The sequence below is a fragment of the Balaenoptera borealis genome (genome assembly GCF_965194805.1).
Source record: "Balaenoptera borealis genome assembly, chromosome: 20".
Taxonomy (NCBI): Eukaryota; Metazoa; Chordata; class Mammalia; order Artiodactyla; family Balaenopteridae; genus Balaenoptera; species Balaenoptera borealis.
Genome location: NC_138879.1, coordinates 11,979,755 through 12,095,171, shown reverse-complemented (window position 1 = coordinate 12,095,171; position 115,417 = coordinate 11,979,755). Strand labels below are relative to the sequence as shown.

At 58.7% G+C, this 115,417-nt stretch overlaps 1 protein-coding gene and 1 long non-coding RNA gene across 6 annotated transcripts; one reads left to right on the top strand and one right to left on the bottom strand.

Annotated features, from left to right (window-relative positions):
• Window positions 1–33,523: 33,523 nt before the first annotated feature.
• BAHCC1 (BAH domain and coiled-coil containing 1) lies at window positions 33,524–92,180 on the bottom strand. 4 transcript variants are annotated; one of them, XM_082373570.1, is made up of 28 exons: window positions 90,434–92,179; window positions 89,830–90,227; window positions 70,506–70,685; window positions 59,721–59,843; window positions 54,701–56,446; window positions 54,319–54,427; window positions 53,777–53,985; window positions 53,466–53,624; window positions 53,019–53,221; window positions 52,510–52,840; window positions 50,600–51,430; window positions 46,418–46,617; window positions 46,142–46,278; window positions 45,395–45,505; window positions 43,102–43,222; window positions 41,960–42,255; window positions 41,006–41,184; window positions 40,842–40,906; window positions 40,270–40,377; window positions 40,033–40,183; window positions 39,834–39,948; window positions 39,657–39,732; window positions 39,423–39,531; window positions 38,550–38,669; window positions 38,208–38,384; window positions 36,914–38,100; window positions 36,512–36,748; window positions 33,524–35,895 (listed from the first exon to the last, which is right to left on the bottom strand). In XM_082373570.1, the coding sequence occupies exons 2-28, from the start codon at window positions 90,005–90,007 to the stop codon at window positions 35,686–35,688; spliced, it is 7,668 nt and encodes a 2,555-aa protein (XP_082229696.1). In that variant the 5' UTR covers window positions 90,008–90,227; window positions 90,434–92,179; the 3' UTR covers window positions 33,524–35,685. The 4 variants fall into 4 exon arrangements, with proteins under 4 accessions (XP_082229696.1, XP_082229693.1, XP_082229694.1 ...); XM_082373567.1 differs by having other exon boundaries at window positions 40,605–40,906; window positions 90,434–92,178; XM_082373568.1 differs by having other exon boundaries at window positions 33,524–35,892; window positions 40,605–40,906; window positions 90,434–92,176.
• A 309-nt stretch (window positions 92,181–92,489) lies between these two features.
• Window positions 92,490–102,665, top strand: LOC309618990. 2 transcript variants are annotated; one of them, XR_014238706.1, is made up of 4 exons: window positions 92,490–96,307; window positions 97,458–97,644; window positions 98,625–98,848; window positions 102,318–102,665. It is a non-coding gene; the product is annotated as an uncharacterized lncRNA (long non-coding RNA). The 2 variants fall into 2 exon arrangements; XR_014238705.1 differs by lacking the exon at window positions 98,625–98,848.
• Window positions 102,666–115,417: the final 12,752 nt, after the last annotated feature.

Here is a 115,417-nt window from a genome sequence, read left to right as displayed (position 1 = left end):
CACCTGTGCAGCTGTCCATGGTATCCCTGCACAGCCCAGCCTTGCTCCCTGGTGCACCTATCCCACCACTTCAATGCCTGTGTTATTTGTCTCCCTCCCTGGTCTGTAAATTTTTTTAGTTTTCTTTTTTTTTAATTGTAAATATATACATAACATAAAATTTATCCTTTTTACAATAGCATCAAAAAGAATAAAATACTTAGGAATGAATTTCACCAAGGAGATGAAAGACTTGTACAATGAAAACTACAAAACATTGCTAAAAGAAATAAGAAGCCACAAACACATCCCATGTTCATGGATTGGAACACAATATTGTTAAAATGTCAGTATTACCCGAAACAATCTACAGATTCAATGCAATTCCTATCAACATCCCAATGACATATTTTTTTTTTTGCAGAAATAGAAAAATCCATCCTAAATTTCATATACAATCTCAGGCACCCTGCATAGCCAAAACAATTTGGAAAAAGCACAATGCTGGAGGGCAAACACTTCCTGATTTCAAAACTTACTACAAAGCACAAGTAATCAAAACAGTGTGGTCCTGGGACTTCCGTGGTGGCGCAGTGGTTAAGAATCTGCCTGCCAATGCAGGGGACACAGGTTCAATCCCTGGTCCGGGAAGATCCCACATGCTGCAGAACAACTAAGCCCATGCGCCACAACTACCGAGCCCATGCACCGCAACTACTGAAGCCTGCACTCCTAGAGCCCGTGCTCTGCAACAAGAGAAGCCACCGCAGTGAGAAGCCCATGCACCGCAACAAAGAGTAGCCCCCGCTTGCCACAACTAGAGAAAGCCTGTGCACAGCAACGAAGACCCAATGCAGCCAAAAATGAAGTAATTAATTAATTAAAACAAAAACAAAAAAACAGTGTAGTCCTAGCATGAAGACAGACATAAACCAATGGGACAGAACAGAGAACCCAGGGGCTTCCCTGGTGGCACGGTGGTTAAGAATCCACCTGCCAATGCAGGGGACACGGGTTCGAGCCCTGGTCTGCGAAGATCCCACATGCCGGGGAGCAACGAAGCCCATGTGCCACAACTACTGAGCCTGTGCTCTAGAGCCCGTGAGCCACAACTACTGAGCCCAAGTGCCACAACTACGGAAGCCCGCGAGCCTAGAGCCCGTCCTCCACAACAAGAGAAGCCACCGCAATGAGAAGACCACACACTGCAACAAAGAGTAGCCCCCGCTCGCCACAACTAGAGAAAGTCCGTGCACAGCAACAAAGACCCAATGCAGCCAATAAATAAATAAATAAATAAATAAATTTCTATATTAAAAAAGAAAGAACAGAGAACCCAGAAATACACCCATATATGGTCAAATGATTTTCAACAAGGTTGCTAAGACCTTTTTTTTTTTTAACTTTTTTTGGCCATGCCACGTGGCTTGTGGGATCATAGTTCCACAAGCAGGGATTGAACCCAGGCCCTTGGCAGTGAGAACGTGGAGTCCCATCAACTGGACTGCCCGGGAATTCCCAACTAAAACCTTTCAATGGAGAAAGGATAGTCCTGCCAACAAATGGTGCTGGGAAAACTGGATCTCCACACGCAAAAGAATGAAGTTGGACCCTTACCTAACACCATATACAAAAATTAACTCAAAATGGATTAAGAGACTTCTCTGGTGGTGCAGTGGTTAAAAATCTGCCTGCCAATGCAGGGGACACAGGTTCGAGCCTGGTCCGGGAAGATCCCGCATGCCGCAGAGCAACTAAGCCCGTGCACCACAACTACTGAAGCCCGGGTGCCTAGAGCCCATGCTCCGCAACAAGAGAAGCCACCGCAGTGAGAATCCCACGCACCACAACAAAGAGTAGCCCCTGCTCGCCGCAACTAGAGAAAGCCCGCGTGCAGCAACAAAGACCCAGTGCAGCCAAAAATAAATAAATAAATAAATAAATAATAAATAAATGAATTTATTTAAAAAAATGGATTAAGGACCTAAATGTAAAACCTAAAACTATAAAACTCTTAGAAGAAAACAGGACAAAAGCTTCATGACATTGGATTTGGTGTGCACACATACATATATATTTCTATATACAACCATCTGTATCTATATTAAGCTAAACCTGTGTTCCTACTCATGTCCCCAACTCTAATCATTACCATTAGATCAGTCTACACTTTCCCCTTCGTTTATCTGTAAACTCTCACTCTGACAGTGAGAAACCTAGCTCCCAGCATCCACCATGCGTTCACTTAATCTTTCAGTTCCAGTGTATATGTACAGGCAGAACTGAGATGTTGCAGGTTTGGGTCCAGACCACCAGAATAAAGCAAATATTGAAGTAAAGCGAGTCACATGAATGTTTTGGTTTCTGGTGCATATAAAAGTTATGTTTACACTATACTGTAGTTATTAAGTGTGCAGCAGCATTGTCTAAAAGAAATGTATGTACCTTAATTAAAAAATACTTTATTGCTAAAAAAGGCTAACCATCATCTGAGCCTTTAGTGAGTCCTAGTGGTAACATCAAAGATCACAGGTCACTGTAACACATATGATAATAATGAAAAAGTTTGAAATATTGTGAGAATTACCAAAATGTGACACAGAGACACGAAGTGAGCAAATGCTGTTGGAAAAGTGGGGCCGACAGACTTGCTCAACGCAGAATTGTCAACAAACCTTTGATTTGTAAAAATCGCAATAAAGTGAAGCTCAATAAAATGAGGTCTGCCTGTACAGCGGTTTCAGAATTAACCAGCACCAGCGGGAAACAATTTTACCAACTACAGTATGGGTCTGTGTACTGTTCTTTTGCCTTTAGTCTTAGGGATCCACTCATTCCTGAAGTTACTTAGGTCAGCACCTTTCCCCCACCCCATTTAGTGAGGCGGTTTCATCCATTTGTACAGTCTGCATTCCTTCCTGGGATCCCTTGATCTTCTAAATGGTTTTGTTTTTATAGCTTGCATACATCGTGGCTCATTTTTTCTGCTGTAAAGTTCTACGGGTTTTGACATTACACAGTGTCAGGTATCTACTATCACAGGACCATTAGGAATAGCCTCCCCACCCCCAAAAATGCCCTGTGCCCTCATCTGTTATATCCTCTTCTCCACCCCAAACCCTGGCAACCATGGATTTTTTTCACTGTTTCCAAAGTTTTGCTTTTCCCAAAATGTCGTATAAATATATGGAGGCTTTTCACACTGGCTTCTTTCTCTTGGTAAACATGCACTAAGATTCTTCCATATTTTTGTCCTGGATCAATAGCGCCTGCCTTTTTATCACTGAATAGTAGTCAATCGTCTGGATATTCCACAGCTTGTTTATCCATTCCCCTATTGAAGGACATCTTGGTTGTTTCCAGATTTTGGTAATTATGAATAAAGGTGCTATAAACATTTTTGTGGAGATTTTTGTGTGAACGTAAAGGTTTCAGATCCATCGGGCAAAAATCCTAGGAGCATAACCACTGGATTGTATGGTAAGATTGTGTTTATCTTTGTAAGAAACGGCCAAATTGTTTTCCAAAGCGGCTGTACCGTTCTGCATTCCTGCCAGCAATGAAAGAGAATTCCTGTTGTTCCACATCCTCGCCAGAATTTGGTGTTGTCAGTGTTTTAAAATTTTAGTCATTTGTTAGATGTTAGTGGTCTCTCAATGTGGTCTTAATTTGCATTTTCCTGATGAATAATGATGTTGAGCATCTCTTTATGTGTTTATCGGCCTATTTTATATCTTCTTTTGTGAAGCATATATTCTAATCTTTTGCCCATTTTTATTGAGTTAGTCTTCTTTTTTTTTGGCAGTGCTGCATGGCATGCAGGATCTTAATTCCCCTAGCAGGGAATCTAACCTGCGCCCCCTGCAGTGGAAGCCCTGAGTCTTAACCACTTGACCGCCAGGGAATTCCCCCATTTTTCCGTTTATCATTAGTGTATTTTTTTTAAATTAATTAATTAATTTATTTTTGGCTGTGTTGGGTCTTCATTGCTGCGCATGGGCTTTCTCTAGTTGTGGCCAGTGGGGGCTACTCTTCATTGCGGTGCGCAGGCTTCTGATTGCAGTGGCTTCTCTTGTTGCGGAGCACCGGCTCTAGGCGTGTGGGCTTCGGTAGTTGTGGCACACGGGCTCAGCAGTTGTGGCGCACGGGCTTAGTTGCTCCGCGGCATGTGAGATCTTCCCGGACCCGTGTCCCCTGCATTGGCAGGCGGATTCTCAACCACCGTGCCACCAGGGATGTCCCTCATTAGTGTTTTTTGCGTCCTATTGTAAGGTCATCAAGATTTTCTCCTATGTTTTTTTCCAGAAGTTCTACGGTTCTAACTTTTACATTCAGATCTATGATTAATTTAAAGCTGATTTTTGTGAATGGTGTGAGGTAAGAGTTCATTTTTTCCCTCAGCTGTTTCAGCACCATTTGTTGAAAAAACTTTCTTAAGGTCCGCACCTGCTCGTCAGCACGATTTTTTTTTTTAATTAATTAATTAATTAATTTGTTTTTTGGCTGTGTTGGGTCTTCGTTTCTGTGCGAGGGCTTTCTCCAGTTGCGGTGAGCTGGGGCCACTCTTCATCGCGGTGCGCAGGCCTCTCACTATCGCGGCCTCTCTTGTTTCGGAGCACAGGCTCCAGATGCGCAGGCTCAGTAGTTGTGGCTCACGGGCCTAGTAGCTCCGCGGCATGTGGGACCTTCCCAGACCAGGGCTCGAACCCGTGCCGCCTGAATTGGCAGGCAGATTCTCAACCACTGCGCCACCAGGGAAGCCCAAAAAGACTTTCTTTATTGAATTGTCTTGAAACTTGTGTCAGAAATCAACTGACTATATGTGTGGGTCTATTTCTGACCTCTTTCTCCTGACCCACTGACCTATATATACGTCCTCGTGCTCTTACCACACTCTTGATTACTTCAGCTTTATATTAAGTCTTGAAATCAAGCGGTGTGTGTCCTCCACCTTGTTCTTTTATTCTTAAAATTGATTTGGCCAGTCTAAGTCCTTTTCATTCCATATCCATTTTAGAATCAGGTTGTCATTTTCTACAAACAAAAGCCTCCTGTGATTTTGATTAGGACTGCATTAAATCTACAGTTCAATTTGAGAAGAACTGACATCTTAACAACACTGTCTTCCAAATTATGAACATTTTCTATCCCTCCATCTATTTAGTTCTTTCACTTCTCTCAGTAAGATTTTAGAGTTTTCAGTTGAGGGGTGGTACATAGATTTTATTCTATTTATTCTTAGATATTTGATGTTTGGGGCTATCCTGGTAAATGGTCTTGTTCTTTTCACTTTCCAGTCGCTCATTGCTAGTTCGAGAAATAGTAACAACTGATTTTTGCATCTGCCCTGGCATCCTGCGGTCTTGCTAATTCACCTGTTAATTCCAGAAGCAGGTTTTCTACATGCATGACCAGATCCTGTGAATAAGGAATGTTTTACTTTTATTCTTTCAGATGTATTTGCCTTTAATTTAATTATTATTTTTGTCTTATTGTACTTGCTAGCATCTCCTGTGTGATAATTCAACAGACTGGACAGGAGTGATGAGAACAGTACATTATCTTAGGGGGAAAGCTCTCTGTCTTTCATCATTCAATGTGGTCAGCTGTGGGTTTTTCATAGATACTTTTTATCAGGTTCAGGAATTTCCTTTCTATTTTTATTTTGATATGAGGTTATTTTAAAAATCATAAATGGGTATTGACTTTTGTCAAATAATTTTTCTGCCTCATTGAGAAGACCTTGTGTTCTTCCCCTTTATTCTGTTATCATGGTGAATTACAGCGATTGATGAGTACTTTTTTTTAAATAAATTTATTTATTTATTTATGGCTGCGTTGGGTCTTCATTTATGCACGCGGGCTTTCTCTAGTTGTGGTGAGCAGGGGCTACTCTTTGTTGCGGTGTGCAGGCTTCTTTTGTTGCAGAGCACGGCCTTCAGTAGTTGTGGCACGTGGGCTCAGTAGTTGTGGCTCACAGGCTCAGTAGTTGTGGCACACGGGCTTAGTTGCTCCGCGGCAAGTGGGATCTTCCCGGGCCAGGGCTCGAACCCGTGTCCCCTGCATTGGCAGGCAGATTCTTAACCACTGTGCCACAAGGGAGGTCCTGATTGTTGAGTGTTAAACCAATCTTGTATTCCTGGGTTAAATCCCAGTTTGTCATGATTCTTTCATGTATTGCTGATTTGGTCTGCTAGTATGTTAAGTGTTTCTGAATCCGTGTTTTTGAGTGACATTCATTTGTATACAGTATTCTTTTCTTGTAGTATCTTTGCCAACTTTTGGTGTCAGGGTTTGTGATTTTTCTCTTTTTTTTTTTTTTGACCAGTTTTATTAGTTTGCTAGAGCTGCCATAGCAGATTACCACAGACCAGGGGGGCTTAACCAATAAACATTTATTTTCTCACAATTCTGGAGGCTAATAGTCTGAGATCAAGGTGCCGGCAGGGTTGTTTCTCCTGAGGCCTCTCTCCTAGGCCGTTTCCTCCCTGGGTCCTCACAAGGTTGTCCTTTGTGTGTGTGTCTGTGTCTTCATCTCTTCTCATAAGGACACCAGTCATGTGGGATTAGGGCCCATTCACATGACCTCATTTTAACTTAATTACCTCTTTAAAGACCCCCATTTCCAAATACAATCACATTCTGAGGTACTGGGGGTTAAGACTTCAACACACGAATTTTGGGGGGGACACAATTCAGCCCATAACACCCAGTGTAGCTAAAGTTTTCTCAAAGTTATTCAAGTTCTCAAAGAACTAGCTTTTGCTTTCATTGATTTTTCTCTCCTGCATATTCATTTTCTATATCATTTCCATTGGTTTTTCCTATTTTCTTTGTCCTTCCTTCTATTTTGGGTTTAATATTCTCTTTTCTAGGTCTTAACCACAGAAGCATAGATCATTGATTTGGGGCCTTCTTTTTTTAATATAAACATTTAAAACTATGTATACCTTCTAATCACTGTTTTAGCTGCATCCCCCAAATGTTGATATATTGTGTTTTTTCTTCTCTGTGATTTAGTCTGGATAGTTTCTATTGTTGTGTCCTCCAGCTCTTTGGTATTTTGTTTTGCTTGTCTATCTAACTGCTGTTAAGTCCATGTGGTTCATTCTTAATTTCAGGTATTGTATTTTTCAGCTTTAGAAGTTCCATTTGCCTTCTTTTAGATCATCTCTTTCTCTTTATTAGGTTTGTGTTTTGTTTTACATTTGTGAACAAATATGTAATATCTCTTTTAAAATCCTTGTCTGCTAATTCCACCATCTCTCTCATACCTGGGCCTGTTTCTATTGACTGATTTTTCTCTGGTACGGGTCACATCTGCCTGCCTCTACATGTCCAGTAGTTTTTCATCAAATGTTGGACATTGTAAGTGTTATATTGTTGAGTCTCTGAATTTTATTGTCCTTTTTGTAGAGTGTTGAAGTTTGTTCTCACAGGAAGTCAACTTACTTGCAGAGAAGTTTGATCTTTTTGAGGCAATTTTAAAGCTTTGTTAGACTGAGTCTAGATTAGCCTTTGATTCTGGTTTAGCACTGCTACTAGTATGACTCTTCCGGAATCTCCATGAAGTGCCCCGGGTGCTTAATGAGGTCTGTTGGGAACCCAAATGTCTCTGAGCTCTGGGAATTGTTCAGCTTCACACCTCTCCAGGAGTTGTTCTTTGCTGAGTCTCATGGGGTTTCCTGTACATGTGCACAGTTTAACATTCATAATTAAGGAGACCTCTATATAGATTTCCAGAGCCCACTGTCTGCACAGCTACCTCCTTAGGCACCCTGCTTTGCAAATCCCAACCGTTTCAGCAGCTCTAAACTCCAGTCTCTGTCTCAGCTCACAAGACCTCTGTGTTCTGTACCTCAGCCCAGAAACTACCTCCAGACAGAAAGCCAAGGTAATTGTAGGGCTCACATCTGATGTTTCCCTTCTCTTAGGAATCACAGTCCTGGGCTGCCTCTTGTCCAATGTCTAAAAACAGTTGCCTCATGTTTTTTCTTTCCAGTTTTCTAGTTGTTAATGTCAGGAGGGCTAATTCCATACCATTTATCCCATGATGGACAGAAGTAGAAGTCCCTGCTATACTTTGTAATGTATATATTGATATATTTTTATGCATAAAGTTATATTTTTCCATGACCTGATTTTTCTTTTCTTTTTTTTGGCTGTGCTGTGTGGCATGTGGGATGTTAGTTCCCAACCAGGGATCAAACCCATGCCCCCTGCAGTGGAAGCATGGAGTCTTAACCACTGGACCACCAGGGAATTCCCTGATTTTTCTTTTCCTGACATGTTAGTGACATCTTTCCATGTCAATACATTTAAATGTACCTTCCTCACAGCTACGTAGTATTCCGCTGTGGAAATTTACCATCAGTTAACTACCTCTCTACTGATGGTTACTGAGGTGGCTTTAAATTTCTTACTAATTCACATAACACAGTGACAGGCTTTCTTATTTATGCATCTTTGTGAACTTGTCTGGAAATGCTCACTTTTGCAAACCTCTCAGCCAACCAACCTTGAGCTTTCTTCAAGGGCATTTGCTTTTTAAGACTTTTCCTAATTTTCACGGGGAAATTTCTGTTTAAATGTGGAGACTCTTCCAAATCTTTCTGCCAACTAAGTTCAAATCAGGCAGGCCCGTGCAACTGGTTTCTTGCTTTCAGTAAATAATACTTTATCAGACTTTGCCAAGACAACCACAGGCCCATCCTGCTCTTTTTATTTGCCATTTTAAGCCAAGCATCTACCCAGATTATTAAATATTCTTTGTAGGGAGGGCTGGGCCGGGATTCACCTACTCTCCTCATTGGACAAGGTGGCTTTGCGGTTCTAATCCACCCTGCTGTGATGACACAAGTGTTAGCGCTTCCCCACCGTTCCTACCACCATCCTGGAGAGAGATTACCTAACGTGAAAGCACTGGGCCTAACCCTAACCCCAACGCATAGTGGCTAATGGGGGGGCCGTGGATGATGGGAGGCCACCCCAACAGGCAGGAAGCAGCGAAGGCAGGGGTTAGGGGCACGGCTTCAAAGCCAGCCTGAGGGTCTGAATCCTGGCTCTGCCACGTGACAGCTGTGTGATCTTAGATGAGTTCCTTGGCCTCTCTGAGCCTCAGTCTCAGTAGTAACATTGGAGCACCTACCTTGTGGGGGTTGCAGGGACTATCGCGTGACCTGAACCTGTGTAAGTGCTATTATCCTCCTCACCACATCCGCCTTCTGATGAAAAATAGACTGCAAGTTGATGCTGCCTGCCCCGAGTCAGCAACATTTATTAAGCACCCACTGTATGCCAGGTGCGGTTCAAGCAGATCCTTGAACTTGGGTAATGCCTGCTGTGAGCGGGGGTGGGGGGGCAGGGGGATGACTTCATGGCGGAGGGAATGCCTGTGCAGGCAGAACCTTCCTGGAAGGTGGGCAGGAGAGGGCCTTCCAGTGCACAGGAGGGCCGAGAACTTTCTGGGCAGAAGGAACTCTATGTGCAAGAATGCCAGGATGGGGAATTCCCTGGTGGTCCAGTGGTTAGGGCTCTGCGCTTCCACTGTAGGGGGCACGGGTTCGATCCCTGGTCAGGGAACTAAGATCCCACAAGCCTGGAGGCATGGCCAAAAAAGAATGCCAGGGTGGATAGCTGACCACAGAGTTGGCCAGCAGCCCCCAGGGAATGGGGACCTGCAGGGCCTGGGCCAGGACTCCACCCCAGGGCTCTGACCCCAAATCCAGGCTCCACCCGCTGTCCCTTGTCAGGAAAAGAAAACCATGTAGCCACGGGGTCCCTTCCCTTCTGTCCTCTTCCGTTTTCATAACCCGCTCATCGAGGATGCCGGGCTCTGTCTATGCTGTCTGCTGCTTTTGGTGGTGGGTGGGTCTTCTCTTTGTGTAACCAACTGCCCCAAAACTCAGAGTCTTAAAACAACCATATCCGAGGGTCAGGAAGCGGCCTCCCTGGGTGGTCCTGGCTCAGGGTCTCCCACAAGGTTGTGGTCAGGCTGTGGGCTGGGCCCATGGTATCTGAAAACTCAACGGGGACCGGCTCACGTGACTATTGGCAGGAGACCTGTGTTCCACGCCCAAAGGAGGAGGTGATGGAGAGAGCCGCGGTCTCACAACCTGCTCTCAGAAGTGCCATCGCTCCGCCCTCCTCTGCTGGCCACCAGACCTGCCCTGGTCCAGTGTGGGAGGGGATGGGGGCTTGAGGACCAGGAGGCAGGGCCACTAGGCCACCTTGGAGGCGGTCACCACAGTTGGCTGCTGTTGCGTGTCTGTGTGTCTGCCTATCTATGTATTTGGTTGTTTTTTTTTTCTTTTGGCTGCACCTCGTGGCTTGTGGGATCTTAGTTCCCTGACCAGGGATCGAACCCAGGCCCCCCTGGCAGTGGAAGCAGGGAGTCCTAACCACTGGACTGCCAGGGAATCCTCTATGTGTTTCTTTTAAAAGCTAATTAGCCAGTTTTATTCTTAAGACACCTAAAGTCCATCTGAAGCAGGTTGATGCTCTCCTGCTGGCATTATTCCAGAATCCTTTCTTGGGAGGTCCTATGGGCTCAGATGGCCTCAGCCTGTCCAGTGTAGACAAAGAATTACCTTGGATTCCTTCTCCAGTTTCTTTTTGCTGAAAACACTCATTTGCTGCAAATAAATCCCTTTTTGTGATGCTCACAGATCTTGCCTGTCTTGGTGATTTAGGCAAAGAAGTAATCCAAACTGTCCCTGCAGCTTTGTCAGGCCCAAGGAGGGGTCCACACCCCCATCCCTACCCCAGCCCCAAGATCGCCTATCTCCCTGGGAGGCATGGATGAGAGAGGCCCGGTCCAGGACTGCCGGCTGACAGGGGTCTCCTGGACTTTATGGGTGTCCACAGCTATGCGGAAATGAGCCAGTTGCCAAGCACAGCACCAGCTCTGATGTCACTGCACGGGGAGTGGCTCAGAGCCAAACTGCGAAGCGTCCAGGGGAAGGGGACGGGGCCTTCAGCACAGGGGACCCATTACATCAGCCATCCAGGGTCAGGAGATGATTTATCAGCTTTCTGCCCCACATGGCCCCTGTGGAAATCAAACAAGCAGTCTTGCCCATTTTTAAAGATAAATTAAATGCATCAATATAAAACACGTCAGGCAGCAACATGGAAGGGAGAGGGTAGGGAGGTGGATGGAGCTGCGTGATTTATCGGCCCTTTAATAAGCATTTCTGGGGCTGCTCTGGCAGCCTCCCACCAACCACACAGTGCCCGAGGGCCCCTTCACTGAAGTTGTGAACAGAGCCAACCCCTGGTCTTGGCACCCACTGGCCAGGCCAGAGAGGTGTGTGTTCTCTCAGCTGGTGTCTGGGAACATCGAATACAAACTGCATTGGGGAAGAGATGAGAAGGAGCAAGGGGTGGGCAGGCGGGGGGCCATACTGGCTGGGGAAGGTCTCACCAGCTACCTTGGGGCCAGGCCAGGCTCTCCTGTGTGGTTACACTTTGGGGGCCTTAGCACAGCTGAGCGCCTGTCGGAGCTGGAGCAGAGCGGGCCCCCGCTGGCTGTGCTCTCTGGGGTCCTCAGTGAACCTGCGAGGGCCCTTCGAGAGCTTCTGCCCTCCCTTCTCCTCTCTCCCACCATGGGCACCTTTTCCTCGCATCACACCAACACCAGCTACAACCACCCAGAAAATGTTCGCCAGTCTGGTAGGTGACAAATGACACCTCCTTGTGCATGACTGATTTTTGGAGGGCTACAGCATCTTTTCATTTGTTTGGGGCTGTCGTGGAATGTCTTATCATAACTGTTGCCTATTTTCTATTGAAGTACTGCTGTTGTTCCTCGATGGTTAATAAAGACCCTCTGCTGTGTGGAGAATGTTAATGTTACTCTGTGTATGTTATACACAGTGGCCTGGCCTATTGCCACAGCACTGGCTCTGGTGTGTAGCTGGGAGGAGGGTCGACCTTGATCTGAAAGGTGGTCTGCAGACTTTCTGGGTTTATATTCACTACTTTATTGTCAACAAATACTTAGAGAGGGCCTCCTGGGAGCCAGGCAGGATACAGCCGGAAACGCAACCGGCAGAAAAAACTCACATCCTAGTGGGGTGGGGGTGGGGGTGGGGGTGGGGGGGAAACAGACTTAAAACAAGGAAACTGCAGTGCATTGGAGGGGATGCTAGCTGCAGGGAAGCAAAGCTGGGGGACTGGGGAGGGGGTGAAAACTTTAAGTGGGGGTTAGAGGAGGCCCCTCTGAGAAGACAGCATTTGAACAAAGGAGGAGATGGGGGGGCAAAAGAGCAGTCTCCAGAGAGATGGACAGTGCAAATGCCCTGGGATAAGCGCAGGCCTGGGTGTATTCCAGGAACTACAGGGAGGTCAGTGCATCTGGAGGCCTAAGAGTCTGGGGTCATGAGATGCTGGTGGACAAAGCAGGGAGTTCAGATTAGGCAGGGCCTGTGGGTTCTCTCTGGTGGGTGGGCAGGCTGTCAATCCTCTAGCAGGGCACTACAGGCAGCAAAACAGGATTCCCAGTTTGGGTGAGGCCACTGAGGCTGGGAGCAGAGTGACTTACAGAGGTTTACAGAGACAGAGGAAAAGCCCCGCCCAGCCCTGAGTCCACAGGCCCCTCTGAGGACCTCCTGGTCTGCCCTGTCCTCCTCCTCTCTGGGAGTTGGGGTTTCTGATCCGTACCCAGGCAGCTCTTGGGGAGCAAAGGCCCAGGCCTGGTGACAGGAAGGGTAGGGAGATGAGGGTGATGGATTTCCCCACTCACATGTCCCTACAGCTGGGGGAGGGGGCATTGTGCACAGGGGCGAGGGGCTGCCGGCCCTGCCACCCATGTCCTTCTCCACAGGGCTCCCCAACCAAGCTGGGCTCCCCGGAAGGAGTGGGGGAGGGCACCTGCTCGCCAGCCCTCTCACTCAGCCCATTCTCCTTTCTGGAGGCGCCACTGGCCTGGAGGGCCCCCTGTGGGCTGCCCTGGGGCCTCACTCTCAATCATCTGGGGCCAGGTCACACGGGAGGGCCTGAGGCAGCCGGTCCCAGCGGCCTTTGTGCAGAGCCCCGCCCCGGCCACCTGGGCTGGCCTGAGGCGGAAGCAGTGGTGCCCTCCGCCCCAAGACCGAGCCAGCCGGACGGGTGGAGAGGGGGCGGGGGCCCGCGAGGGGCCAGGCTCCCAAGGGAAGGGAGAAGAGCCTATCCAGGAAGTGCCCTGTTTCCCGAGGGCCCTTCAGAACCCCTGATAAGTTATCTTCACAGAAGGGGCGGGGGGGGGGTCGCGGCCGCCCTTGATTCTACTAGTTATTCCCCGAATCAGAGCTGACTTAACGAAAATTCTCCTGAAGCTTTTTCTCTTAACCTTACCGCTCGGCTGCGGGGCTGGGGGAGGGAAGGGAGGCGAGCGGAGGGAGGGGAGGAAAAGAGGGAGGGGAGGAAAAGAGGGAGGGGAGAAGGGGGGAAAGGGCGGGAGAGGCGGAAAGGACCTGGAAGGAATGGGAGGGGGAGGGGGAGGGGGAGGGGAAGGGGGAGGAAGGAGGGGAAGCAAAACGCGGGGGTGGGGGCAAGCCCGCCCTGAAGTCGGGGTGGGGGAGGGGTGGGACGCGATCCACCACCAAGAGCCCCCGCCGCCCCCAGGTGCCGCCTCCCCGCTCCCGCCCGCAGGGCTGACAGGGGACCCCCGCCGCTGCGGCCTCGCGGGCCCGGGGGCTCCTTTGTCTCTGGATAAAGGGACACCTCTCGCAGCCAGATGTCGCCCACGGGCTCTGAGGGGGCCAGCTCATAAATTCTGCGTCTCCCTTTTGTACTGAAGCGTTTATTCTTTTACAATTACGACAGTTCTGCAGCAAAAGAGGCTTCCACCTCCTGGTCCTGGTTAGAGGGTCCGGGGGATGCGTGGGATGCGGGACCCCCGGAAGGGGAAGGGAGCACCGACTCTCGGTCAGGGCGGGGGCCTCCATACGGCCAGGGAGGGGCGGCGCATCTGCAAGACTCCCTGCCCGCGCCCCCCAGGTCTAAAGCCGGGAGGAAGAACTGGTTAACACGCGGCGCGAGGACCTTAACGGGGCGACCCCCGAGAGGCGGGGGCGAGGCCGCGCTCAGGGCCCAGTGCGCACGCGCCCGCTGCCGCCCGCCAGCCTCGCCCGCAGTGGGCGAGCCGGGCCGCCGTCCCCGTGATTGGCTCGGGTGGCCGCACTCTCCGCCAATAGGCGCGCGGCTCCCGGAAATCGGCCGCAGAAGAGATGGCGGCGGGTCCGGGCTGGCGGTTCAGTTAGGGGCCACCTGCCCGGGTTCTCGGGTCTCTCCTTAACCTTTCTCCGCCGCCCTTCAGTAAGGGAAATGAGGCTGCGAGCGAGCTCTCGATCCTAGTCGCCTCCCAAATAATGGACCTTTGCACAGAACTGCAGTCTGCCGGATGTGAAGCCCCATCCCACGCTGGCCGCGGGTTGCCCTCGGCCTTAGAAAATTAGCAAACGAGCCTACACTTGTAAAAACCGACAGTATCACCCAAAGTTAGCCGTGGTCTTCTCTAGGTGGTGGGGTTGGAGATGAATACAAAGTGTTTTTCTTCTCTGTATTTTATAAGTTATTTTCAACAAATAGATATTTTGTAATGAAAACATTACTTTAAAAATTCATTTGTTTAGGGGCTTCCCTGGTGGCGCAGTGGTTGAGAATCTGCCTGCCAATGCAGGGGACACGGGTTCGAGCCCTGGTCTGGGAAGATCCCACATGCCGCGGAGCAACTGGGCCCGTGAGCCACAACTACTGAGCCTGCGCGTCTGGAGCCTGTGCACCACAACGAGAGGCCGCGATAGTGAGAGGCCCGCGCACCGCGATGAAGAGTGGCCCCCGCTCGCCGCAACTGGAGAAAGCCCTCGCACAGAAACGAAGACCCAACACAGCCATAAATAAATAAATAAATTTATTAAAAAAAAAAATTCATTTGTTTAATGATGAAAGTAACAAGTGTTGGTGAGATTGTAGAGAAATTCGGACCCTCATACAATGCTGGTGCAGCCTTACGGAAAACAATTTGCTCACCCTCAAAGAACTAAAGATAGATTTCCTTTCACTCCTAAGTACACACTCCTGAGCAGGGGCTGGAACAGATACTTGTAGGCCAGTGTTCCTTGTAACATTATTCACAATGGGGAAAATGTCCATAACAGATGAATGGATAAACAAAATGTGGTCTATCCAGACTAAGGAATACTATTCAGCCATGACAAGGAATGAAGTTCCGACATACGCTGCAACATGGATGGACCTTGAAGACATTATGCTGAGTGACATAAGCCAGACATAAAAGCACAAATATTGTATCATTTCACTTATATGACATCTAAAATAGGCAAATTCATAGAGACAGACAAATTAGAGGTTATGAGGTACGGGGGGAGGGAGGAATGGGAAGTTATTGCTTAATTGGTACAGAGTTTCTCTTTGGGATGATGAGAAAGCTCTGGAAATGGATAGCGGTGGTGGTTGCTGAACACTGAATGTATTTAATGCCACTGACCTGTACACTTGATAATGGTTTTATTTTTTTAATTATTATTTTTAAAAATTAATTTATTATTTATTTTTGGCTGTGTTGGGTCTTTGTTGCTGCGCACGGGCTTTCTTTAGTGGCAGCGAGTGGGGGCTACTCTTCGTTGGGGTGCGCAGGCTTCTCATTGTGGTGGCTTCTCTTGCTGCTGAGCTCGGGCTCTAGCTGCGCGGGCTTCAGTAGTTGTGATGCGAGGAACTCTAGAGCGCAGGCTCAGTAGTTGTGGTGCAGGGGCTTAGTTGCTCCACGGCATGTGGGATCTTCCCCGACCAGGGCTCGAACCCGTGTCCCCTGCATTGGCAGGAGGATTCTTAACCTCTGCGCCACCAGGGGAAGTCCCGATAATGGTTTTTAAATGACATATTTTGTTATACACATTTACCACAATTTAAAAAATTAATGTAATATACCAAAACCATGGAACTGTACACTTTAAACGGGCGAATTGTATGGGGTGTGTGAGTTATATTGGAAACAGTGTTCACCGTCTCTTTGCTCCGAAAGTGCTCTGGGCCTGGGTGTGGCAGGATTTGAGTTCGGAGGTGTTGATTACTCCTGGCTGTGCTAGGACCCGCTGCTTTACTAGGTGTGCGTGCTACTCTTCTCCACTCCACCTGGTGAGCTGCGAAGGGCAGAGTGCCTCATGGGGCAGCTCCCTTTTTGGTTACCAAGTTACCTGCGATCCAGTCAAGAATACTGGGCGCCGAGAGGGGCGGGGGCGCTGGGGTGCGGAGGGGCTCCTCAGGCTGGATCCGCGAGGGCCGCCAGCTTCCCCCGCAACCGGCACCGCTCCCTGAGCCGCCCGCTCTTCGGGTCCTTAGGTCGGCCGCCGTCCCGGCCGCAGCCGCTGGAGGGCGCCCCCGCACCGCCCCTGCCGGCCGCCTGCTCCCCCGGGGAGAGCCCTTGGGGGCGCCGGAGACTGATCTCTTGGTTCACACGAGGATGGTAGACCGAGGGTGGGAGCGGGCGGGCTGCGACTTCCCGCCCCGAGGCTGCACCGCAGCTGGCGAGATCGGGGCCTAAAATGCAGAAAAGGCTCAGTGGAGTAAGCAACCGCAGTTCCTTCCTTCCAGGGCCCCGTGCCTCCCTGTTAACTGCTCCTCTGCAAGCAAACCTGCACTAATCCCACCCTCCTGAGGGGGTGCCTGCCAGGAGGGCTGAACACTCACTTCCCTTAAGACAAGGCACTAGATGGCCAAGATCTGATATCCCTCTCGGGTCCCTGTGGCCCATCCTCAACACCTCCATGCCTCAGAACTCTACCCACGGGGGAGGTGACGGGGGTCTGAGTTTGGGGGTCCTCAGCAGGTGACATGCAAGCAAAAACCAGGAAATCGATGCCACCTTCTCCCCACCTCTCCTCCCCTGGCAGGACCCTTGGCTATAGCATTTGGGCCCAGGATTCAGGCTGTGTCCCTGTGGCCTCACCGCAAAAGGGCAGCATCCACACTGACAGCCCTGGCTAGGGGCTGTGGCAGCTGCAAGGGTCTCCTCTTCATCTCCCAGTGAATTAACCCTGGTCCCAGGCTAATTTATGGAAGTGGGACTCTCAGCCAGTGCCCGGCCCAGACACTGGTCAGTGCCCTTTCTCAGCCTCTGCCCCGTGAAGGTCTCCCAATGACCAACCACTCTGTCCTCCGTGGAAGTTTGCTGATGAGACACCGTCTGCCTCAGGTGGCCCAGTAATGGTCATTTGACATCAAGGGACAGATGTGGTCTGGCTGTCCAGAGTGACAGTGAGATCATCACCACCGTGGCATCTGAAGAGCAGGGCAAACGTACTTTGGAGAGTGCCTGTGCCAGGGTGGCAGCTGGGGGTGGGTGGGTCCTGTCCCAACTCACAGAAACCCTGCCCCTGCAACAGCAGCCAGAGGAGACAGCACCCGCCCCAGGACTCTGGGGAAGGGCATCTGAGGAGATGGCTCTGCTGCCCTTGCTAGAGTCAGCGAACGGTGCAGCACTGGCAGGGGGACGCTCCAGCAGCTGCTTGGCCTCCCAAGCAGTGGCCAGCCCTGGGTCAGCTGGGTCACAGAGCAGCCGGCTCCTAAATCATTCTGGGCCTGCCCGAGGGGAGGCTTCCGCTCCAGGTGGGTGACCAGCCGCCCTTGCTATCACCTCCAAAGTCTGTTTCCTCTTCCCTCTGCTGGCTCCTCCAACCTCCCTGGGCAGCCTCCTCTCTCTTGGGTAGAGCCTCCAGCTTCCGGAGGCCTCCATGTGAGAGCAACAAAATGCCATTGAAAGGAGCCTATGGTGTTGGGGAGCTCTGGTGCCCCAAGGATCTGTAGGGCAGATGGCTGAGAAGCCCAGAGGGCCTGCATCCTGGATGGAGAAATGGGCCAGTCCCTGCTGAGTTTCCTCCCTGTCACCCCCCCGTAACTTGCCCCAGCACCCCTGGCTGGCTTTTGCTTTTGCCCCATGACCCTCCCTCCCTGTGGTCTGCATAGAGGGTCCCTGCCCCCAAACAGCCAGAAAGGGGGTGTGTTCCACTTGCCTCTTCACCCTGAACCCTCACTGGCGAGATGCCCCTGAGACAGGCCGTGTTGCCCCCTTGCCTCTGCTCCTCCCTCCTTCCCATTCACTGGGCTCCCGGCCACCCCGATGGGGCCTGTTTAATTGATTCAATTTGTCCAACAGTAAAAAACAGTCCGCAGATGTCAGGCTCCCAGCACCCCACCCCCAGGGAGCCAGCAGACACCTGCCAAGGCCCTGAGGCTGGGAGTCCTTCCAGGGGCCACTATAGCCAGGCTGCAGGGGAGGCCTCTGACCCCCACGCTGCTTGCTAGGAGCTGGAGTGGGTGGCCCAGCACACCAGAGAAGAGGAGTCACAGTGGCTGAGGGACTGCTCCATTGATGGCATGAAGAGGCATTCTGACCCTGATCAGATTCGAATCTGTCTTCCTCAGGGAATTACATTTTTACAGACTCTTAGGTCCGGGGTGATCTTGGAGGTGACTCTCATTTTGGTCAAGCTGCTATCCCTGAGCCACCATCAGGGCTCCATCTTCTCCATCAACACTGGTTTGGGGGCTTTTCCAGGTCAATGGGGGTTGGGAAGGGTGCTGAGGAATCCCCGGGGCCTGACCTCCTCCCTTGCAGGGGCCCTGTTCCTCCTGTCGTCTCAGTGGTCTCCTTGGTTACCACCTCATGGAAGGAAAGGGGCTGAGACTCCGGGCTCCCAGGGGTGGGTGGGGGACTCGGAGCAGGAGGGGCCCTCAGGCCCCAGTCTAGAGATCGGGGCCCTGTGTCCACAGCCTGGGCAGCATTGCAGCCTGGCTGCCTCCAGAGATTTGAATGTGGCCACCATCTCACTGGGAATTGCCTCCAGGCACTTTCTGGGGGAAGGTGGTGGGCTGGGTGAAAGGGACCAGACCTGAACCCCTGACCCCCTAGCCAAGCCAGGGCCCTCTCTCCCTGCAAGGGCTCCTGGCTCCTGGGGCCACCACTTTCCACCCCAGAGGGAGGCCACTGTGAAGTGATGGAAGAGGGAGGTTGATTTAGGGAGAGTTTGCACAGCTGGCCAGGCTGAGGCAGGGGCTTCTGCCCCATCCCCCACCCAGCCCCTCTGATTAGGAAAGGACTGTCACTCTGAATACGGTCTCAAGTTAGCAACATCCGGACACTTAGTCTCCTCTCTTCGACCATCTTCCCCTCAGAAAAAATCGGAGACTTTCTATCACTCGCTGGGTACATTTTAGCGAGAGCCTGAGATCATTTTTTATGGGCTCTCCTTGTCCACAAGTCCTAGGAGACAGGCAGAAAGCAAGGGTAAGGGAACCGAGGGACAGAACTGAAAGGGCTTGTCCAAGGTCAGCCCCTGGGCAGGCCGCGCGTTTCAGGCGGCTGGTTCTTTCTCCTGTGTATGAGCAAGTTGGGGGTGGGGTGGGGGCTGAAGCGGGGCCGGCCCCCGGAGCGGTCAGCTAGGAGGGGCCTCGGCTGCGGCCTGCAGCCCCGCAGCGGCTCCCGGCGGCCCCAACCCCGGCTCTGGGGTGGGGGCACCCGCGGCGTGCAGCCCAGGCGGCAGGGGACCCCGAGGCGGGGCCCGTGGTGCCGCGGAGGAAAGAACAAAAGGAAGCCCCACCCCTCCCTGGCCGGCTCCCCTCAGCCAATTGGCGAGGCAGCTGCTGACAACGCCCTCTGATTGGCTGCGCCTCGGCCAATCGGGCGCCGGGGCCACGAGCCCGTACGGCCCCACGTGGGGCGCCGCGCCCGGCGGTTCTCTGACCGAGATGGGAGGGGCGCGTACACTTTGGTGCGCCGGGGAGATAGGAGAGTGACTCGCCCCCCCCGCGCCGCGCCGCGCTGGGGACCCCCGCCCCGAGGACCCCCGGCCATCCCCGAGGGTCCCCGAGGGTCCCCGAGTGCCCTTTGTGCGCAAAGAGCTGTGCCATCTTCTGGGTCATCTGCTGTGCGGGGCCGGGGTCGTGGCTGCTCCCTTGGCACACGTGAAGTGACAGCCTCAAAGCCACCCAGCTTGTTAGGGTGAAGGCCCCTGGAGACCCGGTTCCCGATTCCGCTGCTCGGCCGCGGGCCCTCGTCTTCCCTGGGGGCTTGGGCACAGGGCTTCTCCACACTCACCCACCGCTGTATCCTGCCCCCTGCCCTCAGGAGATGAGGAAGGAAGGGGCGTTCCATCTGGGCTTGGCCGTGGAGGCTGAAGCAGGTCGGGTGGAAGGAAGGAAGAGGCAATCTGCTGTTGGTGGTGGAGGGGCCAGGTGGAATCAATTCATTCATTCATTGAGTCAGTTATTGACACCTCCTACTGTTATCCTGGGGATACAAACAGCGGTGGCCCCAGGGGAGGCTTGGAGGCTAACCTCCCCCTAGTTTCCATTAGTCTCCCCTCCAAGCTACTCCAAGTGGAACATACGGAAGTGTTCTTTATGGGCAATTGACGTGGTCTTACATTTTTATGGCACCCTCAGACAGGGTATTTGAGGAGAGTTGAATAAATGGAAAATGAATGAATTAAAGGAGAGATGGTGCAGCCCAGGGCCAGCAACAAAGGGGAGCTATTACCACTTTGACCTGAAGGGCAGCTGTAGCCATAGGAGGGGCCCATCCAGCATGAGTTCTGACCTTGGAAGGAGGGACACAGCAACCTGGTTGGGAGGAGCCTGGTGATATATATACCGACCTCACTTTCCTCCTGCCTGCTCCTCTCACCTGCAGGCTCCTTTTTGGCTGAATTCCTATTAACACTGTGCCCACAGGTCAGCCTCAAGCCACAAGGTAGGGCAGCTGGGGCAGAGAAATGAGGAGGTGTCCAGCACCTGTTCTGAAGTGTGAATAAAAGCATCTTAGAAACATTGCTGTTTTGTAGGCAGTGACATAGGATGTAAGTGAAACCTCTGTGCAATCCTGTGCAGAGGTAGTTGAGAAATGATGGGGGCAGGGTTGGGCTGAGCCCCTCCCTCCCTGGTGCAGAACCATTCCAAGCCTCTCCAGGAGTGGGAAGACAACGTGCAAGTGGTGAGTTGAACACAGAGGCAGAGCAGTGGATGTGGAGCATGCCTGTCAGCGCACGTGGGCCATGCAGTTCAAGCGCCTCCTCCTCCTCCAGGAGCTCTCCCTGATGCTTCGTTTTCATAAGCAGCTGTCACAGGGCCCTGTTGGGACCATAAGTCCCAGGGGCAGGGACTGGTCTTGCTCACTGTTGTCTCCTCCTGGTGCCTGCACCCATCCACAGGTGCTCAGCACACACTGGAGATGGATGGACCATGCGTTTTGCCTTGGAGAGGTCTGACAGGCTTCCCTCTGAGGCAGGGAGCGTTTATTCACTCAACACATCTTTTCAGGGGGACTTTCTCTGCCAGGCCATGTCTCAGCCCCAGGAGGCTCCAAGGAGGAAAGGATGTGTTCCAGGTGTGAAGTTCATGGTCCAACAAGTACAGCCAGAACAAGTTCAGGATGAGGCACCCTGAGCCAAGGACCCCTGGGAGGTTCGGGAGGGAGGGGACTCCTTGCAGAATGGAGATGAGGGAAGGAGGTGGCACTTGAGGTGGCTTTGAAGGGCAGGTAGGAGTTGAAGCACTGGAGAAGGTGAAGAAAGGCACAGGGCACAGAGGTGAAACCTCGAGGTCCAAGGATGTGGCTCTGGGGAGTCTGGCTGTGTGCACACCCCACTATGTGGGAGTCAGGGGACCTGGACCAGGTACCCCACCTTGGTTTCCCACCTGTCATGTGGTGATAATAACAGGATTATCAGGCAGGTTGAAAGAGAATCTACGTGATGTGCTTAGCAGTCTTGTACTTGGTAATTATGGGCTCAATAAATACACGTGAGCTGTCATTATAAGCATTCGTTGTAGTCAGGGAGGTGGTGGGTTTGGTGGGATTCGAGGAGCCTGTATGGGGGCAGTGGGAGTTTTAGAGTGAAGATGGCCCTCAGGGACAGCAAGGTTGCCTTGCATTCCTCCATCACATATGGCAGATGTCACTAATCCATCAGCCACTCTTTTCTGAGGAGCCCAGAGGTGGCCTCAGAATCCTTCTCAGCACATTCTCCAGGCAGCCCTCTAATCAATTGCAGCTGGCCCATAAGATGACCAATTTGCCATCCCTGACTTGGCCAAGATCAGAAGTTGGGATTTGATGGCCTGGAATCAGGAGTGCCAATCTCAGACCTGGGTTCTCCCGCTGTGTGGAAGGAAGCCAGGGCAGGCGGACGGCATGCTGCTCAGGAGTGGGGAGGGCGTGTCCGTAAGAGCACGAGCACCTTCTGGCGTAGAGGGTCAGGATGTGCAGGTGCCCTTGGCGCTGTCAGAACAGCCCCGACCCAAGGCCAGGGAGGCCAGTGTGGTGATGCCTGTCAAGGTCAAAGAGAGAGAACGGATCAGAAGGAGCATGAGAGCACAGAAGCACATGGCTGCTGGGAGTGTGCGGTTTGGCTGGGGGGCTGTGCAGAGCCCGGAGCCTCAGGGCGGGAGACCAGCGAGTCCTGAATCGAAGAGGGGATAGAGGAGGAGGAATGAGGGCTGGTCTGGGGGGTTACAGTGACAAGACTGTCCTGTGGACCCATGTTCTGTGTCCCCAGACCATGCCTCCTCTTTTTAAAAATTCATCTATGGACTTCCCTGGTGGTCCAGTGGTTAAGACTCCACACTTCCACTGCAGGGGCACGGGTTCGATCCCTGGTCTGGGAATTTCTGCATGCCGCGTGGTGTGGCCAAAAAAAGAAAATTAAAACTCAATCAGGGGGGCTTCCCTGGTGGCGCAGTGGTTGAGAGTCTGCCTGCCAATGCAGGGGACACGGGTTCGAGCCCTGGTCTGGGAGGATCCCACATGCCGCGGAGCAACTAAGCCCGTGAGCCACAACTACTGAGCCTGCGCGTCTGGAGCCTGTGCTCCGCAACAAGAGAGGCCGCGACAGTGAGAAGCCCGCGCACCGCGATGAAGAGTGGCCCCCACTTGCCGCAACTAGAGGAAGCCCTCGCACAGAAACGAAGACCCAACACAGCCAAAAAAAAAAAAAAAAAAAATCAATCAGGGACTTCCCTGGTGGTGCAGTGGTTAAGAATCCTCCTGCCAATGCAGGGGACACAGATTCGAGCCCTGGTCTGGGAGGATCCCACATGCTGCGGAGCAACTAAGCCCGTGCGCCACAACTACTGAGCCCACACGCCACAACTACTGAAGCCCTCACGCCTAGAGCCCGTGCTCTGCAACAAGAGAAGCCACCGCAGTGAGAAGCCAGCACACCGCAATGAAGAGTAGCCCCAGCTCGCCACAACTAGAGAAAGCCCACGAGCAGGGACGAAGACCCAACACAGCCAAAAATAAACAAATTTATTTTTAAAAAATCAATCAATCAATCAATCAGTTCATCTAAAAATCTTGAGGGGAGAGCACCAATCTCAGATTTACAGGTGGATGGAGTTTCCATTTGTGTTCACCATGCAACCACCATCCCACCCAGATAACTGCCCACCAGAGGCTCCCTGGTGCCCCCTCTCATCCCAAACCCCAGAAGTGCTCCCTAGAGATTAGTTTTGCCTGATCTTTATATTCCTATTAATGGAGCCACACCGCCTGTCCTGAGGCTGGCCTTGTTCCTTAACGTGAGCTATGTGATTTCTCCCATGCTGTGTGTGTCCGTGCTGTGTTCTTTTGCGTTGCCGGGTTGTATCCTGTTGTATGGGCATGCCAGTTTATTCGCCCAGTCTCCTGTTAATGGACATGCAAGTAATCTCCAAAGTTTACAAACAGTGCTGCTATGAACATTCTAGTGCATGTCTTCTGAGTTTGTGCCTGGCAGCGGGGTTGCTGAGGAGGCAATATTTAGCTTTAGTAGATGCCACCAGTTCTCTAAATGTCAGTCCTGACCGCCTCTCTTACCAGTGGTGTGGGTGATTTCTGGTGGCCCCATGCCTATGTCAGCACTTGAGATTGTCTGTCTTTTACTGTTAGCCATTGGGGGTTGGGGGAACATGTTCCACCTCCTGATCTTCCTAATGCCCCTGTAAATAGGATGCTTACCTGGATGGGGGTGGTATTATCCCCATTGATAGGACAGGAAGAGGGGGAGGGCCTGAGAAGTGAAGCCACACCACCAGTAAGCACTGGAGCTGCTTCTGGAGTTCCAGTGTCAATTCTTTCCTCACCTCTGAAACCAGAACTCAGAAACTGAAATGTGGCTGGTGTGGATAGCTGGAAGGCCCTGGGGCTTGGAGATCCAGTGCAAGATCAGGACTGGTGCAGAGCAAGGAGAGCTGTGGAGGAAACTCTGGGCACTGGCGGAGGGAGGGCAAGGGAGGAGGGTGGGAAGCAGTAGGGGCTGTGGGAGCTGAGGAGTGGGGGTGGGGAGGACAGTGGTGTCAGCAGGGCCAGCACCCACCTGGTGCACACTTGTGCCCAGGTCCTGAGCTGGGCACAGGGACATAATGGTGAACCCACACAGGCAGGGGCCCTGCCCTCACATTAATGACAGTCCTGGGAAGCAGGCAGTCAAGGAAATCCACAATAAATACATAATTACAGGCTGTGATGAGCGCTCTGTGCTGTGAGAGGGCCCGACCTGGTAGTGACATCAGGACTGAGAATGAACCACATCAGAGATCACATTGCCCCAGAGACTCTTAAAAGAGGTGTCCCAGCAGAATGGGGGTGGGGGGTCTGGGAGGGAATGGCAGGAGGTGGAAGTGGAAGTCCTCAGCACCGACAGACAAGCAGCAAGATAAGGAGAGCCTGAGAGATGGGTGGTGGAGTGAACCAGATCCAACACTCAGTGAGGATTAGATTTCATTTCCACAGAAACTCCAAAATAACAGTGACTTAAACAAGAGAGAGATTTCTTTCTCTTTCACATAAAGCCTCCAGGGCAGCTTTGGAGGCTCCACAGTCATCAGGAACCCAGGCTCCTTCTCCTTCTGTCTTGTTGCTCTACTGTTCTCAAATGTGGCTTCCTCCTCATGATCCAAGACGGCTGCTCAAGCTCCAGCCATCACATGTACATTCTAACCAGCAGGAAAGGAGAAAGGACAAAGAAGAGCACAGCCCCTATGTTAAGGACACATCCCATTGCACATGATGTTGCTGTTCACCCTCATTGCCCAGAACTCAGAATAGCTGCAAGGGAAGCTGGGAAATGTGATCTTGACTCTGGACAGCCAGGTGCCCAGTTACAAGTTGTGGTTCTATTACTGAGGAAAAAGGGAAAGACAAATATTGGAGCAACACAGTCTCTGCCTCTCCTGGTAACTTGAAACGAGGAGATGATGCTGAAGACAAGAAATGACCAGTGGACTGTATCTCTGTCCCTCCCTGCAGATAGTGTCATTGTTTAGGCGCAGCAGCTCAGAGACCATGGGGTACACAGAGCATGCAGGAGTCTCCACCAGTGAGCTGTTCTGTTGGCCTCACATTTCATCTCATTTTCACAGAGAAAGCAGGTCTCAGGCAGGCAAGTGGCTTGTCCAAGGGCCCATAGCTGGGACACAAGCCAAGAGAAACAGACCCTGCTAAGAACTTTGCAAACTTCCACCCATCTGGTGGAGGGGGCTCAAGACTATGAAGCTCCCATCACTCCCTTCCCCGAGATGCCCAAGGCTGTCCCCCTACTCTTTAAGCAGGACACAGGAGTGGCCATAACCACACCCCTTGCCCCCATTTTCCCAGAGCATAGGAGGCAAGGCAGGGACTGGAGGCAGGTGGCCAAGCTCTGGATGACTGATGTGCCCTTGGTGCTGGAGAGGAGCACAGGCAGAGAGGGGAGGACCTGGGAGCTACCCCTCTTAGTCCCAGCATACCCCCCAACCCTGGCATTAGCCCCTCCTTTGGGCTGGAGGGCAGTGTCCTCCCCCTGCCAGAACTGGGCTGCTTCTTCCTTAGTCAGCAGATCACAGGGCTCCACGGAGGCCATGGGTTTTAGGCAGAAGCAGGCTCCAGTGGCCTCCTGTTCCTTCAGGGCTTTCTCGGCCTCCTCTGTGTGCACCCTTCCTGTCCCATGAGGGACAGCTGCTGGGTACACCTGCTTATGGCCAGGTGGGCTGGGGAGCACCCAGTTTATATTGAACAGTTGGGTTTCAAGTTCAACGCGTTGTCCCGCAGTAGCAAATAACTATATGATGTCGGGTTAAATTTATTATTTATTTATTAAAAAAAATTTTTTTTTTTTGACGGTGACACACGGTATGCGGGACCTTAGTTCCCTGACCGGCGATCCAACTTGTGCCCCCTGCAGTGGAAGCACGGAGTCTTAACCACTGGACCGCCAGGGAAGTCCCAGGATGTTGGGTTAAATTTAAATCTCAAACGTTGAATAATTTTTAGTATAAGTATATCCCTATTACTGCACGGACCATACTTCTACTAGAAGTTATTTGTTTATCTGAAAGTCGAATTAAACTGGGCGTCCTGTATCTTATCTAGTGACCTGATCGGGTCAGGGCTTGGTTCTGCAGGAGGCCGGTACCAAGCCAGGAGATAGAGGCTTCACCTGCGTTACCGTGGGCTCATGCACCCTACCTGGCTTTCCAAGCAGGGCTGTGCTTACATCTCCAGCTCACCTGAGAATCCCAGGATTAGACCCTGATTGGCTCAGCTTGGGTCACATACACACTTCGAAACCAATCACAGTGGCAGAGGCACCCTGATTGGCTAGGCTGAGGTTATATGACTAGAGTGTGGCCTGGCTGCCCGCATGGCCTCATATGTGCTGTGTGAAGCAGTTCTCCCTGGTCATCTGGGTGTGGACTGCAGAGGAGGCTGTTCCTGCTGGGCCAGGGGCTTCTGGGCCACTGGGACAGTGGCCTTGGGCAGCCTTCAAGCGCTTTGGCTTTCCGCATGCACGGGTGGCCTCAGGAGGGAGTCCCGTGGGGCTGGGGCGGCGTGGTTTCCCTGCTGATCCCACGGAATTTTTGGTGGCTTGAGCAGAGGCTGCCCTGGCGCCGTCCTGTCCTTGGCAGTGGGCTAGTGTCCCCTTCTTACTGGGTCCCTCCACACCCACTTCCAGCCTGCATCCAATGTGCACCCCAAGAAGGGAGCCATTGCAGGAACCTCGGGGAGCCCCAGGCCTGGGATGCTTTGCCCAGGATCAGAGGGGTCGGCTGAAGGACCTGGTGGAGAAAAATGTAATTACCCTGTCAGTGCGGAGTCTCCTGACACTCCCCCTGTTCACCGGCGGCCCCCGAGTCTGTTTTTTATAAGTGAAAACAGATTTCCTGACAAGGGGCAAGATCTTAAACTTGTTCAAAAGCTCCCAAATACAGACTTCCTTGGTGGCTCAGTGGTTAAGAATCCGCCTGCCAATGCAGGGGACACGGGTTCGAGCCCTGGTCCAGGATGATCCCACATGCTGCGGAGCAACTAAGCCCATGCGCCACAACTACTGAAGCCCGCATGCCTAAAGCCCGAGCTCCACAACAAGAGAAGCCACCACAATGAGAAACCTGCGCACCGCAATGAAGAGTAGCCCCCACTCACCCTGCGACTAGAGAAAGCCCGTGTGCAGCAAGGAAGACCCAGCACGGCCAAAAATAAATAAATGAATAAGTAAATTTATTTAAAAAAAAAAAGCTCCCAAATAAAAAGGGCGGTTTTGGGCTTCCCTGGTGGTGCAGTGGTTAAGAATCCGCCTGCCAATGCAGGGGACACGGGTTCGAGCCCTGGTCGGGGAAGATCCCACATGCCACGGAGCAACTAAGCCCATGCGCCACAACTACTGAAGCCTGCGCGCCTAGAGCCCGTGCTCCGCAACAAGAGAAGCCACCGCAGTGAGAAGCACGCACACCGCAACGAAGAGTAGCCCCCGCTCGCCACAACTAGAGAAAGCCCACATTCAGCAACGAAGACCCAACGCAGCCAAAAAAAATAATAAATAAAATAAATAAATAAAAAGTACTCTGCCCATTTAAAAAAAAAAGGGTGGTTTTAACTTTCCCCTCTTAGCAAACCAAATTGTGGGGAGGCCTCTGGACCATTCCATCACTGCGGGTAGGATTGGGGAGCCTGAGGCTGCTGACTGCTGGGAACCTTGGGGCAGAGGGGCTGTGGGAGGCCTCGGGTTTAGCCACCCCACTGCCATCTGGAGCGCTTTTTCTCAGTGGAGCCCCAGTCTCCACTCCCAGGCTCAGGAAGAGCAGAGTTCCTGCTGGCCTCAGGGCCAGCCTGCCCCAGAGCTGAGAACTCAGGCCTAGAGTTTTTCTCCGCGTCACTGTTTTCTGAGGTGATGCCAGTGGAAGACGGTTCCTACCCAGCAAACCCCTAGTCCTGCCGTCCTCTGAAAGCTGCTTCAGCTGTAATTTTTTTCTTCAGATTAAACCGGTTAAAGGAAGCAGCTGTGGATGCCCCTAGAAGTGCTTCTGTCAGGGGCTGAGTTTCCTGGGAGAGGAGCTCCCCTCCCCCGCACCGGGTCCTTGACCTGGATTTCTCGGCCTGCAGCTGCTCTGTGCTAAGGAGGGCCCTGCACAGCTTCTGGGTTCACTAGATGCCATGGTTTCTGTGCCAGCCTTCTTCCCTGTTGAGCTCAAGCTCTTGGAGGGCGGGGACTTTGGGTAATGCCCTCGACGCTTCATTCTGGTGCCTGGCACAGGGCCCAGCACACAGTAGGTCTTCAGCACATACTTGTTGAAATAATAGACGGATGGATGGATGAGTAGACAGATGGAAACAAGTTGTGCTCTTGCCAGGAACAGATCACATCTGCGGGAGTTGAGAAAAGATGTAGGCCATGTCCTTCTCTGATGGGCAGGATGGCTGATTCTAGGATGTTTGGAAAGGGCGGGAGGCGTTGGCTGCTTTCCCGCTAGCCCTGGGTATCACCAGGGGCCCCTGTCCTTCTCCATCGAGGGAGACAGGACTGGTGAAGTTTTTCCCAGAACAATAGGCATTGGCCCAGCAAGCGTAGGGTGCTGGGTCAGTCTCTTGCCTTTTCTTTGTGAAGATGGATGCAGTCTGCCTCCGGAGCCCCACAGTCAGGCGGGAAACACTCATTCGAGTAGGCCCCGCTGACCCTGAGGCTGGGGTGGCTTGCGATGGAGAGCATCTGAAAGCTCAGTTTAAGGAGAGGACGGGGGCAAAGGATTCGGTCAGGGGAACTTGGAACCTAAGAAAATAAAAGCTTTGCCAAGCTCTGCAGTGGCATTAGGTGCCCACAGCTGTGTGGCAAGCTTGTTCCAAGCCCTTCTCTCGGTTCTGAGCGGCTCACTCTCGGTCAGCAAAGTAACAGGACAATTCTTTGGCTGCTCTTCCGAGATGGCTGCTTCTAGACGCTGCTTCTTCCTCTTGGGGAGGGCCTTCTCCCCAGCCGTCGAGATTCGAGTAGGCTGAAGAGAAGTTGAAACGTGTCTGAACTTCAGAACTGATGTAAATGCCCGGAGAGCTCTGGCTCCAGACTCGATCCCTTCAATATGGCACCAAACACAGAGGAGTAGTTTGGAGGCCAGCCTGTCCTCTTTCTGCCTGAACTGGGCCCTCCCACGTCTCGTGAGGGTGTGGGGCGGGGACAGGAACCTCTGAGGAGGGGGTGTTAAGACAGCAGAATGTGGAGTCAGGGAGCGGAACAACTCAGGGGGCCTGCCCCTCCCAGACTGTTCGGTTTATGGCCTTGGTTCCCATGTCCTGCAGCGGCCTCGCGCTGTGCTGGCCAGGCTATCTAGGTGTGACCGAATCTGCCATGCCTTGAGTAACTGACCTGCTTTCTGTTCTCATCAGAGCTGGTCTGGGCTCCTGGAGAGGGGGGTGAAGGAAGGGGCCCCAGTGCTGTCCGTCGGGGCCCACACCACCCCATCCAGCACCACAGCTCCCGGGGGGCTGGTCCCTGGCAGGTCTGGTGGAGACTGTCCCTGGGGCCTGGGCTGGCCTCAGAAGGACACAGAGCTTGACAAATGAGCAGCGCACCTGTCAGGCCGAGTTCTGGGAGCTGGAGCCTGGCGAAGGGGCAGCCGGTAGGCGGAAGGGGGGCAGGCAGGAAGGAGGAACATTGGCCCCCAGCCCAGTTTGCCGCTCAGAGCGCTCCCACCCTCGGTCCCTCTGCTCACCCCGTTTCTCTCCCTCGGGTCCTCTTTGTCCCAGAGCGCTGTCCCCAGCAGCCCCCACGCTCCTGCCATCTTCAGGGCTGGGCCGGGGGCTGCATGGGGGCCCTGGGGTCCCAGGATAGCGTGGAGGGAGGGAGGTGTGGCTTTGGGGACCCGCCAGGCATCCCCTCTCACATAGGGGCAGCAAGTGGATGCATATGTGACATCTAGATGGCTCCGTGAATATTCGTTGGGGAGGGTAAGCAGTGCCCCCAGTGCACCCAGAGGGAAGCCCCATCAATCCCCGGCCAAGCCCCTGGGGAGGCCAGGGGGCTCCTTGGTGGAGTTGCTGGGGCAGCTTCCTGGGTGCTGAGGCATCCCCAAGTGGGGGAGAGTCGGGCCCCTGAGGCAGACAGTGGGGTGGAATCCAGCTCCACTATGTCCAGCCCGGGGCCTGCGCATGTCCCCACACTCTGAGCCTTGTCACTGCCAGGCAGGAGGGCGTAGAGGGGGTGGCGTGGTGGACATTGTGAGGCGCCCGGACCAGGGCTCTGACGGTCACTCTCTTCCTACCTGGGCAGTGGCGTGTGGCCCATAGAAAGGGCTCTGCCCACATGTGGGTCCAGAAATCCCTTGCTACCTCCCATGAACCTCACCCCGTTCCCATAAGTGGGCAAGCGTCAGGGACCCGGTTCACAGACTAGGACTCTGTGGTCCCGGGCTGCGCTCCCACCGGCCACCTCGCCCAGCCCACTTCCTCCCGTCCTTCTCTCCAGAGGCCCGAGTCACTCGGGCCTCTTCTCGCCCCTGCCAGTGGCACTCTGGCCCCGGGGGCCGCACTGAGTGGGGCCTCACCTTGGTGATCCCTAGCCTGTCTGTCTGCCTGGACCTTGTGCTCCGAGCAGCCCTGCTCTTGTCACGGTCCTGGATCTCAGCAGGTGGCCTGACTTTTAGAGCAGAAATGGCTTGGGAGGGGTGCTGGCTTGTCACCAGGAGCCCTGGGGAATGGGGTGGGTGGCAGCAGAGGGCAGGGGGCATGGAGGTTGGAGGTCTGGAACCCAGCTTCTCTCTGGGAGCCAGGGAGCCCTTAGGGTCACCCTATTTGGTGCTGCCCTGGTCCACTTCCTCACTCAGGGGCCCCAGAGGTGGGTCCCTCCTAACCTGGTAGGGCCTCTGCGCAGACTCAGGAGGCCGCCAAGGGCCTGGCTGGTCATCGGCCTTTGGCTGGCTAAGTGCCCAGGTGACCTCTCAATGGCTAGGCTGCAGAGCCGAGCTCCCCCATCCCTGGCCTGGGTCTGAGCTCCCCACCCAGCCCCCAGCCACCTCGCCCCAGCCGGGCACGAACATTTAAACCCCTGTCCCCAGTTGGTTTGTGGTATTAAAAACAAATTGTGATCAGCCAGATTGTCATTTCTACCTGATAAAACATCACTTTTATTGATCTCACTCACCCAATGCCATCACTTAATCTTGCTTCAGCATTTCACATAATGGCTCGTTTGTCTTGATCCAAGCGTAGTCCCGTGTGTTTAACCCTTGGGGCTCTGCAGCCTCACGTGCCCACCCCCGTCCCTTGCCCAGGCCCTATTCTGGGAGGCAGGAGGTTCTGGAAGGCAAGGGCCACCCTGTCTGAGTTAAGGTGGGAAGAGGGGGTGGGTGGGGGAGGGGAGGAGGAGATGGGGCTGCTGGGGACGGACCCCTGGGGGCTCACCTAATCCTGCTGTGGTCCTCACTTGCTGTGACCCAGTATTCACCTGCCCCCCAGCTCACCCCCACCTGCCCACATTCCTGGGCCCATTGGCGCCCCTCCCTGGTTTCTGGCCCTTAGGGCCCCCTCACCCTCCAGCCCAAACCTGTGCTCCTGCCCCCACCCCAGGCCCTTAGTCTTTCTCTGGTGTCAACTCCTCCCTCAGATGCTGGACAAGCCTCTGTAACTGTGACTCTGGGGTCACAGAGGGAGTGGTCTCAATCTGATTTCGGACTCTCTGCCTAGAGCCTTCGGTGTGTCCCATCGTCCAGCAGACAGTGCAGACCCTGTCTTGCACTGAGGGCCCCTCAGGGTCTAGCCTCTGCCACAGTCCGGCTCCAGCTTCCGGCCCTCCTGGCCACCTGCTGTGTTCCTCACCTACCCTCTCCCCTGCTCTGGCCCAGGTCCTGCGTGGACTCTGCTGCAGCACGTAACCGAAGGTACTGAAGATGGGTCTTCCAGGCTCACAGGGGGTCTCTGCCCCCTTCTCCCCCGACAGAAGGGCTCTGAGCCAGAAACCCTGATCAGCAGGCATTCCTTTCTCAGACCTCTTCTGTCACTCGTCCTGGTCCCAAGGCCTCCTCTGGACCCACTCGCTCCCTCTCCCTGCTGAAGCCCTTGGAATTGGGCTTCCCTTCTGAGCAGCTGGAAACCCAACTCACCTGCACAAAGTGGGGGCTGCTGACTCATGGACTCGGAGAATCCAAGGGCTAGGGCGCCTGCCTTCAGGCACAGCTGAACCTGGGCACTCAGACTGTTTGTCCCAACTCCTTGCGGCCCCAGGCCGCCGGCTCAGGAGTCCCACTCTAACCACTCTTGCTTGCTGGGCTCGGAAGGGGCCAAGGGAAGAGCTTGTCAGGCCTCGCCTGGCCTCGGTCTCCATGCTCTGGGCCGGGCCGGTCCTTTTGCATCCCAGGGAGGGGTCTTGCCCCTCTGCTCCCCCGGAGGAAAGGGGCGTGGTCAGGGCTGGCCCGGGGCAGCCCCAGAGTGGGTGGGCTGGCAGTGTGTCTGTGCATATGTGCAAATGGCCCGCGGGGGCGGGGGGCGGGGGCGCGCTGGGGGGGAGGGGAGTGCTGGTCACAGTGGTCACAGCCCCATGCCCCATGCTTATCTGCCCTGACCTGGGGTTCCCTCATCAGGGTCCCCAATCCCAGCTGAGGGGGTCCCTCCCCAGGGGGTCCTAGAGGTGGAGGAAAAACAGCACCCCCCCAAATTGGTAGGGTTCCTGGAAAGCCCTCGGGGTTGCAGCCTCACTGGCTGGGGCTCTGTGGCCGGGGGATGCATTGAGATGTACCCCCGCCCAACACCCCTCAGGCCCTGGGGGGCCAACCCGCTGTTGAATGATCAGGACTGCTGTTTATTACTCCTGCACAGCTGAAAATGTTTGTCAAATGAGTAAATTCATGCCTTCCTTGAGGAGGGCGTCTGCTGTCTGGTCTGCGCAGACCCCTCCCCTGCACTTTGGGGACCACCCTTCCTCCTGTGTCTGTGCCCTCCACTCCTCCCCTCCCGGCCTGGCCACATGGACTGGTTCAGGCTGAACATCTCACTCACCATGGGGGAGATCTCCTAAGATAAGGGACCCTCATCCTGGGGGGTTTCAAAGGCCAAGGCCACCCCAAAATCATCCTGGTTGCATGTGCCTCTCACGGGCCCAGCACCCCAAGGGGCTCTGCTCGGCTGCCGCAGCCGAGGTAGGCCTGACCCAGATGTCCCAGTCCCTCATCTGCTGAGACCCTAGCCTCTGGGGCCTCCAGGGAGTCCCCATGGGACACGCACACGGACACTGGGGTGCAGTTAGGATTCCGGACCATTGAAAACCTGCACAATAGTTCATATATTTATTCTTAAGCAAGTTATCAATAAAAAATTTAATACTAAAATGCCTTTACATAGAGTTTGCTGTTCATAAAACCTTTGTATTTTTTTTTGTTTGTTTTTAGTGTTTACATTGAAAAAAAAATTCAACCATCCTCTTAGTTTACACATTTACAAGAGTCGTGCTTTTGCCAGGTTTAACCATGGTGGGAGGGGCCACGCTGTCCGCACGCACACGGACAGAGGGGGACGGGAAGAGAAAAGCAAAAGACAAAAATCCATGGACTAGGGAGAAGAACCAATGGGAGGGCAGGAGGGCCAAGAAAAGGCTGCCTGTTCGTTCGCTCCTGCCTCGGTGCTTGGGGCTGGAAGTAGCCTCAGGTTCTCATTTCTGTGCTTGGGCCTTCCCCGCACACGCCTTGGCACTGGCCGCGTCGCTTCACAGCATCTTCCCACTTCCCCAGCCGCCAGCAGGACCTCAGCCGCCTCTCCAGGACGACCACCAGGAATGAAATATTGCACTCGAGCCGAGACAAAGGGGAGAGTTGGGGTGGGAGAAGAAAGCTGGGGTGCAGGGGAACCCCTCCCTGTCCCTATACTTCCCGTGAAGCCACCAGGAGCGGCGGAGGGGTGATTTCCTGGTTGGAAAGAAAAAGGGGCCTGGGCACCCACTGACATCCCTTATTTCCCAGGTACCTGGCCTGTGTCTGTGGGTCACACAAGAGCCCGTCCTAAGGAGCAGTGGCTAACTTGGGGGGCTTTCCTGGGGCTCCCAGTGTGGCCAGGGGAGACTTAGTGTGGTGAGACATAGGAGCACGTGGCCCTCAGTGCGTATTTTCGGGGACAAGGGCTGCTGGGCCACGGGTCTGGCTTGCCCTGCTTGTCCCTCTTGGCCTCAGGAGAAGTGAAGGTGTGATGAGTTCTCCAGGGTTACAGGGGTGGTGCTGAGGGTCTGGGACACCCACACGGCACACGGTAGCCAGGGCGCTGGGCGAAGGGCTGCTCCATGCACCCGAGGCTGGGTTGTGGGCAGGAGGAACCCTGCTCTGTGCCCCAAGCACTAGCCTGCCAGGCCAGCGGCCCTGCCAAGTGGCCACAGAAAAGTCCCAGAAACCTCCACATGAGCTGGCGGGGGCCAGTTCCTTCCTTGCTCTGAGTGGAGGCTGGACAAGCTGGCCATTGAGACGGAAATCAGAAATAACTTGGAGCATTCAGGAAATAAAATCAAAACATCACTTTTTCTTATCGATAGTTTAAAATATTTGTTCATTTTTGCTTTGTCTTAAACAGAGGTAAGATACATATATGGCTGCTGTCACACTCTCGGGCTGGGGGGCCTGCTTCTGGCATCCCTTCTCTCCCCGAGGGACCCTCATCGTCAAACCCGCCCCCCCAGTCCTTTTTTTCCCAGGAGATGAATTAAAAGGAAATAAACTTGAGTGTGACTTCCATCTTAGACAGTCCCCCCAAGATATCAACAGGTGTAACCTAGGGTCCTGTCCGACCTCTCCTGTGCCCTCTGGCCCCCCTGCCCCCGCCCCCAGCTGCCTCTGTCGTCACAGACGCCCCAGTTGGAACTCAGCTAGGCTGAGGAAAACAGTGCATTTTCAAAGAAAACCCCCCCCAGAACAAAATCTCTACACACACACATACATAGACACACACACACACTCACGCACGCATACCCTCGTTACGCGTGTGAGGAAAAAAAAATCCTTTTCGGCTTTTTTTCCATAAAACTTTCCCGCAGAAATACAATATTTACATAGAGAAATAAATAGACAACACACCTGATTTCTGCTTTCCCTGGTGGGAGACAGTCGGAGGTACTAGGGAAAATATGGCTTGGATTCTAATCTCTCGTGAACTGCCGATGTGGGAAAACAGAGAGGGCCGGTAGGTCCCAGTCGGGGCACAGCTGACCCTCCGCAGCAGACGGATGGAACTGGGTTCTGATGCCCAAAAGCTCTCTCTCTTTCCAGGGAAAATAATAAAAAAGCCTGGATCTTGCCTTGGTGGGTTTGCATATTTGCTCAGACCTGCCCCTCCGAGGTGTGGGCCAGCCTCCCGCTTGGAGGCGTGGGGCTGGGTCCTCACGTCCTCACGTCCCCGTGGCTCTGGCGCTGGGCATGGCGGGGCGGGTGGGTCACCTGCAGCCGGTCTGTGCAGGCTCAGCACAGGATGGGCACACCATCGGCCGTCACCAGGCGCCCGGTGGTGGGGTCGTAGGTGCCCGCCAGGTAGTAGAGGTCCCGCCGGTCCTGGTACTTGCGGCTCCGTGTCATCTGCTCGTACTGCTCGCGCCCCACTACCTGGCACTTGTGGGAGATGGTCTGCACGTCGTTCTCGTCCTCGTGGCAGGACTGGTACAGCGCGTTCTGCTGGGGAAGGGGGGCGAGGAGTGCTCGGCGTCAGGTCTGGCCTTGGCCAGCGCACCCCACCCGACCCGGGACCCTCAGTTCTGGCTAAGCTCTTGTGTGGCCAGGGTCTGCACCCGGAACCCCAGCGGGCTGGCAGAATTGGAAAAACACTTGTTTCTGCACCGTCTGCAAACATGGTTCTCAGGGAAGACTGGAGAGTGAGCTGGGGGCATTTTCTGTCTTGGGTTGACCTTGGGAGGCAGGGATCAGCGGGCCCGTGGTGGGGGACATGGGCTGCTGAGGGCAGGACCTGTTTGGTGCTACAGGCTGCTGTGGGCCACAGTCTCCCACAAGGTGAAACTGTCACCCATTGCATGGGGAGCCACAAAGGCCCAGCTGGGGAGGGATCCAGGTGGCCTGGCTCTGGGGCCTGAGCCCTCAGCCGTTTTACTCCCTGTGGGGCCCACAGCACCCTTGGGCCGGGAGGCCTTGAGGTGTGGGAACTGGGGGTGAGGGATGTCCATAGATGACCACTCCCCTTCTGGCTGCTGGTGCCAGTTGCTGAGATACCCCTTCCCAGGCCCCCCAGTCTGAGCCTGCCCACACCCTCGGATCCCCTGCCCCCCCCAGGCCCCACCTTCCCGTCGCTCTGCCGCTTCCCCAGCTTGGTCTCCTCTGGGTGGTAGAACCACTTGACCTTCACCACCATGTTGCTGCCCCACGACTCCCACATGCTCTCGATGCGGCCGATGTAGGGCAGGTTGGGCCGCCCAGCCGACAGGAAGACGGCACAGTCCCCGATGCGAAGCGTCTCCTTGCCCCGGACGATGGCCTTGTAGAACAGCTTCCTGGCCTTCCCCTTCATGCCACGTCTCTGTAGGAGACAGCCAGGGGCAGAGGGCGGTGAGGACCCAGGAGCCTCGGGGACAGGCGGCGGGCAGGGGACACAGGACAGGATGACAGAGAGAGACGCAGAGAGTGTGTAGGAGAGACAGATGGTGTGTCTTGTGTGTAAGTGTGCATGGTTGGGCCCACCTACCTGTGTGGGGTTCCCCGACCACTTCCAGAGCTGCCGGGCGGGCAGGAAGGCTGAGATCTTTGGCCGGTTTTCCACGGAGGGCAGCCGCTGCCTCCGGGACAGCTCTTTGGCTTTGGAGAAGCTCAGGGCCTCCTTGCGCTTGAGCCTGGGTCTGCCACCGCTGGGGCCCGCGCCCACGCCCCCACCGGCCACCGCGGCCCTGGAAAGGAAGCAGCGCTGGGCGTGCGGGTGTGGGCCAGCCCCCTTGGCGCGCAGGGCCTCGGGCTGGGCCAGGAGGGCGGGCACCGGGTGGGTGAGGCAGGTCTGCAGCAGCAGGGCTGGGTCCTCCTCGTCTGAGCTGTAGGAGGAGCCCTCGTCATCCGAGGAGCAGAGGCTGGAGGTGGACAGGGAGCCCGAGGAGGAGGAGGTGGACGAGCCCGAGGAGGAGGAGGACACGGAAAGGCGGGCGAGGAAGCGGGAGGGCACGCCGGGGGCCAGGCCAGGCCCGTCCTCCTCCTCGTCCGAGTAGGAGCTGTGGCAGTCACTGTCGCAGGGCAGCGGGTACTCGGCCTGGCCTGCGAACTTGCGCAGCGCCAGCCCCATGGGCAGCGGGTGGACAGGCGACCGCCCCTTCCTGTCCTTGCCCACGAGGGCCGGGTGCCCATAGCTGGGGCTGGGCAGGGGCCTCCCTGGCCTGGGCCCCACGTCCTTGTCACCCGCGTGCAGCGCCTTGCAGTTCTTGCTCTTGGGGGAGGTCACGCCCTCATGGTCCAGCTTGACCAGGAACTCGCCGCCAGCCCGCCGCCGCCCACCCTTCTCGGCCTCCGCCCGCTCGGCCTTCTTGGCCCGCAGCAGCTTGTGGGCACCCCCGGGCAGGCCGGGCCCGGCCCCGCCGACAAAGGGCGCGTAGGAGCTGGCCAGGCTGCTGAAGGAGTCGGCGCGGAAGCCGTTGCCAAACACGGGAGCAGCCACGCTGTGGACGGGGAACAGCGCCTCGCGGGCCCGCAGCTTCTTGGTGCTGCCGTTGAGCTGGAAGAGGTTCTGCAGCACACCCGGCCCCTTGCCACCTGCCGCGGCCGCGGCCACCGCCTTCCGCTTGGTCTGCGCCACCGCTGACCAGCTCAGCAGCGGGCTGCCCCGGCGGCCCAGGAAGTGGTCTGAGGCCCCCGCGGAGGGCTTGGTACCGGAGGCCAGGAGCTCCGCTTTGCCTGGGGAGAGGCCAGGGAGAGTCAGAGGAACTACCTGCCCGCCCCTTCTGGCCCCCCCACTCCCGAGGGTGCCTCCCCACCCGAGGTCCCCGCAGTCCCGCGAGTACCAGCTTTGTCTTTGCCTACGGATTTCTTCCCGGAGGTCTTTGAGGCTTCAGGGCCATCATGTGCCTTGGGAGACAGGCTGGGAGCAGTGGCCTCACCAGGCGGGGGTGCCTCGCAGGAAGATTTCTTGGTCCTTCGGCAGCTGCTGGACACCAGCAGGGCTGGTGAGGGCTCTGTGCCTGCAGAGTGGACCAGTGGCCTCAGCGCTTGCTGTCGGGGTGACTGCCTCCCCTTGCTCCCTCCTTGGGAGACTGTCTGGGCCCAGGGGAGGCCCAGCCCAACTCCAGCCATAGGGGCTGACCCAGAAAGGTAAGGACCCCACGCTGGAGGGCCCTGGGGCTCACACTGGATCTTGAAGTCCGGAGGCAGCAGCCTGATGTTGGAGACGGCGATGTGGCCAGTATCCCCATCGTCAAACTCCACCACCACGGAGTCCAGGTCCTCTTCCTCATCACTGGAGGCGCCTGGAGACAGGGCCCACCTGAGCACGGGGCCCTCTGCTCGGGGCCCACGGGGTTCTCCCTGGTGGCCAGGTGGCCGGGATGGGAGGATGACAGCATGGGCTCCGGAGCGCCTGACAGATGATGCTGGGATATTCTGCTCCCTGATCACATTTGACCTTGGAGCTGCCGTGGCAGCTGGGAGCAGCCTGCCTCCCCTCCACCTCCCGGAGTGTGGCCGGAGAGGCAATATTACCGCCATCCATCACCCGCATCCCAGGGCACACTCACAGGGATGCGGGGCCCCGACCTCTCCCTACGCACACGCGCGTGTGTGCAAACACATGCCTGGTTGAGGCCTGCCCGCCCACCTGCCCCCGCACCTGTCAGACCGCAGGGCCCCCACATCCTGTGCCTGGGGGAGGGGGCAGAAGGATTTACCCCAGGAAAGCTGGTGCCCAGGTGACCAGTTTATAACCCTCAGGTCTGGGGCTCTGGGGCCCCTTCTCTGCTAGGCCTTCTGGACAGCCAGAGGCTCCACCCTGTCCTCACCCCAGGTCCCCCCTCGCCTTTTCCTGGCGACCAGGGAGCTGATGCTATCGTCTGCTCTGTCTGACCGGCTCAGGCTTGGGAAGCAGGGCTGGCGGAAGGCCCTCCTTGAGAGACAGGGTCCCCTCCCTGGCACTCGGGTGGGGGCTCGGAGGGGCCTCTCATCTGCAGCTTCGTCTAAGGGGAGGGGCTGATGGGCCTCCCTGGGGGTCCTTGGGCGGGGCTCACCTCGCACTACGCTGCCTGGGTAGAGGCAGCGGGACTTCTGGCTCCAGTAGGCACAGACCCTCGTGCCGGGCGGGAGGTACCTGCTGGACTGTGGCCGGACATCAAGAACCTGCGGGACCAGTCGGGGTGGCGGCCGTGAGTGGGCAGGGCTGGCCAAGGGGTGCCCGGGAGGGGCTGGGTGCAGCCAGGCCCACCTCCCTGGGGTGGTGAGCCGAGCAGGGGCTGTCCCCTCACCGCCTCCTGCAGCAGCTGCTCCAGTGAGTAGATCCTCTGCCGGTTGCCTCTCTCACCCTCGATGACGATGCTGTAGCTGAGGGGCACGGGCAGGGGAGCATGAGACAGGCCTGCGCATCCACCACCTCCCGCTCAGGCCTCAGCCCACGTCCCTCCCCGAGCACGCCCGGGCCTTACATGTCGGGGGGCTGCAGGGTCCTGACGCTGCCCGCGTAGAGCAGACTGTCCTCTTTGGGGATGAGCACGGGCAGCCCGTCCTGTAGGTCCTCCTTGTGGATGGTGCATGAGCGTGCTGGGGAGATGGGGGTGTCAGCACCTGGCCCCCACCCGCCCACTGCTGGCCCCAGACGCTCAGCGTCCCCTCCCGGCCGCTCACCCAAGGCGGCGCTCTGCTCGGCGCTCAGGGGGCCACTGGCCTCCTCCTCTTCCTCCTCCTCCTCCTCTGAGAGGCTGCTGCTGTCTTCAAACTCAAAGTCGTCCTCCACTGCGAAGCTCTCCAGCAGCCGGCTCACCGCCCGGCCCTTGCCCTGGGGGGTCAGAAGTGTCAGCTCTCTTGGGAGGGGCAGGAGGGGTCAGGGTTGGCTGGGCCCCAAGGTCGGGGTGGGGATGCTACCTGTTTGCTGACAGCCTTGGTTTTCACCTTGCCCGCTTTCCTGCCCCTCCCCAGGATGGCCTTGGCGTTGCGGGGCGACAGGGCGATGGACAGGGCCCCGTTCTTCCGCTGTCGGAGGGGAGGGGCTGAGGTGAGGGTGGCCCCAGCCTTCCTGCCCCCAGCCTGACCATGGTGTGACTCAGGCTGACCCTGAGTGTGACCCTGAATATGAGTCCCAGAGTGTGACTTGGTGTAGCAAGTAGAGAAAAAGAGTGGAGTAAATGTCCCCGAAGGCCTTTCACATCTGGCACCCACCCTGCTGGGCCCAGGACCCTGGGGTGCCCACTGGCCCTCACCCGCAGCCCTGGCTGGAGCACCGTGCTCTTGCGCGTGGCTCTCTTGAGGCGCTCACTGGCCAGCCTGCTGCCCTCCTCGTGGCAGGTGAAGGCCCGGGTGGGGCTGCAGAGGGCTTCCCTGCCGGGTGCGGCCCCCGGCTCTGCCCGCAGGCTGCCCTTGGCCTTGCCCTTGGCTTTCTTCTTGCCGGGCCCACCTGGGGGTCTGCGCCCCGGGGCCTGCTCCAGCTTGCTGCCCACCTTGGCCTTCACCGTCCTCCTCTTGACCTTGACCTCACTCTCGGGGCTGGACAGGCGGCAGGCCCCTGGGGAGGGAGGGAGGGAGGCCGTCGCAGGAGCCCCAGCTGCCTGCTGGGGCCCTCACGGGCCAGGCCTGCCCCAGCCCGCCCTCGCCCCCTGGGTACCTAGCAAGCCCTGCCTCTCCTTCTTCTTCTTGGCCTTCTGGTTGGCCTCCATCTTGACCACGGAGGAGGGCGAGGGCCCCAGCACGGCCACGCGGGCCCCGGCGTGCAGTGCCAGCCCGGGCTCCTTGGCGGGTGCCTCTGTTTCCAATAGACCCTTGCAGTTTTCACTGTCCGAGCCGCTGCCTGGGGAGAGGCGGGTGGTCCAGGTGATTTCGCATCAGAGCAGTGCCATTTTGGGGTGGGGTCGGGGGAGCGGATCATTCGCATGTACGGATGGGTTGGGGGCTGAGTGGAGCCCGTCATTGTCATCCTGGGGCTGCTTCGAGGGCAGGCACCTGGGCCAGGTGTCCAGGTGAGGGTGTTTGGACCAGAAAGGAAAAGGGGCTGCCTCTCTGACCTCCCTTTTTCTGCCTCAGTTTTCCTTTCTTATGCGCTGGGCAGTGGTGCACCCACCTTGCAGGGCTGGGGATCCCCTTCCCCAGGGCAGCCCCTTCTCCTCCCTCGTCCCCCTGCCAGATGCCCTCCTGTTTCCTGCTTCCTCTTCCCTCCCTTTGTTCTTTCTCAGGCGGGACCTGGGGGAGAGGGCAGGGGCTGGCAGTGAGGAAGCATCTATTTTTCCAGGCTCCTGTTTCTGGACATGTGCGTTTGCTGGGGGCCAGATAACCCCTCCAGGTCACCCGGCCGGACACTGCAGGAAGGCGGGCTGGAGCAGGCAGAAGGGCTATTTTTAGCCCCTCTTTCCAGGATGCATCCAGCAGCCTCTTTTCTCCCTGTGGCGCCCCGTAAGGGGGTGGGGCACGGAGAACCCATCCTGGGCCAGTGAGAGGTTCTCCCTGTGTCCGGCATACGCAGTGAGCCCTGACCAGGCTCTGATGGCTGTTCCAGCTCCCGCCCACCCACTCCCCCAGCCCCCAGTGACCATGGAGGTCCTGCTGCGCTGCTCAGACCAACTACTTGCCTGCCTCATGTGTTGCGGCCGCTGCCGGCTGGGCTGGGAACTTAGGTGTCTCCCTGCCAGCAATGCCACCATCCGGCTGTGGGTGCCTGGCTGCCCCAGACACCTTGGCGCTCTTGGTTCGTGACAGCTTCTTCCGGATGCGACCCCCTGGGGTGGCCTCCTTCCGCCGGAAGGGGCTGAGGCTGGTGGGCAGCCCCTTGCTCTTGACCTTCGGCTTCAGCTGGGCCACCTTGTGGGCCACTGCAGATGCCAGGTCACCCTGACCACTGCTCTTCTTGCACCGAACCTTCTCCTGTAAGCGGGCAGGTGGAGGCTGCAGTCACCGGGTCCCCCACCCTGAGCCACGGCCCTGCGACCTTCGGCCTCCCCTCTGCCAGTGCTGGGCTTGAAAGGTGGCACTTCGCTGGCCCTGCCCTCCAAAATGCCTGAGAGGGAGTCTGGCCCCGGGGCACAGGACCTGCCCACTGGAGCCTAAATTTGTGCCTGTCTTGTCCCCCATTTCACAGCCGCCTTGGACGGCCCAGCCTACTCAGCTTGGCAGAGGGAGGCCAAGGGCCCAAGTGTTTGTCGTGTCCTAGAGAGAGGGACCAGCCTCCTGCTCTGGGAGGGACAGGCAAAGTGACAACAGACTCAAACCCACCTCTCACCTGTCCCTCCCAGGACCCTAGAATAGGTGAGGGGTGGGAGGCACCCACTGCACTGAGAAGGAATGGGGTGCTGGCACCCCTGGGGGAGCCTGTCCCAAGGGAGGGGCAGTGCCCTTGATCCACCCACTACACCAGGTATGCACCTGACATGGTGGACATCGTGGGCCCTCCCTCCCGAAAAGCCTTCCTGTGACCTATGATAACTGTGTGTTCCTTTCCTCCCGCTGGAGTGAGCAGAGGGAGGGGAGGTGTCACAGAGCATAACCGGCCCCTGGTCATACCTGCAGCTTCAGAGGCCGCCTCTGTGTGAGGCACATGAAGCTCGCTAGGCCTGGTCTGCTCATCTGAGCAGTGGGGCCCCAGCTGGATGGTGGCACGGGGCAGGGCGGGGTGGCAGTGTTTGGCCTGGGGCTGGTCTACCGCCTGCCCCCTGTCCTGTCCATCTGACATCCTGCACCTGGGCTTGAGGGTGAGGTTGCTGTGGGACTCACCGCAGATGCGGGTTGCAGGCCCACGTAGGCACCCTTCTCCAGCCGGCCTCGCTTCTTCGAGGGCTCATCATCGCCGCCCCGCAGCTCGGTGCACAGCAGGCTCAGGCTGGACCGCACTGCCCTGGGAGCACGGGGGGTGCAGGTCACACCTGGGCGCCTGGGCCTTGTCCCCGAGACAGTCCCTGTGGCGGCAGCCAGGGCGCCGTGGTGGGTCATGTGGTGCAGCTGTATGTCTGGGAGACCCACTTGCCCCTGTAAGGGCCCTGCGTCTTTCCCGGCCAGTCTCCTCTAAGCACACAGAGCTGCTGGGAGGCCAGGGGGGCCAAGCCAGTGCTGAGACACCTGGGCACCCGCTACCTAGCTAGCCCCCTCTGCCCACTGGGGAGGGGCAGCCCAGTGCTCAGGGGCCAGGGGTCTGTGGCCAGCTGGGCCACTGTGTGACCTGTGCTGTGGCCTCAGTCTATCTACCTGGAAAATGGGGATGCTTTAAATTGTGCCTCTCTGCAAGGCTGGGGTGGGATCATGCTGGCCTTTGCACTCACTAAGGTCACTTAGTGAGTGCAAAGACCAGCAGCTACCGTAGTTAGGAACAAAGAGGGCATCAGGAGAGGCCCCTGAGAAAGGGGTCCACCCCGAGCATCTTTGCCACTGCCAGGAAGAGGATGTGGGGGGCAGCAGCCAGAGAAACTCGTGCCCAGGCTCTGCCTCCTAGCCCCCAGGGACCCCCAGTGCTGGGCTCAGATCCCTCAGAGCTTTGTTCCCTGCCCTCAATTCTCCGTCTCAAAGGAGGAACTCTGCACCCCCCACCCAGCTCCCAGATGGGGCCCTGGAAGCTGCTGACTCTGAGCCTGTTTCCCTGTGTCCCACAGGTGTGAGGCTGGGAGCTTGGCTGCCTGTCCTTTGCCAGACAGGGGCTGGGGGCTGGGCCTCTCACCTACTCCCTCCCTTACCCACATAGCATTAATGAAAATGAGTCACAGATGGAGGCTGAGGGCCCTGGCCCGGCCCTGGCCTTGTGCGGCCAGACGTCAACTTTTACCTTCCTGCCCAGAGAGGCCGGGCAGGAAGCCGGCCCGGAACCATGCTTGGCCCCGGGGCCTCGGCCCTCCCACTTCCTGCCTGGGCCCAACTGTCAGCAGCTACTGAAGGGCAGGGGCCCCACAGAGGGATGGAGAGTGGGTAGGAGCCTGAGATGGGGAGAGGGTAGGAGGGAACCCCGACCCTTAGGAAGGGAGGGCCCTGGTCTTGGTTTCCTTCCCCGTCCAGCCAGGGCCTGTTTTCTCAGGTCAGTGGAGAAAGTGGCCACAATACAAGCACCAGGATGGGGCTTCCAGGGTCAGGCAGGGGCTTGGCGCCAGGCGGGCTCGAGCAAAGCATGGGGCAGCCTCGCCAGGGGCTCCCCAGCAGGGCCCCCTGCCAGGCTCTGGTCTTAGCCAGCAGCCCCTACAGTTCTGGCTGGTCCTCAAAGGGAGGCCCCTGGAGCCCCCACCGGGTGACACCTGGGCAGGGCGGAGGGACAGCCTGGGGAGGCCCCACAGCCATATGGTGCATCCCCTCCCCGCCCACAGCAGCCTACGCGAACTCCCCTCCCTGTAACCTTCTCCGCGTTTGCTAATGTTTTGTGACATAAAGCCCTGAGATTAATTTTTTGCCTCTGTCTTAATTGAAGGAACCATTTAGTGCCGATTTAACTATTATTACCAAATCATCAGGATTGATGCAGTGCGCACACGCCGCGCCAATCGTGTTTGGAGGAGCTCGAGGATTTATGCAAATGGGCCTGCCGGGAGAGGCAATTTGTAGCCGAGAAGGACAATTATACCAGGCCCCGGAGTGCGCCAATGACTGCGCCGGGCGGGTAATGGATAATAACCGCGCGCCGGCAGCCGTGCGCAGCACCGCAGCGTGACCAACGACTCTATACGGTGCAGATAAAGAGGCTTTTACGCAACGCCGCCTCGCACTCGTGGGGCCGGGTGGGGGCTGGGGCTTGGCAGGAGGGATGCCACGGCCCCGGCCACGGCCAGGTGCATGGAGCTGGTGTGGCCACGCCCCAGGCCCAGGGGGAGGGGCTTGTCTGCTAGGGGTTCAGTGCCCCAGACGCTCCCCACCGCGGCTGGCCTGGGGTTCTGGGTCTTCAGGAGAAGCTGTGAGGGAGGCCCAGCGGCCACGGAAGCCAGAGAGGAGCCCAGCCCCCACTGCCCGGGCCTCAAGGGCAACCTGGGCCAGCCCAGCGCCACTGAGTAACCTCCGGCCCCAGGCACCCCTTGGGGCCCATGCATGCAAGACTCACTTGACCTTCTTGCCTTCGCTGGGTCGCAGGCCAGGCAGCAAGCTGGAGTATTTGCGCTTCCGCGGCCGGCCGGGCCCTCGCCTGGCAGGGCTCCGTGAGCTCTCGTCTCTCCTGGGAGCCACAGGAGGGGTGGTCAGAGGCTGATGCCCGTCCTGGCTCCCTGACAGGGGTCCAGGAGAGGGCAATGCCCTTGGGGACTGTGTCAGGGGGCGGGGGCGGGGGCGGGGGCGGGGGCGGGCCCTCCCAAGATTTGGCCTGGGGAGCCTGGTCCCCAAACAGAGAGCAAGGCTGAGCCAGCGTCCCTGCTGCCCCCACCATCCCTGCTTCCCAGTTCCAGCCGTCCTGCACACTCCAGTCAGGTGGGCTCCCCCCACTGCTACGGCAACTTTAGGGGTTCCCTCCGCCCTCCCACACCCCAATCCTGCCCCGGCCTCCCAGCCCCCTCAGACACCACTATTCTCACCCTTTGCCCTCCTATCATGAGGACTGGCCTCTGCCTTGCACCAGTCTCTGTTGGGTGGTTCTTCCACCCCCCCACTCTCCCTTGGTTTCTCTGCTGAGTGAACGCCTCAACCTTCCACCACTTCTGGGGACCCTCCCAGGCCCCCACTTCTGGTCCAACTCAGCCCAGCACACACAGGTTGACCTCTGCCCACAAGGCGGTGGCCCTGGGCTGGGCTGTGCCCAATCTGCCCCAGTGCCTGAACTGGGGGTGTCTCCCCGCCCCACCGCCAGCCTGGGCCATACTCATGGTCACGCCTGCGCTGCAGCCGGGCCAGCTCCCGCTGCTTCTCCTTGTAGCGCCTCTGCAACTCCGCCAGCTGCACGCGCATCTCTACCTCCTGCGTGTCCAGCCGGTCGATGGCAGCCTTCAGTGGGCATACCTAGTGGGCAGGGGCACAGGGGCTTGTGAGCCCCGCTAGGGGACCAAGATGGGGTGGGTAAGGTGGCCAGCCTGGGCACTCGAGGCCTCCCCCAGGTCACGGCACTGGGCAATGGGGGCGACCAGGGCCCCCCACTCACAGGCTTGGTCTTGGGGGTCCAGGTGTCCTTGCGCTGCAGGATCTGCATACGGGGGGTGAGCGTGGGAGCCCTGCAGGAGTCGGCAGTGGGGGGCTGGGCCAAGGAGGCAGGGCTGTCCAGGCCAGCAGCCTCTACCAGGGACCAGGCTGAGGCCAGCGTGGCCAGGCGCTGCAGGTTGAAGGCCAGCACATCCTCCTCCTCTGCGGGGGACATGAGGGTCAGTGTGTGTGCAAGAGGCTCTTGATGTCAGCCTGCATCTCAGCACAGCCCAGACTACTCCTTCCTACCCCGTTTACCCACCCCCCACCCCCAGACGCCCGGAGGCAGCCGGACTCCCTGAGACATGCAGAGTGAGGCGGCCTGGAACAATGAGATGGGCACCTAGCACTCGCCTCCGTTCTGGGTGGGAGAGATGTCACCCTTGGTTACCGTGGGCCAGGCCAGTTGGGATGGCACAAGTCCTCAGGACAATGCCCAAACCATTTAGGCACGTGGCTTGTTACGCCCTTAACAGAAACTGCCTTGCATTTTTGCCCTCTTCCAGATCCATGAAAACCCGGAGTGTCATAGCCCTAGTGGGTGGGGAGGGATGGCCCAGTGCAGGGTCAGAGCCGAGCCAGTGGAGGGCAGTGTCCATTCAGGGACAGGCCTGGAGTGGAGACTTGGGACTGAGTGCAACCACGGGGAGAGGGTGGTGGCAGAAATGGGGGTTGGGCATGCACAGGTGGGCTGATCTTACGAGGAGTTGAAGCTGGGGAAGGAACCAGCCAGGATGAGCCCTGTGGGGTCAGACAGGGTGCCTAGAGCTGGAGGTGTCAGTGGGCTGTCGTGATTTCTAGAACACACAGCCAGCTCTGCCCTCTGAGAAGGCCTGAGAGCAGCAACACCCCAGTAGCAACGAGCACACCTAGCACCCTGAACTTGGCTTCTAAAATTCTCTGAGGAAAGGAACTGGGCTCCTTGGAGAAATGGCTGATTCCAGGGACTGGGAGGTTCGGGGTGAGCTGGGAACACAGGAAGTTCTCAGAGGATGATCCAGCTGAAGGGGCCAAATCTGAGACAATTCAATCACCAAAATTAAACAGTGACAGTGACAAATTATAACGGATTGAAGCGAATAAAAATCCACAAGTCACACTGATATAGATAAATGAATCCAATGTTTGAAGAGGAAGGGGATATCACACCATTTCAAAGTCCCTCCCCACGAAATACTTAGTAACTACAAAAGGGGAAGTGCCCAGCCATAGCCTTGATGGAGTCATCAGGGTGACCCACCCTCAGTAATGGGACAAAGCACAGGTGGACACTGGAAGTTCAACCCTCTGTACACAGTGCTGGGTCAAGGCCAGAGGTGGGTTGCTGGGTCAAAGGTGCCCTGGGAAGGTGGGGGAGGCGCTGAGGGGGCTTTCTCCTCCCATCTCCAGCTGGGGCAGGGATATCTGCAAGCCCCATTTCAGCTAAAAGTTCCACAGGGTCTCCTCGTCTCTTGGGGTCACTGTGACTGCTAGGAAGCCCCTCTGTTCCTCCCTGAAGCCCCCACCCCCGCCCCCACTCTTTAGGCTAAGCCTGCTGAGACTGCAAAGTCCTGCAGGGTGAGCTCTGCGGGGGGATGGTGGGCTCGGGGAGACGGCAGGGGTGGCGGTGCTGCTAGGCTCTTCTCTGGCCTCCAAACAACAGCCTGCCTTGCTCTCTGGTTCAGGGAGTTGTGCAGCAGACAATAACGGCCCCACCCCCAAGCCTCCGGGGTCTGTAATCCCTGTCCCGGGAGAGATGTAGGGCTGGGCTGTCCAGGCAGATTGAGGGCTCCACAGGCACAGAAGAGGGCCAAGGCTTGGACTTCCCCCAACCAGCCAGGCTGGCAGAAGCTGTCGGGGCCAGGAGAAGGTGGGAGGAGGGGTGCAGGTCAGCAGGGTAGTTCAAAAGTGGGGTCTGGGATCTTGACTCACCTGAGTGAGGTGGGTCACTCAGGAACAAGGGGCAGCCATACTCCGGAAGGGACAGGGCCTGGCCTTCCCAAAATTCCAGGGTGGATGGGAAGCCCAGTGGGCACCGTGCCCCCCAGTGGCCCCTCCAAATGCAGAGTGGGGCATTTTGGGTGTCTTGGGGATGGGTCCTTGCAGGCAGGCCCCACCATCCACACCAGCCAAGTGAATGGCCAGAGAAGTGTCCGACTCCCTCCCATCCCAGGGCTCCATCTGGGGCCTGAGTCCCTGCCCCCTGCGATGGAGGTCCACAGGCTGCGCAGCCTGCCCACTGAGCTCCCTGGACTTGAGCCCAGGTGGGGGATAAGCCAGGGTCCTGCGGCCAAGTCCTACTGGTGGGGGGTGTGAGGGCTCTGGACGCCCACATCAGTGAGGGTGGGGCTGGCCCCAGCCTGGGAGCAAAGAGCCTGGGGCCCGAACACCAGCGCCACTCGGCCCGGCTATGGGAGTTGGGGGCCACGTCACCTTTCAGAACCTGGTTACCTCCTCACCCCCACTTCTCAGGGGCTCCCACCTGGCCTTTCACCAGCTCTGCCTGGCCTGGGAGGTACTTCAGGGGGTCTCCTCCGGGAGGAGGGGGCAGGAGGCCCCCATGTCCCTCTGGATCTCTACCCCTCCCTCTCCCCTCTGTACCCTGGCCTGTTCCCGAGATGGTCTTCTCCCGCCTTCTCCGTGAGTCCTGCCTTTTGCTCAGAAAATGAGCTGATTTCCTAAGTAATTTCAGGCAAAGCAGTCACTGAGCTTGTAGGGAACGGCTCTAGAGCTGAGAGGCTGTGCAGACGGGCCAATTAACTGGGACAGAGGGAGGGTGGGGGCCTGGGAGCAGCAGGAGGGGAGGGTGAAGGCCTGAGGGCTCCAAGAGGGGAGGGCGGGGGTCTTGGGAGAAACAGGAGGGGAGAGGGGGGTTTGAAGGTTCCAGAAGGGAAGGGTGGGGTGGAGACCCAGCAGTGGCAGCAGGGCCTGGCCTGGGCTGGCAGCTGCAATACCCACAATGGGACACACGTGGTCTACACGTGAGCATCCATTCAATGAGTGGGCACGGGTCCAGTAGGCATTCACATGCACAGACTGGTGGCCACACACGTGGCGCCCGGCGTCCCGCTCAGTGCACCCTCACGCCAGCCGCACTCACACGGTGGCTCTGGGCAGCAAGGCCCTGACCGGGGCAGCCCCGCCTCACGCTACAGCTCCAAGCGAGGCCCTCCCAGGGTTCCTGACAGGCAAGGGCTCCCCGGCTTACTCTCCTCAGCACAGTCGTGGCCCCTCTGGTCAGACAAGAGAGGAGTGACACAGAGACCTTCAGGGAAATTAACTTTACAAGAACCTTCCCATATCTCCACGCAGCACAAGAGGTGCTGGCGGCTGGCAGTGGGCAGTGGAGAGCTTCACGCGGTGGGAAAACGAGTGGGCCAGCTGAGGACTTTGTTGGGTTCTTTCTATAAACATCAACGGGGCACAAAGCCTGGCTGGGGGTGCCTGCTGAACCGAGGGGTTCCAGCAGGGAGGGCCTGGGAGGGGTCCCTGTCAGGGACATAAGTGCTAGAGAGGCCTAAGCAAACGCCTGGCCCTTGGGCTCTGGTCCGAGTCAGGGCGGCACCAGCCTTGGGCTGGCACCCTGGGGCCCTTGGGCGGGGTGCAGGGAGGCCAGGAGCATCTTGTCACACAGGTCAGCCCCAAGGCCTAGTGAGGCTGAGGGGGACGTGGGGGGTGCCACCTCCCCGGGGCCTGGGAGGCAAGGGCTGCCACATCCTGAGCTGGGCCCCGTGTAGGCTAGGTTCGGAAGCTGCAGAACCCAAGGAGGTGAAAGCTTATAGCAAGAGCGCCATCTTTCCTACCCGCTTCCTGGCTGTGAGCCCGTAGTTTAGTGACCTGACCCCCCCCGCCACCCCCACCCCTGTGGGCCTTGGCATCCTTGTGTGTAAACTGGAGACACCCTCAAGCCCCTTCAGGGCATCGTGAACAGACACCTTTCTGACACCATCCTCAGGGTGCAGTCTTGGCCCTGAGGCCCTACCCCATGGCTCATCCTGCAGCCAGGGGTGGGGGTAACACCGTGTGGGCACACCTGCCTGGTTTCCTGACAAGGGGCCACATTGTGGGGACAACGGAGCAGGGCTGAAGGCCACTGTCTGGCCGGCTGACCCTGAGCCTATGCCCAAGGGTCCAGCTCCTAGGGCTCCGGAGGGATGGGGCTTACCTTGCAGGTCTGGCTCAGTCCTCTGCTGCTGGATTTCCAGGTCGGCCAGCTCGCTGAGCAGGGCAATGCCATGAATCCCTGAGCTACGGGGCAGGGGAGCTGTGCTGGGTGGCCCAGGGACAGTGGGGGGCTGAGGGTCCAGTGGGCTGACAGCGGGCAGATCCCCCAGGTTGATGGTGGCTGCCACCAGGGCGTCCAGACCCGGCAGCTCCCTGGGCGGCTGGCTGTTGTCGGGAGTCAACCCCCAGTCCTCCTCCTCCTCCAGCTCGGCCTCCTTGAACCTGGCCGCCTCCTCTGCCTCTGCTTCTGCAGGGGGCTGCTGCTTGCCCGGCTTGGCCTGATCCAGGGCACCCAGGCTCCTTGCTTGCTGCTCCATGGCCTGGGGGCTGGCCCCCAACGAGGGCCCCTGCTCTCCCTCCTCCCGCCCCTCCTCTGTGGTCCTCTCCTCTTGGGCCCCTCCCTGAGTAGAATCAGCCTGGCCAGTGGCCTCAGGGCCCCCTCCCTCGAGGAGGGCCCCGCACCGCAGTTCTCGCAGCCCCTCCAGCGGGCTGGGGTCCGCTGCCTTCCCCGGGGGTCCCCGCTCGGCAGGGTGGGGGTGTGCGGCAAGGTCCTGGGTGGCCTCCCTGGCCCCTGAGGGCAGCCCAGGCTCCTCCAGGTTCTGGGGGCTGTGTGGGCCCAGCTCCCCGGGTGGGAACGTCCTGGCCAGCTCAGGCTGGGCCCCCGGCGGGGCGGTTTGCATAGTTTCGGGGTCCGAGAGGTCAGATGAGTGCACAATGCGGGGCAGGGAGAAGCCCGAGCCGGCCGCAGGGCACGTGTATCCGGGAGGCAGGTCTGCAAAAGAGGGCGTTGTCAGGAGAGAGCAGCTGGGGGTGAGGGTGACCTCAGACACCTCAGACCCACACCTGGCGGGGAGGGTCCCCAGCCAACCCTCTGCCTGTGATATGTGTGAGGCAGGAACGGGGAACGTGGTATGTTGAGGGGGGCAGCAGGGGAGCACCGGGTGCAAGAGGGGAAGCCCCCAGGCCCTCCTCCTTGGCCAGGACAGCTGTGCGTTCCCCAGCTCCTGCCACTGCCTCGGGGTGGGGGTGGGGGGTCCATGGGGGTCCCTGGAGGCCATCTCTGGTATGTGTGGTGTGGCTAACCAGAAAAGGGGGATTTTAAAACAAGATACTTGAATCAGGGCTTTCCCTGAACCAGAACGAGCTGGCAGCCTGTCGGAGGCATTATGCCCCATTAACTACAATAAAAGAAAAAAAAAAGGAAAAAAAACTCTAAAAAAAAAACCCAACAACCTCGGATGGCTTCAGCCTCCTTCTTGTGGAACTGGGACAAATTTTATGTTCGCCACACGGGCTTCCAGTGTACACTCTCAGCCTAATTCAGAGAGAATCAAATAGCTGTGGAGGAGCTGGGGGGCGGAGGGTGGGAGGGCGGCTGCAGAGGCCGAGGCCGGGCCTGGACCCTCCACCACAGGCTGCCTCTCCTTGCCTTGGGCCCAAGTGGTGGCATTTCGGGCCCTGACAGTGAGACGAGCTCCCTTGCCCAGATTCGTGGCTGCTGCCCTGTGGTCCTGCCACCGTCCCCGGCAGGCCAGGCGCTTCCTTATCCACAAGGCTCCAGTACCAGCCGGCTGGGCCTGACCTTCATCCTGCCCCATCTGCCAGGGGCGGGGTCCCTGAGTGCCTCCCCTATGGGTCCCCCAGAAGGACTGTGGAGAAGAAGGAAGAGAAAGAGCAGGGGGACAGGCGACCTTGCCCCAGGCGCTATCGGGGGGACTGGGTCGGTGAGGGCATCCCTGAAGGTGCCAAGCCAGGCAGCCCTGCCCCCCATTCAGCTCTGCCCACCAGACAGGTGACAGGCCTGAGTGGAGGGGGGCAGGCCAAGGCCAGCCCAGTGCCGCCCGATCTCACCTGGTTCCAACGTGTTGAGGTCGGCTCCGGGCCGCTGGCCCTCCCCACTCTTCTCCTCGGCGCTGGGCAGCTTGGAGCCTGGCCCGGGGCTGCCGGTGGGGCAGACGGATAAAGTGCACGGGGCGCCGGGATGCGGCGGTGGTGTAGGGCAGCTGGCGGGGGGCTTCGGGGCGGGAGAGTGGCAGCAGGGTAACAGCTTGGCAGGGCCTGTGGTGGCGGGTGAGGGGGTGCCCTTGGCCGTGGGGGTTAAGGCAACTGGCTTGTGGGTGGACTTCAAGGCCTTCTCCTGGGCGGGCTCCTCTAGCTCCAGGTGGTGGTCCTCAGGCTTCTGCTGTTGGGTTGGGGCAGAGGCTCAGCCCGGCTGGGCCCCCTGCTCAGGGCATCACATCAGTGTGGGGCAGGGGTGGGGGGAGTGTGCAGTGGGGACTCCTGGGCCAGGCCAGGTGGCAGCAGAGAGGCAGCCAGCAGTGCCCTGGGTCCCAGCTGGGCGTGGCCGAGGGGGCAGGTACCTGGAATTGGGTGGCCCGCTGCAGCTCCAGAGCCTGAGTGGCCCGCTGCTGCTGCTGCTGCTGCTGCAGGGCGTAGAGCTCCTGCTGCCGTAGGAACTGGGACCGAGAGTAGACGGGGAGCTGGCCTGGGTGCTGCATGTGGGAGGCAGGGCCCCGGCCCCCGTACATGGGGGGCCACAGTGAAGCCTGGTCCATGACATCAGCTGTGGGCCGGGCCAAAGGGGTCGTCAGCCCCGGCGGGGACAGGGCGCTGGGCTGCATCCCAGCCACCGAGCTGGCCTCTGCCAGCCCTAACCTCCCGCTCGACCGCCTCGCACCTGCCTCCCGGGCTCTGGCCGGGTGCCTGCCTCCCTGTCCCTTCCCCAACGCCCATGGGGGGCTGCTCCCTTCCTCAGACCCACTTCTGACACCCGTACATGCAAACAGCCTGGCCCGGGAGGCCCTTACCAAGCGCATGGGGGGCGGCGTGGGGCGTGGGCTCAGAAGGCAGGATGACGAGCTGTGTGGGGGCGTCCTGGGAGAGGGGGAAGACGGGGGGCATGGAGCCGGGCACGGACGCAGGGAAGCCGGGGGGCAGGTTCTGGTGCAGGGCAGGGTGCCCGAGGCCTGGGGAGACAGGGCACTGAGGTCAGGCAGTGCGGGGCAGGAAGCAGGGCTCCAGGCTGAGGGCTGTCAGCCCCAGGCCAGCAATGACCACCACGCCCGGCCAGGACTCTTGTCCTGCCCCATGCACCCCTACCTGCCCTCAGAGCACTGACCGTAGGAATGTCCCCCCATCCACAGGGAGGGGCTGCGGGTGCGGGGCAGCCAGGGGGGGTGGGCAGGGTGGGGATGGGGGGCCGGGTCCCCGCCCAGCTGGCTGCTCTGCAGGGAGGAGCCCCCGGCGATCATGAGATGGGGGGCCAGGTCTCCAGGGCAGCCGCTTGACGGGTGGATCCGGGCGAACTCCACGAGGTCCTTGCTGTCCCTGTACGTCACGGGGGATGGGTGGGGGCTCAGCACAGCTGCCACCCCTGGCCCAGCTCCTCCACCTCACCCCTCGGGGTCACGCTCAGCGCCAGTATCTGTCCCAGCAGCGGTCCCCCAGCACAGGGTGAGTTAGCAGAGGAGGGAGGGGGAGTTAGCAGAACTCCCTCCAACAGAGACAGAAACCCCAGCAAAGCCTGGGGTGGGTGCACAGCTGTGCCCGAGACAGGCCACAAAACCTGACACAGCGGCCACTTAATCCCACACGGCACTATCGGGGGAGCCCAGAGGTGCGGCCTGGACCCCAACCCGAAGGATGCAGCCCGGTTCTTACTGCAGCAGCAGCTCACGGCCGGCGAGCCCCAGGCGGTCCTCACACAGGCGCACCCTTTCCTCCTCGGCCTCCAGGTCCAGAGCGTGGGTGGAGCGGGGCCCACTGCCAGCTGCACAGGTTAGAGATGGTAGAAAGGGGTGAGGGTTGGGGCGGCCGGGAGGCAGCAGCTAAAGCAAGCAGGAACCCTACTTCGAGCCGGGGGGCTGACGAACTAAGAGAGGGTCTCCTGCCCCATGGGCCTCACAGGGGAGGGGCAGGGCAGGGCAGCCCTGGGAGGGCCTGGAGACATGGGGAGGTGATGGGCACAAAGGCCCAGGGCTGCGTGGATGAGGGCAGGTCAGCAACATGGCCCCACGCCTCCCTCTCTGTGGAGGGGCCATACCTTTGAAGGCGGGGGCTGCCCGGCCCTGCCGCCCTGTGTTGGCACTGTAGGCTGACTCCGCCCGGCTCACCGTGTCCTTCTGCCGGGCCAAGGCCACCGCAATGCCCACAGGCGGCTGCCGCACCTCCCCATCGCCATGCGGAGCGTCGTGCTCTCGGCTTCGGGCACAGTCGGGCCTTTCCACGTCGCCGGGGGCCTGGCCCGTGCCCTTGGAGGCTGGGAACTTCCCGTCCTGCTGGGCACAGCTGGCCTTCAGGCCCCCCAGGCCCACAAAGGGCACCTTCTGGCCAACGACCAGTGCTTGGTTGCTGTACTTGAGCAGGTTCTTCATGGCCGAGACCTCGTCAGGCGGGGCAGGCAGGTCCTGAGGCAGGAGGGCGGCCTGCTGCAGGGTGCCGCCAAAGGGGTCCAGGTAGGCGCCAGCCTTGCACTCCTCGCTAATGGCCACGGCGGCCCCCTGGCCCGACTGGACACTCCACGGGGGCGGGGGCGGCCCGCCGTAGCCCAGAGACGCCAGCTCCAGAGACTTGCGCTTGGCCTCGGCCCCGCTGCTCCCCGGCTCTACCTCGGGGCCCACCGAGTGCTGCTGATGCCGGATGCGAGCCACCTTCTGGGCCCCGGGGGCACCCACAGGGGTCTCCTTGCTGGCAGTCTTGTCTAAAGTGCAGCAGGCCTGGGTGACTTTCCCGCCCAACGGGTCCTGGTGACTTGGCCGGGCACAGTCCTGTGAGGGGGCGGGTAACTCAAAGTAGCCGCTTTTGTCCAGACCTGCTTTGGGGAGCCCCGGGAAGGGGGCCTCAGGGCCTGCGCTGTCCAGGTACTCCAGGCCCTTCAGCCGGGGGTTGAGGGCCGCCTCGAAGCTCCCGGGCCGCCGCTCGCCCTTGCCCTCGGCCTTCAGGTGGGCATAGGAGACCCCATAAAGCGCAGCATGGTCAGGCGCTGCAGCCCCATCCAGGTGCCGGTCCTTGCCCTCACCTGCCACGGCACAGGCCTCAGCCACCTGGAAGGGGCGGCTCTTGTCGGCCAGGTGTCCCACGGAAGGCACGAAGGTGGGCCCGCTGGCCTTCGGGTCCCGGGGGACTTTGTCCTGCAGGGGGCAGAGCCCATCCGGGCCCCCATGCAGCTGTAGGCAGGGGAAGGAGCCGGTGGCCGTGCTGAGGGGTGGGGGTGGCCCGGCGGGCAGGCCAGACGGCACCGTGTAGGGCACGGCGTGGTGCAGCATCTGCCTCCGCTCCAGGCACTCGCCGAAGGCTGGCCCAGGCTCCACGGGGCCGGCTGCCTCCTTGGTGCAGCGTCCAGAGGCCGGCACGCCCACACCCGGCCGCCCCAGCATGCCCCCCGCGCAGCTGGCCAGCGCAGACCTGCCTAGCTCACCGTCGAGCACCTTGGTGTTGAGAAGGCAGGAGGCCAGGTGTTTGGGGCGCCCCTCGCAGGCACCCCGGGCCACGCCACCCTCCTTGCAGTGCGAGTCCCCCGGTACGGGCAGCACCAGCTTGTGCCGCCCCCTGACGACGTCCTCCTCCACCGCCAGCCGCTCCTTGCCCTCGGCCGCCTTGCCGGCTTTCTCTTTGCCCATGAGGAAGCGGTCGAACTCCTTGGCGCCCTTCTGCAGGTGGCCGGCCTCGCCCCGGTCGCGGCTGCAGGAGCCGATGGGGTGGCCGGGGGCGGCCCGGGCCACGCTGGGGAAGTTGTGGTTGGCGGGCAGGAGCGTGGGCTGGGGTGGCAGGTTGCGCAGGTAGAAGTTATCTGTGTGCCGAGAGAGCTGAGGTCACCGGGAAGCCTGGGGCAGGGGCTGGAGGGCTCAGTGCCCCCAAGACACTGTGCCAAGTGCCTCCCCACTGCCAGCTGACACTGACCCACTGGTACTTTCTGAGGAAGGTTTATAATTGTAAAATACACGTGAGGTAAACATCACCACTTTAACCATTTTTAAGTGTGCCGTTCAGTGGTAATTAGTACACTTGTGTGATGCAGCCTTCACCACTGTCCATCTCCAGAATACTTCATCGTCCCAATCTGAAGCTCTGTCCCCATTAAACACTGACTCCCCATGCCCCAGAGATTTTGACTTATGTTCAGTCCCTAGGAGATGGGAGCTGCAAAGAGCCCAGCCCCTGTGCCCAGCTGTACCCGTGGAGATTAGTGAAGGGAAGGCAGGAGCGGGCGGCAGTGTGCCCTGACCAGAGCCAGGGGGTGAGGTCTGGGGCCACGGGCATCTCCCCCAACCCCACATGATGCTGGGGGAGTGTAAACTGGTTGAGTCTTTACAAACAGCCGTCAGAACCTTAAAAGCTACGGAGGCTGTGGGCTCATAGTTGGGGAATGGCTAAGTGGACAGCATGTGGTGTGATGTGGTCACTAGACAGCTCAGGATGCCCAGCCACGTGGAGACTTGCCTGAGAGACGCCCCTGCAAGCAGGACCGTGCACTGTGGACAGCAAAGTGGACAGCATTTAGTAGCCCCCTGTAAGTGCTAAGACCCCCAGGAGGAAGTGAGGCCCAGGGCAGATATGTGTCTGAGAATGGGCCGGGTGTGAAGGACCTGGCCCACCTACCTCCTGAATACCCTGGGAGGCCCCCAGCCAGGCTGGGGGACTAGGATGATCATTTAAAGAAAGGAAAATGGCCCCAGATGGCCGTCCCCACCTAGTCCACTATGGGCTCTCAATGCCTCTGCAGCTCTGGGCCCATCCAGCTTGGGTGGGTGGTAGGTGTATCCCCAGCTCCCTGCGCTGGGCCATGGCTTGCTGTCCAGACTGGGCCCTCAACCTGGGGTGCCTTGCTCTCTACCTGGGTCCCCAGCCAGCCCTGGGGACACCCACAGCTCCCTAAGCCTGTCTCTGGGGACCCTGGGGGGCCAACCCCGTCTACACCCAGCTGGTGTGGGGCAGGGCAGCCACCCTGGATGGTGTGGAGCAGAGAGGGAACAAAAGAAACATTTGGAACTTGTAAAACTGTCCTGAGTCATGTAAATTACTTGTCAATTTCCTGCTAATTAAAGCAAGGGGGAAGAGTGTAGCTAAACCTAATTAGCTCAATTTCCAAAACCAAAGTGTTCTTGGGTGGGGCTCCACCACAACACTGTGAAAGCCGGAGGCCACCAGCCAGTGCTCCTGGAAGCCAGTGGCCCACACCCTGGAGGGGGTCCCAAGCTCTGGGTCGGATTTCTGGGGCTGGGACCACCTGCCTGCTCCTGACAAGCACTGTCAAAATAGCACACAGTTGAGGCTGATGTGGGAGTTTGAGGTACTCAGCCAGAGGCCTGCGGGGGGCTGTCCTCTGGGCAGTAGTGCACCTGGCCTCCAACCCCGAGGAGACTTGGTTCCCTGGGAGTGTCCAGCGTCTGTCCATACCCTTGATGGGGCTGGGAAGCTCTCCTGGCCCTGTCTGTAGGCAGGGTCTTACTTGCACCCATCAAAGCTGGCCAGCCCTGGGCTGGGCCAAGGCCTTCCATAGCTTCCACTGCCCTGCCTGGACAAAGATGCAAGATGGGCTCCAGGACACAGACAAGCTGAGGTCACAGAGTGGGAGGCTGTGAGGAGAAGGGGCTGGGGACAGTGGTGGAAGGGCAGGAGGGCTGGCCACAGGCCTGCCCCCAACCTGCCTCGCAGGGTCACCTCTCTGGGGTCCCCTCCCTTCCGTGAGACCCTTCAGGACTCTCTCCTGCTTAGCTGCTGCCACCTGAAGCCTACCCCCACTCAGAGCCCTGATCTTGGGGCTCCTTGGGCTCCCCGGAGCTGCTTCTGTCCTTATCCACCCTCCTTACTCGGGTGGTCCCTCTCCTTGGGCTGGGTCAACCTCTTAACCCTCCCCTCTGGCACTGACCCCCCACCATGAATGTCCAGCCACCTCCTGGGAAGGCAGGTCCCCCAGTTCCTCTGCATGGAAGCTGAACTCACCCCTCCCCTCTGAACTGCTCCTCTGCAGGTGCGCCACCCTCCTACAGCCTGGGCCATAAATGGGGGTTTATCTGGGACCTCCCTGACCCTCATGCCCATTCCAGGTCTCCCATGAGATGCCATGTCCCCATTCAAGTCCATTATTTGTCATCTAAACACAGTAACTAACCCAAAAGTCTCTCTGCCCCAGCTTCTTGGGCACCACCCCCGGAAGATCTTTATAAAATGCAAACGAGACGTCACCCCACCAAGAAAAATCCTGGAGACAGGGCACCAAGGCCTCAGGCCACTCCCCACACCTGTCTCATCTCCAGGTGGCTACATCTCCCACAGGCTCCTTGAGGCTGGGCCTTTGCACGCAGATGTGTGAGTGTGTGTGTGTGCATGGCGTGAGCATGCCCTCCTGACGGAATGCCCCCCCCCATGGCTCCACCAACTCCGCCTTCTCATCAGCAAAGCCTCAACCTCAGCATCCCCTCTCCAGAGACACCTCCTGCCAACAGGGTAGAAGACGTTCCTCTGTCTGCTGGGGGCACACTATTGGCCCCTTTCCCTGCTGCTGCCCCCAACCCCCCGCCACCCCTCCCCTGCCCTGTCTTGACCTCAGGCCCTGGTGTGTGGTGGGGCCTGGGCCTCATGTTGCCTAGCTCGGTGAGGCAGGAAGTACAGGTTTCTGGGGGCCTTCCCTACCCCCCCCCCGATGTCCCTGGAACGCCTGAGCTGCTGGGGCGGGGCGGGGGGTGCTACAGCGCAAGGCCAGGTGCTGAGGGACGTGGGTGCCACCCCTCAGGGCCACGGTTGTTTGCGATGCTTCCATCTGAGCCATGAGAGCTCAGGGAGCATGGCTCTGTTTTTAGCGAGCTCGCCTGACCCCGGCATGTAACCTGCTGCTGGGCTGTGGTCCTGGGCCCCGCAGTTCAGTCTCCAGGGGCCTGAGAAGCAGGCCCACCCTCCTCCAGCCCCTATCCCTGCCGTGGCCTGAGACCTGGAGGTGAGGGTTCACCCAGGCTGGCCACCTTTACCTGGCACCCCAGAAGCCCCCAGCTCTGCCCTCCACCCCTCCAGGATGACCTGTGCCCCAGGCCCCACGCGATCCCTCACGGCCCCACGCCGGCACTTGCCTTTTTGGGTTCCATAGAAACGATGTTGCCCATAGAGAACATTGCTGTTTCCATGGTGATCCAAGTGGCTCATGGGTAGGAAGGTGGATGCCAGACTTCCTGAAAATCTGGGGTACCCTGGAGCTAGAGAAGCAAGGAGACAGCTGTAGAGGCACCTCCAGGCCCCAGGCTCACACCCGCCTTGACCCCAGGGAGGTGAGAAGCTGGCGGGTGGCCCGGGAGCGACGCCCTGTGGAGCCCGGTGCGCGCAGCCCGCCGGTGGGAAATCAACCCATCAATACATCATATTAACTCTGACTCGACTAATACCATCCCTCCGGTGTGGCACAAATTGAATTGCTGATGGGCTGGGGAGAGAGTGGAGGATGGAGGAGGGAGCCTTTGATTTCTCACCCAGCAGCACTTAGCAGTGCGGGAGCTTTGAGGCAGGGCAACAAAAGGGGCTCTGGAGAGCGTCTTGGGAGGAGGGAGACACGGTGGTCACATGCAGGGGACAGAGGCCCTTGCAGCCCTGGCTGAGCTTCTGGCCGGGAGGGGCAGGGCTGGACACCACCTGGGCCTGTACCATCCATAGCCGCCAGGTGAGCAAGCAGCTCTGGGGTCAGTGACCCACACCCTGGGGCTGACTTAGTTGGGTGTGACAGGCTTCTGCCTTGCTGGAGGCCGCAGGTATGGGGCTCTCCAGCAGCCGAGCCTCCTCTGTGCTCTGAGATCTGCACAAGGAGCTGGTCTCCAGCCGTGGCAGCATCGCCCCCAGGAGAGTTCCCTGCATTGGTCCCCAGCCTGAGACCCTCCCTGGAGCTTCCCAGTCACGTCAAGCAGGCCCCTCTCTGTCCCTCTGAGGGGCCTGGACTGTCCTCCTGGCCTGGCCCTGCCCAGCACAGGAACACCAGCCACACCCTGGACCTCGCTCTGGCCACCTGGGACACACACCCTGCCCCCCAGAAGGGATGAAGACAGACAGAAGTAACACTTGGCCGGGGAGGCCCATCCAGGCACTGGCATCCTGGCCAGGCACATCCAGGGGAGGTGTGTCTGCTGGATGCCCAGGGCTACCAGCCACTTGCAATGTGGCTCCTCACAGCTGGTCCTTCCCCACCAGGCCCAGCAGTGAGGGGGCGGGGGTGGGCGGAGGGCCTGCAGCTGGCATGGCTGAGTCGGTTGGGCTGGGGTGGGCAGGACGCTGTCTTACTCCAAAACTCATGCTTTGAGCTAATGTTCTGAACATTTTTCCCATGGAAAATGAGTCCCAGAAGAGTCTGTCTTGGGGACCCCATGATTGTCCCAAGAGTGACCGGCTGCTGGGAGCGGCTTCCCACCTGACTTCTGGGGCTCCTGGGCTTTGACGAGGGAGTAGGAATCACCGGGTCTCCCCAGGGAGCAGTGGCCTCAGGGACAGGGAGAGGGAGGGGCTGGAGCAGGGCCCTGAGGCAGCAGTCCCCGCAGGGAAGGCACGGGTCGCAGGGTAAGCGTTTGAACAAGGTCATAACTGTGCCTTGAAACAAGGGAGCTGCGAGCCCCATGCCTGGGGAGCAGGGGTGCCAGCACCCCACTTGGTGCGTCGTGATGAAGTTACGGACGAGCCTGAGTCAGGGGGCTCCGTGTGATCCTGCTCATTAGTTGTTTGCCAAACTCCTCTTAGGACAGAAACCCTTTGCTGTTTCAGTGGAACTCCTTGTGGCAACTCGTGGCCGCACGCTCTGCTCCACTCCACAGAATACACGAGACAAACACCTTTCCAGAAGGGGAGGCTCAGAGCCATAGGACAGACCTCCAGGCCCCTAGGCCCCCAGAGGCCCGGAGGCTGGCCTGCCATGTTGCTGCAGCTGTTGAGATGGAGAGTGAAGGCCGGCTCTGTCTCAGCACTGGGGGCATCTGTGGGGGCATGGGGGGCAGCCCTGGAGCTCACCGTGAGTATGGGGGTGCCCAGGAGGCCCCTTGGCAGGTCTGAGGCTGAGGGGGAGCTATGCCAGCGTGGGTGGGGCTGTGGAACCCAGCTCAGAGGTAGGGATGGCCGAGGAGCCGCAGGAGTACCACTCAGAATGGGAAATGGGCAGGCATCAAACAGGGACAGTCTGGGATGCCCCAGGATCAAGGCCCCCAGTTCAAATGGCGCACCCCGCACCCTGATCCTGGCAGCCCCCTCAGCAGTAGCCCCTGTTCATCCCTAATGACGCAGCGTCATGTTCTCTGGCCCAGGGGGTCTGAGGTCAAGCTGTGGAACACTAACCCCAAGAGGTGCTCCACGCAGAACACGGCCCATGCCAGCCCCATTCGGAGGCTCTCCACCAGCATGCACGTTGTGAAAGCTCTGAGAAGTCCCAAGACGTCTCCCCACTGGGGGCTCACATCCAGGCCCATCTGAGGACTCAGGGAAGGTGCCCTCCGCCCCCCAGGCCTGTCCCCCTGCAGCCCCCTCCTGCGAGGGCACGGCTGAGTTCGGAGAGCCTGGCCAACTGGCCTGGTTTGTGTGCAGAGACACATCTGGAGCAGATGTTGCCTAGATTAAACGCAGCTCCTGGAAGACTTGACAAAAGCCGAGAGCCGGACGGGGGTGGGGGCGGGCCGGGGCAGGGGGGCAGAGGCCTGTGTGTGTAGTATGGGGAGTGGTTAAACCACCACAGCTGTCCCCCTTTAATTGGCTGCTGTTAAATGTTTTACGGGGCCTCGTTTTGGTAAACAGAAGTCTGTAAATTCCTCCTTCCCAGACGCCGTTTCCCAGGCACAGACCCCCGTGACCCCTCGGGAGGTCTGGGCCTCCCGCCCACCCGCCCTCCGGGGAGCAGGCATTCAGCTGGCCAAGTGGTGGGCTCCTTCCTGCCGCACCCTTTGGGGGCAGTGGGAGGGCGATGGCCATGCACGTCCTTCCACTTCTGACCCTGAGATGGTGGCCAGGGATGAGGGGACAGAAATCTACCAGGGGCCCTTCCCCCATCTCCAGCCTGCCTGAAGCCCCACCCTCTGGGACCCCAGAAGGGGAATTAAGGTTCAGGGAGGAAGGAGGGAGCAGCTGGGGGAGACGGAAGAAGAAGCAGAGGGGGCATGGGCCAGGGCTGAGTGGGGCGGCCGGGGCGAGTGTGAGGAAAGAGGCCCGGACGGGTGGGTATCTGGGGTGGGGGGGCAGAGAGGGAGGAAGGGGAGAAGTCCTTCCAGCCCAGCCACAGAAAGGACCCTTTCTTTTCCCAACAAGACTGTACTCTCTGAACTGAAGAAGAAAATAAAAAATGATTTCCATGAATCAGAGCAGCTGTTCTGAAACAAGAAGCCAGAAGCCAGAAGCCAGCGCCGCTGCGTCCAGCCTGGGAGATGCCTGGTTCTCGAAGGGACTTCGGCAGAGGAGAATGTGGTGGTAGTGCGGGGCTCTGGAGAGGGCTCAGGGAGCAGGGGATGGGTGTCAGAGTTCCTCTACCCAGCACTCTTTCAGGGGTGGTGTGGTCCAGAACCCCCTCATTCCTAGGCCCTCACACCCTCTGAGGTTGGGCTACTGTGATCACCCCAACTGACACGCGAGCCCACGCTGTATCCCTGGGCCCCGCTGCCCTCGGAGCCCTGGAGGCCCCTGGTGAGCTGTGGGGAGAGGCCCTGGGCCTCAGGGGACACCTCACTGAGGATGCCCCCCATCCTGGCCCCACGCTCTGAGTCGCCAGGAGACAACCCAATCCTGTGACACAAGTGGCAACGGAGGACAAAAGGTTGACGCCATCAGCACCTAATGAGGTGCAATGAAGTAGAAGCAGTCTTGAACTGGGCAGGGGCAGCACAGACCAGGTCCTTGGGCTGCTGGGACACCCCGGCACCCCGCCCACAGCATCCCTCGGGGCCTTTGCTGGCCACATCCGGGAAGGTCAGGGGTGTTGGTGGGAAGTGTGCTAAGTGGGCAGGAGGAGAGGGGTCAGCGGGCAGCCTGCCCCTGGTGGGGGCTGCCCAGAGGACAGGGTCTGAAGGACAGAGGGGTGAGAAGGAGGGTGGGGACGCTTTACAGGGGAAATAGGTGAGGGGGGCTGTGGGGGGGGTGGGGCTCCTCTTATCCCCCCCCAGAGAAGGGGTGGGTGCCTGGGAGGACCCAAGGCCCACTGCAAGCCTCTCAGATGGAGAGGAAGGAAGGGCAGCCTCGGCATCCCCACATCTGCCCTCCTCTTCTGGTGGGGTCAGTCCCCACCCCACCTGCACAGCACCTCACCTCTCCTGGGTTTTGCTGTAGAACTTTCCCAGCAGCCCAAGGTGCCCCCGAGACCCCACCTGCCCCAGGCCAGGCCCAGAACCTCCTCTTCTTACCAAGGCTGGGGAGGTGGCAACACTTCCCCAAGGCCCTTGCAGGGTCCACCCTCCCGGGGGAAGTTGCTGCTCTTGCATCCCTCAGAAGGCTATGGTGGGAGTGCTCCTGGCCAAGTCCTGGGGGAGGGGTGCATGGCCAGCCAACAGAGGACCAGAATCCCCTGGGGGGGGGGTCAGGGGACCTCCCACCACAGGGTCCCTCGAGACCCCCACCCCCAGGCCCATAGAGCTCAGTGCAGACACTGCAGGCTTAGCAAACTCTTCCAGGTGTCTGACACACAGGGCTCTAATCACCCCCATGCTACCAGGGTCCTGCCCCAGCTCCCTGCTAGCTGTCCACACACCCACGAGGGCAAGGCCTTCTGCAACGGACACCCCCTGCCCCCCATGCCACCTTGACAAAGGTATTGCCACCTCCCTGGAGGCTCAAGTTGCTAGAAAGTTCTCCCCACCACTGAGCCCTGAGTTAAGGCCAGGGGCTGCCAGAAAGGTTCTGGCATCAGGTCCCAAGGGCAGCTGCCCGCAACATGACTGGCTGAGCCCCCAACCCCTGGGGTCAGGAACCATCCTTTTACATAGCCAGCCATACTGGGCAGGCTCTGGGAAACCCGGATCGGACCATCTCAACTACCCATCTCCTCTGGGTCAGGGCCACCCTCCAGGGCTCAGCAGAGGCGAAAGCCTCTCTGGATAGAGCACCACCAGACCACGCCATCCCCCCACCCGTGTCCTGCCAGCCCTGACAGATCCCATCCTTTCTCTACCCACAGCAATCCCCACAGACACCTAGGCAAACCACTCTTGCTCCTGGGGCCCTGCACACTCCTGTCATTTTGAATTCTGCCACACGTGCCAGGCTAGGGGCCCCGACCCAATGCCCAACACTAACTGGGTGCTGGCTCTCTCCCATGTGACACCCCTTTCACTCAGGGTGCCAATGGGTTTCGACTGTGGTGCGAAAGACTACTAAACGATAGTGACCACCCAGAATGCTGGATTAAGAAGGATTCTGAGGCTGCATCCACATGCAGTTTAGAAAGTGCTACGATTGACTAATAATGTGTGCCCTGGGTACAGGAGGGGCATTGGCAGCAAGTTGGGAGGATGCTTGCCACCACCCCTGCTCTAGTATCTGAAGTGGGTAACCTTGCAACAGCCCCCTCCCCATGTCCTCCCTGTTCCTTGCCAAACACTCCAGCTTCTGTCCATAAGCCCCCTCAGGCTCACACTCAGTGGTCAGAACCCGTGGGTGTCCAGGCTGTGCATCAAAGTGCAGCTCCCGGGATCAACCACCCTGGGCTTTCCTGGGAGGAGCCTAGTGAGACCCCTTCTGGGGCTGAAGGTGGCTTTGGAAGCTGGGCCCCTCAGGGAGTGGCCAGGCCTCAGCCTCTCGCAGCTGGGGGCTGGGGTGGGGGCCTGAGGGTGGCACAGGATGATTCCTGTTCCACTCCATCCCATCAGAGTTGGCCCACCATGCACACACACTGACCCTCAGTCACCCCAGGTTTGGGCCTGGCAGCCTCGGTCTGTTCCCAGGCCGGGAGGAGTGGCTCAGAGCCGGGGGAAGGTGCCAGGCTGCCGCGGGCACCTCTGGAACAAAAGCAGCGGGCAGCTAGCCCAGGAGCCAGGCGGTTGTGGACAGTCCTGGGCTCCTGGCACGTGCTGCGCAGGGAGAAGCTGGGCTCAGGCCGCACAGAGCAGAGATGCAGGGCTCGGCAGCGGCCCCTGCGAGGGAGCAGGGCCTGCGGGCTGGGGAGGGCTGGGGCCCAGGGCTCACTGCAGGACTAAAGCTGGAGAAGATAACAGACTCTCAGAGCTTGGGGCTGGGAACAAGCTGGCATGACCCCCCCAAACCCTCACAAACACCCCACTCAGCAGCTCTGACTGCCAGGGAGCTCAGCTAGAGGGAACCCTTACGCCGCCCCTCCCCAGACCTCCTGCCCCTGGCTCCGCACCCTGCCTTCTTGCGCACTCCAAGCCCCGCCTCCCCCCCACCACCACGGGGTGTCTAAGACACGGGGCTTGGGGCCACAGGAACAATGCAAGCCAGCCCCACACCCAGATGTGACACCAGGCCTCTCCCCAGCCCTGTTAGACCCAGGGCTGCCCACACACACCCCTGCTGCAAATGTCAGCCCAGGAAGGCACCAAGGCCCCCGGCCCAGCAGTGGACAGTTGCTACAGGGGACCTGCAAGGACAGAGGGGTCACTGGAGGCTGGGACCCTGATGAGGAGGCGGGCTGAGGCAAGGCCAAGTGAGGGGCCAAGGTCACAGGGAGGGGGCAGGGAGGGCTGGCCCGAGAAGGCTCTGGAGGGGATCAGAGGTCCAGACGGGACAGGCCTCCTTCTGGCTAAGATGAAGCTGGCGGGAGAGGGCCTGTCTGGCAGGGCAGCCCTGATCCCCACATCTGGATCTGGGGAGCTTGGGCCCTTCCCCCATGCTGTCCCAAGATCTCAGAGGAGCCGGCTGCTCCCACTGACCCAGCTCCTCGCCTCCAGCATGGGCAGGGACAGGTGGGCAGAGTGAGGGGTGCCGCTTAGACGTGGGGGCATCTTCACTGGGCTGGTGGGAGTGATCGTCAGTGGTCCTGTGGGGGCAGATTCAGAGGCCATTTTGGCCACCAAGAAAACTGAGGCCAGGAGAAGGGGTTGGAGCTGCCAGGGTCTGGGGGAAAAGGACCAGGTCCAGGGCAGGGACCTGCCTCAGAGAAGGGCTGGTGGCGGGCTCCTCTAGATGGTGTCACCACACACAGGTGGTGACACTGGCTGGGACCTTTGTCCCTCACACAGACATGCTCCCAGAAGCCCTGGTGAGCCCTGAAGCCTCAGAGGGGACAGAGGGGGACAGAAGGACAGCTGACAGGGCTCAGGGAAGCTGGGGGGCCGGGAACAGCAGGGAGTGCCCAGTGGCTCTTTGGTGCAGCCCCTGCCCCCACTGGAGGTCAGCCCGGCCTTGGATGGAGAAGTGGCTGCCGGGGCGGGTGCGGCTCTGACAAATAGGCCAGCCAGGCTAACGGCCAGCGCTGGCACATGTGCCTGCTGCCTCTCGAGGCTCCCCCTCCAGGTGGCACAAGAGACCATGAGTGGCCCAGGCTGTGGGAGCACAGCAGCTCCGGCCCCCATCCCTCCCCAGCTGAACCCCCAGGAACAGAATCCCCTTTCATGGCCCTGTGGGTGGTCCCACCAGGCCGCCGGGGGTGGGGTAGGGAGGGAGGAGGCCAGGCTTGCTGACAATAGGACCAGCTGTGCTGCACCCCACCCCCGCTAGGACCCACCCAGGGCAGGCTGGCTGGACACTAGTTCACCCCTGCCTTGGGCCAGTTCCGCCGCCCACCCCTACCCTAGGCCCCAGAAGGGAAAGTCTAGTCTCTGGCAGGACCCCTCACTTGGGTGAACCAGGGGGCCAGGAGGCCCAAGGGCTGGACAGACAAGCTCTGCCCCAGGCCAGATGTTCTGGGGCGGCTCCTCCAGCTCCGGGGTGCTTCTCCTGCACCCCAGCTGCTCCACCAGGGAAGCAGGAAGCTCTGGCCCCTGCTCTGGCAGTTGTCCCCCAGATGGTGGGTTGGGTCCACCCACGGAGAGCTGGGGGGCCCTGCCTGGAGTGGAAAGGCGCCTGGGCCCATCCCCCCTCCTGGCCCCCACTGACATCCCCCCAGCCCATCCTGGCCTCCTTGCCCTTAAGCTAAGAACCCCTTCAAGGGCCTAGCCCTGACCCGCCCCAGACTGGGGAGGGGGCGGCAAGCGGGCTTTGCCAGGCACCTGTCTTCCCACCCATCCTGGGGGTGGTGAAGGGATGAGGGTGAGGTCAGACCTCTGAGCAGCCCGCCCAGGTAGCCCACCGTGCCTGCCGGCCCCCACTTTCCAGCCATGTCGCGTGCCCCCCGCCCACCTCTCCCCCCTTTCCCCTGAACACACACGGCAGAGAAACAGGCCCCGGCACGCAGGGAGCCAGCTGGCACCCAGTCAAACTAGCAGCCAGGCAAGCTGCCAGGGCAGCCAGCCAGCAAGCGCTGCCACTCGCCCCAGCCCCGCCTGCCCGCCCGCCGGCCTTTACGCTGCGAGCTCACAGCGAGGCAGCCACACCACGTGGCCTGTCGGAGCGAGGCTGCAGAGGGCGGAGGGCAGGGGAACCCCGTAGGAAGGGGATCCCAGGCGGGGCAGCCTAACCGGAGGCAGAGAAGGGGAGACAGTGAGGGGGAGACCGAGGCACAGGCCTGGGAGGTGGTGTGGTCCCCAGGACAGATGCACTAGCTACCTCAGGTGGGACCCGGCAGGCTGGGGTGCTCTCCCCCGGGGCTGCTGCTCTCCCACACTCATCTTTAGCCCTGGATGGGCCCTGCTCCCCACCCACCCTGTGTTCCAGAGCCTGTGTTGAGGTGGGAGGCTCGGAGGCCCCATCTGCTTCCCCTTGTCCTGCATCCACCAGTGTTTGCCCACTGAGCCCAGCGCCCCACACGCGTGCCCTCCCCCGTGAGACCGTGGGCACGTCCAGCCTGAGGAGGCCCCGGGGCTGTTTCAGGGCTGCTCAGGCTGCCCTCGCCTCGAAGCAGCTGCCTCCCCAACGTGCAGGATGGGTAGGGTGGGTAGGGGGTCAGCACAGCCAGGGTGCTACCCCCACGCTGGTCCCACCCCACTGGGTGGTGACAACTGTCACTGCCAGGTGGCTCTGAGGCTGTGGCTGCGGGCGGCGGGGTGCCCCACAAGCAGCTCCGCCAAGGCAGCCGTTGGCCGGGGGAAGTGAGTGTCTGGAGGCCGTTGAGGGCGCTATCTGCAGGCTGCCTCCCACCCGCCTCTCCCCAGCAGCCCCCAGAGGGGCAAGACAGGGGCACCTTCTCCCCGGGCCCCAGGGCAGGTGGCATTGCCCACAAACTGCCCTCCTTGCCGGCAAGGTCCCCAAGGGTGGGCCGGAGTGGCGGGGGATATATGCCTCCTGACGCAGAGCTCTGCCATCCCGACCCTGACCAGGGGCCACCGCTGCAGCCAGCCTGGCTGTGCCCACACACCTGTGGCTGGGCCGGGGCAGGGCAGCGGCCGTTAGTTCGGTTGAGGTGGTTCCACATGGCTGCTGTGGGCATCCCCTGCCCTCGCCACAGCATTTGGCCCTCTCCACCCTCCCACAGACGTCCTGGGGGCCAGATGCTCCCACCAGGGCCAGGAGTTTGCCCGGCAGCCACAGAAGGCGGAAGGGCTGGAAGGAGCAGGGGAGCGAGGGGTGCCACGAGCTTGTGGGGTCCACCCATGGCCGGCCCAGGAAGCCCCGAACCAGGGCCTGGCACTGTTGCACCAGGTCTCCCCCGGGGAGGCTGCTAAGAGGCAGGGGTGGGAAGCAGGCAGCAGAGGTGTCTGGGCCAGGGAGCCTGCTCTGCCCACCTGGGTCCTCAGGGCCAGCCCGGCCTCCCCTCCACCGGGGAGGAGAACTGCTCCTTATCGCCTGCCCAACATGTGCGCTCCACACGGCGCTTAAAGCCCAGATTATTTTAACAACTGTCCCTCACTCGTCACCTGTCCTGTTTGGAAAACAGCCCCTTTCTTGTTGCACAAAGAGAAGTTTCTCTCGCTCTCCAGCAGCACTGGGCGCTAATCTCCCCGCCTGGAACGCGGGCGGCAGCGGGCGCGGTGTGTGGGTCCACGTGCTCTGCAAACACAACGCCCGCTGCTCAGCAGTCATTGAGTTACGGCGGTGCCGGTGCCAGGAGCGGAGAGCCCTCTGTGCCCGCTGCCAACTGCAATTACCTCTCCGTGTGCCAGCCGCTGTCGGGTTTAACCCTTCCCACGCTGTGGTGGCCGAGCCAATACCAGCAACCTCGGGCGGGGGACACTGGGGCCCAGGGCCTCTGCCCAGGTCACAGTGCCCAGGGGCTGAGCAGACAGTGGGGAGCTGGGCGGTGGGGAGCTCTGTCCCTCCCTGGGAAAGCCAAGGGGAGCCCCAATGTCCTAGAAGGGTCTGCAGGGGCCCTTCTGCCAGCTACGAGGCCTGAGACACGTATGAGGCACCTACTGTGTGTACGAGGCTGCAACTGAGGGGGAGGAAGGGGCCGGGAAGGGCTCTGTTCTCGGCCAGGCCCCCAGGGTGGCAGCCGGAGTCTGCTGACAGCTCTCTCCTCCCCACCCCTCCCTCCCTCCCAGCTGACACATCTGGAGCCCATGCCTCCCCGAGTCTAGGAGGTGGGCGCAGCCCTGCCCGGCCAGCCCAGCTGTGTTCCACATTTCCTCGGCTCCCCAGAGCCTTCCTGGCCCCACCCCCTTCTTCCCTCTCTGCCCATCTCTGGTGCACATCTGGCCAGGATCACTGACTGGCGAGACTGGCCCCCTGTTTCCAACCAATTACCACCTCCCCCGTGGGGGCTTCCTCAACAGGGAGGCAGCCCCTCGCCAGAGTGCTTGGCATGGTCTGCCGGCTGGCTCTTGCCAGCCACAGCGGGGGAGCTCTTTGCCTCACCACTGGCCTTGGGCACCACAGTCAGTGGCTTCAGCCGCGGGGTGCGGCTGGGAGTCCCGGCCCCGACTTACCTTCGTGGGAGTGGGAGAACCAGATCTGGGAGGTGGTGGGGTGGGAGCCACGGTAGGCCTGATCCGAGGGGGAGGGGTTGGGGCCACTGGGGTGCGCGGAGGCCGCTGAGCCCAGACTGCTGGTGAGGAAACTGCCCATGAAAGAGGAGGCCGGAGAGTTCCCCATCAGGCGGCTGCTGGCTGTGGACACAGGGAGCAAGAGTGAGTCCGGGCAGGGACAGCACTGAGGAGCCCTTCTCCAGGGCTGACTATCAGGTCCCAAGTTCCCTGGGCTTTTGTCTTCAAACAGCCAAGAAGCCAAGGTGGGAGAAGCTGCCCACTTGGGCCCCTGAGGCCCTGACACCCTCTTGTTACTGCAAAACCCCCAAGAATGGCACTTTTGCCGAATCATCCACCTTCACCCCCACCCCCATCAACCAGGTGCCACGCACTGTGGGGCCCAGGGCCTGTAGGAAACAGGCGGCCCTGTGGGCGGGTCTTCGACTCGGATGCTCTGACTCTGACTCTCCCAGGCCAAGGCCTCTTAGCTGCCGGCAGACCTGCTAGAGTACACCTCCTGGAAAGGTCCAGGATCAGCAGGTCCCAGCAGTCTCTGCCTACCCCCTGGGTGGCACTGGGAGGGCCGGCCTTTCCCCCAGGCAGCGTCTTCAACCTTCTCCCCAGGTCCAGTTAACCACCTCATCAGACTGGGGTGCCCTCTCCCAGGTGAGCAAGAAAAGAAACCAAGGCAGAGGAAGAGAGACACGCGAGAGGAGCCTGAGGATGGAAGCGTCAGGATCTGCTTTAGTGCCCCCAGGGTTTCTCAGGGTCAGGCCCTGACCGGCGGCATCGGATGCAGGCAGTCACTTATGGTCCAGGACACTCTTGGCATTTCCCCTGGCAGCCAGCCTCCGTAGCCTGCCCACCTGCACCCTCCGACACCGTATACCCTATCTGCCCAAGTCCGGTGGCCAAGGCCAGGATGATCAAGCCTCCCCAGGTTACCATGGCGACCAGTGTATTGCATAGGAAGGATGTACACAGAGCACTCTGCGCAGAGCAGCACCCGGTGCCCGGTGGGTGGTCTGGGCTGCACTGCTCAGCCCCCACCCCAGCAGGGCCCCCGGCACCTTGTCACCTCCACTCCATGGGCAGAGAGCCTAGCTTGGGACCATCCCAGGGGATGGGGTACAGGAACCTGGGGGCTCACCATCCCATTAGGCTGAGTGTAGGGGCCTGGCGGGGTTTGCAAGGGTTCTGGGGGCCCCAGGAGGCTGCAGGCCCGGCCCAAGGTGAGTCAGGGCAGCTGTTTCCCTGCCCGGGAGGCAGGGGGAATTTGTGAATTTGTGATGCCTCATCCAGCCTGGCTTGGCCCTGGGAGCTTCCCAGACACGGGGTGACTCAGCAGAGAGGCGGCACGGCCCTGAAGCTGGGGAGAGGGAGGGGCTGCCCCGCCGGGACCCTGGCAGCTCCCCTCCCCTTCCCTCCACTCCCCTGCGGGAATGAGACATGTGGACGAGAGAGGCCTCTCCTGGCCACGGGCCTCAGAGGAAGGGTCTGTGAGCGCTGCCAGGCACCAAGGTGTGAACTGACCTCTGTGGTGGGTATCAGGCCAAAGGGAGACCGTGAGAGGACCCAGGGGCAGGGGGCGAAGGTGCCCAGGAGCCAGGGACTTCCCAGACCGCAAGACTGGGACTGCCATGGGCCCCGGCCAGACCACAGGCATGTCCAGCCAGGGGAGGGGACTCTGGGCTGGGAAGGGAAGTACTGGCCTCCCAGGCGGGCGGGTAGAGCATGCAGGAGATGGAGGGCGGCCCCTGCTGTGCTCCAGGGACCCTGGAGGCAAGGGCCCATGCCTGTGGGATGACTGAGGCCTCTTCCTGCCTCGCCCAGGCCCACCCCATGTCCCCCAGGCCTTCCCACCCCCGCACCCTCCCAGGGAAGTCCCTCCACCCTGCTCTTCCTGGGGACAGTGGGAAGCAACTGAGTCCAGGAGTCGGTCTGGATAAAGGATTTCTCCAGGAGCTTGGCCTGAGAACCTTGAGTTCTCCCACACCACGGCGGGCGGGGGCAGTGGGCAGGCCCCAGGCTGGGTGGAAGAAGTGGCCTGGCGTCCCATGGGGCCCCTCCGGTTTGAGGATCCAGGGAAACCGAGGCTCAGAGGCGGCCCCCTCACAGGGTCTCCCACACCTGGGGGCCCTGCACGGGCAGCAGGCCACCTCTGCAGACCCACCACCCACACCCCCAAGGGCCACCTACCTGGGGCAGGGGCAGGTAGGGAGCAGGCCTGAGGCCCAGAGGGGTGTCTGACCTGACTGGTCCCCTAAGCTGGAATTGGGGTGGGGGTGGGGGAGGCATGGGACTTCATGCCCTCCTCCCCCGGGAGACCGATCCTGGCCCTGGGTGGGGACTCTCAAGGGTGCCTGTTTCGACACCATCCCAGAAGGGGGTCCCACTGCACGGGAGATTTGCGGGGGTGTGCTGCAGCTCAGCCAGCCCCAGTCCCGGCTCTACGGGGCAGGGGACAAACCAGTAACAGGCAGAGCTTCCTGCTGTGTGCCTACCTCGCCCCATGCCAGCCAGTCTCCCAATTTGGGGGACCCTCTTGGGCCCTTCCTGAGTCCATGATGAAGGGACCTCTGTCCCAGAGTGTGGGAAGTGAGCAAATGGGACAGCGCTCCAGCCCCACCCTCTGGCCTCGGTCCTGGGCTCCCCAGGGCCCCCCTTTGCTCCGAGCCTTCTGGGCTGCTCCTGCCGCTCCACCTCTCCCAGCCTCGTGGGCAGCTTGCAGCCCCCTGTGTCCCGCCTCAGGCTGGGCCATTTATCTGGGGGGTCTTTTCCCTCCTTTTTCCTTTCACGTTGAAAACGGAAGAGGCTTGTCACGTGAATATTATGTCTTTATATCTTCACTATAAGACGTTCAAGTGATAGACACAGCAAGGAAGGAAACAGAGGTCACAGGAGACCCCACTGCCCTGGGGCAGAGCCACACACGTGTCCCAGGGACCACCTTCTGGGCACTCACCCACTCGCCCTGGTGGGAGACCTGTGCAGGTACCCAGGTGGCCTCTCCTCCGAAAACCCCAGCCCACGGCAGCAGGTCCTGCCAAGGGCTCTCAATACTCTCTGACCAGCAGGCCAGCCCTGGGGGATGCACGCTGGGCAGGTGCAAAGACAACTCCCTGACAGGCCCTCCAGCCTGGGCCCTGCACGATGGGGCTTCATGAGCCTTGCTCTGAAGGGGTCCGTCTCTCCCCCGCCATCCTGGGCTAGAAGTTTGGAAGCAGACAAAGTACTACAGGCTTTGCTGGGCGGGCACTGCCATGGTGGGTGTGGGGGAGGGGACTGCTGGTACCCAGAGTCCCCCCACCACCCCCAGCTGGCTCCTGACCCTGACAGAGCGTGCGGGCTCCCGTGTCACTTCCACCTCCAAGGAGTTTGGCCATGGCACCGTGCCCAGCCAGCAGAGGCGTGGGCAGACCTGGCTGCCACCTCCCCAGCCCCCGCCCGCCGACCAGTAGCCAGGCCCAGACAGAGCCTGAGCAGAGGCGGCCTGGGCCCTGGCCAGGGCTGGAGCTGCATGGCCAAGTCTGGCCGGGAACTAGGCTGGAGGCTTCTTTCCTCTTGGCAAGGTCCTTGCCCACGGAGTGCTGTGGTTAGCAACCTGGGAGGGGATGGTGGGAGCCCCGAGCAGCAGGGAGGGCCAGAGGGGCTTTCAGCTCAGAGCCCCCGGGCTGGGAGCTCTGATCCTGGCACCATCTGCACTAGCCCTTCTCACGGCAAGGGCTTTATGAACCTTGTATCAATTCAGGTCTTCGTGATCCCAGGTGGCGGTCCCACCACGGGGCTGACAAAGGAATGGGCACCATCAGTGTTGGCCCCACGGCCCCAAGTGCTCGGGCTGGGGTTTGGATGAGGCTTGTCCATTTCAAGGCTGCCCTGGCCCTTCCAGTGAGCATGGTCACAGTGGCCAGTGCCCTGCGTCCTCTGCAGGCTCTCATCACAGCGATCTGGCCAAGTTTAGCATCATCTTGGGACAGGGACCCGAATGCTGTGTGAGGTGTCAGCAGGGCCACTGAGGCAGGCCATTCTGTACTACGCACCAGCCCCCAGCTGGCCATCCCCACTGCCCGGCTGGCCCAATCCAGGGTTTGCAGCCCCAGACACAGGGCTCCAGCCCCAACTCCAGCGCCGCCTCAGCTCTGCCTAGGACACCACGGAGGCCTGGCCCGGGTGCCGGGCTGGCTGAGAAAACCACTCCGGAAGCCAGAATGCCCAGGAGGGCTGGTTGACACCCCACACCCACTGCCATGGCCCAGCTCCTCAGGCCAGGCCCCCACCCCCAGAGGCCCATCCTTTCCCACGCTCCAAGGCCCAGACAACCTGGACCAGGAGACAGGCCGTACCTGGGCCCTGACTATGTGGCTACTTCCCTCCCAGCTGCCCCAGCTGGATGGAGCCGGGCGGGAATGCCCTGACCACTAAGTCCAGCCTTTGCTCACAGGGCCTCTATGTGCTGGCCGTGGTAGAGGTGACCGCACATGCCCAGGCAAAACCAGGGGGAGGGGCCTTCCTCTGTCAACCTGTGCCAGGCCCACCTGTTGCAGCCAAGACGGTCAACAGATGTTGGGCAGGCCCGAGGGGTGCTGAGGGTGTTCCTGCCTTGGAGCCCAGGTGCTACCCTGGGGAGCCTCCAGTCTAGGGAGGGGCTGACTGGCAGCAAAGCCCCCAGAGCGCGAGGGGCTGGCACACCAGAGGCCAGGCCCGGAGCCCTGGACAGCCAGGTGCGCACTGGGCCTGCTCACCCCCTCTCCCTCCAGCCTCCACCTTCCCGCCAGGCTGACAGAGGGACAGAGAAGGGCCTTGGAGAGCTGGGGAGAGCGAGCGGGAGCACACAGCTACAGCAGAACGAGCATTTGTTTTGACTTAAGTGAGCTACCTTTTCTGGAAACGGTGAAATGGGTTGTAAAAAACAAAAACCAAAAAGGGCCTCGTTGCGACGGCTGGCGGCCGCTGCTGAGAAGCAAGCCCCTTCCCAGGCTCTCCTGCTGCTTCTGGAGGCCCAGCTGACAGGCTGCTGGCACCGGGCTCCCCAGCTCTGCGTCTGGCGGCTGCATCCGCCGCCCCCGCCCAGAACAGCTCCCACCCTCCTGCTCACACCTGCTCAGGCTCCCCACTGCCTCCAGCCCCCTGCAGAGCCTGTCTGGGCGCGGGGACACCCAGCTCCCCTGAGGCCATCCCTGGGTCTCCCTCAGAACACCAGGGGCGGCTGAGACACTGGAGGGATGGGTGGCCTGCCTAGGAGGCCAAAGTGCCCCTCCGGTGCTGGGCCAGGCTCCAGAGGGAGCGGACTGGAGAAGAGGAGGCAGGAAGGATAACAGCCCACTGCGTGGACCCGGCCCACATTCCTCTCATTCCAGGAGAGGGAAGGGGAGGGAGGATGTCCACCCTGGGTGTCCGCGTGGACTGGGGGTGGAGAGGCTTCAGTCCAGCCTGCTCGCAGGCAGGTGGGCGTCCATCTGTCTGACCACCCAGGAGAGGAATGGGGGGAGGGGGACAGGGATGGGGATACGAGGCCCTGGTGGGAGGGGCCGCTTTGGACTGCCCCACAGGAAACCCAAAGCGGCCGCAGCAGGGGCCATAGAGGCTGCACCACACCACCGGCCACCAGACCCACTCTAGGTGTACACGAGTTTGCAAGCTCAATTCCTGATGCCACCAGGGACACTCCCTGCTGGGCTGGAACCCACCAGTGGCCCAGGCATGAGATAATGTGTGTGCCTGTGTATGTGTCCGTGCACAGGGGCACAGAGGCAGCGAAGGGACTATGTGTGGGCACTCAGGGTGTGTCTGGGTGTGTGTGCATGGCTGAGTGTGCATGTGGGCAATGGCCGTGCACACAGGCACAGATGTGCATGCAGGTCTGGGGCAGAGGCTCTGAGGGTGCACTCTGGACGTGGGTGTGCACGCCTGGCTCCGAGTGTGCGCAAGGTGGTGACTTGTTCTTGTGTGAGGGAGTCACACACGGGCTGGGCTGGCCCTGAGGGATGCTGCGTCCCAGGGTCACGCTGCCACCAAACCAGTCTCCTTCCTGGCCCAGACTCTGAAAAATGCTCCTGGCCTTTAATTTTGTCTGATGCCTGTGGTGGCAGGCGAGAGACACCAGGACACCCCCCCTTTCTCCACCCTGGGGGGCATATCCAGCTTACTCACGGTGGAAGGGGAACGCTAGCCTCAAGCCTGTACCAAACTGCAGCACCAAGACCCCCGACCCCCTCCTGCCTGGGAGTCGGCCCCCTCCCCAACCCAGCTGCTCAGCCCCCAGCCACCTGGACCTGAAAGTGGGTCCAGCAGTTGTGTGGATTCTGGGGGCAGCTGGCAGGTCACGTGGCTGGGGCCATCTCCCCACAGACAGCCCGATTCCTCTGTGGTGGAGAAGCAGCTCAGAAGCCCCCTCTGATCTGGGACCCCCTCTGGGCAGGGCCAGCCTCACCAGGCAGGCTCTCCGGGACCCAGAAATTATTGGAATCTGGGGCAGTCCCCTCCAGCCGCAAACCGGTGGCCTCCAGATGTCGGCCTGTTTGACCCCCCTCACTCACTTGGTGAAGCCACCACCTGCTGCCACAGCCCCAGAGTCCCTGAGGATGCCACCCAATGACCCCAGCTGCCATCCACAGCCCCGAGAAGACAGAGGAACAAGAAGAGGAGGCCGAGACAGGCACGGGGAGGAAGGAAGGACAGAAGAGAAGGAAGAGGCTGGAGGCAGGAAGAGACAGCTGCAGCCGTGGGAGAGGGGTCCTGGTGGGGGAGGGGCGTGGGGCGGCAGCAGTGGGGGCAGAATGCGAGCCTCCGCCAGCCCAGCCCTGGGACGCGGGGGCAGCCCCGGTGAGGGGTGCCCGCCCAGAAACATGAGTGCGTCACAGGGGAAGCCCCTCTCTGCTGGTCCAGGAGAACCTTCCAGAAGACCCGGTTGGCCCAAAGGCAGTGTCTCACAGGCCATAATAGGAAAACTCTGTGGTTGTTGAGCCACCAGGCCCACAAATATAGAGGCAATGATGACAGGGGACAGGCCCAACCACCAACAGCCCAGAACTAATAAAAGCAAAGGAAAACCGGATATAAGTCTGGTTCTTATTAAAAGGGTAAATTTAGCCTTTTGGCGAGGCGGGGAGTGCGGGGTGGCCAACACTCCCCACCGGGGCCGCCTCGGACTCTGGCCGAGAGTGACTCAGAGGGCTGCCCCCCACCCCCTCCTGTTCTTCACACCTTCTGGGGTCTCCGCCTCCCTTCCCTCTCACACCCTCCCTGGCGAACGACCAGCACTCCCCCTCCAGGACGCCCCTGAAGGCCGGCAAACAGGAGGGGGGGCGTGGGGGGGCGTGGGGAGGTGACCAGGGCTGGTCGGCGCCACCCCCTCCAAACCCCGCCAGCTGGAGGAGCAGCCTCAGCCAAAGCAAGGCTTCCCTTCACACCATCTTGAAATAAGCCAGCTGCAAGGAGACAAACGCCCTAGTGGTTTAGTTCAGTGTAGACATCAGGGTGCACACTCACGCCCTAGCCCCACTGGTCCCCTCAGAGGGAGAGCCCATCTGGACAGGGTCGGAGGTGCCCACCCCGCTCTCCTACACCCCATCCCCTGGACCCAGGCACTCAGTGCCTCGAGCTGGCCTGAACACGCCTCTTTCTCAGCTGTGGGAAGGCAGGGAAAGAGGGCAGCCAACACTCCCAATTCATTCCCAGCAGATGGGGGGGTGGTGCCCTGTGCTTCTCCAGGCAGAGACCTCCAGGGAGCCCACATTCTGGAATTTCTGACAGGCCACCCTCTGCACCCCATCCCTGCCTTCTGAGGCTCTCAGCAGACCTGCCCTCCCAACCCGACTCTAATGTCTGTGACCAGAAGCAGGAAAAGGCCTGGCACCGGGGCTGCCCATGGCTCCTAGAGGGAGGAGCACTGGGGGGGGCAGCCCGCTGGGGAGCAGGGATCCCCCACAGTGTGCTCCTGGGGGCAGCGCTGCGCCCCCATGAGAAGGGAGATGGAGTGGGGGCAGGATGCACCCAGGGCTCTGTATCCTTGTAGTTTCTTCTAACAGTGCTGCTTTGACAAATCACCCCACTTCCTTCAAAGAACGGAGATAAAATATTTTAATTTCTAAAGACGGTGAGTATAAGTAGAGAGAAAACCTCAATTCTCTGACGTAAAACTACGGTGTTTCTGGGAACTCTTGAAGTGAACAGGGCAAGGAGAACTGTTTCTGGGGTGAAGTGCACTCCACTGGTCTGGGGGTCCCAAATGGGGATGGAGTGCCAGCCAGCCCAGGGGAGCTAGCGGGGAACCAGCCTTGGGGCGGCCCAGCAAGAGCTCCCAACGGAGAGAAGACCCCTGCCCCGTGCAGCTCACCCACAGCCTGGGCACCCAGCCCTATGCTCCCCCAGCCCCACCCCATGCCAGGGGCTGGGGGCTCAGGCAGAGAACCAGCCTTGGACCTCCAGCCCAGAAGCCTGTGCTCCTGGGTGGCTCCCGATGTGACCACAGAGCAAGCAAGTGGTCTTGCTGAGCCTCCACCTGGACCCCACCTGCCTCAGGGCCAGGGGGCAGCAGGGGACTCGGCCCTGAGCCTGAGGACTGACCCCTCGCCCGATTCACATGCTGGGCTCCGACCAAGTGTCGTGTGTGGAAAAGGCTCTGCTGCCAGAGCAGGGGAGGGGGCTCTGGGCTGGGCTGCCCGGGTGGAATGAGGTCTCCAAAGGGTGCCCCACACACAGTCTAGAGACCTCAAGATGCACCATGCCCTCCGGCCACCTGGTCCAGCGGCCAGGCCCCAGTCCAGCTGACTGCTCCCGAGAGGGACCCAGGGCCTGGTGGGGATGCCCTGAATCTCCATCAGCTCCAGGCAGTCCAGGAGGAGTGCCCAGGTAAGCCCGGGGCACCTGCTGACCTCACTAGGGCAGGCAGCTGGCGTGGGAACATCGGAAGAAAGTGCTGCCCAGACCGGACAGCACAAACGTCCTTGTCACCCAAGCCACAGACTGGGCCCTGAGCTCCGTCCAGAGAATGAAAATTCTAACCCAGCTCATTCGTTAGACAAACAGTTACTGAGTGGCTGCAGTGTGCAGGGTCACTCACCCTCACCCTGGAATCCGAGGAAGTCACAGGCTGCCCGGGCACCCTGGCCTCCAACAATGGCCCTCGGACCTCTTGGTGACCCACACTGCCTTGCGCAGCTGCCTGGGGCTATCTCACTGGCCTGTATCTTGGAGCAGACGTTTGACAGGTGGAAAGATGACGCTGCTCGTGTGCACCTTCCCAACTTTTCTTGATTTTATCTGTATTCATACTCGTTAAGGGCTTTTTAAGAGTTCGCCTAAAGATGCATTGCAATTTAATTTAGATTTAATTTTAATATTAATTTAAAACAAATTAAAAGCTTATTTTTAGGAGACCCAAAGGGATGCAAAATGTCTCAAAAAGGGGACTGGCTTCAGGCAAACTGCCCTCAAGTGACCTGCTGGCCAGGCCTGTGGAAGCCCAGTTGAACAGGGCAGCTGCCTCACCAGGCAAACGGGCAAGTCCTGGGGGACCACAGGTCCGGCTCCTTCCCCTGCATCCTGTGTAGGGTGAGGAGGGCTGTGCACACAGGCCAGGGACAGAGGGATCTGCTGGCACCCTTCTGCACGGCACTGCTGAGGCCAGGAGGCGGGTGGGAGCTCCGGTCCTGCCCTCACCGCGTCCATGTCCAAGACTGGGTCCTGAATCCCCACCTGCCGGCCGCCAGGACCCTATAGGGAGTGATGGGACGAGGCATCAAGGGCCTGTGCCCCACTGAGTGCGAAGTGCAGGGAGGTGAGCGCTGCCTGGGGGAGAGAAGCGACCAGGATCTGGAGAGGCAGGGCTTGTGGGAAAGAGCCTCCACGAGATGTGCAGGCGGGGGTGTGCCACTAGCTGCCACCAGCCTCGGGCAGCCACGCACTCCTCCCAGGCTGGGCACTGAGGCCAAAACCAGGAGCGGCTCCTAAGCCTCCTGGTGTGTAAATGCTGCAAAGCAGAGTGGTGCAGCGAGCGGGCCCCACCTGGCAACACAATGCTCCAGTGCCTGCAGCCCCTCGCTGCCATGCCTGCCTGCCCGGGATGGAGATGCAGCGACGGCGAGGGGCCACAGCCCTGCTCCCTCATCTCTCCTGTGCCCTCATTTCCCTTTTGTTGGTTGCCCCCCCCAGCCACCACAGGAGGGAGGGGAGGGGAGCGGGCAGCTCTCCCCCAGCATCTGTCCCCCCTCGCCCACCAGGCCCTAAGGCTCAGGTGAAGCCGCTGGCTTCTGCCCTCCAATCTATCGTAGGTGCCCCACCACACATGTTGACGGTGAGGGAGTCACCTGCAGGGGCCAGTCAAGGGACAGACAGAAAGTGGTCCCACCCGGTGCCCAGCTCCTGCTCCACCAGGTCCCTCCTTTACTGCAGGGGGGGGGGGGCAGCGGTGTCTCCGCAGGGACAGTCCCATCCTGAGCCTTGTTCTATCTCCACTGGTCCCCCTCTCCACTGCACAACCTCACATGTGCGCCCAGAGGCCAGCCCGCATGCCGCAAGGATGACGCTGGGCTGCACTGCCCAGTGGACCTCTCGCTGCCACCCTCTCACCCCGTCACTGGGTGTGACACTAAGAAGGAGGGGACTGTCCTCTCTGCCAATCTTTTTAGCTCTGACACCTCTTTTAAATGGAGTGCACACAGTCTGGGAGCCTCTGCGGACGACAGAAGATGCTTCTGGAAGGTAAGGAGATGCTGACCTGGCCCCTGGAAGGTGGCCACACAGGCTGGAGACACTGCCCACGTGAATGTCCCCATGTATGTGTGGTCGGGTGTCGGGCGGGCACCTTGGTTTTTAGTGAAGAGACCAGGGCCAATTCAGGCTCCGGTGTCTCCTGCCCTTCTCTTCCTCACGAGGTTCTCCCAGAGGGTTATCATCTCGATTTTCCAGTGTGGGGTCAAAATTGCAAGAGGAAAAAAAATGAACAGGGCTTTTTTCATGTCCACAGGCACGTGCGTGCTTTACCAAAGTGGGGACAGGCACGCACACCCCGTCTGGGCCCCAGCCATCCTGCAGGGGAGGGAGGCCAGCAACGGCCAGGCCCAGCTCCGGGGGAACAAAGGGATGGAGGGCACAGACACCCAGACTCAGGACGCTGTGTTCCCACGGGGAAGGTGGCCCCGGGTGGAGAAGGACTGGGGTGCTGCAAGGCCTGGGGGGACAGACTGCCAAGGGTGGTCAGGGCCGGAAGTCACGGACCATGCGGGTTGGAGCCTGGGCACTGGTGGCTGTAGGGGCTGCCCAGGTGGGGAGACTCCAGGAGGGACAGGGGAAGGGGAGCAGACAAGGTACCTGGGGCAGCAAAGAGGGGAGTACAGGTGACCAGAGCCTGTGGGTGGCTTGGCACCTGTGCTGAGTGTTGGGAACACCTTCGGGGACAGTGGTATGACAAGGGTGGTAGGTGGGAGCTGACCTACGGTGTAGGGGGCTTGGGCAAGGGAGGCCCTGAGGGAAGGAGAAGCAGGGCTGAAGGCTCAGACAGGCTTGGGGCTGACCTGCAGGTAGAGGCAGGGCAGGGAAGCTGACCGGCACCTCCTGGAGGAATTGGACGTGGGGATAGCTGCATCTGAAGCAGAAACCTGGGGCGGGTGCTGGGAAAGGACCAGCTCCAGTTCAGCAGAAGCCAGAGGATGGGTTCCACAGTGACACAGTGAAGAAGGGGGCTGAAGCAGGGGCGGGCAGCTCACCAGCACCAAGCCCTGCACATCAGGCCCTGAGCCTCCCACCGAGGGTCACTGGGGACCTTCAGGCTCCATCCCCGGCAGGTGGCCAGGAGCTGAAGGATGGAGCAGGTGGCGGGAAGTGGAGACAGATCAGAACGCACATTCCGATCGCGGGGCGGGCTGGCTCTCCCAGGGGCCAACTGGGATGTGACTCCTTGAAGGCCAGTTGTGAGTGTCTGTGAGCAAGTGTCTGCATGAGTGTGAGCAGGTGTGGGTGTAAGGACATGCCTGGGGGTGTGAGCACACATGAGCAGGTGTGACGTGTGTCCATTCACTGTGGGCTCATGTGAGCTCGGCCAGTTAATGCACTGGATGGCCTGTGGGGACATTGGGGTCTGCAGGGTAGGTCTGTGCCTCTGCCCCCAAAGGGGACACGGGCTGAGCCAGGCAGCAATGCCTGTGCTGAGACGGAGCCTGCCACCGGGTGCTGTGAGATGCTCGTGAGATGCTGGTGGACAGCAGCCTGGCAGTGCAGCCCCTTCCCCACACCCCCACCGCGTCCCCACCCTGGGTTCCGCCCCTTGGTTGTCCCCAAACTGCCTTCTTTTCACCCCCATCCAGCTGTGCTCCCAGCATGCCTGCCTTGATGGTGGGGGGCCCTGCCTGGTCTGGCTCTGTGATGATGGGACCATGGTGCCCTCCCCAGAGTTGCCTTCAGAAGGAAGTCCCAGGGAAGAAAGGCTCTGGCTTCCCTGAAGGAGTAGCAAAGGGATCCAGCCAAGACTGCCTTTTCCCAAGAAGATGGCAGAGGGTGGTTTAGTTATTAAATGTGGCTGATGAGTCTCTCTTACTTGGCGAGGTTCCCCAAGAAGACACCGCCCCAGGCCACCCTTGGGGACCCCAGCCTACTGCTCAGAGGTCTCTCTCAGCAGCACACCTATCCTCTGCCCCTCCCCTGCATTTCTGGTAATTTCTAGAGGAAACCAAGTTCCTATACTTGGATGAAGCAGGGCTGCTTTAATTTTCCTTCCGGTTCCAGGCACACAGTGGGTCCCCCCTTCCCCAGCCTCAAAAGTCTTTGGATCTAAAGACACTGGACTCTTTGTTGGGGGCCCTGGGGGAGGGGAGAGGGGGCAGGGAACCCAACCCACCTGTTCATTCCCTCCTCCCCCTCCCCCACCCTAGGTCAGAAAGAAAAAAAAAAAAAAAGCTTCCTGGCTGATCCAATCTGGAACCTAATCGTCTGGACAGCTGCAGCAGCCCTCAGATGCCAGCCCGGCTGGCTCCCAGCTTGGGCACTGGATGCCTCTCCGCCAGGCCCGCAGCCTGCTGCAAACCCACACCAATCCCATAAGCGGGGAGGGGGCAACCCCCACCCGGCGCCCCCCTACCTCCTCTAAGCCCACACCCAGTTCCCACCGACCGGTCCCCATCCTCCAGTGGCAGCTGCTGGCAGGGCCACAGGAGGCAGTAATATTATATATTACAACAAACAGGGGCGGCCCACTGACAAATAGGCCTGCATGATCTAAATGGTATATTATCCCATAAAAACGTCATCGGGCAGGGCGTCAAAGCCGAGACGGAGCAGCAGCCTTGGAGTGCGGGCTGCAAAACCCGAACCTTCCTTGGCGTGGCCCGGGGCTTTGGGGATATGTTCTAGACAGTGCATGCTGCTTGTAATTTTGTTTGCTTTTAATCTGGAGTCTTTGGTGGGAGAAAGGAGGCCCCAGAGGTTAATGGGGACAGGGGAACCCCGGGGAGCCGTCCCCTGGCGGGCAAGGCAGGAGGAAGCCCTGCAGTGCAAGTCACCTACTGCCAAACAGACAGGGCACATGCTGCACCCCAAAGCCCTGAGGTCGGCCTCAGCTCGAGAGCTGTGGCGCAAGTTCCAGCAAAGACCTCTGACGAGGGTCTTTCCCAAGGGGTGCCCACCTCTCCAGGAGGCTGTCGGCAGTGGCAGGAGTGAGAACTTTCTCTGGATGGGTGATGATGGGCTAGGCCTTCCTTCCAGAGGGGCTAAGGCAGCACCCCCGTCCTGGGGGGATGGTTTCTATTCATCAGAAGTCATCCAGGGTGGATGCTGGTCAATACGGCATTGATAGGGCTTACTGCCGCCTGTCAGTGGGAGGCTGGGGAGTGGGGCGCTGCCCCAAAGTCTGTGCAGGGTTTTCTCATGGGACTCTCTAGGCAGAGATCAGCCCTGATGCCTCCCAGGTGGAGTCCCCACATCCCTTCCAAGCTGACCCTTTGCCAGTGTGACCAGGGCCCCTCTGAGAAGGCCACGTGCAATGGGCTGAGATCAGGGCATCTGGTGGGAATCCCCCTGGGACTCTGGCCACGCCAATCAAGGCAGCTGCCCTCTGCACAGGGTGTCCCTGGGGCAGAGGGGCAGCTCCCATCTTTTGGGGCCTATATGCAGATATTTATGGTAGGGAGGAAGCCAGGCAGGGCCCAGAGGCCTCTTTCAGGAGAAAGGGCAAGGGGTTACTGGAGGTGGCAACCAAGGCCCCCTTCCGCCCAGAAAGCACTCATTCCCAGTGGCACTGGCTGAACTCTATCTGAGCTTGGGAATTCCCAGCTCAGGGCCGGTCCCAGGCTCAGATCCTGGAGCTAGACCAGGAGCATTCTGGGAAGTGTAGTCCTTTGGGAGTTGGGAGGGCCTGCTGGGATTTCCGGGGGCGTCTCATCAAGAGCAAGCAAGAGGACAGAGCAAAGGAGGTTACCCTGACCCTAATCCCAAGGTGGAAGTTTGACATTCCTGGGAAATGGCTGAACTTAAGACATCTGCTCCCTGAAAAGATACCAGCCAATGCTGGATTCCAGCCTCAGATCACACCCACAGTGGTCTCTCTGAGCAAGCCGTCTGGAGCTCTTATTTTGGTGGGAAGACCTGGGAATTCCCCAGAGGGAAAAAACCGGCCTGAAGTGCCCCGACTCCCGTCCTCCTCTGGCAGCTGCCCCCAGACAGCAGGAGAGACAGGGGTGATACCTGCCGGGCTCCTGGAGAGGCGGCAGCGCATCCCGCACACTCTCGCACATTATTTATGCTCACAGCCCCCGCTGATGACATATGCAAGTTGACAGCGAACATCCTATCAACTTGCTGGAGTGTATCTTGATTGTTAAAACACACTCTTAAAGGTATACGATCATTTATCAAATTAAAATAGCGGCGCCTTGCCTGTCCCTTTTCTGCCTTCCCTGACCACTCCCCTGCAGCCTCCCTCCTTCTCTGGCCTCCTCGGCATCCTGCCCTTGCACCCAGGCCCTGCTCCTCGGGTTGGCGGGGAGAGACACTGCCCTGCTTCCAGGGACCCAGACTCAGCACCCCATCCCCACCCTACCCCAGGCCAGGGCAAGCCCACTAATCGCCAGGAAGTGACAAACGCCAGAAGCCCCACCAATTAAATCTAAACTCAAGCAAAGCTCAGTGGCCAGTAAATTATTATTTTTATTAGCTTGAACCAAGTTCCCGTAAGAGAGAAAGTCAACTTGCTCCCATGAATGGCTCTTGTATAATTTATTTAACTCTGTGCTCTTTGCCAAAGCCTGGAATATTTTTAGCTCGTTCTGTTGTTGGATTTGGCTTTTTTATGTGTGTTTCTGAGGGGTATTTTTAGCTCCCTCCATGTTATTCTAACAGCCTCCTGTGCGTTTTGTCCTGTCTGTGCGGGCTGTTGAACCCAGTCTCACAGCAGACGAGGGAAATTTCTAAGAATACACGGGAGCGTTTGGGGGTGATGAGGGATGGCACAAGGCCGCTCCCTGCCTCGCTGGCTAATTTGCCTTAGTGCTCACGTGACCTGGATATTCCTATAGGAATATCCTTGTAGGAAAAATCAGACATGGGGGCAGTACAAGCCCCACTGAGAAAAAACCCACATTCCAAAAATGGCTTCGCTGGGGTGGGCGAGGCGGCCACAGCCTGGCCGATCCACGAGGCCACTGGATTCCTGGCTCCGCAGGGCAGCCTTGGCTTTGATGTCTGCTTCTGTCACTTACAGAGCAGGATGGGTAGAGTCTTCGGAAAGTAACTCTTTTCACACCTACTTAATGTTGGTAACTGTTGCAGAAACACTCCACCATGTCATTGAGTTAATGAGGTATTTACAAAAATGTATTTTTTTTCCTTTACAAAAAAAATCACATGAGGAGGGAGGGGGACCCTTTGATGGGGTCTTTTCACACCCAGAAATTATCTTTTTTTCCTCTACTGCATTTTTCTTTTCTTTTCTTTTTTGAGATTGGTAATCAGAAGCACTGTTAGCAGGAGAGAAGTTTGTGGTTCTCCCACCAGAAGGAACGTGCCGCCCTGTTTACTCCCAACAACTGCAGGCCCAGGGCACCTGGCTTCCAGGCCCGGCCATTTACACCCCAAAGAAGCCGGGAGAAGGGGCGGAGAGGAGAACCCACCCGCTGTCACATTGCTGAAACCAAGACTTGATCGGCTCCTCTGCCTTCCTCGGGTGGAGACCTGGTGATTCTCGAAAGTTCAGCCCTGAGGGGGACGTACAGAGAAGGATGGAGGGCAGGAGCTGACCGGCTAGAAGAGGGGGCGGGGACTGGGCTTCTCCCAGGCCCGGCTGCCTCCTACTAAACGCGCTCGGAGGAGAGGCACGATCCCCAATCGCTCCAGGCAGTAGCGCTGATGAAAAATCTTGGGTTGGTGCGCTGTTGATTTTCCTTTTTTTTCCCCTAGATTTCACAGCTTTGCCTCCGGACCATCTGTATTAGAGACAAAATCTAACACTGCACTAAAAATAACGATTCCAAACATTCTAATTGCACCTTTTGGTGACAAGGTTACTGGAACAGCACTTTACCATAAAACCCTTCAGCCCGATGATAAAGCTATCGGCACTTTCAGTTTTAGAAAAACAATGGAAGAAGCCCTGGAGCCCAATATCCCATCGGGGTCCCCCAAGCTGACATTTTGAAAGCACTGGGTGGGGATGAGAAAGGGCAGCACTGGTGGAGGGCAGGGAGGGAGACTCTTGGCCAGGCTGTGTGTCTGTGCCAGGGACGAGCAATCCTAAGAAGCCAGGGACTCGATCTCCGGTGGCTGGATCCTACTCCCATGTTAGAGCCGGACAAATAGGAAGAAGCTCGGAGCAATTTTCCTTTCAGCAGGGTAGTCAGTGCAGGGAGGGGCGGGATGGGCTGCTGCAGCCGTGGCCTGTGGACCTGAGGCCATCCGTGAAAATGGGAAGAAAGTCCGCCAAACTGGCCATTTTGAAATCCATACAAGAGATGCAAAAAAAAATTTAACTTAATTATACCTTTTTCTTTTTAAACTAGATCATATACAGATACAGACCAAAGCAAAGTAGTCTGGGGTATAATTCCTTTAAAAAAAATTGATGTAGCTATATTTTAAAACCAATACAAGATACTGGCTTTCAGCAATTTCAAAAGGCTTTCAGCGGCAGATGTTTCTAGCTGGACGCCCTGTAGGCCAGCCTTCCCATCACAAATGGGTTGAACATCTCCAAGCACAATAGGTCTCTCTGGTCCCCCGGGAGGTGGAAACAGCCTCCAGGAGCAGGGGACACGTGGCCCTCCAGCTCCCCCCCCCGCCAGGGTGCCCTGGGGGCCTCCAGCTCCCTCTAGAGCACCCTGCAAATGGGGGAGGTGGGTAGGGTCTGGGTCAAGGACACAGACCAAGCCAGAACCCACCCAATTTCTCCAAACCCTCCATGGCCTACGATCCAAGAACCACGTGGTCAAACTTGGAATGAACAAGACAATGGTTTGGGCCACCCAGACCACGTTCCCACCTGACTTGGTGGTGCCGGCATCTGGATATAAGAACAGAAAGGGGAAATGGCGGCTGACCAGGACCTGGCGAGAGCCGTGGGCTGTTGAATGGGGATGAGGGAGACAGCAGTGACCTGAACTGATGGGGAATCTGGTCTGGTCCTGCCCCCCCCCAAAGGGGGGCACAGCCCCAGCCTGTCTGTGCACTACTGGGAGAGCCTTGGTGTCAGGGGTCCTTCTGGACCCTTGTTTCTGCACCCTCCAGGCTAGAGGGTATGGTATATGTGGGGGAGGTGCCCAATTGCCCAGGCAAGTACTTTTGCTCTTTTGAGTTATAAATCTATAAGAGGAAAAAAGCAAGGGAGAGGAAGAAGGAAGAGCAAGGAAGAGAAAAAAGCAGCCTTGCAGAAGGCTCGCACTGGAACAGGAAACGCGGGCGAAGGGCTGATTCCAGGAGAGTGCTGAGTCCAGCCCCTCCACTCTCAGCGTGCTCGAACTTTTCGTATCTCATGTTGTAAATGCTAAACGCCCGTTAGTAATCTAGCAATTTCTCGTATTTTTTTTCTTTTTAGGTAATTTATGTTTTTCTTTCTGACTGCCCTCCCTTCTGACATTTTCCCTTCTAGCCTGACTCTGCCATCCGTTTTAATCCACACACTAATTGTAATCCCATTAAAGCAGATATAATTTTATTAGTATTCACAGTTCATCAAGCTAGCAATAAGTGTTACTGCCAAATTAACAACAACAAAAAAAGCGGCAAACAACATTTCTGATGTTTAGAACAAACTGTAAACAAAAGCAAGCCAACCTTTCAGGGTGACCAGCGGGTCCCCACACGCGCAGCCCCTCCAGCTTCCTGCAAACTCAGCCGGCGCTGGCCAGTGACCTCCAGGGTCTCAGGCGAGATAGCGGCCCCTTCGCCACCCTCTGCCTGGCCCTGCTTCTCCTCTGACCTGGCTCGACAGTAATATCAAAGCCACCCGAGACGGCGACTGCTCTGGAGGCCTGGGTCAGCTCTGCCAAGGAACAGCTCTCTCCGGGAGAGAACTGGAGAAGACCCGAGTGCAGGGCGGCCCCAGCTCTCTCCTCCTGGAGCAAATTTGCTGCGAACTCGCCTGCACCGAAATCCGTCGGCGGCCCCCGCGCCGCCCCCAGCCGAGCCGGCGCCGGCGCTGCGCTCCCCCAGGGCGCAGGCCGCAGGGCTGGGCCGCGATCTGGCCACGCTTTGTCCGGCTTTAGCAGGATACCAGAGGCACTTGTTAAAGCAAATGCATCCCCTGCAAACCCATTCTCGCCCTGACACTTCAAGGCTTTATATAGAAACAGGATTTGCTCGTCTTACACCAGCAGCCCCTATTAACGCTCACCCCGCGCACACACCGCCCTAATCCGAGAGGCCACGGCAACCCCCCCCCCCACCTTCACAACGGCCGTTTTGTTTCCGCAGAATGTGCCTCGTTGTCCCAGCCCCGGAATGTTTTAAGGATGTGAATACAGAATGCAGAATGCAGAAATGAGGTTTCCGCGGAATTTAGTTCTTTAGCAGGAAGGGGTGGGGGAGGGTGGCAGGAGGGGAAAGGCTTTATTTTTAGCCGGCTCCGAGGCTGCCCCTCCGAGACGCTGGGGGACCCTGGGGAAGGCCGCTCTAAACCGCGATGATCCGGCTCGGGGCGCCCGCAGGATGCGCGGGCCGCCACCGGTGCCGGAGCAGGGAAATGAAACCGAAGGCTTCTCCGCAAATGCTCCAAGGAGAGGAGGGGCAGGATCCCTTTCGACCCTCGACCGTGCCCACCTCGCGGCAGGGCCTCCTCTCCCGCGCCCGCCCGGCCGGCACTGACCTGTGTGCGAAGCCATGGGCAGCGGCGACGGGAAGTACTTTCCGGGCTGGAAGTGCGCCGGGGGCTGCGCAGCGGGCCCGGCCGGGGCGAGGCGCGCGGCAGCGGCGGCGCTGCGGTGGCCCAGGCTCCCGCGGTCCGACAGCAAATGAGGCGGCGGTGCGAAATCGCGGCCATCCATGCCGGGCCCCGGCCCCGGCCCCGGCCCGCCGCCGCCTCCCGGGAGCAGCGCGGCCGGGGCCCGGGGGCGGCTCGGCGCGCGGACGGCGCGCGGGCGGCGCGGAGGAGGCGGCGTCCGGGGTCACTGGCGGCGGCGGCGGGGCCGGTCAGCACGCCGGCGGACTGGGCTCCTCGGCGGGCGGCCGCGTGCCAAGCCGGCGGCCGCCGTGCGGGTCCATAGTCTGCGGAGGCAAGCAGAGAAGACTTGGTGACTCTGGGGCTCGGCTCGCCCGGGGGTCTCCGCCCCGCCCGCCCCCCACCCCCCCACCCCGTCGGCCCGAGCCGCGGCCAGGCCCGGCGGCCGGGCCCGGAGAGCTCCGCGCGTCTCCCCGCTGCACGCGCGCGCGCTGGCCACCCGGGCCGCCCCGATCCCCGCGCGCACACGCACCGTCCCGGCCACGCTCCGCCCGGAGGAGCCTTAGGGAACCCGGCCGTACAGTTCGACGCTTCCCCTTCGCGGATCCCTGCGGCGAGGGCGCCTCGGCGAAAGGCTGCTGGCTCCGCTGGGTGATAAAAACCCAAATCTGCGAAGCCATCACGCACACACACACACACACACACACACACACACTCACACGCACACCCTCTCCCCTCCCCCGCTGCCCAAAGGTGTCTCTGAGGAAAGGCCTGGGGTCGACGCTAGCTTTTTTCCTCTCCCCCCATTCTGAGGTTCAGCTTTTACTGCATTCTGCTTAACCGAATGACCATGCTAATTAAGCGAGTAATTTTATTGATTGTAACTCAAGAGTTTTTTTTTTTTTTAATAACCTTCCTTTTCTCCCCTCTCCCCATCCCCCTCATGCGTCTTTCGGCACATTCTTTTGAACCCGCCGCGCCCCCCCCACAACATCCCTAAGGGGACCAGGCCCCCACTCCGCATTGCCGAGCCAGGACCCCGGGCCAGCTCCCCGGAGCCCCAGGGGTCTACGTCCGCCGGCGGCGTCACCTGGGCCGCCACGCCGCAGTGCCCGGTCGGCCGTCCCGGAGCCGGGAGCTTCCTGGAGAGGCTGCAACAATCACCCCGCCCCCCAGTCAAATTCGCCCAGGATCTTCCTCTGAGGATTGGAGGTTTGGAGGGGAGCGATTTGAGAGTCAGAAATTGTTTTCTCTTAACGCCTCATATCGGCCACGTTATTTCTCCCTTCAGCGCCTGCCCCCGGGTCGCCGAGCCGAGGCCTGTCTCTGCATGGCCGGGGGACGTGGGGTTTGCGACGCCGGGCTGGGCCCTGGGGAGGCGGACAAGTGCCCGGGCCCAGCGCAACCTTCACCGCTGCCCAGGTCCCAGCAGACCCCCGGCCTCCGTCGTCCACCTCCACCTCCCAGCTGGGCACTTAATGCCCCCCACCTCCCTTCTCTTCCACCCCCACCCAACGCCGAGAGTCCACTCGGAAGCGAAATTGGGGGTAATTTCAGACGCTGAGTGCGGAACGGCGGAGCAACACATAAACTGGACGGCTGTGCGCCCGCGTGGAGGACCGCTTTCATTCGACACATTTCTCCTCATTTCCTAAATCTGCATTGTTTTAATGTTTGATATCACCTCAACAACAGGGAGATGGGTAGGCTTAATATTCTTAACTGTGAACTTTGCAGAAAGTCTTCTGATTTTTTTTAGCCGTCCCACCGTGACAATAAAGCGATTAAGATGCTTTCCATTTTGTGAATACCATTTTAAATTGCTATATTTAATGCTACAGGTTCTACACGTCTTATTTGCAGACTATTTTGTGTTTGATTTAATCTACAACCGAAAACATAATGTATTAAGTGAATACATATTTGCTCAGCTGATAAGCTTTTTAATATTTATTCGGAGAGCTTTTGCATTGTAAATAAACGGGACCTACACAAAGAGTTCTCTTTGTCTCTCAACTTTATACAGAGGGGTTTGGGGCTTCCTCCCTCTGGGGATCGTCAGCTGTCTACCCCGGTCTAACAAATAACTCGGCTCGCCGCCGCTCCGGCCTGCAGAGCGAGCGCCCGGCCTCCAGGGCCGGGGGAGCGCCGGGCGAGGGGGCTGCCCGCGCCGGGGTCAGGGGAGGGAGGGGCTGCCCGCGCCGGGCTAGGGGCCGGGGGGCGCGGGGAGGGACAAAGGGAAAGGAGGGGAGGGAGGTCGGGAACCTGCGGCTTCAAAGGCGCGGAGGGCCCGGGGCTGCGCGCGCGGGGGGTGGGGGGCTTCCCGGCGGCCTCCGGGGAGCCGTGTATGCTATGCTTTTGTTTTGTGGGGTTTCTTTTTTCCCCAAAAATTCCAAAATTGTCGAGAAAGAGAGAGTTGCTCTCGATTCTCGGGACGCGGGCTTGGCTACCAGCGGCAATTTTAATCTTCACCTTCTGCGGGCAGATCGCGGGCTGGATTGATCCTTCCCCACCAGCCCGCTAGACTTTTTACGCGGAAGGAGGTGGGTTATTGTCGCTCGTCTGTGCCGCAGAGATTCTTACCAGGTCGGAGGGAGCTTTTCTTTGTGTTCTTTGCTCCCGGGGAGAGGCCGCGCTGCGCCTCACTGCCCGCCAGAGAGCGGCTCCTGGGGGCCTGCGGAACACGAGCCAGGCAGGGAGCGGGGCGGCGACGCGCGGCCGCCCCGGCCTGGGCCCGGAGCCCCGAGCCCGGAGCCCAGGCGCCGCCATTCGCGAGTCCTAGGGCTCCGAGCCCCCTTCCCCCAGCTCCAGGAGAGGCCGCAGTAAAGGACAGCTCCAGCCTCGGATCGGGCCGGACCCAAAGAGAAAACGGAGCGAAAATGGTGGCGGGCACGGGGCCCCACGCCGGCTGGAAAATCGCTGACAAGGGTATTTTGGAAAGAGCCGAACCTCGGAAAGCCGGGCTCCTCCCCAGGACCCCGCGGCGCGGTCCCCGGAGCCGCCCGTCCCTCTGCGCGTGGCTCAAGCGCTCCAGGATGTGGGGCTCCTTCGGGTTTGCTTCGGTTTTAACATACACGGAAAACCCTGCCCTTATTTCGGCCGCCCGCATCCCCCGGCGCCGTCTCCGAGTGCGCTGGCGTTGTGGGACCTGCAGGCTGGGCTGGGGCCCGGCGCGCGCGGGGCGCGGGCTGCTCGGGCGCCGCCACAGAACCCGCTCCCTGCGAAACGGTCGCGCCCGACACCACCCCCCCCCCCACGCCGGGAGACGACCGAGGCCCGGGGCCGCGCCGGACCCCCGCACCCCAGGGCGCATCCGCCCGCAGACCCCGCCTCGCGGGCGGTGGCCTGAGCCCCGCACACCGCCCAGAATGCGCGCGGGGAGAAAGCCCCGCTGCGCTAGCCTCGCTTGGCCACCTCCTCCACCCTCACCCCCCCCCCGGAAAAAATTTTCTGACATGTCCTGAAATGAATTAGGCTCTGGGAAACGAACCCCCCAAAACCTCGCGGTTACCCCTTCCCGCCCGGTCCCTCGCCCCGCACGCGGCCGGCGGCCGGCAAGCCCCTCTGGTAGGCGGCTCGGGCCGCCTCGGCCAACGCGAGCCAGCCGGTTCCCGGCGCCGCGGAGCGACCGGGCGGGGCTGACCCGAGGCTGCTCGGGGGAGGGAAGCAGGGTGTGTGGGGGGGCGAACAACTGGGGTTCGTTCGTGGTGCCGCCAGAGCCGGGAGCGCGTTGGCTGCGTCGGGGACCTCGCCGACTGTCCACCCGGAGCCGCCCGCGCGGCTTGCGCCAGACGCAGCCTGGCGGTCCCTGTCCTGTCGCGATCATTTATTTTTAATGCTGGGTGTCGATCGAGACAACAAGCGCTCAGAGCAAAGCAAGGACGCATTACGGGGGGAATTTTAAAGCGATCGATAAGATTTTTCAAAGGGAGAAAAAATCGCTCTTATATATAGTCCATCTTAAAAAAAAGCCTGCTCGACATTATAACGGATTTTTTAAAAGGGAAGATATATACGTCTTAACATCGCAACCCTGAATTTCTCTTACTAAAAAAATTGTAAATCCCCAAAGCCAAAATAAAAAATAAAATAATAATAAAAATACAAAAACAAAAAAATGAAAGCAATTTCAGTTACTTACTGGAGGCTGTTTCCTGGATACAATTGAATGCAATACAATTAAACCAGTAAATGTGACTTTGTTTTGTATTCCTATTGGTATTTTCAATGTGCTGACTGTTGCACTGTAAATGCACCGCTTCCACAACAACGACTCTAGCGAGCCCATCCAGAGCGGCTCTCAAACCTGCAGCCCGGCGCGGCAAGCCACGGGCCCTGCATACTAATAAGCTCGTGCCACTCAGCCCCGAGCAGCCTGCGCGCTGATTGGCCGCGCGGCCCTCCTCGGCCGGGAGCTCGTGCCACTCATTCGGCGTAAACAGGCCTCCCAATAGGCTGGCGCCGGGCCAGGGAGCTGCCAATCAGGGAGCAGCAGGGCTACTACTGAGCCCGATGGCGCCTAATTCAAGCCCGGCGACTGCGCAGCTCCTTTGCGCAGATCGTTGCTGCTGAATGGGAATGTGTTGGCGCAGGGCGGGAGAGGGAGCAGGGGCGAGTGGGAGCGCGTGTCCACGCCGAGGAGAAGGCGTTCGCTTTTTTTTTTTTTTTTTTTTAATTTAACCCAGCAGGTATAAAGTTTGGCGTCTGGAGCACAGAGGCCAGGAGAAGAAACAGCAACACGCGTTGAAGCAGATGCTTTTTAAAATACCTGGGATCTGTCTGGCAGGTGGCTGAACCCGGCACAGGTAGGCCCGAGTCCCAAGCATGGAGGCCTCCCCGGGTTGCCCGGCCCTTCCACCACTCCGAGGCCTCCGCCTGCTCTGACCGAGCTCAGGAATGTCCCATGCCCACAGCAGCCTGGGTACCACGGGCTCTAGAGTCGCCTGCCTGGTCCTCTCCTCTCCCTGCCCCAGGGATCAGACCCTGGGGAGAAGGTCCTGTATCTCTGGCCACCTATCCGCGGAACCTCAGTTTTTATCTCTCTTAGCTACATTTTGCAACGGAGCACCGATCAAAATGAAAATCGGGGATTTATGGCCATGACAAAGATTTCCCCTCCTTCATCTGCAACTAGATTTTTTAAATATGTTCACCTTGATACCCACGGTGTGGAAACCATGCATGGTATTTTTCAGTGTTGCTTTCCTGCATATCTGCTAAATTCTCGCCTCAATTACAAGAGCCACTGAACGAATATCTTCATCGTAATCAGATGCAAACTACTTTTAAAGATATTCTCCAAATATTTGTTAGAATTTGGTTTCCCAACAAAATGCTATTTATTCTCTGGAGTCAAGGCGATGTCTTAGTGGCGATGGATACATTATTTTTACTTCTCTTTCTCCACGTGAAGGTCTGCCTGCCCCTCTGGGGGACAAAAAAAAAAGGTATTTATACTAGATGCCAACCAACACAGGCACACGCGTTAGAAATTCTCCGCCGGCTCATTCCGGTAGGGACACGAAGGGGTTAAGCCGGAGGCTTTCTGTTGTCACCTTCCTTTCCCCGCTCCCCCCGCCCTCTCCCGCGGGACCTCCGGGATTGGCTGGCACTCCGCCAGTAGGCTGTCAATCACCGAGTGTAAACAAGGCGCTGATTGGCTGTTGTCTAGTCCGCACAGGGCCTCCTGAAAAAAGCAATTACTGGCTCCGCGGTTTCAAGGCGGCCCGAGGCCGCTTGATGAAAGGAGATAAGCTGGGGACCGTTTCCAGGACCCCCGCGGGCCGACCCGGGCAGCCCCGGAGCCGAGGTGCTGCCGAGAGCCCGCGGATCAAAGGAATCCAGAGAGAAAGGGGAAGCGGGCGCAAGGCCCCGGCCGGCCTTCCCCCGCGGGCATCTCTGACCTGGGTGGGGGCTCGGGCCGCGGGCGGGGCTCCGGAATTGGGAGCCCGCTTCGGGCGGCGCGGCCGGCGGGGCAGCTCCGGAGAGCCCGGGGCTGGCAGGTAAGCGCCGGGCTCCGCGGGCCCGGGCCGGGGACTCAGGACAGGGCGCGCGGCCCCGAGTCCCGGCTCCAGCGACACCCCTACCGGGCGATGAGGACCCCCGCCCCCCATGGCCCGAGCTCCTGGCCAGTCCCAAGACTGGTGCCTTCGGAAGCGATCCAGGGTGGCGCGCGTCGGCCGCGAGAGGAGAGGCGGCACGCATAAATTCATAAGCGTTCGGAGATCTGATTAGCGCAAGGCTATTCATTAGGCCGGGGGCGATTGAATTAGGTCCCGGGTGCGGGCCCGGGGGGGCCGGCGCGGGCTGGGCGCAGCCTTCAGGGCAAGGGGAATGCGGTTATGGCGCGGACCGCCGGGCTTGGGCCGTGGCTTCCGGAGGAAAAAGTCAAAGCATCGGCCCCGGAGTGAGTGTTGAGGGGACGGGCTCCTCCGGGTCCTGCCCTAGCGGGTGCGTGCGGAGGCCGCCCGCTTCCCACGCACACCAAGGAAAGTCAGCCTGAGCCTGGCCCGGCTCCGGAGAAATCGCGCCCTCGGAGGGGTGGGTGAGTGGCTGGCTGGCTGGCTGGCTGGGGGGGGGGGGGGCGGCCTCGGCTCCTGGACCCAGCGCAGGACCAGGCGGGGCCGGAGCTAGGCCTGGGAGCAGCTAGCTGTGCCGTCCCTGAGCTCGCTGGGCTCCCACCGCCCCTGATCCGGTGGCCTGGCGCGCCGAGGCTGCCGGGTCCGTACGCCCAGGGGCCCCGCCAGCTTCCCTCAGCCCTCGGAGTTCCGGCCCCCAGCAGGGCGCCCCTAGCCCCCGCACGTTTCCCACTCTCGTTTGGAAACGGAATCCCTCATTACTGTCTCCGATGAGCTTGTTTTCTGGCCCAGAAACTTTTTTTTAACTTGTTTTAAAGCTCCATTTGAAATTTTAAAAAATGATAAAAAGTATATAAGAGAAAAATCCTCCATCCAAGAGAAAACACCTTGGCAACCCGCGGCGTCCCTGGAGTTATTCCGAGTTCCCGGAGCGCGCGCCGCTGCTATCCCGCCGGCGCGCATGAGTCAGGAAGGGGCTCCAGCCTGTGACTGCCAGGTGGGGGCGGGGCCTCCAGACTCCCACTCTCCTTCCGAGTGTGTGAGGAGGGGCATCCGCTGCGAGGCCCCTCCGGGGCCCTCACCCTGTCGCCATCCCCCGCGGGCAGAATATTGTCTGAGGGTCCTGGAGCCTGGCTGATGGGCCCCACCCCAGACACAACCCTAGACATGCAGGGTGCCAGCGAGATGGGAGGACAGAGGACGGCAGGGGGTCGGGTCCTCCCTCCCCTGCGAAGGCTGTCTCAGATCCTTCCAGCTCGCCTTTGCCACATTCCTAATTCAAGGGGTGAGAACTCGCTTTCAGAACCCCCAGTGCTGTCCTCTGCCCCTCCTGTCGCATCCTGAGAGAGAGGCTGCCCGCTTGGGGAGGGCGAAGCACAGCCCCCTGTTCACCTGGCTTCCCCCCTTCTCTCCCCAGTGTCACTTGAAAACAAATCTAATGGGATTTTTTTTTTTTTTTTAAATACTGTTTCAAAACAGTTGTTACAGCAAATAGCTGCAGACGGGCCTGCTGGATGCGGCAGGGGCTGGCAGCTGCCCAGCGCAGGCGCCTGGCCGCTCGGCAGCTCCCGCAGTACCAAAATAAGCTCCCCGTGTTCCCCCTCGGAAGACGCGGCCTACCGAGGCTCCGGCCGGCCGGGGCATGTTTGGCTGGGCGCACTATCAGGTCAGAGAAAACCTCCCCGGTTTCCTTTTTTACTCTCCCTGCTGTCCAGAACTAACAAATGTTTTTAATTTTAGAGGAACATGGTGTAGGGATCTGCAGACCAGCCTTCCACTGGGGAGGGAGAGAGAACCAGGGAGAGGGCGGGGAAGGAGAAAGGAGAGGGGATAGAAATGTGAGGTCAGGGGTGAGCTGGGGTGTCCAGGTTTCTGCAGTTGCCCACAGTTTCACAAATGAATGCGCTCCCAGTCAGGCGAGGCCCACCCACCCTGGCACACTACCCGGGGTGTCCTTGAACCCCCAGCTCTCTTTTTCTCTGGCAGGGGCACAGGCCTGGCAGGTACCCGAGCTTGGCCTATGGCCCCACGCAGCCAGCTGTACCCTGACACCTGGGCATGCACCCTTGCACATCACCCATCCACACTCCACTCTCTCACACACACACACGTGTGCACACACATGCACACACATACATACACAAACAGATCACATGGGCACACACTTCAGCATCGTACAGCACATCACACACCAACACGTTCACAGCACACACTGGCACCAGTGCTCTGGAGAACCTGCCTTCCCTCGCCCTTGTCACCCCAGAACCTATCCCCAGGCCTAGGGCCCCACCCCGAACTTGCCCCCACACACTGTTCCCCTGAGAGCAGCAGGACACTGTTCCCCTGAGAGCAGCAGCAAATCCAGGGCTCCTCGCTCCTGCTCCTGAAAGACCACCATCCCGCTCTGTCTGAAATCATGAAATTAATCATTTTTTAACACAAGGGGGTGGAGGTGTTGGGTGAGTTACATAAAATTGTGAATTAGTCGCTGCTCCGAATAAATGCCTGCTTGGGCCAGAGAGCAGCAGAGCTGCGCGCTGGGTAATTGTGTGTCGGGTGTCTCTCCATTGTTCCCTGGGCCATTAGTCAAAGGGCAAATTAGAAACAATTTCTTGACAAAGATTGACTCTTAATTTTTCCCACCAGAGGCACAGGGGGCCAGGTCCAGAGGCTGGGCCAGGGCGCAGGCAGGCCCATCCGGAGGGGCTCCGGGATCACCGGTTTGCACTTGCCCAGCCTGCAGCACGGGGAACTGGGGCCCCAGTGTGGTTCATGGTACCCCCCCACCCTCCCTCAGCTGGAGGGCAGCGTTGCCCCACCCCCACATGGCATCTGGTGCAGGGATTAGGGGTTTGCATCCTTCCTCTCAAGTAAGTGGGGTAGAAGAAAAAATCAAATACACTCCCAGAGGTGCCTGGGCTGGAGGAGCTCAGCCTCAGCACCACTCCAGCCCCAGGAAGCAGGGCTGGGCCCCACCCCACCCCCTGAAGGAGGTCTTCTGCCACCAGATGTGGGAGGTGGTTCTTTTCACCAAGGCCTTTGGCTGATGGACTGAAGGGGGCAGGGGTGTGGGGGGAAGGTCTGAGGGCGCCAGCCCAGCCCAGGCCCCAGAAGCCCCCACGTCCCACCCTGGCTCCCACTCACTAGGCACTCATCAGAGTAGCCTGCACCCCCGCCTGCCCAGGTGCCCTCAGCTTTGGCTATGAGTGGGGTTGAGAAGCCCCCACCCCATACCCGAGGGTCCTCCCCAAGGTGCTGCAGGGGGAATTTGTGCCTAGACTCGGGGGGGGGGCCTTCTTTTCGGCCCATCTTCTGTCTGCGGGCTTAAGCTTTGTTGGGGCAGGCCTATGTTGGAGGGGAGAGGAAGGCAAAGATCTCCCAGACACCCCCTACCAAGGGAAGGGGGCTGTCCCCACCAAAAACAAAGCCTCCAGTCACAGCCTCTTCATTATCTAGCAGGGCCTGCAGGGGCCCAGGGGGCTAGGTGGCAGGGGAGGGGGCCACTCTGAGGCCCAGGGTCAAGGGGAAGCAGCCGACAGAGGATGAAGAGTTGTCAGGAGCCAGGCCAGGCAGGAGGGTCCTCCAGTCACGCTGCCCGCCCACGAGGCCTTCCTCCAACATTTCCCAGGCCCTGTGCGCTGGGCTGAATCCCTTCCTAGAGGTCCCAGCTCAGGCCTGAGCAAGGGGCCTGCACGCTGAGGCCTGAGCCCTGCTCAGTTGGAGCCCCCGAATGTCAGGGAGGCACAGCTGGTATCTGCAGGCCACAGACAGGCTCCAAGACAGACTTGGGGATGTGGCTGGAAGTTTTAAAAGGCAACAAGAGCAGCAGGGGAGCCAGACTTTGAAGGCAGATGAACAGCTTTCCCCCGGCCCCGCCCTCCTGGGGGGGTGTAATTCTGTTGCTGGTTTGTCCAACCAGGTCAGGAGGCTGCCCAGCCCCCTCCGCTCAGGAAAGGTGCTTGTTAAACACAGAGTCGTAACTTGCGGCTGCTGCTAAATATAAGCCGGTGTGTTCACACGGAAAGTATAATTCAGGGTGCTGGTTGTGTGAGGTTATCAACCAGGAGGCCCATCTGGGTTAAATTGAAGTGATTTTCATAAATGGGTAGGAGCATCCCATTGCCAGGCTCCTCCCAGACTTTTTATTAGTAACAGGGTGATTGTTAATAGCGTTAAAGGGGATAATGGGAGTGAGGGACTCCTGAGACCCCAGGGGAGGGGGGAAGGGGAGCCTCCCCATTGCCCTCCCTACTCCCCTCTGTCCTGCCCTTCCAGCCTCCCAGTCACTTTCTCATCTAGGCCGGAGGAAGGCAGGGGACTCGTCAGGGAGTCTTGAAAAGAAATCAGTAGTGCCAGGCTACCCTCCCCAAAGGCCAGCCCTGCTCCTTCCCCACAGGAAGTCTGGGGGTGGCCGCGGAAGGCAGTGGGAGGGAGAGGGAAGCAGGTTCTCTGGGGACCTATACTCACCCTCTAAAGCTGAAATTGGGGGTGATGCACTGAGGTGTCTCCTCGCAGGAGGCTGACCCAAACTGGGCCTCTGTCTTCCTGCTTGTAAGGAAGGAGCCTAATGACCGGAGCCCAGACCCGGTCTGCGGGCATAGGGGCAGATGGCTTAGTGGCTGGAACTGCCCCTCCTGGGGACAAAAGCTCTGCAGGGCCTAATGAGGGGTGGGTTACAGGTTACTTGGTGCTTCCAGGCACACCCCCAACCAGAGCCTGGCTGCGCCCTCCCTGGAAAGACACCTGCCTCCCTCCAGACCCGTCCTCGGAGCCCAGCCGCAGGAAGTGCCGAGTAAGCAGTTGCTGCCCGGGCTGCTCTGCTCATTCACGGCTGTGTTTGGGTGTGTTTACACGTGTCACTGTCAGAGTATGTCTGGACAGGGCCTCCAGGGCCGGACTTCCCAGGCCTGGTCTCACACTGGCGGGAGGGCCCTGGGAGAGGGGCGCAGGCTGGGTGTCAGGGTCTCCCCTGATAAAATCCAGCTGGCCCAGGCAGAGCCAGAGCGGGCCAACCAGGCCAGGAGTAGAACCTAAAGGACAGGGACTGGGACTGGCAACCCCTAATCTGCTGGGCCACAGCTCATCAGCTCCCACCCCCACCACACGTGTCCAGCAAATTCCTCTGAGCACCAATTTCAGAGCCCAGGCAGCAGGAGCGGCACCTGCCCCTTCCACCCCACCCACGATGGGCAGGAACCTCAAAGCCAGCTTCCCCACTGGATTTCTTCAAATTCCCAGACTTGGAAAAGCCCCAGCCCCCACCAGACTCCCCCTCCCAAATCTGCTCCAGCAGAGGGCTCCAGAGGGTAAGGGGCTGCCCATTCAGACTTGCTTCTGACACACAAAACGGAGGCCTGGGCGGTTCCTGTCTCAGGGGCCACACACCCCACCCTCCAGTTCTCTTCCTGCTCTAAAGTTGTGCCTGCCAAGCTCCCCACTCACACCCGGGCCCAGCAATCTGGGCCCCCACCCCACAAACCTCCTGCCCTTGGGCTGAGTCACACCCCCATCCTGTCCTGTAGCCCTAGGACTTTCTCCTGTGTCTGATGACCAAGTCTGGGGGCTCCCTCCCCAGGCTGCCTTTGGGAAGAACCCAGGGCTGGGCATGAGGGCTGGGAAGGCGACAAACACACCTTTTCCTCCTGTTTCTTATTTCTGGGGAAGGTGGGTGTTGAGTCCTTGGCCTGGTTACCTGCGGCATATATAGACCAAAAATAAATTACTCCCATCAAAATTCCCACAGAGCAGCCAGGGCCTGCAGCAAAGCCCTTTCCTCCCAGTCCTCAGAGGCAGGTAGCTGGTCTGGCGGGCTCAGCTACACCACCACTGATCAGGCCTGGCCTAAGCACGGCCACCGCCTCTTTTGTTAACAGGACAGTCAAACCATTTAATTAAAAATCACTCAATAGGTCTGTTTTCTTCTGACCTGTACAAATACATATTCCACCCCAATTCATGATTCATCAATACCCTCTACAGGCGGTAATGGGGGGGGGCAGGAAAGTGTCCCAAAGGGTGACTCCCCAGAAAACTCCCTCTTCCAATGATTCAAACCAGGATGGCCAGAGGAGCCTACTCTGGGGCCAGCACCAAGCCGGGCTCTGTGCTGCCTGCCGCCCCCCCCCCCCAACCCGGCCACTTCTGCCAGAGCCTTTTCGAGCACATTCCACCAAGACTGGGTCTCTGGCAGGCTCTGGGCCCAGGTCCATTTCAATAAGCACACCCCAAGGCTGACCGGCCGATTTCCGCTCTTGCGGGTGGAAGCGCAGACGCAAATATGGGTTTTTCTTTCCACCAGAATTGATTTTGTTTGGTTTTTGCATTTGTATTTTTTAATAGGAGGAATTTTCGATGCAAAAACCCTCCCGAGGCGGGTGAGGAAAAATCAGCGTCCCTACATCCCAGCCAGAAACAAAAGCCTTTTGGAACCGCGCCGCAGGGCGGGCGGAGCCGGGCGCCCCTGACCCGCGTCAGGAGAAGCGGCGCACAGCACCTACCGCTCGGCGGCTTCAAAGCGGCTCCGGCTCCGGTCCGGGCAGCCGGTGTCCGACCTGCTCGCCCGAGTCCGCCCGGTCCCTAGAACGGGGAGGCGGCCGGAGGCGCCATAATCGCAAATTTATGGCCTGGGTGACGTGCTTCCCTCTCCCACAATGGGGCCCGGTGACATTAAACAGAAAATTGATGAGAGCGGAGCGAAATCTAATCTCTCTCCCCCACGCCGGCTCTCCGCGCCTTCGGGGAGGGGCTGGGGGACGAGAGGCCGAGTGGCCGCGTTAGTTGGTGCGCTCGGAAGCCCCGCGCCAATGCTTCCTCCCGAATTCAGGCTCCTGGCCGGCGTACTGGGGGAGGGACCGCGACCCTCGCCCTGGCCCCCATCCCCCGCGGCCCGCCGACTCTCCGCCGGGTTTCGGGCGGAATCTCCGCTCCTTTCCACGCGCCCCGGGCAGAGAGGAGAGCGAAGCACCTCGTTCTCTCCTGCTCGGAGGGCCCCGGGCCGGGATAGGGGCGCCAACGCGCCCCCCGCCCTCCCCACCCCTCGCATCCAGCGCGGAGCTCCCCGCCCCCACCAAGACGAACCGGCGCCGGGAGAAGAGGGGAGGACCCCGGCCACCCCGCCCCCACCCCAAGGAAGTGGGGAAAAGAGGGCAAGCGACCACGCAGGGCACTCCTGGGGCCTCTGGCTGAGAGAGTCCGCTCTCCTCCGCCCGAGGCAAGGTTCCCCCCGGGGCGCCCCGGGCCCTTTCAGTCACTGACCCCCGCCGCGCCACGTCCTTAAAGGCGCCACCAGTCCTGGCGGCCTTTGTCCCCTTGGCTGGGAAGGTCACGCCAGGGACTCTGGGCAGCCGCATGGCCCCTCGAAGCACTTGCTCCCCACCCTCCTCCACCTTCAAAATTTACACTATGGCCCTCCCTGCCCTGCCCGCTGGCCTGGAGGAGGTCCCCACTTAGCAACCACCTGGCCACGTGCTGCCTGAGACCTCCAGGCTTGGACAAGATATTGTTCTGCTGGGGTACACAGCTGGGGCTGAGGAGCGGCCTTTTAACAAGTGGGGGTTGAGGGGGGTGCTTCTCAGAGAGACAATGAATGAGGGACCCCCAGTGGGGCCGCTGGGAGAAAGAACTGCCCATATTCCCAAGAGAGAACACAGCCCCACCAACCAACCAGGTAGCCTGGCTGTCTCGCCGCCCCCCCCCCCCCCAATAAGGGGCAGCCCCAGGGGATGGACAAAGTCCTGGTTGGGGGCCCAGACTTGGATTCAGAGGGCAGACTTTGGGCGACTCTACTGGTCTACCTCTTTGGCCTAGATGACAACATGTGCATCGGGGTGCCAGATGGTGTCCTTAACACCCACTTAATCCTCCGGACAGACTGGGACGCAGATGTAATGATGATCATGCCCATTTTAGAGATGGGCAAACAGACTGAGACAGTGAATAACTCTCCTATGTTCTCACCCAAGGGCTAGGTACCTGTGCCCCAGGTTCTTCTGTAAAGTCAGGACATGGTTGGCTGGCCTTGGGTCCCTGACAGCCCCAAGACTCATGGGGACAGACTTGTGTCCTGACTTCCACATGCCTCCTACCCTTGTAGATGGAGAACAGAAAAATGTGGGCCTCATGACCACAGTTGGGTGCTTTGGGCCGCAGCACACACAGAAGGGTGCCACCAGGGCCCCGTTTTCCCTGGAAAGCCCCCTCTACAGGCTCTGCCAGGCTAGCCTGTCTGAGTCACTGGGATGAAGGCACAGCAAGGCAGGTCACCATTGCTGCAGCTGGGAAGAACTGCTGATATATGGCAAGAATCTGGAAGCCAGATTCCAGAAGGTCACATTGGACTGAAACCAACAAGATTACGTTTAACAGGCTGGATGTGAACCTCCACTTTTAGGTTCAAAAATCAGTTGTAAAAATGCGGGCAGCTTCCCACTGAAGACGTGATGAGCCGACCTGCAGCTGTCTCTACCATTCAGGCAGAACGGGCTCCCCAGTGCAGGCCCCTTGTGAATTTCCTGGAGCCCCAGCAGCTGAGCCTGCACCCTCAGGGGCCCTCCCGGGATGTCAGGCTCGCTGGGGAGGGAATGCAGCTGGGGACAGCAGAGAATGGGGTCCTTGTGCTGCTATCATCAAACCCAGGGCTGGATGAACACAGCTTTGTCTGCACCCACACTCCCGTGGTGACCACGGGACCAGGGATCAGCGCCTGTGGCTGGGGGCGCTTCAGAACTAGAGTGGCTGCTTTTTGGCCTCCGTTAACCCTGGAGTGGGTGTTGGATGCACTGTCTTTCCCCAACTCTGTGGCTGGGGTCCAGGGGGCACACAGGACAAGGGTTAAAAATCCGTGTCAAGTCCCAAGGTTCAAAACAGCGTTGTTAAACCCAATATTTTCCCGATTTAAATAGCGGCAGCCTTTGGGAGAGATGAGAGGGCGGCCCAGGGTGAGGGGGACCCAGGTGGGGGTAAGGCTGAGAAATAGCCTTCGCCACAGAATCCCCTTCCCACACCAGGTCCAGCTGGGAACAGGAGCTGGACACGGCAGCATCCCAGTCCTGGCCTGGCTCTGGCATGTGCTCTGCTTCGGAGGAGTTTTTGGTCATCCAGAGGTGGACGCCGCATACTAGGCATCCGTTGGCCAGGATCGGATCTCAGCCCCGCAGGGGAGAGCGGGGAGACCCAACTACAGAGGGGAGAATTGCTGGAGAGCCTCCCCTGGAAGCCGGAGGACCTTGCAGTGACTCCACAGCAAGTGAAGGCGTGGGTCGGGAGAGAATTCCAAGAGGCAGGAAGGGCAGATGGAGGTGGGGAGGGCCGAGGGTTATTTGTGGGCCTGGTGGCTTGAATTTGCTGCAGTGGGTCTGGGCTAGGAAGTGACTAAGCATTGTTCCCTCTCAGTGAGCAGTGGAGGTGACAGTGGGGCCCACAGAATGCCGCCCTGCAGCCACTCTGTTGAGGAGACCTGGGGCGCCCAGTCCCTCACTGGCTGCCCTGTGAATCTGCCCTGGCTCAGTGGTCACGGTTCTCCCGAGGCCCCAGCTTCGCCCCGCAGGTCATAGGCCCTGGGGTGCCTCAGTTTGCCCTACCTCTTCCCCCAGGCCCTGTGGAGGCCACCAGCTGGACTCAGGGAGGGTGCCATCTGCTCTAGCTCTTGCCCCTCAGTCCACAGCATCCAGGGGAAACGCAGACCCGCCCCTAGAAGTCCTTCCCACTCCCCCAAAGCTGGGGTGCGGCTGGTGACTGAGCACTTGTCTCCTGAGCGCCCACAGTATGCTGAGCCCTGGGCGGCTAGGCCCCTGCCCACCAGAGGCCCACACCCTGAACATGCTATGCCATGGCCGAGGGCACTGGGTGCCCAGTGATGGTGGGCTTTGTGGGACCCACTCCCCTGGGCTGAGACCAGGCTCCCCCGCAGGGTCAGGGGCCACTGGAAAGGCTCACCCAGGGGTCAGGATCCACCGCAGAGAGGCATGCAGGGCACAGCGTCCCCCCAGCCATCTGGTTGGGTTGGTTGCTTCCCCCCATCCCCATCCCCATCCCCATCCCCATCCCTATCCCCCGCTCCGCTCCGGCTCACACAGGCAGAAAGGAGGGGAGCCAGGACTCGGACGCAGGCCATCCGCCCCAGCCTGAGCTAAGGCTGCTGCCCACCTGCCCCCCAACCCAACCCCACAAACCTCAAGAAATGCAGGATTTGGGTTCTGGTGGACGAGCCTCATAGAGGGCTGCTAGTGGCCTCTGGTTCAGGACAAACAGAGTGGACCAGACGTCCACATGGCCAAGGGGGGCTCTAAGAAGTGTTAGGGGGCTGTCCCCCTCCTCACTGGGCCCAGCCCTTAGAAGCAGGTAGGGTGGGCCGGGGGGTGGGCTCTCACCTTCCATCTACCTTGGCTCCAGGTGCCCACGGCCTTCCTCACCTGGGAAGGCCTCTAGTGGGGAGGCCAAGGCTGAGCAATGGGGTCCCTGGGGAGTGGGCTGAGCCAGAGGCAAGGGTGCCTGGGAGAGAACAGGCTTGGGGTCCCGCCCTAGGGTGGGGTCAAGCAGATGGCACACCTGGCAGGCCAGGCCCAGCCCAGTTCCTGCTTCTTTCTCCTGTTGGGTGATTTACATTATTAATGAACCCAAGGTCCAAAGTTCAAAGGTTTGAGTGGCATATCTGCAGCAAAAAGGCCGGTGGCCCCCAAGCCTTGCCTGCTCCATCCATCCCTCGCTGATCAAGGAGAGAGGCTGCCCCAGGCCCCAGCCAACCCTGCCCTCCTCTGTGTGGCCAGGAGGTTGACCCCATACACCCCTCATGTCTCAAGCTGTCCGGGCCATATGTGGCCCCCGTGGGCACCCACACCTGTGCCCCTGTCCCCCATCGAACATCGTGCAAGACCACACCCAGGGTCCACACCACACCAGACACCCACAGGCCTGCCGTGTGCCCTGGATCCCATTCCTGCTGCGACACTCCTGAGGCCCTTCCTGCTCTAGTTTCTAAGGAGCAGCCTAGCATTCACAGGGCCCAAGCCCTCCAATGACATGGGAAGGGACCCTTCACTTCCTGTGTGCCCAGCGGGAGCTGCAGGGCCTCCACCCCCAGACAAATGCCTCTTTGGTGTCAGGAGGCAGCAGGGCCCCGGGCTCAGACAGACCCAGGCCCAAACCCAGGTCTGCCAGGTACTGGCTGGGTGAGCCGGGCAGCTCACTTCACCTCCCTGAGTTCACCTGTCCCCTCACGATCACGGGGAAGACTCTCTCTTGGTGGGGATTAGAGGAGCCAGGTGGATGTTGGGGCGGCCCTGGTGACACAGGGAAGCCCAGAGGGGAGTGTCTGTGGACGAGGGCCACCCATGTGCTCATTCTCCTCACTCTCCTTCTCCGTCAGAACCACAGTCATGGTCGCTGAAGGACCCCCTGGGCCAGGCCCAGCCCTCACTGCAGGCTTGTTCACGCCTGGCATTTTGGTTAAGGAATTTGGTGGCTTGCCCACAGTTCTCAGACCCCACACCACACATTCTTTTTTTTTTTTTTAATTAATTAATTAATTTATTTATCTTTGGCTGCGTTGGGTCTTCATTGCTGTGTGTGGGCTTTCTCTAGTTGCAGCGAGCGGGGGCTACTCTTCATCGAGGTGCACGGGCTTCCCATTGCTGTGGCTTCTCTTGTTGCGGAGCACGGGCTCTAGGCACGTGAGCTTCAGTAGTTGTGGCGCGTGGGCTTAGTTGCTCCACGACATGTAGGATCTTCCCAGACCAGGGCTCAAACCCGTGTCCCCTGCATTGGCAGGTGGATCCTTAACCACTGAGCCACCAGGGAAGTCCCCACACCACACATTCTTAACCATATAGCCAGGAGCAGCTCTGTTCCTGAGCCTGTGATATCTTGGTAATCCCACTGCAGTGGGTTGGATGGGGGCACCCCGAAGATGTGTCCACCCAGATCCTGTGAATGGCACCTTGTTTGGAAAAAGGGTCTTTGCAGATGTAACTGAGGTGGAGCTCTCAGGACAAGATCATCCTTCATTAGGAGGGTCCCTAAATCCAATGACACGTGTCCTTTCAAGAAAGAAGCAAAGAGGGACTTCCCTGGTGGTCCAGTGGTTAAGAATCCGCCTTCCAATGCAGAGGATGTGGGTTCTATCCCTGGTCAGGGAACCAAGATCCCACGTGCCACGGGGCAACAAAGTCCACGCCCTCTGGAGCCTACGTGCCACAACTAGAGAGCCCTAGTGCCGCAACTAAGACCGGATGCAGCCAAAAAAATAAAATTAATTAATTAATTAATAAAAAATAAAGAAGCAGAGGGAGATTTGGGAGGCAGGAGAAAAAGGCCACGGGAAGATGGGGGCAGAGGTTGGGGTGATGTGGCCACAAGCCAAGGGACTTGTGGGGCCCCCAGAACCTGGACGAGATGAGGAAGGGCATGCCCTCGAGCCTTCAGAGCGAGGTGGCCCTGCGGACACCTGGATTTTGGACTCCCAGCCTCCAGGACTGAGAGAATCAATTTCTGCTATTTTAAGCCACCCAGTTTTTGGTCATTTATTATGGCAGCACCTGGACACCAACTCCCTCACTGGCCCTGGTAAGTGGGCAGCTCTCCCCATCTTGGGTGGAAGGCGAGGGCGCGGTCTGAGAGGGCTCATGGAGGCAGAGGGGAACACACGCTGTTGGGGGAGCGACCACCAGCCAGTCAGGGAGGATGAGGGGCTCTGAATTGTGGTGAGGTCTGGTTGGGTTTGGGGCAATTCAAATTGGGCTCTGACAGCAGTTGATTTTCTCCCTGGAGAAGGGCTGTTCTCTCCTCTGGTCACATCCTCATCCTGTCCTCCTGCAGCTGGTCTCCTCCCTGACTCATCTTTTAGAGCTGTGCCAACTGACAGAAATATTACGTGACCCACACCTAGGGAATTTAAGCATTTCTAGTGGCCACAGGCCTCCATCTCCCCCTCCCCAACATTAATTTCCAGTTAAAATATTCACGCATGTGCACACATGAACACGCGTGCTTATGCATGCACACTCATGCATGCACACTTGCAAATGCTGGTTTCAGCCTCCTGCCTTAACCTGGCCCTGGTCCCTTCCCCGAAGCAGATGGAGTTAGAGGCAAACACTCTGTGTGCACCTGTGGGAGCTGCCATCTATGAGGCAGGGCTCACACGCCCATTTGACTGATGGGGAGACTGATGTTTGAGAGGTAGAGGGAAGTGTCTGAGACCAAGCTTTGAACAGCAGAGTCACTGACTCTCCCCCCCTCCCCTGCATGCTCAGCTCCTGTCCAGTCTTAGGGGCTGTGAATGTCCTTGCTCTACATCCGGGCTCCTGGTGGGCTGAGCTACTGGGAAAATCTCTGGAAGCAGAGTTGCTAGTTAAAAGCACTCCCATTTTGGGGACAACTGTTGCTAAATGACTCTCTAAGAAGGCTGTCCCAATTCTCAGTCTCTCCAGCAAACCCTGAGGGTGCCTCACATCTGGGCCACTTCTCAGGAAAGTTTGGAGAAGGGGGCTCTGGAGCACGATGGGCCATGAGGTGTGGCTCTCTGGGGTGTGGACATGGCTGGGGAGCTCACACAGCTGAGCCACCAGGGCTGGCCCAGCCTCCCCACACCAAGGCTAGGCCCGCGTGTGAGCTCGAGCCACATGGTAGGGAGGCCACCTCCCCAGGGGGCTTGATGGACGTGCAATTAACCTGCCTGTGGTTATGTTGGCAACTGAGCTGGAACAGGAAGTTAGTGTTATAAACCAGAGCCTTTCAAGTTATGACAAATTCATCAAACAAATGAACCCATGAGCACAGAGGGCAGGCGCCTCCATGTGTCGGGGATGAGGAGTGCTCCAGCCACTTCTAGTCCCTTCCCCAAAATCCAGGCCCCAGAAAGAACCATGAAGGGGGCAGAACCTGGGGCTGGTCCTAGTGTCCAGACTGGCAGTGATCTCGCTCTGAGTCCCATCTCTTTGGTGAGAGCCCACTCCGCCACAAATGGCTCAGCACCGTCTGGTTTCCTTCTTGAAGTCCAGATGCTGCTAACACCTGAACACAATCCCCAACCCCGACACACACGTGAGAGCAAGTTCTCTTGTTCCGGAACCCCCAGTCTCTCCAGGGGCTGGCAGTGCTTAGCAGTGCCTCTGGGGAGCACCCCTGCTTGACCTCCAGACATACGGTCCTCTCATCCCCAACAGGCCTGAGCAGCCGACATCTTTCTGCTCAGAGCACGTGCTCATTTGGCCAGGGCTACCTTTTAAGTTTTAGGCCCAGGATGGGTTTCAAAATGGCCCTGATGCCACCGCAGAGCCTGAATGTGGGGGGAGGGGGACATGGCAGCCATCCAGGTTAGGGGCCTCAGGTCCAGCGCCTCATCTTACAGGTAGGAATCTGAGCCAGGGAGCGTTTGGCTCTTGTCCAAGGCCACTCAGCTGTCACACCTGGGGGCAGACCTAGGACTGAGAGAACCTGCAGAGACCCCCTCGGCCAGCATGCTGCCTACCTCTCCCCCAGCCCAGGAAGAACCTCTCGGGCCTGCCCTGGCCCATCCAGACCCCAAACCTTAGGCCTCTGCAGCGCCGAGGCTGAAAGAACCAAGACAAAACTTCCCTCCTGGGGCTTGGGGCTCAAGGCGGGCTGCGGAGTGGAGGGTCCCCGAGCCAGCACTTCCCAGGCTACAGGTAGAGTGATCCAACGTTGTCCCAGACGGGGCTCCCACACCCTGCCCGTCCTGACCACAGCCTACCTCATTCGTCTCCAGCGCTCCAGGTGGGCGCTGCCCGTGGTTCCTCTGGCTCCTCCCAAAGCCCTGCCCCAAGGCTGCCCCTCTGCCCTCTGGTTCCAGGGCCTCCTCCTACTGAACTTGGACACCAAGCCCAGGGGTCCTGCGAGACTGTGCAGCAGTGAGCCCCTGGGCTTCTCACAAATACAGGTTCCACCGTGCTGTGGGCTGAACTGTCGAAGTCCTAAACTCCCATACCTGTGAATGTGACCCTACTTGGAAATAGGGCCTTTGCAGGTGTGATCGAGTTAAGATTAGTTAACCTGCCTGTGATTATGTTGGCGACTGAACTAGAACAGGAAGTCAGTGTTATAAACCAGGGCCCTAATCCAGTGACTGGTGTCCTTATAGGAAGAGGGATTCTGCATGCAGACACACAGAGGGGAGAAGCCACATGATGATGGAGGCAGAGACTGGAGTGACATAGCCACAAGCCAAGGAACACCAAGGGTTGTCAGCAGCCAGCAGAGCCGGAAAAGGTACGGAACAGACAGATTCTCCCTCAGAGCCTCCAGAAGGAAACAACCCTGCTGACACCTTGATTTTGGACTTCTGGCCTCCAGACTGTGAGAGAATAGACTCCTGTTGTCCTAAGCCACCCAGTTTGTGGTAATTTGTTACAGCAGCAGCAGAAAGGTAATACACTCTCCTCTGCTTTGCTCTTCACTTTTTCTTTTCCATTCCTTTTAGTAGAGGCCGAGGAACTGGCCCACGCAGGCATGTGGTTGGAGAGCTAGACACAGGGCAGAGCAGTCATTGGTACGTGTCTTGAAGATGAGAAGCCAGGCTTCTCACCTTTGGAGAAGGGAATTTCAAATGTGGGAAGGAGGAAGCCTAGAATCAGTTCTATGGAGCTAGACTACAATTGTGGTATTGGTATGAACTCATGTTTTTTAACATAGAAATAGATGTAGGGGTGTGTGTGTGTGTGTGTGTGTGTGTGTGAGTGTGTATGTGTTTCTTGGCTCTGTTTGCCAAAAGGACCCAGAAACAATGAAATCACAATAGCAACGAGCACACCTAGTGCCCAGATCTTGGTTTCTAAATGCCCTTATCCACTACAAGGAACCAGGACTTTTTGGAGAAATGGCTGATTCCAGGGCTGGGGCAGGGAATCTCCAAATGGAATGTCTTGGGGTGGCAGAAGGTAAGGAAGCTTCAAAGAACGATGGAGGTGTCAAAAGGTGGGAAGTAGTTTGAAAGGGCTCCTGCTGCCCAAATCCAGAACAATCTGAGCAACAAAATAAAGATAGTAATGGATTGTTATCTTTATTTATGATATAAAGAATTCATGATATAAATAAATGAATGAATACATAAACGGGAGAAAAAGCTGACTCTTAAATGCAGAAGGAATAGTGGAATTAGAAAAACTTCCATTTGGCAAGCAGCGCATTAATAACTGATTCAGGGAAGAATCAATGACAAAGGCTCAAACTGCTGGTGAAAGGCTGATGGGAAACAGGATATTTACATAGACTCCACTTTTCTCCTCACCGAGTGTTTACTAATTATCCCTTATTCACTAGTGAGTTCAAATTCTTATCGATTAGCTTTACAGTGGAGAAACCTGTCAGACGCGACCTTACCTGAGTGATGAACGTTACTGCCACCAGCGCTGGAACTTCAGATGTTGCGTGCCTCCATATACGATGCACAGAGGAGAGCGCGTCATCACTTCTGATATAGTCCTGCCAAAAGTGCAGAAGCAGAATCTAGGCACCGACCCAAACTAAGGGATATTTTACAAAGGCACTTCAAAAATATCATACTCATGAAATATAAAGAAAGACCAATTCTAAAGGTAAAGATTTTTAAGATCAGATTTTTAAAAATAAATTTATTTATTTAGTTATGGCCGCACTGGGTCTTCGTTGCTGCGCATGGGCTTTCTCTAGTTGCGGCAAGCAGGGGCTACTCTTCACTGCGGTGCACGGGCTTCTCATTGGGTGGCTTCTCTTGCTGCGGAGCACAGGCTCTAGGCGCGCGGGCTTCAGTAGTTGTGGCACTTGGGTTCAGTAGCTGTGGCTCGTGGGCTCTAGAGTGCAGGCTCAGTAGTTGTAGTGCACGGGCTTAGTTGCTCCGCGGCATGTGGGATCTTCCCGGACCAGGGCTCAAACCCGTGTCCCGTGAATTGGCAGATGGATTCTTAATCACTGCGCCACCAGGGAAGCCCTAAAATCAGATTTTAAATTAGATTTTTCAAAAGTGATCCTCTCGTCTTCTGACTTTCTGGGTTGCCTTATCAGCTGACAGAGATATTCAGAGTCCTAGCTTGGGATCTATGTGGTCTTGGGAAGGGGCTAGTGAGCCTGGAAACCGCACTGTTGACCAGTTGTACCATTCTGACTGAGCCCCTCCACCTGCCCAACTCAGTTTGCCCATCTGCTACGCATGTTTTGTTTGCTCTGTCTTCCTCCCTGAATTCCAAGGTGCTGACCCTGACCGTCAAACCAAAGTGTGGAACAAAAGCTTTCTCGAGCCTAAGTGACAAAACCACAAAGAAAGACTTTGATTCTGAAATTAAGTAGACTAAGGAAAAGTGACAACAATCCAACTGTAATCCTAGATTGGCTTCTGGATAAGACATTATTGAGGCAACCTGTGAAACTCTTCTGGGGTCTGTGAGTAAAGGGCAGTATCATATCAATATGAACGTCCTGATTTTGAACATTATGTGGGTGCTTGTTTCGGGAAACACGCAGGTGAGCATTAAGTGATAATGGGCATCGTGTCTGTAACTTGCTCTCAAATGGTTCCAAAAATTAAAAACAAAAAATAGAATAAGAAAACGTGGTAAAACGTTAATACTTGGGGAATCTGGGTGAGCAATATCTAGGGACTCTTTGTACTATTCTAGCAACTTCTGTAAGTTGGAAATTATTCGGAAGTAAAAAGTTTAAAAAGAGAAAACAAACCCAAAACCCACCCTGTTCAGAGGCCGAAAAGATGAGCTGCAGGCTGGGGGAAGATCTCTGCAAACCGCAAATCCAACCAAAGACTAGTATCTAAAATATGTAAAGAATTCTTAAAGCTCAGTAGTAGAAAAGCAAACAATTGAATTAGAAAATGGGCAAAAGACATGAGCAGACATTCCCTGAAGAGGCCACACAGATGGCAACTGAACACAGGAGGGGATGGTCCACATCCTTGTCAGAGATGCAAATTAAAACCGCAGTGAGAGGGACTTCCCTGGTGGCACAGTGGTTAAGAATCCGCTTGCCAATGCAGGAGACACGGGTTCAAGCCTGGTCTGGGAAGATTCCACATGTCACGGAGCAACTAAGCCTGTGCACCACAACTACTGAGCCTGTGCTCTAGAGCCTGCGAACCACAACTACTGAGCCCGCGTGCCTAGAGCCTGTGCTCTGCAACAAGAGAAGCCACTGCAGTGAGAAGCCCACGCACCGCAACCAAGAGTAACCCCCACTTGCCACAACTAGAGAAAGCCCGCGCACAGCAACAAAGACCCAATGCAGCCAAAATAAATAAATAAATTTATATATTAAAAAAACCACCACCATGAGACATTGGTACACACCTATCCAAATAACTAAAATAAAAAACAGTCACAAAAGCAAATGCTGGTGAGGATGTGGAGAAATTGCATCACACGTGCATTACTGGTGGGAACATGACATATACAGCCTCCCTGGAAAACGGTCTGGCAGCTTCCTTACAAACTAAATATAAGGGACTTCCCTGGTGATGCAGTGGTTAAGAGTCCGCCTGCCAATGCAGGGGACATGGGTTTGAGCCCCGGTCTGGGAAGATCCCACATACCGCGGAGCAACTAAGCCCGTGTGCCACAACTAATGAACCTGTGCTCTAGAACCCGCGAGCTACAACTACTGAGCCCGCGTGCCACAACTACTGAAGCCCACGTGCCTAGAGCCTGTGCTCCGCAACAAGAGAAGCCACCACAATGAGAAGACTGCGCGCCGCAATGAAGAGTAGCCCCTGCTTGCCACAACCAGAGAAAGCCCACGCACAGCAACAAAGACCCCATCCAGCCAAAGATAAATAAATAAATAAATAGATAGATAAATATACAGCTACCTTAAATCCTGCAGTTGCATTCCTGGGCCTTTGTCTCAGAGAAGTGAAAACTTGTGTTCACACAAAATCCTGAACTTGAGCAGCTTTATTTGTAAGGGCCAAACACGGGAAACAACCCAGATGAACTCCCAGGGGTGAATGGTTAAACAAACTGATCTGTCCACACTGGGGACCGAATCCTTCTTGGCAATAAAGAGGAAGAGCTGTCCACACGCGCAGCAACCCGGATGAATCTCGTGAGAAAAGCCAGTCCCAAAGGTCACATTCTGTAGGAGCCATATACCTAACATTCATGATATGACAGAATTATAGAATGGGGGAGAGGATGGTGGGGGGAGACTAAGGTGGGGGAAAGAGGGGAGTGGATGTGGCTATAAAAAGGTAACTAGGGGATCCTTATCTTGATGGAATGTTCTGTATCTTGACTGTATTGATGCCAAAATCCTGGTTGTGATATTGTAGTATAATTTTGCAAGATGTACCATGGGAGGAAACCGGGTGAAGGGTATGTTGGATCCTTCTGTGTGTTATTTCTGACAACTGCATATGAATCTATAATTATTTCAAAATAAAAAGCTTAACCAAGAAAAATCCTGATTTTTTGTTTGTACATATAATGTTTATGTATAGTATAATA

Coding starts and splice junctions, on each gene's coding strand:
- BAHCC1 (XM_082373567.1), bottom strand. CDS start 90,007: ATGGATGGCCGCGATTTCGCACCGCCGCCTCATTTGCTGTCGGACCGC. Junction 39,532..39,656: donor AGCAGCTGCTGCAGGAGGCG/GTGAGGGGACAG, acceptor CTGGTCCCGCAG/GTTCTTGATGTCCGGCCACA. Junction 35,896..36,511: donor AGCGGCAGAGCGACGGGAAG/GTGGGGCCTGGG, acceptor CCCCTTCCCCAG/CAGAACGCGCTGTACCAGTC.